General features: G+C 41.7%; 10 protein-coding genes across 11 annotated transcripts in view; 4 read left to right on the top strand and 6 right to left on the bottom strand.

The window, feature by feature from the left end:
• efemp2a (EGF containing fibulin extracellular matrix protein 2a) overlaps nt 1-5,288 on the top strand; it is a 5,449-nt gene extending 161 nt beyond the window's left edge. Inside the window, exons 2-10 of the mRNA XM_070913239.1 lie at nt 594-642; nt 797-982; nt 1,513-1,635; nt 1,809-1,925; nt 2,811-2,930; nt 3,084-3,203; nt 3,370-3,496; nt 3,951-4,146; nt 5,115-5,288. Of these exons, the coding sequence (XP_070769340.1) occupies nt 594-642; nt 797-982; nt 1,513-1,635; nt 1,809-1,925; nt 2,811-2,930; nt 3,084-3,203; nt 3,370-3,496; nt 3,951-4,146; nt 5,115-5,288 (1,212 nt within the window). The remainder of the gene's footprint in view (nt 1-593; nt 643-796; nt 983-1,512; nt 1,636-1,808; nt 1,926-2,810; nt 2,931-3,083; nt 3,204-3,369; nt 3,497-3,950; nt 4,147-5,114) is intronic.
• Nucleotides 5,289-23,848: 18,560 nt separating this feature from the next.
• On the top strand, nt 23,849-27,829 carry npas4a (neuronal PAS domain protein 4a). Its single transcript, XM_070913711.1, has 8 exons — nt 23,849-24,023; nt 24,427-24,581; nt 24,682-24,784; nt 24,887-25,196; nt 25,331-25,440; nt 25,632-25,767; nt 25,889-27,672; nt 27,801-27,829. The coding sequence occupies exons 1-8, from the start codon at nt 23,849-23,851 to the stop codon at nt 27,827-27,829; spliced, it is 2,802 nt and encodes a 933-aa protein (XP_070769812.1).
• A 6,285-nt stretch (nt 27,830-34,114) lies between these two features.
• mrpl11 (mitochondrial ribosomal protein L11) lies at nt 34,115-71,511 on the bottom strand. Its single transcript, XM_070913507.1, has 6 exons — nt 71,442-71,511; nt 59,401-59,579; nt 40,165-40,260; nt 36,371-36,464; nt 35,749-35,908; nt 34,115-34,369 (listed from the first exon to the last, which is right to left on the bottom strand). The coding sequence occupies exons 2-6, from the start codon at nt 59,521-59,523 to the stop codon at nt 34,255-34,257; spliced, it is 588 nt and encodes a 195-aa protein (XP_070769608.1). The 5' UTR covers nt 59,524-59,579; nt 71,442-71,511; the 3' UTR covers nt 34,115-34,254.
• tmem265 (transmembrane protein 265) lies at nt 43,271-51,348 on the top strand. Its single transcript, XM_070913641.1, has 2 exons — nt 43,271-43,280; nt 50,282-51,348. The coding sequence occupies exons 1-2, from the start codon at nt 43,271-43,273 to the stop codon at nt 51,346-51,348; spliced, it is 1,077 nt and encodes a 358-aa protein (XP_070769742.1).
• Nucleotides 71,512-73,555: 2,044 nt separating the features above from the next.
• Nucleotides 73,556-85,146, bottom strand: LOC139291824 (uncharacterized). Its single transcript, XM_070913930.1, has 16 exons — nt 84,958-85,146; nt 84,339-84,447; nt 82,840-83,053; nt 82,404-82,546; nt 81,233-81,407; nt 81,004-81,059; nt 79,906-80,096; nt 79,696-79,803; nt 79,431-79,556; nt 77,715-77,813; nt 77,479-77,637; nt 76,114-76,723; nt 74,788-74,851; nt 74,504-74,691; nt 74,327-74,415; nt 73,556-74,214 (listed from the first exon to the last, which is right to left on the bottom strand). Exons 1-16 carry the CDS (start codon nt 85,144-85,146, stop codon nt 74,116-74,118), a joined length of 2,619 nt encoding a protein of 872 aa, XP_070770031.1. The 3' UTR covers nt 73,556-74,115.
• Nucleotides 85,147-90,704: 5,558 nt separating this feature from the next.
• On the bottom strand, nt 90,705-92,856 carry slc25a5 (solute carrier family 25 member 5). 2 transcript variants are annotated; one of them, XM_070912841.1, is made up of 5 exons: nt 92,707-92,856; nt 91,460-91,946; nt 91,211-91,351; nt 90,950-91,118; nt 90,705-90,766 (listed from the first exon to the last, which is right to left on the bottom strand). In XM_070912841.1, exons 1-4 carry the CDS (start codon nt 92,815-92,817, stop codon nt 90,961-90,963), a joined length of 897 nt encoding a protein of 298 aa, XP_070768942.1. In that variant the 5' UTR covers nt 92,818-92,856; the 3' UTR covers nt 90,705-90,766; nt 90,950-90,960. The 2 variants fall into 2 exon arrangements, with proteins under 2 accessions (XP_070768942.1, XP_070768941.1); XM_070912840.1 differs by having other exon boundaries at nt 90,705-91,118.
• Nucleotides 92,857-93,637: 781 nt separating this feature from the next.
• On the bottom strand, nt 93,638-100,050 carry slc25a43 (solute carrier family 25 member 43). Its single transcript, XM_070913639.1, has 5 exons — nt 99,654-100,050; nt 97,174-97,415; nt 96,741-96,913; nt 94,851-94,985; nt 93,638-94,303 (listed from the first exon to the last, which is right to left on the bottom strand). Exons 1-5 carry the CDS (start codon nt 99,923-99,925, stop codon nt 94,091-94,093), a joined length of 1,035 nt encoding a protein of 344 aa, XP_070769740.1. The 5' UTR covers nt 99,926-100,050; the 3' UTR covers nt 93,638-94,090.
• Nucleotides 100,051-110,090: 10,040 nt separating this feature from the next.
• On the top strand, nt 110,091-125,550 carry lnx2b (ligand of numb-protein X 2b). Its single transcript, XM_070912993.1, has 10 exons — nt 110,091-110,275; nt 114,988-115,584; nt 117,420-117,613; nt 119,335-119,534; nt 120,976-121,407; nt 122,571-122,714; nt 123,568-123,742; nt 124,645-124,888; nt 124,988-125,146; nt 125,238-125,550. Exons 2-10 carry the CDS (start codon nt 115,178-115,180, stop codon nt 125,371-125,373), a joined length of 2,091 nt encoding a protein of 696 aa, XP_070769094.1. The 5' UTR covers nt 110,091-110,275; nt 114,988-115,177; the 3' UTR covers nt 125,374-125,550.
• A 4,504-nt stretch (nt 125,551-130,054) lies between these two features.
• On the bottom strand, nt 130,055-134,312 carry chic1 (cysteine-rich hydrophobic domain 1). Its single transcript, XM_070913619.1, has 6 exons — nt 134,167-134,312; nt 132,737-132,791; nt 131,566-131,721; nt 131,139-131,195; nt 130,607-130,666; nt 130,055-130,119 (listed from the first exon to the last, which is right to left on the bottom strand). Exons 1-6 carry the CDS (start codon nt 134,310-134,312, stop codon nt 130,069-130,071), a joined length of 525 nt encoding a protein of 174 aa, XP_070769720.1. The 3' UTR covers nt 130,055-130,068.
• A 1,450-nt stretch (nt 134,313-135,762) lies between these two features.
• cdx4 (caudal type homeobox 4) lies at nt 135,763-138,610 on the bottom strand. Its single transcript, XM_070913737.1, has 3 exons — nt 138,175-138,610; nt 136,747-136,892; nt 135,763-135,996 (listed from the first exon to the last, which is right to left on the bottom strand). The coding sequence occupies exons 1-3, from the start codon at nt 138,608-138,610 to the stop codon at nt 135,763-135,765; spliced, it is 816 nt and encodes a 271-aa protein (XP_070769838.1).
• Between the last annotated feature and the right edge of the window lie 4,708 nt (nt 138,611-143,318).

The raw sequence follows: 143,318 nt of genomic DNA on the forward strand, positions 1-143,318 counted from the left end.
TCTCTTCCTTTCTTCCACATTATACATCACATCTCTCAGTTGAAAAGACTTATTCTTTGTGTTGAACTGTTGGCCTCAAATCCTCTCTCCTCTTTCTTAGCTCTGGTTCTTATGTCCTCATCTTCTTCTTGTTTAATATTCCACAGAAGTTTTCCCTTTCCAACATTTTATAGTAGTCATAGCTGGGGGGTAATTTTAGTTTTAATTCCATGTTTCTTTAGGCCTCACTTTTTCCTTCCACGCAGCTCACAGCAATATATTTTGTTTCCAGAATGATAATGACCCTTTTTCCAAACAGCGGCCTTGAATGCTTTGTTTTTGAAGTGACATTTGGCTTAGGGAGAGCAGTTTAAAATGTCACAAATCCTTTAACAGCAGCAGACTTCTTGTCTTTTTGGCCCAGCAGTCCTACATGAATACAGAGGAAACAAGTTTCTCTATCCTCTGCTTCTTTTTTTTTTTAATGTCCCAGTACTGGGGATTTATTATGTATTATGAATATATTATGCAACTACTTGGCTCAGAGGGACTGTTCACATCTTTCTTTCCATCATTTTCTCACACTCTCTTCCTGTCTCTGCTGCGCTTTGTAGGAATGCACAGATGGGTATCACTGGGACCCTCAGACTGAGCACTGCAAAGGTAAAGCTCTCTTTTACCTGCCTTTATTCCATCTCACCACTTACATACAGTAACATTTTTGATCATCCTGTTGCTCTTTACACTTCTGTCCTTTTGATTTGTTCCTAACAAGTATGTTTAATGCCTAAACGTCTGTCTCTGCGTCTCCCACCAGACATAAACGAGTGTGACACCATTCCAGATGCCTGCAAAGGGGAAATGAAGTGCTTCAACCACTATGGAGGGTACCTGTGCCTTCCCCGCTCTGCATCAGTCATCCCAGCCCCAGAGCCCGTTATCACGCCCACCGTGACCAACCCCTGCCCTCTGGGCTACGAGCCGCAGGGAGACAGCTGTGTGGGTGGGTGTCTGGTTTGTAGGTCTGGGGGTTGGAGGTGGACAGGTGGCCGCAGGATGAGTGATCATTAAGCATGTTTGTATGTGTGTGATTGTGTAAATTTATTGTCGGCGGCCACAGATTGCGAGGGACAGGTGGTCGTAGCAGGTGTTAGGACTGGAGGCAGCATGTTGGTGCAAGTTGTGTGGGTGTGAGTGAGTATGAGTCCACGGGGGGCAGACAGACAGCGTAGGAATTTGGAAGATTTCACACGAGAACAGCTGCTGTGTTTTAAGAACCGGACTTGTAGCGAGAAACCTACTCGTGCTGGAGGACGGTGAGGTGTTCATCTGGCCTGCGTGAGACAGCAAACATGATTCAACATGATGTGATATTTTCAGCTGTCGGGTGCAAATGAGGGGAACAAAGTCGCCATCGTCTACCCTCCAACAGTCACACTGTATCTTCCTGTCATGCTGAATGATGCAGTGTTTGCTCACAATAACCACATTCTTACATTGTGTGTCCTTGTTTCACTTCACCCACAAACACAGACGTCGATGAGTGTGAGCGAGACGAGCATGACTGCCAGCCCAGCCAGCAGTGTATCAACTCTCTGGGTGCCTTCACCTGTCAGTGTCCGGATGGTTACCGCAAGGTTGGCACAGAGTGCATTGGTGAGATAATCTGAATTTATCCTTTATCTGGCGTAACTAAGCAGGCTTAAATATGGCAACTCAGAAAAGTGTTTTGTTACATGGCCCAGGGTGAAGTTAGTCATAGCAAGAGTGACCTTAATAACCTGCAGGAATGTGAACATCCCTCTTCTGACTCCATTTCTCTCTCACAGACATCGATGAGTGCAGGTACAGGTACTGCCAGCATCGCTGTGTCAATGTCCCCGGTTCCTTCTCATGTCAATGTGAACCTGGTTTCCAGCTGGCAGGAAACAACCGATCTTGCATTGGTGAGTGACACCCTCTGCAACTGATTATGTGACTCAACTGTCACAGCCGCCCTCTCTGAAATCAGGCTCCAATCAACTTCAAACTTTCAGAGATCTTATTCAGGCTTTTTTGTTGAGTGCCTGACGAAAATTTAAATGTGGAAAATGTGGTTTCAAATCTTAAAGGGGAACTCTACCGATTTTACAAATCTGTCTGTAACCCTAATGCATATGAAAAAAGTTGTAGAAAGGCTTTTGTGGCTCCAGAGGGCGTGAAATCTGATAAATCTGATGTCACTTGAGTCAGTGTCGGTTGGAGCTGAAGACTACACGTTTGAAAAAGGAAAATAAAATCTGAGCTTACCAGACCTCTGTAGCCCACTCCTCATCTCTGCTTGAGGCTAGCAGCTTGAGGATACATTAGCACCTACTAGCATAACCGAACCGAATCTCAGTGAAATAAAACAGATGATATCTTTTTTTTTATGCTGCATTGATTTTGATCCTTTTTGAGTCCACACATGTTACAGTAGTGCAGTGCTGAATCAGTACAGTATACTTTTAGGCATTTCTCCACAACATTAAATATTCATGACTACATAGGAAAAAGTTTAACGCTCAAAAACTTAAAAGTTTTAAGTTTGATCACATTTGATTGACAGTTGTTTGGCAACATTAGCAACAATCCCACAACTGTCCCAAAACTGTTTGAACTTTGGCAGAAAATAAATTGTGTGTCCATGTTGGACCCCATCACTCACTGTAACAAGCTGATTGAGAAAATGTGTTTTGCCTTTAAATTCATTCTGACTTCGGCCTCCAGTTCAAGTTCAGTTCAGATGCAGCAACTGTAAACGTTTTTTTGGATGTGTGTTACACTGTAAAATCTACCTTCCCTCCTTTCAGATGTGAATGAATGTGATATGGGCGCTCCCTGCTCTCAGAGGTGCTACAACACGTACGGCACCTTCCTTTGTCGCTGTGAGCAGGGCTATGAGCTGGGGCCTGATGGCTTTGCATGTAACGGTAAGACACCCACTCTATTGGTCGGTCTGAAGGATTAATATGAGTGAGAGTACAAAGTTGGCAGTTTCTGTGATGCCAGTCTGCTCTGTTTTCTGTTCCTGTTCTACCTTTAATTTTGAACGATTAATAAAACCTGAACTTGTAACTTCACAGACATCGATGAGTGCAGCTACTCCAGTTACCTGTGCCAGCACCAGTGTGTCAACCAACCAGGGAAGTTCTCCTGTGTGTGCCCAGAGGGATACCAGCTGCAAGGCACCAGACTATGCCAGGGTAAGCACACCCACCTCCACTTCCTCCCAAAACTAACACCTACCTCTCTGTGCTCTCAGAGTCACAAATGCTGCACTGAGTCAATACTTATTCACTCTTTGACAGCAGCTCTATTTTTGTCCTGTTCCTGTTCGATCGAACATCATGAGCTGTTTTTGTTCTGCAGATATAAACGAATGTGAAACTGGTGAACATCAGTGTACCGACACGCAGACCTGCGTTAACATCCACGGACGATACCAGTGTGTGGACGTAAACCGGTGCCAAGACCCTTATGTACAGGTGCCTGACAAGTGAGTGACACCTCATGAAAGCTTGTGTATGTTCATACACAAACACACTCACACACCTTTTCCCAATTACCAAAGTATGTGCTGGCCAACAGCTCAGAATATAATCAGCCCCTGTATTGAGTATGGCTCAAACCGCAAGATTACCCCAATTACTTTTTCCACATATGAGTCCAACTTGCAGCCTTTTCTTTTGAGCATGGCCCAGTGCAATAAGAAAACTATTACAGTTGTGAACAAGTGTTGGATTGGTAACAGGTGTGGGGCACCATTAACATATCCCAGATAATTTGGTAATATAAATTGTGTTTTAGAAAAACTACTGGCTACTGTTCAATATTTGTTTAGATTTTAGGAGTCATATTACTCCCTCTGCTGGCTGATTCATGAACTACTGATATTACTACAATTCCCTTTGCACTTATTGTACTCAAAGAGGTCTTACTTCTCTGTCCAGCCGCTGTGTGTGTCCTGTCAACAAGCCCGTCTGTCGAGATCTGCCTTTCTCTATCGTCCACCGCTACATGAGCATCACCTCGGAGCGCTCCATCCCCTCCGACATCTTCCAGATTCAGGCCACCAACGTCTCTCCGGGGGCTTACAACACCTTCCGCATCCGCTCCGGTGACGACAACTCAGACTTCTACATCAGGGTGAGAACAGTCATAGAGCATGGAGAGGAGGATGGTTGTTTGTTGAAGCTACCTATGCATATGGTGTCATATGATGGTGCTTCCTTCCTGATTAGACCTACTTGAAATGTCACCCGCTGCATTTTATTCATTCAGTGCATCTTAACAAATTAATTCCTGATATAATGGCCTTTTTTATTTTTCTAAACAGGAACCTCAGAGGATATAGTCAGCCATCTTTATATGGTTTAGGTCATAAACTATGCTTTCAATTCGTCTCGATTTCCTATTTTTGAAAACAAGAGTCATCACGGTCCCACTAACTGTCTTTAAGCTTTTTGCTTGGATAGAAAACTGAGAATCTGTTCTTCATCTTAAAACATGAGTACAAAACTTAAAGCCCTTTGAAGTCATTAGACCTCTTCTCAGGAGTGCGTGCATGTACAGGCTGTTTGATTAACTGTCCCTTACTGTCCTGTTAATGTCATAGCACCTGTTAGGGTGTGACAACAAATTCTTATTAAGCAGAGTCTTGTTAAAGGAATAGTTCAACATTTTTGGAAATACACTTATTGGCTTTTTGCCGAGTTAGATGAGAAGATCGATACCACTCTCATATTTGTATGGTAAATATGAAGCTACTGCCAGTTTAGCTTAGTTTAGCACAAAGACCTGAGGTTTCAGTTTTACTGGGGTTTATGTGCAGGACTAGAAAATAGTAAGTATAAAAACCACAACAATATAATAAAATGTGTTTATTTATAAATGAGCTTTAGAGGTGCTGGTAGGTGGATTTTTGTTACGTTTGAGCAGAGCCAAGCTAGCTGTATGAACATATATGTACATTAATCTCCTCATCTAACTCTGGGCAAGAAAGTGAATAAGCATATTTCCCAAAACTATTCCTTTATGTGAAAACACCTGTGTGAGTCCTTTAAAAACCTCATGTCACTCACACACTCATTTATATTTGTTTTTGTCTTCTCCAGCAAATCAATAATATCAGCGCCATGCTGGTGCTGGCTCGCGCCGTGTCGGGGCCCAGAGAGTACACGTTGGACCTGGAGATGGTGTCAGTTAACCCTCTGCTCAGCTACCAGGGCAATTACCAGACCAGCTCCGCCCTCAGACTCTCCATCTACGTCGGGCCGTACACCTTTTAAAGAAGAAGAAGAAGAAGAGGAAGAGTGGAGGGACACATAGAAAGAGAGAGAGAGCTGGGGAGAAACACAGATGCAAAAAAAAGCGGGAAGTGAAGCTGTAAAACTAAAGTGGTCGATGCCATTCAACCAGTCACTGTGATGTTACACTCTTAGCTTTTTGTACGTAGTCGTCCAAAGAAAGCCACACACTTCTGTCGGCCCACCATATTATGTGTAAGAATATACATACAGTAGATAAACGGATAAATAACAGCCTTAGAATAATTAGTCCAAATGTGTTCCCTTGTGTTTAGTGTTTTCCTGTTTCTTAGGATATCATGTTTGTTATTTGTTACTTAACACCTATCTGACAGCACCATTCTGTGGTCAATGTGTATAAAAAGGGATTTTACTCTGAAGGTTTCTTTTCTTCACATCTGTTCAGGGTGATAACAAATCTGTGTGACATATTTTCCATCTGCCTTCAGGTGGAGTGATTCACGCCCGGCGTCACTAGATTAATCTGTTTTCACCAGTTTACATCCTTATCTCCGGTTCCGTTCTGTTTGTCACTTTATTCTTGTCGGTCCTTTTTGCTGTTGACAGACGTGATTCAGTAACCACTCAGATCAGACCTCAGCATCCACGCTCCGCCCTCCACTGTTCATTCCTATGTTCAGGCTCTCCATCACTTTTTGTAGGTTTGTCACATTGCTGATTGTGTTGTACTTGTTTATTTGTTTTGCTTTTTGTCTCAGATTTAAACCCAAATAAAACAATATACCTTTAAGTCTCTGAGTCACTGTGAAAATCACAGCAATTTCATTCTTATAAGCCTTTTTATTCTGCAGCATCCATCCCTCTGAAACCTCTAATGCTCTTTAGAGACTAGAAATTTAGTTTGCAACTTTTCTGGTGTTTGATCAATCAATTCAGTCATTTTTCAAGCAAAAATGCGAAACACTGGCCGCTGGTCCCAGCTTCTCCAGTGTGAGGATTTGCTGCTTTTCTCTGTTTTATATGATCATAAACTGAATATCTTTGGGTTTTAGACTGTTGATCACCATATACTTACATATATATGTATACATATGTATTTACATGCATATATACACTGTATATATATGGCCTGCTCAGTTGTCCAACCACCATCTCTGTTTATCTACTTCCTCCAGTGAATCATTGCCCATTTTTACTAAAGAAAGAAGAAAGTGGTTTCAATATGAAGTCGTGTGTGAGAGTAAGAGTGCCGTCAAGTCTATCTGTGTTTCGTTGAGTTGGGCCCACGACACGAGAAGGCTCAGCAGCGTGTTCCAGCGTCCCAGAACCACCCCCCTCTTTACCTGCACCCACACACACTCAACACAGCCCTCTGCAGCAAAACACATTTGCTTCTTTCTGTATCATCATCAGCTCACAACAACCAGCCGACAGCTAACATCATCATGATTTCCGTCACTGCAGCCTGGACTCTCTCAGCTAAACATACAAGGCAGAGGGACCACTGCTCCATTTTGATTTCTCTCTTCTTCACTAATAATCTAAAAATGGAATTGAATCTTGCATCAATTTCATAACATCCTTAAATTAGAGAGGAAATGCAGCAAATGTCTGCGGTTTAAATTAAACAAGGCTGAAGCTCTGCAGCCTTCTGTTCTATTTTTTACTGTCACAGCACTTCACTTTTGTAATAAGTGATTCTCCTGACCCAGAAAAAAAAACTATGGAAAAAGAGAGAGAGAGGGAGAAAAGAGAGAGGGGAAAGCCCTTATTTTACAGTCCACTGCTGTTTGCTCCGCCCAGTCCTACACACAAACACACACAAACACACCACACACACCTCCCATCTGTCCTCACTAGGGGGTGATGACTCACACACAGCCCTGTTTTTATGTAATCAGATCAGACGGCGCTCGGCCACCAGGGGGCAGCAGATCACACAGATCCCCTCTCACAGCAGTAGTCCAGGAATAGCAACAACCTGAGGAGAGAGTGTTGGTTTTATAACCTAATTGACCAGCGAGCCTACAATTTCTCCCGTTTTCCATGAACTCATACACCTGTGGGAGGAAAAAGTGATGGCAACTTTGTCTACTTTTCTCAAATAGTGTACAATTCAACGACTACAGCATACAGCGCTGAAATATGTTGAAGCACAGACTTTTTCTTGCATAACTTGGCATCTTGTGACGACAGAGAACAAATATGACCGAGCCTGGCGATGGTGTTAAAGAGTGCAGTAGGGTAGGAGGTGTGTGTGTGTGTGTGTGTGTGTGTGTGTGTGTGTGTGTGTGTGCTCACATTATGGGAGAGTGGCGATCCTCTAGCATTTCCTGTTGGTATTCAGACAGAAAGAAAACCTCAATGAAACAGGATCACACTGTCATGGATCGATGACTGAGTGAGCCTACCGGACACAGGCCCAGGGGCTCAGGGGGCCCAAACCGACCATGAAGAAACACAAACCGACCACGAAGAGACGCAAATCGACCACAAAGAGATGTAAAATGAAAAGAGACACAAAGCAACCGCAGAGATGCACAGAGACGCAAGAAAAATGCAAAAGCTACCACAGAGAGACAAAATTACAAAAAACTACAGAGAGCAATGCAAAATGACCACAATGAGACGTAAAAGACCACCAAGAAATGCAAAACTACTAAAAATAGATGCAAAATGACAAAAGATTGACGCAAAAACAACCACAAAGAGATGCAAAATTATTTTAAAAAGATGCTAAACGACCACAAAGAGGTGCAAAACAACTACAAAGAGACGCACAATGACTAAAAATAGACGCAAAACAACCAGAATGGGACACAAAATGACTAAAAATAGACGCAAAATTACTAAAAATAAACACAAGACAACTAGAAAGAGACACAAAATGTTTTGTGTATGTATATAGGAGGGGTGGGGGGGCCTTTTACGTGTCTGTGCCCAGGTGCCCATTGTTTCATAATGTGTCCATGGACGCTGTATTAGCACAGAGAAGAGACAGAGTGTGTGTGTGTGTGTGTGTGTGTGTGAGTGTGTGTGCGCGTGTGTGTGCGAAGTAATGTAACTGGAGGATTCAAATAAAGCATTTAAAATGTGAGCATTTGTATTGTAGGTCTGTGTTTGCACCCAATATCTGCATGCTTCTGCTTGTATCTGTGCCAGTATTTCTGTTTGTGTGTGTGCAGGGTGTGGGTGTTTACATAGGAGAGCATGTGTTTGAGAGTGGCATTGCCCACACAGACGAGTGGGAGGAGTGTTTGGGGTGGCAGAGGGGAGTGCTGGAGCTCCTGGGCCTCTTTTTTTTTTTTTTTGGCACCTTCGCTGGAGTATGATCTCATTTCTGGGCAAGCCGTGCCCTGTAGGCCGCAGTGGGGGACGGCGTGGGACCGGAAGTGGAGAAACTAAGGCCCATGCAGGGCAGAGTGCACCAGTACGATGGAACAAACATGGCGGACAGAAGAAACACCTTTCCATATTATACAATCCTGTTTGAGACATGCTGCCATGATGGACGAACAATCTGTTCCCCAGGTCTAACGCTTTGATCTCCACCTATTGCATTACAAAAAGCTCTCGATGCTTCCCCCCTCCACTGCACCACAATGCAGGTATTATGTTTATGAATGAAAGAGCGAGGTGGAGTGTCATTTCCCTCCACCCACACACCCCGAGCACCCAGATTAGTTAATTAACTAAAAGAACGGGCAGTGGAATCTGTAGAACATCAAAAACAGGCTGCACAATACAAAGAGGGCTGCGTGATTAGGGAGTGTAAATTAGTGAGGGCATGAGGCTCTCTCCTATGGATATTTGCATGCAGTGTATAGATATATGGGGCGGGGGGTGGGGGGTGGGGGGGTTGGGGGCATTACACAATATCACACAAACAATCCCATCAGTGACTGATTTAAAAAACAACCGACACCCATGATACATCTGAGTTTATATTCAATGCCTGCTGGATTTTACAGACACATTATTACACACAATTTGTGTACCAAATAAGTGCAACTGTGTTTTTCCAGGAAAACATAATATAAAAAGAGCAGAAAAAGGTAGACTGACTCCCTCTCACTACATGAAACATACAGACAGTCTGCCTTGAATAAAATTGTTATATTGGTTGTAAATCAAATTTTTACTGGCTGTTTACTGGCTGGATTGTTAATAGTTACACATTTAGTCATGAAAGCCTTTTGGACAGTGATTCCCAGCCAGTGGTACTTGTGCCACCAAGGTAAGGAAAAGATAGCAGAGTAGATCAGCTCATAAGAAAAGGTATATGTCCACATATTTGTGTTTGAGAGGGAAATAAACACAAATTAAACAAAAACAAAAATTGGTGCGGGGTTGATCTTTAGTTTATTTAGTGTCCCAATAAGCAACAGACTACCAGCTACAATCGACTAACTGAACAGGCTGCACAATACAGAGAATCACCAAAGTTATTACAGTTCGTCCTGAGGGGAACATGAATGTGTGAACTAAATTTCATGTTAATCCAGCCAAGTAGTTGTTGAGATATTTCAGTCTGTACCAACAAACCGACTTCACTTTCAGAGGTAAAGAAACAGGAGGCGTTGACATTTAAAGGACTCAAATGTCTAACAGGATGAATATATTTCCAAACATAATGAGCTTTGATTGGATTTTCTATTAGTTAGAAATAAATCCAGTGGGATTTTCTTCCTCTTATTTTTAATATTTGTCAGACCAGAAGTGACCTCCACATGCATCACACAGGGGGCTTACATGTTCTCTAAATTGTCCTCCTGTAATACAACAGGAGTCATTTCTTGTTAGCTCTGGAAATAATTAGCTTATCAGTCTGGTCCAATTACAGGTTCAATTGCTGGGCATGTTCATTACCTCGGGTCAGCGTAATCTACTACGAACACTCTGGGAATTTAGTGCAGGGTATCGCAGCGAACAGGATGTTGGGTCACATGTCAGTGATTAACAACAGTGTAATTAAAGTTATGACTGTGCAGGTGTCTGAGAGGATGACTGCACATGCAACATGTATTCTGGCACTTGAACAACATCTTTATTTATCTTTGTCATTCAAACAAACAAAACTTCAGCTGACATACTGGATTACATGAGAGCCTTGGAGAGATTTATATAAGGCTCTAAGCTAGACCTTACCCATGCCTACTCTACCTTCAGTTTCTTTACTCATTGCGTAAATGTGGTAACCAAGAAACGACAACGTGTTGCTATGGGTGTGTGTGGGTGTATAGCGGCAAAAGGGACCTATGCTGAAAAGACATTCAACCCTGAGAAAAATAACAGCAGTGAAAAACTCAAAAGTATGTGAACGGCAGGGAGCAGAAGCTGCACAGGAATTTTGTGAATCACCCAAAACACAAACTGATTGTGAAACAGATATTTGGGCTGTGACTTTTAGCTGAAAAAAAAAAAAGTTGAATTCAGATGAAACAAAAAAAACCCAGCTCACTACAGATTCACCAGGCAGTCTGCAGAAAACAGTGACAGCGTCAATCCGTGCAAAATAAACACCGTGGTCACGTCTTCATAAAGAGTCCGTCTGAGGAGGAGACACCTGCAGGCAGTGATGGATGAAGTACTCACAGCATTTACTTAAGTAAAAGCACTAATACAACGATGTAAAAATACTTACAAGTAAAAGTCCTGCATTCAATATATTATCTTTTGTTTGGGTTCCTGGAGACCTCTGGGCCTCTTTAACAGCTCAAAAAACATACTTTTAAATGATTTTATCACCATGTTTTCTTTATAAAAACACAAGTTTAGTTAAATATCATGTCAAGCTAGTTTCATTTCTTATATCCTTCTGCTGTATTTATGTGTATAAGTAGTGAAACATTATTTTTTACAACCTATAACTGTTCTATAATAACGTTTTGAGTGATTATCACTAAATATTTGTACATGTTTAAAGTGCACCTGTATCATTATTCTTGTGTTTTTGGGTTCCTGGCAGCTTTATACTTTGTTAAACTGACAAAATGAGACACCATGCATGTGGGGTAAGGACAGCTTATGAAGGTGCTAAACAAGGACAAAAAGGAAAGCATGGAAAGTCAAAATGAACCTGGAGGGTTAAACATGATTTTGAAGTGATGACATGTTTCAGTTGTGTTTGTGTTTGTGGTCTCAGAGACTGCAGCTGTAAATGAATAAATATTCATGGGACCTAAGTATTACCAGCAAATTCTATCATTGTTTAAATATCAAATGTACTTTTTGCATGTACTCATTCATCATAATATAGCGTTATTATCACTGGTGTATAAATATGTAAAATGTTATATCTAGTTAAAATTGAGCTCATTTAAACAACTTTATATACTATATGTGTCACAATATATCATATTTAATAACCTGATCATATGTTCTGTCTGTAAACTGTAACTACAGCTGTCAGATGAATGTAGTGGAGTAAACAGTAAAATATTTCCCTCTGAAATGTAGTAGCACAAATTAGAAATACTCAAGTAAATTAGTAGTACTATAGAGTACTATAGAGTAGATGTATTTAGTTAAATTCCACCACATCTGCCCAATAACTCTTTCTTATTACAGGCGTTTCTAATTTAGTGTTTTGTTAACAAACCAATATGATAATAACATCCAATAAAAAGCTGCTTTCCTCAAAAAAGGTTCATCTATAACCTGTTACCTGATTTCCACCTCGTTGACACCGTACAGGTCTTGTTTGTGTATTAATGTATTTTTGGCGCACTATAGATAGAAAACAGGCCTCAATGGGAAGAAAAACGAATGAGCCACAGCTGACAAGTAATTGACCCCCTTCCATTCATGAATCAGCCTGGAATGAATGAATCAGTAAATTGCTCGGGACAGCAGACAACAGAGAAGGGCAGAACAAAATGAAGTAAACTGTAATGTGAGGGGGGTGTCGCATGATCGCCACCAAAATGGTCGGGTCAAGAGAGATGTATTTTGAGCGAGGACGGCGAAGGAAAAGAGGACAAAATGGACCGAGTCTAAGAAAAGAACAAGGTACAAACGTGGTTTATTGGCTGATGTGAAGCCCATTCAGCACATCTGTTCCTCCCTCGCTCTCATCAGCCCACTCTCTGCTTTTATTATGCAACACCTTGCTCTATCTGCTCCATCTTCAACATATGTCAAGATGACATACATTAAAATCATTAACATTAAGCTAACACTGAATGTAAAATGTACCCACATATCAGGTCCATCGTCTTTTGTCTTTTTGCCTGATTTGATCTGCGCTTGACCTTTTGTCTGAAAATGAGGCTGCGAGTTAATCGAGGGGAGCGAGACAAACGGGGAGAGAAACAGAGAGAGGAAAGGTAGAGAGGGAGTCTCAATGAAAGATCTGCTGCTAGGAGGTCTCTCATGATGTAACGCATCTACATCACGTCACCATGGCAACCCCGCATCAGCACCAACTTACTGTGGGGAGAAAGAGTCAGTGTCTGTGCTATGGTATGCCACAGTACAGTACTAAAAAAAAAGACATATGGGTACAAATGACTAGACTAAATTTTATACATAATAATAAATATTAAATGTTAAATAAATACTTTCCAAAATAAAACAGGTTTTTCTTGTATTTAAATGAAAGTGATGCATGTTTTAGCTTTAAAAACTGCACGTTAAATGTATTCTGATCTTTATCCTTGAGCACAGACACATGTCTAATCTCATGCAGTATAATAAAGCCTCTCGTGGCGGACTCCTTCATCAATAGAAATATCTTGGCTATTTACCGAGTTATTGTCCCCATGTTCTCCTGTGAGTCTAATATAATCCAGGGACCTTGAGGACACAGAGAACTCGGAGCACAACTAAAGAGCTCTAGTGAAAAACTTCTGCCCCCTGTTCTGTGCCCTGGCTGCTAAAAATAAACTAGATATTGAAAAGCGAAGAGAAAAGGTACAAGGCTACTGGCTCACAAAGCCAAACCGAGAGAGAAGGAGGAGGTAGGGAGTGATGGATAAAGGCGGGAGGTGAGTAGCAGGAGCGTGGATGGAGCGGTGTGCGTGGGTGTTTCTATGTATGTTTCATATTCACAGGTTGCATCTGTCTGTCGACGGATCTGACAGGCTTCAAATCAGACAGAAGGTGTTGGTGTGTGAACTGAGCAGCAGATAACATGCACGTTCAAATATCACTAGAACATTGTATTGCAATGTCATTACACATGTGAACATTTGCTCCGGCTGAATTGTTCTTATTTTGTCTCCATCCACAGTCTTATTTCACAGTTGCTGCCATTAAAATGTTATTTTGTGAGTCCTTGTGATACTGCTGATATATTTAGAGACACAATTTGAGATCCAAACTTATGAATCTTACATTCTCTATACCATTCATCCTGTTCTTGGGCCATGAGGGGGCTGGAGACTGTCCCAGCATGCATTGGGTAAGGATTCATTTATATACAATGTAGATATACAATGTTTATTTTTCATGGTTACCTTGAGTCTTTGCTTTTCAAAAATTATTTGAATAAGATAAAAATTGAAATCAATGTTTGGTTGAACTGGTTTCAAGTAGACATTTCTTCGTTTTAAGGGGTCACAGGTCAAAAAGTTTGGGAACCACTGACCTACAGTTACATACTAACCCTAACTCAGATGTCTCCAGAGTGTGGGAGGACCCACCCAGAGGTCCACCTGCTGTTTAAGTTTTAAAAAGTTCATAATGATTTTGGCCTCCGTCAAGACATAAAGACAGACAAGCCGGGACATCTCGGTGGTCAAGGGGTCTTAGACGTGTACCACGAAACCACAAATGGATCTTTGTTGCATGTCATCCTCATTTCTCTCCTTCCTCCTCCTTTCATATCCGTTTATCTACTGCACACTATGAGAAATAAAGACAAAATGCCCCCCAACAGAGAATAAAAACCAACAAAAAAAGACAGAGAAGCTAAATAGCAACTGTTATCATAAAATACTGTAAATCTTTTTATAATATTAAAGTACATCAACTTTTAGTCCTTATCTGTATTGCACACTGTACTTGATTTTGTGGTATTAATATTGTTATTTGCTCTGATTTTTCTACTTGTAGCCCTGTGATGTAATCATGTAAAAGTACAACACAGCAACAGATATTTTTATACATAAAAGGTCTTCAAGGGGTCGTGGTGACCTTCTAGTTAAAACTCAGTATTCCTGGTTCAGATGCAGCCTCTTTTTATCCCCATGTTTACTGTCTCTATCTGCTTTGTCGCTATCCAATAAAGACAAAATGTCAAATATATACATAAATATATATACATATAAAAATTGAAATCTTCTACATTTGTAATTTTTACATGACCAAATCCTAATTTTGATAATGTTTGGGTTGTCTATTGAAATCTCCATATTCATTTGTTTGTTTGTTTGTTTGTTTATTTAAGGAACAATCTAGATAACCATAGTTACAATGTGACAGATGTAAAGTGCAGTTTATTGGACGTCTAATTGAAACAAAGTTGCAGCCTCTGACCCTGATTAGCCTTAAATTCAGGATAGAAACAGCAGAACAGACTGTGTAGATGTGTATATGCTTGACTTTATTTGTGTATGTATTGCACATGACCATGTATGCATTCACATATAGCTGTGTGTATTTGTAAGTATATATACGCAGTATCGAGCCGTACTTGTATGCGATAATCTTCTCATTTGCGCTTTCAGTACATGATTATTCAGATTTTACACACTAATGTCCATCTTTCAGCTCCCCAGTCGCCCCCCTTCTACATCTCTGCGTCCCTAAATTTAAAAATCTTTTTTCCTCAACTCTCCTCTTTAGTCCACATCCTCTCTCTCTCTCGCTCCCGCTTCGATGCAGGAGTGGGAGGTGTTGCTAGGCGACAGATTAGCTCCTTCCTTTCAAGAAGCAGAGCGCAGACCTTGACTCTCTGGGTGTAAAAATAAACAGAAAAAAAGAAAAGACAGTCTTAGAGGGAAAAAAGGACAAGTATCTTTCACCTCTGGCATGAGAACCACACTTTTTGTTTACCCTGAAATTACCCCCCCCCCCGCCCCCCTGTTTTACCTCCTCATCTCCTGCACTCTTCACCCTGAAGTGCTCCAAAAATAATTCACTTATTTATAGCCCCCATTTACATTTGAGATAAACACAATCTATCGCTCATCATCGGTAAAAGTGTTGACATTTTATCCGTAATAAACCTTCATCATACTATGATGGAGCTGCCGCACAGACCGATGATCTATCCTCTCTGTTCCCTGTGATGTGATGACTAAGGATGTGGAGGAACATGCTGCTCGTCCCTCATCCGCAGTTTCAGTCTGCCAACGACCGAAGCTGTGAAAGTCACACCTGTTGGCGACTGCTACTGAAAAATGAGTGTGTGTGTGTGTGTGTGTGTGTGTGTGTGTGTGCGTGTGTGTACAGAAAGATCCAGAATACTCCTGCGCTTTTTTGTACATCTGCTCAGTGTGTGTGTGTGTGTGTGTGTGTGTGTGTGTGTGTGAAAGTGACAGAGAGTAAGTGTCAGTGAATGAGTGTGTAATTGTGTGAATAACTGAGTACATAAGAGGGGGCCAATGAGAGATTAAATGAGTGAGTGAAATGTGATTTGAGAGGTCGAGCAAGGTAATGTACGAGTGAAAAAGTGAATGTATGAATAACAGAGAAAGTGAGCGATTGTGTGACAAATCTGAGTAAGCAGGGGAAGTTACGAGTGAGCGACTGAACCACTGAGCAAATTAAGTGAGCGGGTGAAATGTGCTCGAGTGAGTAATTTAAATGGCCGACCGTGAGAGGGAGAGCACGTTCATATGTGCGTGAGTGACTGAATCCGAGTGAATGAACGAGAAAGTAAACACACGGATGAGAGAGCGAGTGAAACAGTGTGATAGTGTGAGAAATCTGTGAATCAGTGAACGTCTAAGAGCGACATAATAATGAACGAGTGAGTGAAAAAGTAAATGTATGGATAACAGAGAAAGTGGGTGATTGTGTGAGTGAGCGAACGAGTGAAAGAGTGAATGTGCGGATAAGAGAAAGTGAGGCGTCAGCGAGTGAAAGATCAACTGTGAGCAAAAGTGCACGATTGAGTAAGCGAGTGAATCTGACTGAATGATAAAAAGTGCAGGTGTGAGTGAGGGAGTGAGTGGGTGGGTTGTATATATACTTTGTGTTTGGCGCTAATTAGCAAAAGTTAGCATGCTGACACGCTAAGATAGTGAGCATGGCAAACATTATACCTGCTAAATGTCAGCATGTTAGCAAAGCACGGCCTAACAGAGCCGTTAGCATGTAGACTCTCATCCATTACTGACCGCTCGCTCACCAGACTAATGAAACACATTAATTGCACCCCGTCTGTCTGAAATTTCTTCATAAATTACATTTGAAAACAACCAAACCAGACGTGCCTCTGTGAATGAGTGAACTTGTGACAAAGCGAGGGAGTTATCGAGTGAAAAAAGTAATCAGTGAGTGGACAAATTAGTGAGTGAATGAGCGAGTGCCTGACTTAATGTGTGTGGATGAAGAGTAAAGAGGGTTGTAAGACTAAATGAGCCTCCACATGAATATTGAGACAAACAGGAGTTTATGGGACAAAGACGGACCGCTAATTGGATTCATTTGAGTCCATTTGCTGTCAGGGAGACGAGACACTCATCCCGCCGACCCCTCGCTCTTCACCCATCCGCCTCTCCACAGCCATGTTCTTCTCCGCCACCCACCTATGATACCAACACAACCCCGTCACATAATGCCAGGGATTATCATGACAACCCCAACAATGGCAGCGCTTGAGACAAGAGAGTGTGTGGGACACTGGGACTGCTTAAGTACCTACGAGACTGCTGAGTGGAAAAAAACAAACAACTTTGAGTGTTTTTGTTCTGGGGGCTCCTGCATAAAGATGTGTGCTATTTTTTGCCCAGAGAAAGTCTGCCGGCGCAATCTCAGAAAACACTACATCTTGAAGAAAGTGATGTGTGCTTAGTCACAAATCCACTGAAAATGAGATTCACATGTGCAGCAGCAGACTCAGAGCAGTGTGCTATTCAAACAACAGGGAATCAGTTTCTCCTACTTCACCCTAAAAACCATCAATCTGCTTGAAGATGCTCATATTATTTATTAGGTTAGAGTGCAGGGGAATGCTGTTATGTTATTCAATGAATCACTGTGCATAGTATGAAAGAAAAGAGATTAGAGTCTGCAGTTAAATCACAACAAAACTGAAGTTTTTGTGTTATATTATGTCCCAAATGAGACAGCTGAAGTCTTACAGCACTTTCTAACTCGAAGTTGCTTTCCAGAGACGTGGAGTCTGCAGCCATGCTAGCTGCTCTATGAGGCTGTACTCAGGCAGAGTTGAGCGAAATGCTAAACAGATATAATGTTTAGCGTGTTAGCATACTAACATTTGATAATTAGCACTTAACACAAAGTACAACTGAGGGTGATAGGAATGCCATTAGTTTTGCAGGATTTTTTTGCATAAAGTATTGGGCAAATCAAAAGTTTGATGAGGGCACTGGATGAAAACTCAGGAGATCACCAAAGTTATTACAGTTCATCTCGAGGAAGACACGAATGTCTGCACCAAATTCCACAGTAATCCATCCGACAGTTTCACTCAAAAACATAAATGCTAACCTCATAGAGACGCTAGAGGAAAAGTCAGGGGATCACCAACGTCATGAGGATGCATCCAGTTGGAACCATGAATGTCTGAATAACATTTTGAGCATTTGTTCCTGACTCCCAGGTTATGTAACAGCCTCCTTGTGGGGCTCAAATCAGCAAACTCATTCTCAAATCTCAAAACCTATTTATTCTTTTATCCATGTTTCCTTGCCCTGATTTGTTCTTATTCGTCTTAAGTTTTGCTTGTGTTTGATTCACATATTTATCCAAACGCTTTTTGTCTTTTTTTGTGACTGTGAAACACTTTGTAACCCTTGTTTTGAGAAGTGCTATATAAATAAAGTTGTACTTACTTACTTATATAATAGCCTGTAACCCTCCACACTGGTCATAAAGTATTTTCCATCTCAAATACTGCATGATGGTAAGAATTGAAGGGGCAAAAAGGCAACGTAACCAACAAGAATAAATAAGTTTAACCCCAGTGATGATACTGTACTGCCTATAACCAATAAATTGCCAGGCTGGAACAGTTTCCTCTCTGGCACCGGGCATCCTTGAGTCCAAGATCCAAATGAATTATGTCAAGATAAGTTTGGTAATAGTATGCAGAGATTTCTTACATAAAGTGAACAATTTTTGGCAGCTTTAATGCCCATTAGGAAAATATGTCTTTTCCAAGATGATAATTTAAGAGCTGAAACATCATTTGAGAGCCACACAGTGGGGGAGCAACAACAACAACACCCAGCACCTATGATTGAGAGTCTGAAAATTAGAGAAAAACATCATAAATCTGAAAAAGGCTTTTGTAAATGGTCAGTAATAATGAATATGTGAGTTAGTAAATGAAACAAATCATGTCCAAACACTGGACCTGGAAGTATAAAGAGAGTTGGAATCTAAATAATTCACTATGTAATTAATTTGTGGTTGATGTGTGACGGACTACAAGGTCAAACACGAGATGAAAGTAATTTTGTCAGTCGTCTTTGGAAAATAAAACTTTTTAGTAGTTAAAGATTATTGTCTGCCATTAATTACTCTAATGATGGCCAATGTGAGGCCACAGACTAGCTTATGTGCTAGTTAATGATGCAGCAGACCTAAATGTGTTGTCCGTTCAATTTAATGTTGTTTTTTTTCAAACAAGAAACAAGAATGCTGGAGTAGTCGTGTTGAAGAATCTGCACATGTTTTTATTGTTAATGACACCAACTTGCAGAGGACCATATTTGGTAACACAGAGTACAATTTGTTACCTTGTGGCAGCTGAAGAAACCGAAACATTAAGATTTTGGGTACTTTTTCAGCCAAACTACTAGTGAAGATTTGAAGATTTTGTAAGCAAGAGAAATCATGGAAGGAAATGCCATAATGCGGTATGAGGTTGTTCCTGAGGAAAACATCAGGAAGCTGATAGTTTGGTGCTTCACTGAGTGAAGCTCTGAGAGACAAAAGTGGGGTGGATCGATATAATAAACAACCTTTTTACAGTGGCAAGTATAAAATGTTATTCAGCACCATTAGCAGCCCTGTGCATGCACAACAAACCAATAAAACATGAAATCAGACTATAAATAAGGTCTGAGACTGTCACAACTTTAGCATAAGTTATTGTTTCCTGAACCACAAGGAAATGAGAGACACACTGATATAACATGGAAGGAAACAAGTGCAGATTGTGTGAAATGTCAGGCAGAAGTACTGGATCCAATAGCTATCAAAAGAGAGAGTGTTATTGATATATTTTTCAAAGGATATACTGTAACATCAACGTTAACCACTTCCCTGATCAGGACAATAACACAACCGTCCCTTCCTCAATCAGACAAATCTGTTCCAGCAGCTGTTTGAAGATCACAACTCTACAAGGAAGAACAACAACAAGGCAACTAGATGCTGCTGATAAACTGCTGCGATTACAAGACCAAACTGAACACATCTTATTTCTACACATCTCCACTGCTGACCACTCACAACATGTTCCAGATGTGTCCACATGGGGCTGCTGACTTAGACCAGACTGTCGGTGTTGGAGTGTGCGGCGATGAAGGCTGCAACTAACGACTCTTTTCGTTTGTTCTATAAAATCGCCATTTCCCCCAGAGACCCAGGTGACGTCTTGTGGGAAAGAAATTCAGTTTACTATCACATGAATAAAGCCGAGGCCTGAGACTGATAGTCACTTTCATAGAGACAATGATTTAAATGATTAATGGATTATCAAAATAATTGCTGATTAATTCTGTTGACTGACTAATTGATTTATCAATAGTTTCAGATCTAATGGCAATTTAAGGTGATTTATGAAGAAACTATTTACAAGCCCTCAATAAATAATCACTTTGTTTTCTTGTTTTGACTTGACTTAGCCGAGTAGACCTCTTCTATGAGCGTCGACCAGCAATTTTATTTAGTTATTAATTTAAAAACAGAATTTTCTAACTTTCTACCTGAATTCAACAGATACTTTAAATCTCCTGAAGGCAGATCAATATTACTCTAAACTCTTGATATCTCACAATTACACTCTCACTGTGTGACATCCTCACCTCAGGGCACTCCCCTGTGGCACCTCCACACTGCACTTCAGTCCTCAAATCGCATTCATCACGTCCAGGAGGAGGAGGAGGAGGAATAACATCTGCTGATCTTTGACACCAAACTCATGCAACAGGAAGCGAAAGGTTATTAGATGCACCTGAAACAAAGAGCGTGACTCAACTTTAGTCCTTTCAGGGTTGGTTTAAAAATAAAACAAAGACTTGCACCACCTCTGTACAGTTGTGTCCTCTCTGAGTGAACTGCACTAATGAATGAGCGTGACGCTGCATCCAGAACAGCCAAAAGGAAAACTGATGTCACTGTCCTGACACGTTATGGTCCCCACTTTAGCAACAGACTGGTGTGTGATGCATTTCCGCTCTGGTGGTGCTGCCTGCGACATGTGATGTGCAGCACAGATGACAAACTCATATCTCTCATTTCTACGTCTTCGAGGCCTCGAGTGAAGCCAATTTAAACTGTGCAGATTGAAAGTGAGGACTAGAAAAGAGTAAATGAATCAGTACCTCTGGGTGCAAATCCGTCGCTCTCCTCTGATCATCTGGTGACAATCTGGTACGTTTGGGTCATTGCCAAACAGGAACCAGTGATGGAAACACAACTATAGAGGAGGAAGCAAAGATGGCTGAGTCATCCAGTAAGAAAACCAAAAGAAATATGAGACAAAAACAGACCTCAAAGGAGAAGACACAGAGGCAGACCCACGAGCACCTAGGCTGGAAATACAGGACAAAAAGCAGCCCGTCGTAAAGCTCAAGGTCCCCAACAAGAAGCAGGATGATTCATCAATGAGCTCTGCATATTGACAAATGTCAAAGCAGGTAAACAGTGGGCCAAAGTGATCAATATTTTTTAACATATGAGCCTTGTCCTGGTGACACTTCATTTGTCTTCATTCATCGAGTTGAAGCAGATAATAGATCAGGTTCTGTAAAATAAACACACAATACACACACACACACACGGGCGCGCGTTTGCATCACTTAAGGAGACATTGCATTGACTTACATTACGCATGTCTAACATCAACCATAACCCTGTAAGTTGACTATAAACCGAGCTTTAACCCTAACATGTGATGATTTACGTTGCGGGGACCTGCATTATTACCCCGAACAGATCGATGTCCCCACAATATGAGTAATACACATTTACACACACACCCACACACATCAGAAGAGATTTTAGATCACCCTGTGACTGCAAATCAAGTCCTGCTACTGAAAGAGAAAATGTGCCGGAACATTTTCTCCTTTTAGTTTTCTAAGGAACATATCTGCCACCATCCCAAACCACAAACCTCTCCCGTCTCTTCACACACAAAGCGAAAATAATGGAATACGGTGTGACAAATGTGTTCGTAATTTGTCCGGATGAAACACGAGTGTGTGTGTGTGTGTGTGTGTGTGTGTGTGTGTGTGTGTGCTCGGCTCTACCCATGAAGCACATACTACAGATCTATTTTGGGGGCTAAAAAGTGAAATCTCCTCTCTATAAATAGGACGATCGGAGCTGGATGCGGGGGCGCGCCTCGCGGGTCCTTGTGTCGGTCACCTGTGAGATCTATTTTTAGATACAGCGCGGCTTTACCTCACGTGAGACTGGCGACTGGGTTTGCAGGTTGCGCAACACTGGCTGCTGTTTGCGCGCGCGTCAAATTATTCATGAATGTCATTCATTAAAATGAGTTCACTTTTCATTAAGCTTTTGGAGATCGTCTTTGTAAGTTTTAAACAGACAGAGAATAACATACACACCCACACACACACACACACACACACACACACAGAAACACACGTCATTTGTTAAACAGGAAATATAAAATGATGGTTCTGGTGTCTTACTGGTCAAACTGGTCATCTGTCTTTGCTGTTTCTGTCAGTATGAGTAGCTGCTCACGCTCTGATTGTTCTCTGAGATTTATTAGTGATTTTATTCCACAATAAATCAAAACGTCTAAAGCAAATCCACTCTGTTTATTGTCATCTCAGAATCAGAATCAAAAAAACTTTATTGTCCATCACAACGCAATGGAAATCTTTGACGTGGCTCACGCAATACACGTAGAATAAGAAAATACATGTAGCAAACACACACACACACACACACACACACACACACACATAGCGTTTCAGTGTATTTCGTGTCGCATATTTAGAAAAAAATGTTAATAAAATGCGAAAGATTGCCTCTTAACAGCAAAGAAATATGAAATTGCAGTGAAGGCTCGGAACATGCGCAACATTCACGTCTAACAGACTAATAAACTGGAGGCTATCCGCAGATTCTGTGCAGGTTTCTGCGTTCATTCCTGTTTTCAGCAGCTCAGGAATGATGTCCATTCATAAAACGACGACGGAGAGACGCAGCGATGTGAAACAGCCTCAGCATCCATGTCCGCCTCCTGTCAGCAGCAGCTCAGAGACTCTGCGGCACAGCTGAGCAGCGTCTCTCTCGCATGTTTTGAGTGTTGACAGTGAAATGTGGTCAAAGTGAGTCGGTGAATCGCACCTAACAAGCACCTGCCGTGTTTACTGACAGGTCCGGGGCAAACAGGCGATGACGGGTAGCCTATACCTCAGGTGCCAGACACATAAACACAGAGACCTATTTCGTATGCAACCCAGTCTTCCCACCACCACCACCCCTCCTCCTCCTCCTCCTCTTGCACCCCCCTCCTCCTCCTCCAATACACCGGAGTCCGGTGACTCCGTTTACGTTTTACGGTTGCTCCGCCCCTTACTCGGTTTTGTCCAAATCGGGCTTTTTGCGTCGCCGGAGCTCCCGATTTTAGCCCGACGTCATCACCGAGTAGAGGGAAGAGCTGACGTCGAGGAAGAGTCACCGAAAGGAGAGGGCACGCGGGAGGGAGGGGGGAGAGTTTCACCATTGCTAACACTGATATGAGACACATCTTTCCCCCTCGGCCCCCCCCCTTCTTCTCCACCCCCCTCCTTCCCTTTTACGTCGGTGTTGGTGCGTTGGGAGCCCCCCTACTCCGGCGGAGTCCCAGGCTATATAAGGGACCTGCGAGCAGAGTCCCTCAACCAGATTTACGGTTCCGGACTTCAGTGCGAGAGACGGCTACCACAGCCGCCGATTCACCTGCACTCTGAAAGGGGGCACAGACATCCAGCAGCCGGCCAGCACCCGAGCTGGACGCTGTGGCGGAGCTAAAGCAGACGGAGACAGGACAGGAGGAGGTTTTTAAACCTTGCTCTGGAAGAAAAACAAAATAGCTGAGATGAAAGTCCAATAACACACCTCAGAGGTTTTTTTTTCCACTTTTACAACCTGTCTCTTAACCGACTTCAGCCGGCGTTAAACAGCTCTCCGCTCTCAACTCTCCAACTCGCAACTGGAGGAATTTCGATAGTTCACCGCAACAACCGGCCACAATGTACCGCTCAACCAAAGGAGCATCCAAGGCTCGACGGGACCAGATCAACGCCGAGATCCGGAACCTGAAGGACTTGTTGCCCATAACCGATGCAGATAAAGCGCGGCTCTCATACCTGCACATCATGTCACTCGCCTGCATGTACACCAGGAAATCCGTCTTCTTCGGTCAAGGTGAGAATGAATTTAACTCTCAATAAAAACGACCTGTTGATGAATCTCATGTAGCGCTGCTGCATCGACAGCCTGCAGCCCCTCGCGGTGGAATCAACAAGTGTTTCAGCGGCACCGCAGGCGATCGTCTTGATATAAATCTCATTTTCGGATAAACTGTAGAGTTGAGGGTCATTAACTGATATGATAAATAATCAACATAGAAGCTGATGACAATGTGTCGCTGTTCGTGGTGCTGAAATGCTTTAGCACCACAAGTACAGCCGCGCCGCTGTCCATGGTGCTGAAACACTGCGGCCACTGTGTTTATATTGCGGATTGTTTCATTTGTCAGTTTATTAACAAATTTGCCCCCCTTTTTTTTGTTCTTTCCCTTTCCACCCCCCCCCCCCCCCCCCTCTAGAAGCGGGAAGCCTCGAGGAGAGCGCGGGGTTTCTGTCTTTCCACGAACTGTCGGAGTTGATGCAGGCGCTGCCGGGGTTTCTGATGCTGGTGACGGGCGAAGGGAAGCTCCTGTATCTGTCAGACAGCGTCTCCGAGCACCTCGGACACTCCATGGTGAGTCTGCACGGCACCGACTCATTCGTAGTTCAGTGAAGGGATATTCAAGCTCTACTTTTGGGCTTCGTAAATAACGTTTCTGTTCGTAATTTTCCAGGTGGATCTGGTGGCACAGGGAGACAGTGTGTATGATATCATCGACGCCTCAGACCACTTTATCATGAGGACCAACCTGTCAACCTCTACGTCTCTTGAGATGGGTAAGACAAAATGTACAAAATTATAAATCCACAAGTTAGTTTTTTTTTGCAGACTACCGAACATGATTTTTAATGAACCTCCTCTCATCTTCTCCCTTATAGACCGTCTCTTCCGCTGTCGTTTCAACACCTCCAAGTCCGTGAGGAGGCAGAGTGCTGGGAACAAGCTGGTTCTGATCCGAGCTCGTTGCCTCTCCCCCCCCTCCACCTCTCCCGCCGCCGGGTCCTACTGGACCTCCAACCCGGTCTGGGTGTGTTTCTGCTCCCCTCTGGAGCCCCACCCGACCCGCTCCGGCTCTGGGGCAGAGAGGGAGTCGGCCTCCGCGCCTCCACTGGCTGAGACCAACTTGTTCCTGGCCTGCTTCCACTCTCAGCATGGCCGGGACATGAGGCTGCACACTGCCCAAGACAGGTGAGTTCACAGAAATAGTACCTCATCTCCACCTGTTGCTTTAATATCAACTTGCATATTAATCTGTGTATGCGATAACTTAAAGGGGTGAAACATGATCCTCCTAACGTATCACCACCCACTCTCTCCTGCAGTGTGAGCGCCTATCTGGGCTTTGATGTGACAGCTTTACGCTCTCGCTCCTGGTACAGCCTCCTCCACCCACAGGATCTGTCACATGCCTCCGCTCAGCACCGCAGCCTATGTAAGTGTACTCTTCACACATACCTACCAGTTACAACCATCCATGCCCACACAGTTACACACACAAACACACAGACACACAGACACACACACACATTGTGCCCACTGGCACATCCACGCAGTGAAAAACACTATGATGATTAATAGGATTACGAACCGATGCCAACTTGTGCTGTGACTGTTGTTCAACAGTGAGAGAAGGAGGAGAGGGCAGAGCTGAAATGGTGGTGCGTGTGCAAGCTCAGGACCAGTCGTGGCTTTGGCTCTACATGGTGCTTCAACTGCAGCCCGGAGAAATCCCCATCAGCAGCAACAACTACATCATCAGGTATTTACTGCCTTTTTTAAACTACACACCACTCATCAACACGGAGACAAAAGATCGATGAATACAGACACAAACACCACAAACTCCCTGTTTCATCTCTGTTTTTTCTTCTCCCTCTCAGTGAGTCTGAGGCCTGGTCAGTGCGTCAGCAGCTCAGCTCAGAGCAGACCCAGCTGACCCTGGTTCTGAGTGCTGGTACCTCTCAGCAGGAGGGTCTGAGCCTCCAGTCTCCAGAAACCCTGTCCAGCCCAGACCAGGTCTTCACCCCGGGCAGCAGCGGTCTGTCCGCCCAGTCCTTTGACTTCAGCACTGCCGGCTGCAGTGTGGGCTCCTCTGATGAGCCAGGGAGCTCTGCTGCTGAAGCCATGCAGCTGGAGGGTGACCCTCGCTCCAGCATCTCCTCTCTGGAAGAAGAAAGCTTCTTTCAGCAGCATCCTACTGAAAACCCCTCAGCTGCCTCCTCCCCGACTCCAGTCACTGTTGAAACAGTAGCAGACTTAGACTTTTTAACCCAGAACATTCTCCTGCCGCCCTCCTTCCAGCTTGACCCTCCACTGCCGGCTCTCCCCCTGCCTCTGCCCCCTGTCCCCACCTCACAAGCTCAGCAGAGCAAAGAGTTTGTGTGCACACCCCCCTACACTCCCCAGATTGGCGGGGCTAGCTTCCCATTCGGTGAACCCCTCTTCAGCTTCGACCCCACTGGCACTACCACTCCTCCGCCCTCTGCTACAACAGCCAGCGCCACCACCTCAATTGCCCCTTCAGCTTCCTCCTCAGCCCCACCAACTACCGCCTCCAGCCCCACTCCCCCCACCACTCTGTCTGCCAAGCTCCCTCTCGCACTACCTACTTCATCCACTGACTTCCTGTTCGCCGTCGACCCCTGCAGTGGCTCCCTTTATGAGAAACTGCCCCCCACACCTGACAGCCCCAGTGATGGCGACTGCACAGTGATGACCCTGCCCGAGGTTCGGGGTCCACTGTATGTAGATGTACCACTGGGGCCCCTCCAGTGTCCCCCTGAGGGCCTCCTCACCCCTGAGGCATCACCCGGTAAACAGCCCTGCCTCTCCTTCTTCTCCCTGGAGAGAGAGAGGGAGAAGGAGAGGGCAGAAATCTCCCTCTTAGCTCAGCATATCAGCTCACTGGCAGAGGGATTCTACCTGGATCCACTCTTGTCCAAACTCTCTCCTCCCTCCATGTCACCCTCATCCTGCCCTCCCTCCCCCTTCCTGTCTCCCACCACAGAAACTGCTGAAGTCGATTCAGTCCACATGCTTAGGGAGTTTTATCCCATCAAAGCATGGAGAGGTCTGGACATTCCCATCTTCTTCGACGATAATGACTCTCTGTTTGAAGAGAGCATCCTAGAAACCCTCCTCCAAGACGACTTTGCTCCTCCTCAGTCCACCGGCCTCTCCCCCCCCTCCCCTTCCACCTCCCCTATGCCCAATCCCTGCAGCCCAACCTCTCCTCAAACCCCAGTGTGCTGGCGCCAACCCTCCCAGTTTGAGGGAGTGGGCCACTTCTGTAGCGTCCAATCGGCGCAATGTAACTCCATGGCTGGGTGCGTGGCGACTGTGGCCGCTGAGGCCGGGGCAAAGGCAGAAGGGGAGGGGCTAGCGGAGGAAGCGATGGAGATTGAGGTGGTGTCATCTCCTGTGTCCTCTTGCTCCTCCATCCCAGCTTCCCCTCCCCTCATCCTCACTGCCTCCCCCAGCCCCGCCACCTCCACGCCCATCGTCTCGCCCACGCCCGCTGTGTCTTGCACTCAGTCCCTCCTGGAGGAACTGGCCGTCCTGGAACCCATGTTTGGGGCAGGTGCCTCGATCGCCCCTGGCTTAGGGCAACAACCTGAGTTGTATCAACTCCAATGTCATCCATCGCCACAGTGCTTCCACAAAGGTAAGAATCTGTCTCTTATCACTCTCTTTTTTTTTACCTTTGTCTTGTTAAATGAGATGAAAAAACATTTCTGAAAATACATCACTAACTTCCTCTTTCTCTCTTTTTCCCATTCTTTTGTCTTTCAGATGGGAGTGGAAGTGTTCCTCCGTTCTAAAATAAGTCTGTGACTTACTTCATTAAGTATGGCATATTGTCATATTTTGTGGAGCCCCTTTTACTGAAAAGTAAAAAATAATTAAGTGTATAAATATACATAATGTATATACAACTTAAGGACTTTAACTCCTACATGTCTCCTGAGAACAAAGATTGGCTTTATATTTTTGTTCAGTCATTAATCTGTATACTACTACAAAACTGGTGCAACATTTACATGATGGTGCAACCACATGGACTCATAACTGACTGGGTTTTGAGTCCATGTGGTGTCTTTCAGCTTCTCTGTGACACGAGCTTCAGATATGATCAGACAGAGAAACCTCTCTGAACTTGTACGCGCTGTGTTTAACTTCCAGACGCGCATTTGTATTCACTCGTAGTGAAAAATCTGTTGTGAACAAAGAAAAACAAAAAACATTTCTTGCTATTTAAATAGAGAGATGAATTAAAGCACTTTTGCCTGACATGCAGCAACGCAAACCCAAATCTCAAATGTATTGGAAGTCAAATGTTTACCAATTTCTTACATCCATAAGATGACCACTAACTATCCGTACAGAAAGAAGAAGAAAGACTCTTCTGTGCAGTCTTCAGAGCCAGTGCAGCTCTTCCTCACAGCCTTAAAGGCAACATCAAAACTCATAACTAGTATAATCAACTTTAAACCTGAGATACTTTGAGCTTTGAGTTTGCGGCTTCAGACCTTTAACATTTCATATTTTATCTCTCCATCTAAAATCTTGTGTATCAATGTGATGTGCAAACAAAAAAAACATGCGACGAGATCCTGGCATGTGAAGATCTCAAGAATATTGAAGGTGTCCATTGCTTTTTACGAGATGTAACACCAAACAAGAAATTGTCTGGAAGTTTGCCGGAGCTCTGATCATGCCACAAATCCACTGCTACGTTGTACTGTACATTAGACTCTGAATGTGGGCTCTTCAGGTCCCTCCTGGCCTGAGGGCAGTCGGCTGGATATTGTTGCAGCATCAATATTTGCAATGCTCGCAGCTTATAGCGGCTCCTGTGTGCCTGAAACGGCCCTGACCTGCTGAACTCTGAACTCTTTATCATGTCCATTCAACATGGACTTTTTACATCGTTTGCTCCGCTGGAGTGCGGTGTAGTGAGGCACAATTGACTATGTGAATGAGCGATTCTTCTTTTTTGAGAGGGGTTAGAATACAAAAGTTTTGTTTTAAAAAATGAAAATAGGGATGGGGTGCTATTTCTATTCAGTTACTAAGCGACACGGGTTGAGAATGGTACTATTCCCATGGTGTCGACATGCTCACGTAGAGTTGTCTACGGTCAAGTAAAGGATTGATTCCTACGTTCTAGCTATTAAAGGCTAAGTTAATATACATCTGTAAAATTACTATCTTGTATGTGTGATATTTGAAAAAGATGTTATTGCATATGCATTATGTCTGTGGATATAGGCATATGTTCTTTTCAGAAAGGTTGTACACATTTGTACATTTGTATGAAACAGTTATTGGTCTGTATATATAAGAAAGAGATTTTTATTGCATAAGATGGAATATATTCTGAACATCTTACTTACTGCAGAATGGACATTGTGGACCAGTGTTCTATTGTGTTGCTTATAAGTGTATTTGATTGTCATACAAATGCATTTATATTAAAGTGCACTTAATGCGGCTGATGCATTTCTGTCGTCATAGTCAAGCCCCTTGTTCCTCCCTCAGCCTCATCATCATCATCATCATCATCATCATCATCATCCCACCATCCCTGCCTCTTTTCCTCTCCCTCCCATACACTCTCCTCCATTTCTTCCCCTGGAGCGAATTTCGCTCAGCAACAGCACTGACGCACACACATGACGAGACAGAATGAGACACTATCTGACTCAGACTGACGCACACTTGGCATCGAGGTTTTTGCGTGCGAGCATTTGCACACGCACACACACACAGTCGGCCTCCCACTTATGATGATGCACACACACACACACACACACACATAATAGTAGGCATATGACCCCCCCCACTACCCTCTTTACAAATCACAGTAGCCCACTCGATGTACCTGCGACACTATCAGCGCTCGACGTGGTGTAAGACTCCATATATAGGCATTCCTGCTCAAGAGCTCTGACTGAAACAGCCTCCCATCTATTCTCAGCCTCCATTCAGAAGGATCAGAGCGGGGAGGGCTGGAGAGAGGGGGGAGACAAAGAAAGAGTGAGGGGAGGCTAAAATTAGAGGTACAGTAAAGAGGGATGTGGGACAAACTGATGCTCCATCGCCACAGGATGGAAAGGTGAACCTAATAAAAATCTGAGAAAAATTCAGGGATAACCCATTTTCTGTAAATCATGATGGATAAAAGATGGAAGATGGGTTTTATGGATTGAGGCCTGATATAATACCTGTTCTGCCAGATTTCATTGTGTGTGCCACATAACAGATAATACAGAATCTATTATATGTAATGAGGCAAAGCCCTAAACATTATACCGGTTTTCTGAGAGCGAACATTGTGTTCCATCAGTAGCTGCTGCAGTGTCTGTGATGGATGAAGATGAGCATGAGGAGGAGCTGCACAGCTGACTGCTGCTCTCTCCTGGCAAAGACGAGGACTGCACCAGAGAGGGGGATAATGTGCCTTGCATAAGAAGCCATGATGGGAAGAGGTTATGAAGAGGGCAGGTCTGAGGACATGGTTTCATATTCCATTACAGACGAAAGATAGGACACTATTCAAAACAAACAAGGAGGGGTCCATATGTGATATGGTTGAGATAATTTCTAGAATATTAAAGGACAGGTTCACATTTTTAAAACTGACTTGAAACAATACTCACATGCTCATTGTTCCTGCTGTTCACACCAGCCTTGGATACACATTTCGTCTTTGTATTTCCACACACAGTGTTTATTTGCTGAGCTGTGGAGGAGGAATAGCAACAGAAAGGTGGAAACACTAAACAAATGGACACACACACACACAGACACACACACACACACACACACACACACACACACGGCAGCGGGCTACCATGTCCATCAGAAGCAAATTGTGGTTCCCAAGGACACTTTGACAGGACAGCAGGAGCTCGGGATCGAACCACAAACATGAAGATTAATGGACAGCCTCGTCCACCTCCTGAGCCACAGATGACCCAGACTGTTGTGCTGGACGAAGTTTCAGCTGAACTTTAGAAGTTTACACAGAACGAGGACAGTGGATTTAGTTCCCCACCACGACACTGAAAATCACTTTAGGAAGGGATTTCTTCACAGCCAGTATGGAGAGAAGGAAGAATTACAGCGACCAATAAGTCTGTAAGTATATAAATGAGCTTGTGTCGTAAGACAGATGAGAACAAATGTGAATCTATCCTTTAATAGGAATATTTTCTGATGTCGATATATATATATTGACTATAAAGTAATCAAACTGATGTTAAAAGCAATGAACTGTGTTGCATTTAGGGCTGCAACTAATGATTATTTTCATTTTTGATTAGTCAGTGAATTTTTTTTTTTAATTAAATCAATTAATTTGTTTTTAATTAAATGTCACGAAAATAATGAAAAATGCCCCCCCAAAAAGGTGAAATCTCCAAATTGCTTGTTTTGTCTGACCAAGAGTCTCCAAAACCAAAACCTTCAATGATGTTTAACAGAAAAACAGCAAATCGTCACATCAGAGAAGCTGTAGATGGTCGACCATTACTTTTCTGTGTATTGACTTATTGTTTCAGCACTAGACCAAAACCTTTGTGTGTGTAAAACAAAATGTCAGTAATTCACAACTTAAAACCGGTTCGTTATTAATTACTTGGAATAATCTCAATACAGACAACAGAAATTTGTAGAATGATAACATGACAAGATCATACATGTTGTTGAATAAATGTAATCATGTCATAACATTATAATTCCACTTAAAGTCAATAAGCAATAATATTGAGTTATCGCCCCGCCCAAAGTCCATGTGATTTTTGCAGTAATTCATGTGATTAAAGACGAACAAGACGTGTGTGAAATGTACAGCCGTGGCCAAAGGTTTTGAGAATGACACAAGTATTGGTTTTCACAAAGTTGTATAAAGTGTTTTTAGATCTTTTTGTCAGATGTTACTATGGTATACTGAAGTATAATTACAAGCATTTCATAAGTGTCAAAGGCTTTTATTGACAATTACATTGAGTTTATGCAAAGAGTCAATATTTGCAGTGTTCACCCTTCTTTTTCAAGACATCTGCAATTCGCCCTGGCATGCTGTCAATCAACTTCTGGGCCACATCCTGACTGATGGCAGCCCATTCTTGCATAATCAATGCTTGGAGTGTCAGAATTTGTGGGTTTTTGTTTGTCCACCCACCTCTCGAGGATTGAAGTTCTCAATGGGATTAAGGTCTGGGGAGTTTCCTGGCCATGGACCCAAAATTTCGATGTTTTGTTCCCCGAGCCACTTAGTTATCACTTTTGCTGTATGGCAAGGTGCTCCATCAAGCTGGAAAAGGCATTGATCGTCACCAAACTGTTCTTGGATGGTTGGGAGAAGTTGCTCTCGGAGGATGTTTTGGTACCATTCTTTATTCATGGCTGTGTTCTTAGGCAAAATTGTGAGTGAGCCCACTCCCTTGGCTGAGAAGCAACCCCACACATAAATGGTCTCAGGATGCTTTACTGTTGGCATGACACAGGACTGATGGTAGCGTTCACCTTTTCTTCTCCGGAAAAGCTTTTTTCCGGATGCCCCAAACAATCGGAAAGGGGATTCATCAGAGAAAATGACTTTACCCCAGTCCTCAGCAGTCCAATCCCTGTACCTTTTGCAGAATATCAGTCTGTCCCTGATGTTTTTCCTGGAGAGAAGTGGCTTCTTTGCTGCCCTTCTTGACACCAGGCCATCCTCCAAAAGTCTTCGCCTCACTGTGCGTGCAGATGCACTCACACCTGCCTGTTGCCATTCCTGAGCAAGCTCTGCACTGATGGTGCCCCGATCCCGCAGCTGAATCAACTTTAGGAGACGGTCCTGGCGCTTGCTGGACTTTCTTGGGCGCCCTGAAGCCTTCTTCACAACAATTGAACCTCTCTCCTTGAAGTTCTTGATGATCCGATAAATGGTTGATTTAGGTGCAATCTTACGAGCAGCAATATCCTTGCCTGTAAAGCCCTTTTTGTGCAAAGCAATGATGACTGCACGTGTTTCCTTGTAGGTAACCATGGTTAACAGAGGAAGAACAATGATTTCAAGCACCACCCTCCTTTTAAAGCTTCCAGTCTGTTATTCTAACTCAATCAGCATGACAGAGTGATCTCCAGCCTCGTCCTTGTCAACACTCTCACCCGTGTTAACGAGAGAATCACTGACGTGATGTCAGCTGGTCCTTTTGTGGCAGGGCTGAAATGCAGTGGAAATGTTTTTTGTGGGATTAAGTTCATTTTCATGGCAAAGAGGGACTTGCAATTAATTGCAATTCATCTGATCACTCTTCATAACATTCTGGAGTATATGCAAATTGCCATCATAAAAACTGAGGCAGCAGACTTTGTGAAAATTAATATTTGTGTCATTCTCAAAACTTTTGGCCACAGCTGTACAAGAAACTACGGTGGCCCTGAGGGTCAAAATACGACTGCTTTAGAGTCAACCACATCGCCCTTCTGATGTCACTTGTTGAAGAGTAGCCACCTCGTCTCCTCAGTCCGAATTATTTCAAGCGTGTTTTCAGGGTTTTGATGTTGTGATAAGTTGAAAGCATATCGACAATTACATCAAATGAATGTCCTTTGTTAAAATATTCCCTTATGATTTCAGTCTCCTCTTCCATCCTTTCAAACTCGTACAGGGACACCGCTGAGAAGCACACACTAGACACAGGAACACTGACCTGTCGCCAGGGAGTCCAATCACAAACCAGAAGTTTGTCCCACCTTTTCTGTAATCTGTCGTTGTGTTTTGACCCTCAGGGCCACCGTAAGAAACAATCTGCACAACCTGACAAAAAGCCAAATCGCTTCCAGAAGTGTTAATAATAGATAATAACATCAAAGAGGCCGCATGTACGAATCCTTCCAAGACAGAAAAAGTACAGATTCATTAGCTCGGCTCAGAGGAAATGAAACGCTTAGGGTCATGAATATTTTCAAACTTTGAGTGGATGTTTTTGTTGATCTAAACGTTTTCAAATCATTCTATAACACTGAATCCCAACAATGTGTTGTAAAGAAATATCATATTATCTGATGTGAATAAGGACACAGAGAAAGAAGAAGAAGAAATCACATAACAACTGACTGTTTATTAAGATCGGACACACATAACATTAACAGTGTTTTGGTATGAATGAGGTTCATGTATAGTCAATATATCAATATGTATAGAGTCAATAAAAACAGGAATGGGGGGGTCGGTACTGGATGTTGCAGGTCTTCATTTCTTTTTGCCTGCTGAGGCTTCAGCGGCAGAAGCTGCAGCTGCTGCTGCATCAGCTTTCAATTTCTCCTCCCTCTGCTCCAAGAAGATTTTGTACTCATCAGCTGAGAGACTGAAGAGGAGGAGGGAGAAGGAAGGAAACATGATATTCAGTTACCCCGAACTCTGACTTACTGTCACAGGAAATTCTAACCTACAGTAAAGAGTTCAAAGACAAAATGTTAAGGATGGCGTTCCTGCATCATTTTGAAGTTTGGTGATTTAAAATTTAATAAAACTGGACAAATGTTTCCAGTGCAGATGGTGATATTCAATAGCATAATTTTCTACTTGAAAGCAGAAAATCCTTCAGCTATCTGCAACATTAATGTTAAACATAGTTTTTTGGTGTCACTCCCCCAGAGTCAAAGAGCGTTCTCTCTTCTTTCTGGACTCACCACCGAGCAGCAGTGTTCAACAACCATCCAGGGAGAAATCCATTGTAAAAGAGACAGAGATACCAATTTCTCCACTGACAGAACTCTCAATAAATCATGATGCTCTGCAGCCGCAAGACATGTTAAGTTTTCAGTAAGGGAGAGAAAGGGATTCTGGGAAAAGTACAATATCATTAACTGTAGAAAGTAGAAATAGATGTGGCAGGTTCAGGAGGTGCGATTGTGCAAGAATACTGAACTAGAACAGTTCATGGCAAAAAAAAAAAGCTGCGCATGTGACAAATGATAAATATCTGAAAGTATGAAAGTAAACACAGGTGGATCTTAAGATGCAAAGCTCCTCTCGGGGATGTCACGTCAGTGAAATCTATTAAGTATTCTGATACAAAAGCAAGATGTATAATCCATTGTTTTCCTTGTTATCCACCGAATACATTTTTTTGTGTCCCGATTCCAAAGAACATACTGACTGTATACAGTAAATAATATGTACTGTGTCGTAGTATATTGTTTTTGCAGTTAATATATAAGAAAGTCAACATGTGCACACGTGTGCACGTCAATCAAACTGTGACTTGTCCACACGGTTCCTCGCAAGGAGGAAGGGTCTCGGGTCTGTGTGTCATATGTTGTACTCGAGTGGATCCGAGCGCTCCATAAAGACCCCTCTAAAGCACCCAGATGGAGATCAGGAGCATAAACAGTTAAAATGTGATGCTGACATCCCAACTTTTGACTGAGCCCTTTGACAAGTTTTTGCTGCGGGGCCATTTTTATTGAATTTCATCTGATTATATACTGAAGCTACTGTAGGTGTTCATGTTATTGTGGCCACTGTGGTCACTTTACTGGTATCTTATCTGACCTCTAGTGGCCACTAGGAGGCACAGCAGCATCTACAGAAGACACCAGGATCAGGTGTGAAGCTTGTGATACCGTTTGTCTTTGTTCATTTAAAGAACATTTAAAGAACATTTAAAGAACAGGACCAGCTTCTGATAGCAGGTTAGGTTTATGGTATTATAAGTGCGCCGAGCACAGAATCAGGACTTACTCGTTGACAACCTTGATGCCCAGCGACCGGGCCGAGCCGACGATGCATTTGACGACGGTCTCGAGGGACGAGTTCCTCATTTTGAAGCACTCATCCTGGACTTTAACCTGAGCAATCTCATACACTGCCCTCACCGACACCATCCCCGCTGTCTCGTGGCCTTCACACACAATAAAAGAAGAATAAAAAATTCATTAAAGCATTAAAAAATTTGGTACAAAAGTGTACAAAGTGGGGGTATATATCTCTGTGTGTGTGTGTGTGTGTGTGTGTGTGTGTGTGTGTGTGTGTGTGTGTGTGTGTGTGTGTGTGTGTGTGTGTGTGTGTGTGTGTTGGAGACGGATGGTGAAGGGGTGGTCTCAGGACTCAACAGCTGAAACGAGGCTGGAAGATAGCTTGGAGCATAAAAAGGTGAAAATCCATAATTCTCTTTTCTTCACACACCACCTTTGCCACTTCCTTCCTCTGCTGTAGTTCTCCCGCATGTCATGAATATAACATCAATCACTGCAAAGCTCAAAACCGAGCCCAGGGAGAGACCCGTGCCCGTTACAGGATGGGCTCAGCGGGTGAAAATTGGGAGTGAGAGCTGATACATCAGTGCAGCAGCAGCACATCTCACCTGTCTTGCCGGCCCCTTTTGCAATTCCCGCTGCTTGCTTGAGGAAGTAGGAAACAGTGGGCTGGCCGATCTTCAGGTCATAGGTTCTGTCAGGCTGAGGACACAGAAGAATTGATGAAAAGCTGTGATCAAAAGGTGTGAACATGAGATTTTCAAGAAAGAATAATCTCAGCCGGAAACAGGCTGCAGCCAGGATGTTAAATACTGAGGTCATGATTCCCTCAGGGCCCCTAAGAAATGTAGGCCAGAAGAAGTCTATCGCTAAGCCCCACCCCTCTTATTTACTGTTGCTACACCTACCAAACTACACGACTGCAGATTACCATCGAAATTCATAATAATTTTTGGAATAATGGGTCCTTGATTTCAGACAGTGGTAGACAACAGCATGCTCCATATTTCTGGCCGACAACGGGCTGAAATGACAACTGTATTGATTTTATTTATCATTTATTATTAAGCTAAAGTTCGCTGGCTCTATGAGTTTGAACTGATGTTTCCAGGTGACTTGTTGTGAATCTACAGTCTGGTAAAAGGTGTCTTATATAAATATTGGCTACACGATATCATGCTCAAAGACTTTATTATTATTTGTTATTTATTATATCTCCACGAAACGCATGCTAACGATGGCAGTTTACGATAGAGCAGACAAACACAACAATTTTCCACTTATATTTTTAATTTCAAAGCAGATTATGGCGCCTACTACAGCTCCATGCACAGCGCTTCACCGTGTGGAGAAATCCAAAGATCGACTGGCCTGCTGTGACCGGCTGCGGTTACTGAGCTATAATTGGACAATCAATTCGACAATTTTACCTTCAAAGAAGATGGTTTGAAGGCTGCTTTGAAGCAGGTGCCGAACTGCCAGGAATATAACTCTGGTGGAGACATACTAGATCAATCTATTGGTTTTTAATTTAAATGAATGGATCAATTTACTTTTTGCCCATAAACCCCCAAAGGTTAATGTAAAAAGCAGCAGAAATAACCTTGAAAACACACCATGTGTTACTTCTGTGTAATTGTAGGATGTAAACCAAACAGAAGTGATTAAACCCCATTACTCTGAATGAATGAACAATACTGAATGGTAGGTACGGCTCTGTATCTCAGTTTACGACTTGATAATAACTGAAATTAATAAAACATGCTTTAATCATGTTTTGACAACGCTCCATTTTGTCTACCCCCTGCATCTTCATCTGCTGCTGCACATCTGCTCTCCAGCCTCTCTCGCCCGCCCTTTCCATCCTCCCCTCAGGACCAGAACAAAAATAATCTCTTCAGCCTCACCGAGTTCTTCTGACCCTTTTCTTCTAATTCAGATTCATTCCCCGGCCCAAGACCTTTATTTATTAAAATCTGACATATAGATCCAATCAATAAATCATCTGAGGAAAGTTTACTTTGGATCATCTGTTAACTGTCACATAAAAAAACAAAACAAAAAAAAAAAAAGATAAAAAACAATAACAAACACGAAGCAATAAACTGTAGGCTGAGCTGAGGAGATACCACAGAGCAGGTGATTTGTCAAGAGAGTCGTGTTATCTAACAGTAGTGACCTTTCGACAGAGGGAACAGAATTTTTCTCTATCTATGGAAAAGCTGTCGGTAGCAAAGGTCCAGTGAGTCGCTGTTGTTTCCTCCTCCATTTTATAAGACGAAACACGAACATTTACTGCAGCGGGATCTTTCAGGCAGGCAAAGCGAAAACAAATACAAAGACAGAGAGAGAGACGAGGCGTGACAGTGGAGGATCAGTTACAGGAGCAGTGAAGAAAACTAACTTTTGAACTTAGAACAGAGATAGATGACAGGCGATTATCTTAGCTTAGCATAAAGAGAGGAGACAGAGGGAAACCGCTAGCCTGCTGTGTCCAAAGTAAAAAAACAAAAACTCATTAATTAACTGGCTTATTAACGTATCTTATTTGATTAATTCGTAAACAAACACAAATTGAGATCACTGTACATCATGACTGTTTGCCAAGAAAACGTTCCAGCACGTAATTCCCCGTTAAACACTGTCATTTTTAGCTACGCTAGCAGCGTTAATCTATGGATAGTCTCGCATAGCCAGACTTATCGCCAGTCTTTGGAGAAAGGTCTGGCTCAACCCATCTTCTTCTTAGGAGAAAAAAAAACGCTCTGGCTTGTTTGTATTTTTAAACCAATCACAATCGTTTTGGGCGGCGCTAAGCCCAAGATGCAGCAAAGATGCCCTTGCAAAATAGTGTCTGAGGGGAACTTGTTTTGATGAAACATTTGCATGTGAGGAGGCGAGCCCTGGCATTAAAACGATTAAATCCCTGCTGAAGAAAACGCCACATAAAATAGTAAATGACGTATGTGATACAACTTTTACTGTTAAATAAGACAAATATAACTTGATCACGGTGTCCTAGAGGTGAAGCCTACCTATCCAAATCTTTGTCAAAAACTGCCATTTTCAGTGTGCAGGCTGCTAGCTCGGAGGTTGTTTCACGTAGCGACGGGGAATTTGAAAACAGTAACACGAGGATAGCGGTGGGGGAGGAGAATGCCGACTGAAATAGTCACCCAATGGCAGACTTATCCCAACAGCCTACATCCGTTGAGTCAGACTACTTGGTCAGTCCACCACTTTGGTCCAGACTGAAATGAAATTTGGTACACATGTCCCCCTCAGGATGAAGTGTTATTTGGTTTATGATCAAACACCTGCAAAATTAATGGACTTCCTATCAGCCTCAGCTGTAGTGCTAATTAAAAACCAGCATGTTAGCATTGTCATTGTCAGCATGCTGACGTTAGCATTTACCTGAACGCGCAGCTGTGACTAAGTACAGCCTCACAGGCTGACGACTCTTAATCTTGTTCCATGTCTGTTTGTGTATGAATCAAACAAATGAGATACATAACGTTCATTAGTGAGGTGCTGATTTTGTTAACTTTGGACAGAGCCAGGCTCACTGTTTCCAGTCTTTATGTTCAGCTAATTGCCTCCTGGCTCTAGCTTCTTGTTTAACACACAGACATGAGACTGGTATCGATCTTCTCATCCAGCTCTCTGCAAGTGAGTGAATACGTTGATTTCCCAAAATGTCAAAGTGTTTCTCTGAAAGTAAGATGAAAGGCTCAGTGAAATGTGCTGACAACAACTGACAAGCCTGAGGGGAAAGTTGACTGCTGAGCTGAAAAATGTTCATGTCAGAGGCAGAAACATGTTGCATGCACACATTAAACATCACAGAGTACACACAGTAGTGTCAACAGAACAAGCACAACGCTAAAAACCACCAGCAGATGGCAATGATGGGCAGCAACAAGGCCCCTGATGTGACTGCAGAGCTGTTGCTGGATATTGCATGTCAAAATAAATTCATGCCTTTTAAAAGGATTAGGCTTCCCCTCCTTACATCACAAACTTCATTACAATACACATTTATTTAACTGAAGCAACTCCTGATTTGAAACACAAAGCGGTGGGAGGGGCGGGGGTGCGACAGGTCAAACAATATGTGGTTGTGTAAAATGAAAACTACAAGCTCATAACACCTCTTTTCTGAGTAATTCCCATTTCGTGCATGCACTTAATGCTTCTTGACTCCAAGTTCCTCTGGGTATTGCTTCATTAATGAATGCAAATGGAAAGGCTTACTTCGGTGGTAGAGTATGAATAATGGAAGTGCTCTGATAATGTTATGCAGCAAGTGGAATTAACCACAATCGTGGGAGGTAGGGGTGCTAAGTGTAAAGGGTCAGGGATGGGTTAGAGGGACCCACAACGGGCGTCACAGACACACCTTCACATGGATCTTGATTGGGAGCGGGATGCCCTCCTTCAGCTCCTTGGTTTTCTCATTGAAGTCCTTGCAGAACTGCCCGATGGGGATTCCTCTCTGGATGGAAAAAGAGGGAAATAAACATGGAAAGATGATGGAAGATTGCTTGAAAATGTATGAGAAGTCTGAGCTCGAAGACATTCACCTGAACGTCACTCGTGTCACACTGTGCTGCCAGAATACAGATGCCTGGGCGGCTGTCAGTCAATCAATCACAAAATGTCAAAGAGGTCTGACTATTTCTGCACACATGAATGGTTCAGGGAACAGCCGTGTGACGGTATATATGTGACGAGTGTGACCGTTTGTGTCCTGAGACGTTTTTACTCTTCATACTAGTTATTCTTGTTATATTCACACTGAGATGCATCTGGGAGTGTGTGCATGTGTGTGTGTGTGCAGCCCTGTGTTGTTCCAGACAGAGTGTGTGTGTGTGTGTGAATGTGTGTGTGTGTGAGTGTGTGTGTGTGTGTGTGTGTGTGTGTGTGTGTGTGTGTGTGTGTGTGTGTGTGTGTGTGTGTGTGTGTGTGTGTGTGTGTGTGTGTGTGTGTGTGTGTGTGTGTGTGTGTGTGTGTGTGTCACTCGAGCTATGACTGAACGCATGTTGGTGCCCAGAGCCAGAGAAACCCAGTGATGAATGAGCCTCCCATTTTCTAGCTCCTGCGAGGCCAACCAGAGCGAAAGCAAAATGGATGGGTGACATTAAGTCAACACCCGGCCAACGCTGCTCCTTTGCACCATTCCTCTTTGGAGCTGAATTCAGTGGCAAATACTAATAAAGAATCTAATTATTCCTGCTGAAATTTATACTGACCTTCCCCCGCCATCCTTCCCAAAGGCAACACACTGATTGAAATGTTCATTTCAGAAATGTGGAGAAGGGGAAAAAAGGGGTTTTATACAGTTTAATGGACTTGCAAGCTTCTATGGCTCCACAACAGAACAGAGCTTTCCGTTTCTAATAAAGGATCTGATGAAAAGTCAGTCATCCCAAGACATTCTCCAATGACAGGACGGGGAAGACATTTATTTGAACCTAACAGAGCATAAAGTTCTGTGAACATAATTTCCACTAAAGGCTTCAAAAGTACCTGATGAATGCTAATCAGTTGCTCCATCTACACAACCCCGTCACTTCATTAGTGTCTAAAACGCTACTCATTACTCACTGCCGTTTCTATGCTTCCGCAAACACAATAACAACAAAACTGATTGAAATTTCAACACATCACGAGTCGAGGCAGGTTATTGTTTCAGAGCTGATGGGTGCTATTTGAATTACAATATCCTATTAATGAAATGAAACACAGCTACGTCCCCGGAGCCCTCACAAGGCTCTACCTTCCCTCCCCCCTCCCCGTGCTTATTAATAGTAATCCCATGTCAACCTCACTACCTTCTACCGGTGCCCTTCCCTCCCTCCGCGTCCCATAAAACAACATAGCAAGGGTAAACAAGTGGGGAGGGAGCACTGAAAGAAAGTCTAATTAAATATGGATTAGTATAAAGGCTGTGATGTTGGGTATGAGTCAAAGCAAACCCTCTGGCTCTGCCTCACACATTCAGCTCCCGTTCCTTTCCTTCTGTTTAGCCCATGTCGGATAATGATCTCTCCCACCGACTCAGATGGCCTTTTCATGCCACACAATGCCATGAAAGGGCCTCCCTGACCAGCCAGAGATAATGCCTGATGCCTCTAAAATGTGCTTAAGCACGGACGACGAGACATTATGCAGAGAAGACGAGCGACTGTTCTAAAGATAGACTGAGGCAAAGACTTCACATGGCCTCCCTGACCAGACAGTCCTTTCGCTGCTAAAAAGGGGCTTCAACAAACATGAGGAAAAAAGGGCAAATAAGAGAAAGACTGGCGTGAGGACAAGAGGCACGAGCCACTTGGGGATAGCAGATAGTTTGCCCTTAACTGTGCACACCACACAATTAAGTATGCACCAGAGACAGGTAATCATATTTTAATTAAACTGTTCCACAAGAGTCCAGGCCAGATGACTGTGAGCAAGTTTTTGTTTGACCTCAGGCTATTTATTAGTTTAACTGCAGTAATTACCGCGATTGAACCATGTTGTTAATTGCAATCAGTCTTGAAAAAGGCAGAGGGCTGGTGTGCCATGAAAGCAAGTTTCAAGGTTGGCCACTCCAACTTCACATGACATTTATCAGAGAGAGAGAGAGAGAGAGAGAGAGAGAGAGAGGGAGAGAGGGAGAGAGGGAGAGAGGGAGAGAGGAGAGAGAGAGAGAGAGAGAGAGAGAGAGAGAGAGAGAGAGAGAGAGAGAGAGAGAGAGTGTAACTGTAACAGTAACATTCATGCCCTGGCCAAATCGCTAACCCCGCTCACTGAATCTGAGCATCTAATCATCCTCGAGTCCGAGCTGCTGGATAAATCCTCTCTCTTCCACCATGACTGATTAGAGCCGGGTGCTCTCCAGTATAAAATGGCTGCAGCCCATCACCCGAGGCGGGGCCTTCCACGCCGGCTTGCGGACGAGGACATTCAGCCGCGCATCTTCAAAGACTTCTGAGATCCTGGGCACCGGGATTAAGCGCTAATCTACGAAGATATTTCTTGCCGTCAAAATCCAGCAGCGACAGTGGTGAGTAATTGCTGTACGATCCATTCAAGATCAGCGCGGCAGAGTCTTATTGCTCATAATTATGGGAGCAATTAGGCATTTGCAATTAAAATCTGAGAAGCGTCCATATGATTTGACCCTTCCACCATATTCTCTGCAGTCTTTTTTTGACACTCCCTCCGTGTTAATGTGATTGGCCTTTCAGCTTCACTAACTCTTTTTAACAAGATGTAGCACTGGTGTGGCAGGAGAGAGTGTGTGTGTGTGTGTGTGTGTGTGTGTGTGTGTGTGTGTGGATGGATGGAGGCAAAGAGAGACAGGAGTGGGAAAGAGAGACAGCTGAGGTGTATTAAAGTTGTCAGAATGTGGCCAGTGATCGCGGTCAATATTTGAACAGTGAGGAGAGAGGATTTGTTTGACCGAGGTGAACGACGGGAGAGGAGACAAGTAAAAGCACAGGCCGCGGGAGGTCCTCATGAATATGGGTGAGTGTGTGTGTATGTTTATGTATGAATACTTCGTCCTCGTTTCAATCTGACAAGACTATCAGTTCAAGAGTGGATATGTGTGCATATTAAGCTGCCAGGGACTGCTGACGGTGAGCAAGTGTGCACTGTGTGTGGTCGCAGGTGTCTCTGCAAGTGAGAGAACAGGGGGAAAAATGAAGGAGAGAGGAAGAGAAAGGGAGTGGAGGAGGAGGAGGAGGAGGGGGGGGGTGTTGGGAGATGAGAAAGAGAGGTAGAGTAGGTCAAGAGAGGTACTGTGCTTATGGAAGCGTGGCAAACATGGAGATAAAGGACACAGACGCAGGATAAGGCCTTGGGGCAAGAGGCAGGATTAATTGCCCCTGGCACACAAGGCCACTCGATAAATTGCCCCTGGAGGTTGACACTGCGATACGGTGACGAAGGTGTTACAGTGGAGAGAGAGGCTGGTGGGAGGCGAGGTTAATTAAACTCTTCAGTGTGTAACACTCTCATTCATTACCTTCATTACCTTGTTCATTTAATCTGCTCCGCTGTTGGCATTTTATCACATTCAGCCCCATCGTGGCGTCATACAGCTGATTAGGTTTCATGTTGAACCCTCAGCTGCAGAGGAGGTAACTGAGAGCGAGAGGCTGAGCGGCAGGTCAGGCTGGGTCTAACAGACAGCAAAACAGCACAAAATAAATTGAGTTCACGCTGGACATGCATTTTACTTGATTTTCCACCCTGGAATCAGTGGATTAGTCTTAAAAGTGGAAAATGAAAACGATTTCCACCCCCCAGTCTCCAGTGAACTGTGCTGAGGCCAATATACCGCCCTGAATAAAAGGAGCTGAGGAGCGCTGCTCAAACGGGCACGAGTGCTGAACCTATGGAGCGAACCAAATTCAGGGACTCATCTTTATAACAACCAAAACAAGCCAAAACTTCTCAGCAGTGTTGTTGCTGTCTGGGTCTTTGCTTAAAATAGAGCACAGCCTTCACTTTTGGTACCTGGGACAAGGAAAAGAAGAAATTGCTGTTTGAGGGCATGGGGGAAAAGCAAGGAAGCAAGCAAGCGGGCGAAGGTGGAACAAAATGGATTGCATCACGACAAAACATCCCATTTTCAACTCCATTAGGTCCCCCACACAGTCTTGACAGTGTTGTGCTTTTTGCCACTTCACATGATTAATCACGTGTGGAGGATGTAGCAGAAACACAGGAGCCTGAACTGCAGGCAGCTGAGGCTCCACGCTGGAGATGACTGAAAAATCACAAGATACGCTGACAAGTGGAGGAGAGACACACAAAGGAAGAGAGTCGGGCTGGAATAAAGTCAGACTGCAACAACCCCAGTGGATAGCGATGTTTTCACAAAGCTTGTGTTGCGTTTGTGGAGAGATAATAGTGAATTTTCCACAGATCTTACATGTCAACGTCTGTTTGTAGGTCTTGAGGAGTACTACTGCATATGTGAAGAAAGCTGTATAAAGCCTTTTATGGCTCCAGAGAGAGCAGCGTGAAATCTGATAAACTGACTTAAGCGATGTCACTAGTGATGTCACTTGAGGCAGCGTCGGTTGGGGCTGATCTGGGGAGTGCGGAGTTAGAAAGAAATGAGCTTACCAGACATCTGGAGGCCACTCCTCATCTCTATTTGAGGATAGCTGCTACTAGCATACTACACCAAAATCTCAAACCAACTCTTGACGGTTGAGTGCAGTTGCATTGTGGGTAATGTAGGCACCATGTTTTGACCAGGAAAAATAATTTGTGGAATGAATAAAGACGATATTTCTGGCTCTGCTGCATCGTTGTTTTAGCTGTCCATCATCAGACAGATACAGTTGTAGGAGTGGAGGACTATTTTAATTCAGGCCTCACACTCTGAGAGCCAACAGGACGAAGGCGATGGGAGTGAGTCCTCCATGTTTGCCATGTTTGTGGAGGTCAGCCTCGAGACTGATGTGGAGAAGTGCTCACTGTTGACGCCTTTAGCATTCTCGGACAGTCTGTAACCCCATGTGTCCTTCCAAACTTCCCCAATCATGTCTGAAGCAGAAAGTGATGACTGCACAGTACTGTGGACAGCCTGCCCGCCTGGCTGCCCCTCGCCCTCCTCTGCGATTCTCACTGTTCGCCCTGTCCTTTTTCCTGCCCCCCCCTCTCCCTCTCCCTCTCCTCTCTGAAAGTGAGCCAGTGTGCAGAATGACCTTCAACCACACCCACAGGGAACAAAAAAAGAAAGAAAGCAGGGGAATAGAAGCAGGATGGAGGAGGGAATGGGATAAACACGAGGATAGGGGTGACGGGAAGGCAGCGGAAAGAAGAAGAAGGGTGAAGAAGAATCAAAAAAAAAAAAAAAAGAAAAAGAAAACCCACGCTGAAGTGAGAAAAATGGAAAATCTCTCGTCTCTTGGAAGCCAGCAGAGCGCAGAGCTGAATCTGACAAGAAAGATGACTCCCCGTCCCCTTTCTCACCAGTCTGATTAAACCTCTCACTCTAAAATGAGCCCGGATAACTGAGAGCCACAGAAACCAGGGAGTTGAGGACTTGAGCCTTTGCTAAAAGGTGCAGACTGGAATGTCTACAGATACACTTGAAGGAGCAGGACCTTGAACACAAGGTGACGCTGGGAAAGTCCTTTAAAAAAAAAAAAAAAAAATCACATCTGTGGCTGACAAAGGAACCAAAATTAAATTCATGACACAAGGAAAGCAGCTTTCTGCTTCTAAAACAGTTTCATTTTCGAACAGATGTGTCTCAGAAAATCCCAATCCTTCTGTTTAAGTATGCAGTAAGCCGGCTGTAATGAGTTAATCTACGACGGGGGGATGATTTCCTTGTGTGGCTAAGACAGTAAGTAGACAGAAGGAGGACTAATTAAAGTTGTAACATCTGCCTTCTGAGCTCAAAATGTGTCTACAGGCTACAAGCATCTTTCGCTCCACTTCCCCCGCTCTTATTTCAAGCGAGGAAGGGTAAATAAGGTCTCAGCCTGCTCCCAAACAATGCAACTAATCTTCTGCAAGTGGCATCATCATCACCATTACCATAACCAATGGTAGGGTGCTCTCAAATATTCATATCATCTTCCAGCTAAAAAAACCCCAACAACTTCCACCGCTGATGGTGGAGGAGAAACTGAGGAGGGTGGGAGGTCTGGACTGGAGCACGTAACATGCTTACAAATGAACACCACCAACCAAACTCGGACAGCGTGAGTGAGTTTCTCCTCGTCCTCCTCTCGCTGTTGCACCGCTCTCCCTCTCTCCCTCTCTCTCTCCCTCTCTCCCTCTCCCTCTCCCTCTCTCCCTCTCTCTCTCCCTCTCTCCCTCTCCCTCTCCCTCTCCATCTCTCTCCCTCTCTCTCTCCCTCTCTCCCTCTCCCTCTCCATCTCTCTCCCTCTCTCTCTCCCTCTCTCGTGAGCCATCTTCTCGGTTGGATCGGTATGCGGTCTCCACTTTAACGACTCCGCGTCGCCGCTGTTGCTGCTTGCTGCTCCACTTCTGACCGACTTCCCCCCCTCCACCCCCGGCCGCTCCGCTCCGCACAGCCGGAGCCCGACCGAGCAGCAGCGGCAGCTCCTGCACGGCTCTCTGCCCCCGCTGCTGTGTCAAAAGATAAACCGACAACAGCAGAAGCCCGACACTGCGGGGAGGTGACAGATCCAGATCCAGATCGAGCCTCTGCAATAACCGAAGGAGCCGTCGGAGATATCGGCCACGCGCCAGATCTGCACGGAGGGGGAAATCTTAATAAGTATGAGCCGTTTTCTTTTTGTTCCTGCAAACTCGGGTCTGCTTGGTGTGGCAGTGGCGATGACTTACCCCTCTTCCAGCCTCGAGATGAGCCTTCTCCCGGAGCCTGACTGTGATCAAACACCCAGACTGTGAGAAGAAGACTTTATCACCGAGTCCGGCTCATCAACGACAATAAAAGAGACTTTATTGGTCACCGACAGCGCTTCTACTTGGGAGGGAAAAGAAACCCCACATTACTTGCTGTATATCAAGCCAGGAGGATCGAGTCCAAGTGCAAGACGAATGGTTCGGGTAACTAAAGCTTCACTTTACTGCCAGCCGTGCACGGATAAACCCACAATACCTGCTGTTAATAGGGCAGTTATGAAACAGGTGTTGCAGAGAAGCGGTTAAATAGAGATTGTTAAATTGCCCCAGAGGATGCAAGACGTCGCACAACAGCAGTGCATGCTGGGGCAGCTAATGATAACCACATTTTCCTGGAAAAAAGAGCAAAACCTGATAACTCTGTAAAAAATTGCAAAACAACAAGCCCCTGAGGCAACACTGGGGCTGCCACCTGACAAATCAACAGATGTCTGAGTCGTGTGGCTGCACGTCAGGAGAGGGGATTTATTCAGCAATGTATTATCAGGGATTGCACACTGCCTGGCTCTCTATTAATTAATTAGTTTGCACATGAGGGCATTGATGTTGTCCTGATGCCCTTGGTGCTCCAGGGCCACCTGTGTTCACCTGAGACGGATTCTTGCCTTTGATGTGATTTGGAGCTTTATGAGGCGCGTTTATGGAGATAAACTGTGCGTGTAGATTAATTTATCTTTGCTCTGCGTGGATTTCTGTCCACCTGGAAATCATCCAGTATTAATAGAAAACAAATGCAAGTGGCAACCGCTCTGCCTCCACCCCTTTGCTTTATCTCTGTGTGTGCATTAGTGTGTATTGCAAAGAATTTGAGAGCTTTTTTGGATGATTACTTAGACACAAGTGGAGGGAGAGCCATGTGCACTGTAGTGTCACGCATTCTAAGCTTCACGACAAGAAGTGGACCAAAATGGATTTTCAGTACAAAAACAGAACAGGCGCTTGAGGCTGGAAAAAAAACAGAAAGAAAGAAATCTTTCACTTGCACACTATTACATGGCATTACTCATGCGTACGGTGATAAAGGTTACCTCACCTTGTCAACAGCAGTGTCACTTCCAAGACAGGAAAATGATGAATTTGGTCATTATTGATGAGCCGAGTGGACACACGGGCTGTCATCCCGGCCCCTCACTCAGGACAGAATAAATTACACAGCGCTGACAGCGAGTCAAAACATAAACACAGGCTGACAGGGAGATTTCCAGGGTGAAATTTAAGGAGCAGGTGGAATATCTTAAAAGGAGGCACAACCTCGAGAGAAAAAGCCAGCTGCAACAGTGGCTGCAAACTTCTCCACCCCCCCCCCCCCCCCCAAACATCTCTCCCTGCAGACAGGGTTTGTTCCCCGAGAAATAAAAACCAAATTTGAATTCCAATATCCTCTCAATCTGCGGCTTGGTGAAATTCATTCAATTTGGGGGGAATGATAATCAAGTTGCAGTGTGCAGTGAGACAAAAGGCTTCACAGACAATCAGATATTACAAACGCTGGCATGATCCACGCCTGTCCGCCCACCGTGCCTCCGAGCGGATTAATCAGTCGAGATCGTTCCTTTCCTCATCTCTTTGATTCATCGGTTTCAGAACAAACTCTAATGCCTGTGATATTTCAATACCCCCGGTGATGAATAATACACTCGGATTCATCCAGGCCAAGCTGGCTTGTGAAATGCATGTCTTCATATAAAGTGGGTGGAAGTCACTTTCTATCTGCATGAGTCTCTTCCTCTTCATCACTTTCACCTCTTCTCCCCCTGAGCTTATTTATGAACTATTACCATCATGCAGTAACACTTTATTAGGCATGTAGACAGCCAAGAGGCCTATTAATCTTTCACTTGCAGTCATATGCTCATTCTCCTTCTCCACACACACATACACAATCTCAAATCCCGTTTTTTTTTTTTTTTTTTTTTAATACCCAGTGGTGTTCCTCAGCCCTCTTCAATGATTCAAACGGCACCGAGGAGATGGCAGATCTCCTGTTAGTCTTACAGTGAGGGAGGTGATGCGTCTTCCATCGGCAAGATATCAATACACACTTTCCACTGGCAGACTTTTCTCAGAGGCCGCAATCATGCTGACAATCTCTCGCTCGATCACGCTCAACTGTTGCCATTACGACACATCTGAGCCGGTAATGATTTTGTATTATAATGTCATCGATCCAGTTGAGGGGTTGACACCCCCACGAGTGGTGCTGAGCAGATAACAGACAGTCCACTGGTCTGTGGTGTGCTTTACAGCTAAATACGATAAAGAGACGTCGGTTCGATTACACTGTAAAGTCAATGATCATTTCTCACGCTATGTCAATATTGAGGTTTGTACCGTCTGTGGCGGAGATATGAGCTGCAACAACAACAAAAAACCCTCCTCATATTCAGCCAGATTAACATTGCCTGCATGCACCCGCCCCGAACGTACACAGTGCGTACACAAAGACATGAGTCAAATGCATCCCTAAACAAATAGCAAGTTATCAATATTCATCTGAAATGAGAAGGGAATTTGCAATGATTAAAGACTGCAGCACAGTGTGAGAATAAACACGGCAGACTATAGAGGCAGAGAAAAGGCTTTGACAGGGCACCTAGCTGCACCTCAATGCAATTAATTAATAATGAATAAGATGAGTACAAAAAAGAACAGGAGCAACAACAATAAGCAGAGAAAAGTAACAGCAAAGGACTGGGTAAAATCTTAGAATAAAAAAGAAGCAATGTTAGGACCTTTATGGAAAATGAAGACTATTTAATTCAAAGAGCCGCAGAGTAAAAAAAACCCCAAAAAAACACAATTTAACAGGCTTCTCAGCTTGAGCAGCCAGGGTAGATGTAGCTCTGGCCAAAGATGAAGGACGCTCACTGCTTACTAGGCAGCCAATGTCTTTAACCATAGCAACAAGCATCCAACTATTTTACATTTAGTTTGATTTAGTGCTGAAAAAAACAGGCATGTTTTCTTATCCTGCAAATTTGTTAGTTTTTGTGGGGACAGATGGCACGGCGTAATGCGATGTGAGCCGAGTCTCAATTCTGTTGATGTAACAGATTTATGTGTGTGTGTGTGTGTGTGTGTGTGTGTGTGTGTGTCTCTTTCAGGCATGGTGCCCACGCCCCAGGTGTGCGTATCAACCCTGGTCACGGTGAGCACGATGGCAGTGGTGGACCTCTACCTGCTAGAGCAGAGCATGCTGGGGGCTCGTGGTCTTCCAGGACCCAGCGTGTGGCAGTGTGCAGCAGTGTTGCTAGGTGACGTGGGCTTCTTGCTCGCGCTGCGCTTCGTGTCGGCCGGTGTGGTGTCAGAAGCGCGGTCGCCGCGTCGTGGTTTTGCCAACGCTCTCTGGTTCCTGTTCCTCTCCCTGCTCCAGCTCAAGCTCTTCTTCGTCTGCCATAACTACAGGCAGGAGCGCCGGCCGCCTGACCCACTGGCAAGGAAGACCCTGACGCTGCTGCTGTCCATCTGTCTGCCGTCCCTGTTTCTCATTCTCACAGGAGCTGACCACATGACTCCACAGCGCAGGAAGCAGGAGGTGCGGGGCCGGCTCCTGTGGGTGGTGGTGGACCTGCTGGATGTGCTGGATCTGCAGGCGGGGCTGTGGGAAGCCCAAGGAGGGGCTGCAACGGGGACTGGAGGAGTCATTGAGCAGAGGCTGCCCATCTGGGCAGAGGGTCTGGTCTTCTTTTACTGCTACGCCCTCCTGCTGCTGCTGCCGTGTGTGGCCCTCACAGAGCTGGGGGCCACCGGCCTGCCAGGACAGAGGGGGCCCCGTAAGGAGGCTTTGTACCCTTGGCTCAGCTTGGTCACTATCAATATCTTCACCCTGGCTCTGAGGGGCACAGGCATGCTGTGGTATAGGGACCCTCGTGTGTCCACGGTGTTCCTGGGGAAGAACCTGCTGGCTCTGGCTGTGAAGCTGAGCTCAGCCTGGGAGAGACACAAGCAGGAGCGCAGTGCTGCAGGACCTGGGACTGTGGCTGGAGCAGAACCAGGAGACTCGACCCTGCCAAGCCAGAGCTCAGGACAGGGAGAGGGCCAGGCCCAGGGGAAAGCTCCTCCCTCTCATTATCACACACTGTCTCGCTCCCAAAGCCACACTCTCTCCCACGTCAGCCTGGAGCCCACAGAGACACCCTTAGGACCCTCTTTCATCTCCCATGAACTCTAGAGAGTGACGCATGCCCAAAAGCATGTACGCACGCCCAAAACTTGGACCAGCCAAGCCAGTATCACACCCAAACAGATAACTTCCAGTACAACAGTGATGGATTTACTGCAGAGCTGTGGAAATGCATTTGGCAAGCTTGGCTTTTTGCACATTTTGTTGTGCTAAGAATAACTCAAAATGCATTTATGGGAGTGTATTTTTAAATTGAACACTGTGAACACATCTATAAGACTGTAAGACTATTACAGAAATGTATGTTGAAGTCTAGTCGTGTTCATTCCCTTCTTTAATCTGGGCACGACTGCCACCGATTTGTTGAATTCATTGCATTCAGGCACCTTGAGGTTGTAGTTTGAGATTTTCTTCATAACTGTTTTAATTCTGATTTCTTGCTACTCCATGTACAGTATCTGTTTGCAGTCGTCTGTGGTTTACTTATTTGTTAAAGTTCAGCTCATGTTTGAGGGAAAAAATTGATCAACACTCTTCTGCCATTAGATGCCAAAATACCGACTGACCTTCAGTGTACATTTTCTCTGTCACTTTACAGGAAACTTTCACAGAGAAAAGTTTAGTACAGAGGAGTGATGATTTATTTTTTCCCTTCAGTACCACAGAGACAAGATTTAAAAGCCATCCACCAGTAAAACACACACTCTACACAGTGCTCCAGTACTTCAATGTAGAATCTAACCCAGTGGATTCAAACCTTTTTGGCTTGTGAGACTTTAAATCAAAGTCTACTCACGACCCAGAGTGATGTTCCCTTCTTAGATATTTCTTATTTGAATAGGTTTCAGAGGCCTGAAGTGGTAAAGCTATCCAGTTTTTCAAAGTAAAAAAAAAAGCAAAGGTTAGAGAAGAGTCAGAAAAAATAAACATAATATGTGCAGCAGATGTTTTCTCCTCATATCCTATCTTTCTTCATGTCACGACCTCCAGATCTTGGAGACACAAGTGTCGTGGTGCCAGACTTTCATTCAAACCAAAGGGAACACTTATTAATTGTCTGGCAGGAAATATTAATCAGTGAAATAACTCGCTGGTGTGTTTGGTTGGAGTGAAAACTTGCAGACTCATGGGGCTCGTGGGCACCCATCCCTGCCAAACTGTGTTTTTTTTGGTCTTTTATTTGATTTAAAAGCAGAATTTTAAATCAGCTAGAGATGATTTTTAGAGATGCACACTGTACCTTCACATATATTTCAGGAGCACTTTTGATGTTAATGTTAAAACCACACAGCAGCGATTTTAACGACAAAATGTGCATAACTCAAGATGCCAACTATTTATGAAAGACACTTCTCCATAAATAAAATCTTTCAATGGTAGGGCTTAAAGATGGGCACGAAGCATTTTACATCATCTTAATCCTATTGCAACACAAACTACAGTACAGGTCTATTTTAGTACATTGTTTACAAAGACAGAATACCAATGTAAGTAATCCCTTTACAGTTTCAGAACACATTCAAAATTCATGTTTTGCTGTCGTCTGTACTTGTCTCAAAGTCTCTTAGTCATTTTCAAAAGGAAGAAGAGGAGAGAAAAAAATACTGTCTAGCAGCCTGTCCAACCCTCAAATCCCCTTTTTTCACTTTAGATGAAAAAGTTAACTTTTTAATTCCGTTTGAATTATGGATGGAGCCTTTCATCCACTAATTTCTTAAAATGTGGGTGTTGTTGTGTTTGGGCATCGTGGGATTATGGGGCAGAGCAGCTGGTGTAGAGGATGTACAGTACAGTCAAGTGCCTTGTTTCCTCACGGAGCTACGAGCCTCTGAGTCGTGCACATTATGTGTACCATGTGGAACTTGGACATATCACCATGTGTATACTGTGAAGCTATTCCACAGCTGTTGTCAGCTACACCTCCAGGACGGAGTGCAAACTAATAAAGTGTTTCATACTCCCCTAGTGTTGACAGTTCATTGGCTATTATTTAGGAGCATTATTGGCAGACTGTCACCCACATACATAAAAAAAAAAAAAAAAAAAAGAGGAGTCAGTCCAAATTACTCAAGGCCAAGAGGCCTAAGGGATAAATAACTGCCTCATACTTTAAAAACCTCCACTATAATGAAGTCAATCAGCTCCCGTTTTGCAGTCACAGAAAAATTGCATGTTTTTATGTTTTTCTCGTACTGGAGCTGGTGAAGTGAATGAAAGCCCCCTCCTCCTCCACATATTAAAGCTAGAAAAGCGTGCTCTTTGCTGCATGGAGCGGCACCCTGACAAAAGGCCGTCATTTATCACAATTATGCCAGCGGCCCCATCAGCTCGGATCCTCTCGCAGTAATCCTTGAGTGTGCTGTCGTGTTGTCTGCCTTTAATGCTGAAAGAGAGAGACGTCTCGATGTGATGGGGTGAGCATGTTGAGAGTTGTAGTAAGTGTGCGAGATGCTTTTTTTTTTTTCCCCCAGAGTGAACTGGCTCTTTTTGCTCACAGCGGCTGTGAATGCACCCATCGGCCTCTCCTCTGAGCCTTAATGGTCCTATTAATTGAAATTGGGACTATTTGTCAAAATGCAAGCGCTTATTCTCACTGCTTTGTGCTTGATTTACAGGTTATATTTACATGATGTATTAAGACTAATGTACACACTCAGCCACAAAAGGGAATTCATTTTAAGTTTCAGTGGGGAATTTCTCTCCAGTTCAGAGAGACTTTTAAGGAAAAACCACAGAGGGATAACCAGTGTAGTAGACAGCATCCAACTCTCGCCTACCCCGTTTCTTTCATCTCCTCCTCCCCGCTCACTCTACATTTCAAACACATGCATTCAGGATGCACTCCCTGTTGGACAACTTCTCATATTTCTATTATACTAAAAGCAGCGACTGCATAGGCTGCAGCCTCGGCAAATGACTACCCCCTAGAATTTGTTACACCTGTTAAGCTCTAGATACAATGCTCAGCATTTTCCCTCAGCTCTCACCGACTCTCAGAACCTGCTCCTGAAGAAAAGTGCATGAGCCACTCTCCTATTTTCTTTGCTTCTCTCTCCGGTGCTCTCTATTCTTCCCCTTCATTCGCCTGTGCTAATTTCATTCCAGCCTGTAATTATTCTCCTGTACCAAAGCAGTCAGTTTCCCTTTTTTGTCTCCCGTTCCTTCTTTTATTTCTCTCGTTTGTTTAAATTTGCCCCGCAGCCGACAGGCAGCCTACCTCTCTGCACTTCTCCTGTCAAGGGTGGTTAGTCAGAGATGAGGAAAAAAACCGAGGAGGAGAGGCTGGCTAAGATTAAAGGGCCGGGGCCACAGCCTAAAGCGGAGCGGCTGCCGACTGCCATTTATTTACCGTTTGCTACACACAGTGTGAGCTTGATGGAGCAGGGGTGCAGAGAGAGACAAACGCACACAACACGGCGCCCCGACAACAATGACATCCCAAACCGTCCGAAAGGAGGCACCTTTAGACAAACATATGGCTTTGTTTTGCTCGGTTGAGCACTTGGTTACAACCCATCTCACCTCATTACCCCTGACGCGGCGACAGCTACAGTATGCCTATGAGCTCACACCCCCCTCATCTGGCAGAAGGAGGCACATTTAACAGACAGATGTCTAAATCATTCATCATAGCACACACCATCAGCAGCACAGCTTTTGGAGAGAACTTCAAAGTATATTCTATGAGAAAGAAATGATGCAAAGGACTGTGAGACTCTTATGATATGCAATGCAATAGTGGAGACAAACGCATACTAATACTGGTCTCAGATGTTGGGGTGACATCAGGCTAAAACAGGAGATGAACACTGGTCAATTTACCTGATGCTCAAATTAAATGAAATAAAAAGAACCAGGGTTGAAACATTTAGTCGATTAATCAGTTAGTTGGTCGACAAAAAATGTAAACTAATTTCATTATGGCTTATGCTAAAAAGCCAAATAGTGTAAGGAAAGAGGGTGAGATTGTAAAACCCAGAGGCAAATTTGTGATGTTGGACTTGACTGTCTGGTTCTCAAACGTGTGGATTTGCTGCTTTTCTCGATTTTACATCATTGTAAATTAGAGGTGTTCAATAGATCTAACAACGAACCTTTAAACTGAACTGACTGTACTGTATCAACAATGTCACTGACCGAATCAGTAGCTTTCAGCTGTGGAGCTCCACTTACCAGTGACTGAGAGCACCGCTGTGATTCACAGTACATTACTTCCTTATTGAATGTCTACAAAAAGAGGGCGAAAGCCACAGAAACAATGACAACCTGATAACTCTGTTGTTAATAACGGGCTGCTGAGCTATTAACCTTGGGTACTGTGTTTGTGTGGGCTAGTTTTGTACTCAACATGACAGCTTGAAGTAGAGACATGTAGAGGAGCAGAAGTATAAAGTAGCACAAAATGGAATTACTCAAGTAAAGTACAAGTACCTCAAAACTATACTTAAGTACAGTACTTGAGTAGATGTACTTGGCTACTTTCCACCACTGAAATTAAATGTTTTTAATCAGATTGTTGGTATGACAGAAAATGCAATTTGAATATGTCACCTTGGGCTATTTTCTGACATTTTATAGTCTAAACGATTAAGTGATGAATCAAAGAAATAATCAATTAGTTATATATTGCACCTACATCGCTCCTACGCTGAGTTTATGAAATCAAAAACAAGAGTAGTAAAAAAAAAAACCTAAATAGAAGAAAATAGTTTCAAATAACAGAAACGTAAAAGTGTGGTATGGGAAATATCTCATCACATATAAAATTATTTCAATAGAGTCTTGCATCCATAATTTAACATGCTTCTGGCTGAAACAGAATATCTGGAGAGGACACCATGAGGAACAAGTGTTCAAGGGTGAAAAGGACAATACAAACAAAGACAGGCAGTAAAGAACACACTGCGTACTTGTTGAAGTTGGTAAAGAAACAACTCGTCTTATTTCGCGCGTTATCTTGAGCTGTCACACATTTCAGATTCTTCAAAATGATCAAATTCCAACCATAGCAGCTTTGGGAAAAGACACAGTGTTTTTTGGGGGGATAACACCCAAAAATACCTCACACGCCCACTGATGCTGACATACAGCATCAGCACTCATGTCACTGTGACAGGTTTTATATGATACGAGAGACACGGAGGATTTTATGATCACTGTTGTGTTGTTTGCCTATTGGAAGCTGTCATTAAATATGTGCCCTCAGTCTGTCAAGTAATGCAATTCTGCTATAAAAAACACGTTTTTGCATACAACGTTATGAGTGTACAGTGTTTTCTGTTACGCAAAATCAAGCTATGGTTAAGTTTTGGAGGCAGAACATGTTACAAATGTGCCAAACAGAAAAAAACTCAATGACCTTGAGAGTTAAGGGACAGAGCGACTTTCTGAATGATCGTCTTTGGATCAGAGAGAACTCGGAGGTCTCCAGTGTAGCTGAGGAGGAGGAAGAGATTTAGCTGAGCCTTAAATATGATCAGTAAAAATCTCTTAAAATCAATTATACATCTAACTGGTAAACAGAGCAGAGATGGTAAAATTGGGTTATTACGGTCTCTTCACTTGGCAGCAGTTAAAATCCTGGCTGCTGTATTTCTGAGCAGGAATAAAAGAGGCTGAAATGGGATGAGATTAAAGCATAGATCCTCCTCTTTGTTATTGGATAAAAGTGTCTGGATGTTTCCCAACTATAGGAATCATTACTGTACTACTCACTGTATTATTCTTTTTAAGAGTGAAGTCACTGTCAAACATCAGCCCAAAGGTTTGACCACTTTGTGTCTAGTTAGTTAATAAATCTTTTTTTCCAACTAGGCGAAAACAAGCTGTAAACACATTAACACCTTTTAAGTTGATAAAGAAAACTTGTTAGCCAACAGTTGCTCATTTACATAGAAAGCAATTACAGAGCACCTTCAGTAATTTGTTGTCTAAGTCTAATATTCGCTCTCTTTTAGCTCTGTTTTTGGTCTCCACCAACTCCTGAGGGAAATATCTGGCTCTTTAGCTGCTAAATGCTCCACTATGTTCTGTGGAACAGGTAGTGTATAGTAGTTTTTTAAGAGCTGAATCGGCTACCTGCTGCGGCTGAAAACTACACTATGTAAGCGGTGAGAGTAAAAACCAAAACAATGAGTATAAAGACACTGAAAAGTTTGGTAGAGCTGAGGGGAGCTGCGGAGTTGGGTGATTATTTCTGTCGCATTCCACATAGTCATGTGATCCATTGTTAAAATAAATTATAACAGCTTTAAGGTGGAAATGTGACTTATTCATTGTTGTGATGTGAACTCTGAGATTTCAATAACAGAGTGACAGCTTATGGAAATGTGTCGTCTGCATGGCCGCAACATCATTTCATAATTGATAAATGGTTTGTCATTCTTAGAGCAGAAAATAAGCCAAACATGATGGTTCCAGCTTCTCAGATGTGTCAGTGTGTTGCTTTTCTCTGTTTTATTTAATTCTGCGCTTAATATTTCTGGGTTCTGGACTCCTGGTCAGGCAAAAAAGCCATTTTAAGACCTCACACTGGGCACTGGGAAATAGTGATTTCCATTTTCCACAATTCTCTGACCTTTTTAAGACCAAGAGATGATTCACTCGAGAAGATAATCAACAAATTCATCATTAAAGAAATGACTTGTTGACGCAGCCTCCATCATCGTGAATAGGTCAAAATGATATCAAGCAGATGTGTAAAGCAACACAGAGACAGTTAAAACAAAACGGTAGAGAAATGTGTTTAAAATGACTTAAAATTACAGTAATTTCGAGCACTAATTCTACTTCCCAGTCTGGCAGGGAGTCCAGGTTTCCAGTAATGAACAGATTTTATGTTACAGTTTATGTTGTGCAGCTGGTGACAGCAGAGTACATCATTTTGAACAGAACCGTAAAGTAATGGCACTGTTACTGTCGATGTCAGATAAGAGAAATGATATTTTCACATCATTTAACTCCTCTCTGACATCTCAACATTTGCTTTTTCCTGATATTATTAATCACATGTGGCTCTTTTCTGCCTGTTTTGTTCACTTTTCCATTCTCCTCTCCGAGTGTCGTCATTAAGTCATACAGATGGATGAACTGTGAGAATTGATCTGGTTTCCAAGCGTGCAACCGCATCCAAGGCTGATGAGCACTGTCCATTAAAGAGGCTAACTGGATCTCATTTGTATGTACAGAACAAGCCACTGGGGTTGCTTTCATTCAATCTTGCAAAGGACAATCAAACTTAAATAGCTGAATGGCCATTAAAGCGGGAACAGATCGTGCCCTTATGGTGTAAAATAAAATGTAAATTTTACCAGAAAGATTTAAAACACCACACTTATGTGATCAGAAACAAAGATGAGGTTAATGAACAGAGCATCCACATTTAACAGTTAAGTTACAGAAGGATGATTTGATTTACAGCCAAGAATAATTCAGCCTCAGTTGTTCTCATCCACTGTCTTCAAGCCGTCTTTGTTCATTGCTTAACACTTGACGACTGCTGAGTTATTTTATAATTGTACCAGCCAATACATAAATTTTTCTACTTGGAATTGGCATCGGTGGTGAAAAAAGTTGTAGTGGTGCATCCCTGAGCAATAAAAAAAACAAGACAACCTCAGCTGTCTCTCCGGAGCAATTGAAGCAGAGAGAAGTATACAAGAATTTAAGACAAAACCTTCACAGGCTCAATCCCATTTCATCAGCTGCTCGTAAACAGTGAGGCTAATGTGTATGGACAGCTGCTGTGGATGGAGGTGTTAGTATCTTTGGCCTGGGAACTGTGAGAAAATAGTTGCAGACTGAGGCAGAATGTGGCATCCACCTGTACAATGGAGCTGTGCGACTAGAATAAGAATGGGAATATGAATAGGGCTATGGGAGGAGACGGAGGAGGTGGTGGGGTTGTACGGTGAGGCGACTGAGGGGAAGGAGGAAACTGTGTGATTGGCAAAGAGAAAATAGGGAAGTATCAGGTTGTCTCACGGTTAATGAGAGCTGTGTGCAGAAGGTCAGTTGATAAAATGAAGCCCTGCTCCTGCAATTAAGTTATTACTCGGAGCGAACAGATGGAACAAAAAGTGGAATCGTAAGTAATTTTACCTGTCCCAGGATGGGGCCGAGTGGGGGTCCAGGGGCCGCCTGTCCTGACCTCACTATAGCCCGGATTACATTGCTTGTATCCAATTTCTTCACAGCCTTGGCTGCCTTGGAGATCTTTGACATCTTGATCTGTCTGGAAAGCCTTAAATCTGCCTCCGAGTCAACTGAGAATCCATCCACTGAAAACGCAGAAGAAAAACAAACAAGTTAGCCTTTCAAGAATACACAACTGCAACAAATCATTTACACACCGGGCTCATTAAAACATCATATACTCAAATCGATACCGATACCCGCAGGAAAAACCCGCGCTTTTCCATTCTGCAGCGGGCGAGTAATTAAAAAAATCTTTGCCTTCGACCGGCTCAGCGAGAGCCACTTTCCCGGAGGTGTTTGCAGTGTGGATCAGCAGCCCGGTGAGATGCTCACCATGTTGAAGAGTCTGAGAACTGGTAGGATTTAAACTTATCTCCGGGAAAAATCATGGGGTGCATGCCAAAATGCCTCTATCGCCTCACCTCCGTTTCAGACATGTCACCACTCAACTCCCACATGCTGCAGCAGAGCTTTATCTGCATCATTAGAGGTCAAGTGTCAAGGGCAGAGGAGGGATAAGAAACAACACTCATACACAGAGGACGGGTGGAAGTGTCATCCCCATATATGAACGTAAAGAGGGGTTGGCTTTTTCATTCCACCTTAAGATGCATTTGCCAAATTAGGAGTCAATTAGTGGAGTGAGGAGAATAGCCTGAACTCGTGGCCTTTCTCTGGGGAGGCAGAACACATAAAAGCAGGCCTATAATCCTCTGCTGGAATAAAAGTGATACTGACACAGCTGTAAAAAAAAATAAAAAAAGAAGGAAAAAAAAGATCAATGACTGGAGCCAAGGGACAAATACAAGTTTTAAGGTTGAGTCTTGCGATTCAGGGGAACCCTGCATTCAATAAAAATAAGTACTTGAGGGGAGAGAAGAGGTCCAGCAATGATTCATTGTAGGCAACAGAGGGTATCCAATTAGATCAACAGAGGAGACAGTACCAAAAAGATATACGAGGCCTCATGCTGCTTTTTAGCAACAAACGGGGAGAAACTGCTCCCAAGAAAAGTTGTGATTCTATCTGGGCTGCTGATTATCCAGCAGCCGTTAAAGTGCAACCACCATGAGGCAATATTTGTAGGGGCATTAAGGTGGTACGCATACTGCAGAAAGAGTCCCAAATAGAATCCATTTAGTTTGAATCCCCTCAACAGCTGTCTTTACAATGTAAATACACTGGCGGGATACACTGCTACTTTTCAGGAGGTCAGTTTCACGCTACTCACCTAATGTGTTCAGCTACTTCATTGTAGAAAAATCATGTCGTAGGTCAGATCAGTTTTGGAGCCGGTTAGAAAATGTAGAGACCAGCATGCATTAAATCTGAAGTGAGAAAACCCACTTCTGTTGTCAATGACAGAAAAACTCATGAACTGGCAAGCTGCAGGAAAATAACTAAAACAGCAGTTTGGGTGGGGTGGGGTGGTAAAAGAAAATTCAACTAATAAAATGACATACTGTACGTCCAGAGAGATGAGGCTTAACTGGAATTTTGTGACTACGAGAGAAAAACAATTAGGGCCAGCATCAAATGTTGGGTTTAATTCCAATTTGGGGCAAAGGGAATAACAGCTCTGAGAGTGGGGAAATGACAACGTCATGCTTTAATGCACCGCAACTCCAATCTCTGCTGGAGTATGAATAATAAAACCGCAGTTCCCTCTCAAAATGAAATCACTCATCACAAGGGCAAGCAGTTAACGCTGAAGAATTGACCTACATAAGGCATCACAACTGCACTGACAGTAGGTTTTCACGCAGCTGAATTTACATTAGATTCAAGGAATAAAGCAGCATTGGCTGTGCAGCGGCAGGAGACACGGTTGAAGGCAGTACAATAAGCCTCCATCAGAGCTGGGTTAATGTTTTGCTGCGAATAATCAAATCAAAGCCGCAGTAATTTGAAAGGAACAGGCACAATTTTGAGCTGCTCTTTAGGCCGAATATTACGTTCCTACGGCAATTACTGGCAATGGCGTCGTCGATAACAAGGAGTACACAGAAAGAGCAATTTGTTTGGGCCGTGTAGACTTGCAACGTGAAAGCACTTTGTTACAACATGCTTGATAAATGACATGCCACAAAGCCAGCATTTAAATTACCACCTAATAAAGGGAAGGTGAGGTGAGCTATAATAGAGCAAAAAATAACAAATGGTGGACCATTCTCCAAATTCTCCAAATTGCTGCAGCACCCAACAATGTCATTCCTATTCCTGCCATATAAATGTATTTCTAGTCCTTACAATTATTCCTTTAGGATTTGGCATCAAGTCTCTGGTTATCAACCCTAAATACAAACTGTTTGTTGGCTTATCTGTCGAGGAAATCTGCAAATTTTCCCCTGCTGTCAGACAACCTACTTGGGATGGAAACACAGCATCTTTGACAGAAGTAAACATGTCAATAAAACTGAGCACACAAGAGAAAAGCAGGAGAAAAATCCAACCTGTCATCAAACTCTGCAGGTTTAAATAAACTGTTGTGAAAAGATGATCTGAAATTAGACTCCCTGTGTAAAAAAACTCATTATATTTTCATCGCCTATTCATTATAAACCTGTCTGAAGATTGTTCAGAGCAGTAACATCAGCTTCTGTGGTGTGTTGCAGCATAATTAAAACTGACTGCACTTTCAAGGATAAAGCTCACTTTGATTAAAGAAATTAATCAGTTTGCTATTAAGAAATGGGGGTTTAATTGTACTAGTGAAGCCCACCGCTGTTTGTTGTTTAGGCTCTCTTTAGTCTTCATTATGGAGACAAGCCAACAGTAGCAAACACCAATGAATCCTCTAAATCTGTTATTTATTTACAAGTCAAGGTTACAGATATTGATTTTCTACAAAATGACATTGTTGAAAATTGGAGGAAATGGTCTTGGTCTAAAAGATCGCTTTGGTTTGAAAGTCCCAGACCTTCTTCAATATAAATGATACAGGCATTGTATCAGCCTGGAGGAAATAATGTTATTTTCTTCTTCTTCTTTATATCTGTCATATATTTCTGCTGCAGGCTGATGAATAAAAGCTGAATACTAATTGATTTCTCAGTGGGATCAGCCTTTAGACCTGCAACAACACAGAATCAAGTCTGGTTCAATAATCTTTGTTACACTTTATCTGCCTTCTCATCTTCATATCTCTGCAAAATTAGATGTGAATAAGGGAAGAAAATGAAGTTAAATATTTTCTAATAGCACAGATTCTATGTTGCCACATGAAACAAAGAATTAAAGATTATTATCTTATCAAAGAAACACTGATAAAAGAGTAATTCGAGTGTCAACGCTGTGTTAACTTGTACACTGTGCTTCAGCAAAGGCTGTTTCACATTTTACTTCTATCAGAGCACCTTTATGTGGTTTGTGTATGTTTTCTCTGCTTTCCCCTATGTCCATCCTAAACCACCACAAGTAACAAAAGTGAAAATACTGCTTATGGGAAATTTAAGCTCACCACCCTAGTTATAACTATTTTGAAAGTATAATTTTTAGCCACGCAAGCAGCATGGCTTGAGGGATGGAAATGTCGGTTAGTTGGTCCACCACTTTAGTCCAGAAAGAAATATCTCAACTATTGGATGGATTGCCGTGATATTTCGTACAGATATTCGCGGTGCCAAGAGCGTGAATCCCAATTACTTTGGTGATCTTCTGACTTTGCCTGTAGCGCCACAAGCAGGTCAAAACTTTCATTTCGTCTGTAAAATATCTCAACATTTTCTTGATGGGTTGGCACAAAGTTTTGTACATTCATGGTTGCCAGACAATGAGTCTTAATAACTTTGGCGATCCCATGACTTTTCCTCTAGAGCAGTGGTTCTTAACCTGGGTGAGTCAGTCTCAGGGGTTCGGTGGAGGTCAAGACACACACCTCACTCATATGATTCGTGATGACACGCCCCGCTTGGCCATCACTGGCTGCAGGTGATCACGCTACATTGCTTGGCCTATCTGTGCTGCAGGGAAGTTGGTGCGCTCAGTTGTCGACTTGTGACTGTCGTGATGGTACGTCGTGTGATTTCTTTCTTAATATTTTAATCCCTTCATACTAACTATGTCGAGCAAAAAAAGAAAGTGGTCGGACGAATATGTACAATATGGATTCACGTGTATAACGGAACGTGATGGGAGTCAGCGTCCTAACTGCATGATTTGCAACGCCAAGTTGAGCAATTCTAGTCTAGCACCGGCAAAGCTAAAGGAACATTTCCTTAAGCAGCATGGAGATGGGGAATACAAGAACACAACGCTTGCTGAATTCAAGGTGAAGAGAGCCAGATTCGATGAAAAGGCTACTCTGCCTGTTCTCGGCTTTGTACCCATCAACAAACCGATCCTCACAGCATCGTACGAAGTTGCTTACCTGATCGCCAAGCAGGGCAAACCACACACCATTGCTGAAACACTCATAAAACCAGCTGTGTTGAAGATGGCGAATATCATGCTGGGAAAAGCGGCTGAAGTTAAGTTATCCCAAATTCCTCTTTCAAATGACACCATCAGCGACAGAATAGAGGACATGAGCAAAGACATCTTGGCTCAAGTAGTTGCAGATCTGATTTCAAGCCCGGCAAAATTCAGCCTCCAACACGACGAGACCACAGACGTTTCCAATCTAAGCCAGCTAGCTGTATTCGTGCGCTATGTGAAAGACGACATGATAAAGGAAGATTTTTTATTTTGTAAGCCTCTTACAACAACAACTAAGGCAGCTGATGTGAAGAAACTTGTGGATGACTTCTTCAGAGACAACAATCTTTCGTGGGATATGGTTTCTGCAGTTTGTTCGGACGGAGCTCCAGTCATGCTGGGAAGAAAGTCTGGTTTTGGTGCGCTAGTGAAAGCCGATGCACCACACATCATTGTTACGCATTGTATTCTGCACAGGCATAGCCTACTCATTATTATGTTTTTGTTTTTGTGTGAAAATCATGTTTTGCTGGTTTTGTTCTTTGAACACAGTGATGTTGATGCACGGTTCATTTTGTGCACCAGTAAAACATATACCTATGTCTTGAATTTGAAAAAAACTATTTTTCCAATAAAGAAGGGTTCGGTGAACGCGCATATGAAACTGGTGGGGTTCAGTACCTCCAACAAGGTTAAGAACCACTGCTCTAGAGCCACCATAAGGTTGACATTTGCAGTTTTGAGTGAAACATCTTAACTACTAAATGGGTTGTAATGAAATTTAGTACAGATGTGTATGCTCTTCACAGAATTAATTGTACTTAATACTTCTAATACTTTGGGTTTATGACTAAATACCTGCAAAACTTGATGATGGACTTTCCCATCAGCCTCAGCCGTACTTAACAAATGGTAGCAGGCTAATGAGCTAATCTACGATAGCAAACATTACAGTATACGTGCTAAACATCAGCATTTTAGCATTGTCATTCTGAGCTTGTTAGCATGTTGATGTTAGCATTTAGTTCAAAGCACTGCTGTGTCTAACCTTTTGACAGGAGAGGCCAATGTGACATGACAATTTATACCATGAGACGATATAGATTTGTGTTGCATTAGGGATTTTGTCATACCACTTAGTTTATCCCTTTATTTCTGGGTGTATTAGGCCTTTGAGGGCAATTTTATAAAATATAAATAAATAAAAATCAAACATACAGAGATAGAGGGTTTTTTTCTAATATTTTTGAGGGTATTTTAGCCTTTATTCAAAGGTGGACAATAGCGAGGTGACAGGAAATGAGGACAGAGAGAATAGGAATAACATACAACAAAAGGTCCCTCTCTGAAATCATGGTGCAGTCACAATACATCCATTCAAACCACCATGCCACCATGACGCCCTGTGATAGAGGACTTTACCACCCATCCCTGTTTTTGAACCGGTGCAGCACTCCTTTCTTACAGTCCGACTGTTCCACATGTGTTTCAGCTCAGCTGAAAGGACAATTTTAGTTCAAACAATATAATTTAAGCAAGCGAGCTTTTATCTTAGGTTATGTTTGAAATGTGTGCGATTCATTACTTGATACACATTTCTTCTCCCTAGGGTCTAATTTTGTGATACTCTGATAAGAACTGATGTATTCTTATTCCGGTCTCATCACCCAGTCTTAACAGTAAAACCCATTCTGTTTCCATCTCTTCAAACAGATAAAACCTGTCAGAGCCTGCTGCCAAACAGAAACTATGATTAGTTTTCTTTGAAATTACAAGGAAAAGGACCGCATTCATTCTAATCTTCCAGCGACACAAAAACCAGCTCTGACAATTGGTTTTATTCAACTCTTAGTGTGGCGGTCCATCTAGTGGTGGCATTCACCTTTACATTTGCTGTAAGACATTTAGCTGCGAGATTAACTCACAATAAGATAGCGGTGCACTTCAGTCACGTGTGTGTGTAACTTCTGAGATGGCCTACGTCACCACTACATGACCCCGCCGCTGGACAAATTTAAGATAATCAGGAAGAAAGGCCCTGGAGACAAGCTGAAGCCCCTGGATACTAATAAAAAAAGAGCACAGGCATATTACAATTATAATAGCAATTTCATATTTCTGCTCGTCTTTGCAGAAACGTTTGAAAACCATTAGAGCTCCAATAAATGAACGGTGTCCTTGAATACGTATGATGTCCAAATCTCTGTTAACAGCACAGGAAGGACCTTCACTGGCAGCAGGGAACTCTGGGATGCAGTGTTTGTTTAGATGGCACCACGTTATGAATTAGGAGCTACAGATTAACTGTAATCGATGAGCCTAATGCAGTGACCAAACAGAACAAATGTACTGGGCTGTGATCACTCAGTGAGCCACACGAGACGCTCTCGATAAGATTAAGAGATAACGTCAGATATAAAGTTATAGAGAGCTAGTCATATGCCAATGCTGTTCCACTGCATTAGTATTCATCCCATCAAACTCCAGCCCTGGAGCTATTGATCGCTGAATGCCAAGTGCTAAAGGCCAGTCAAATAAAACGAAGAACTCAAGAAGAGTCTGAATGATCCCACAAGACCGAAAAAGGGAACTTGCATGACCTGATTTAACGGAGGCCTGAACCCGCAGGTATCATCTCTCTCCGAGCTCTGAGCTAATCTGTGCATTTCAGAAATAAACTACTCAACATTTCCACACTTTCAGGAATGAACCGATTTTACATCAAATAGTCTGTCGTGACACCAGATCTCATTAGTTTTAAACGACACAATAAGCAGTCAGAACGGCTCAAATTCTCAGTGTGCAATTATCTTGGAAATTATCTTCTAATCACTTTGAATTTTATTTTTAAATCTTACATTTATTTGATGTTCTTACTGTGCAGGTAGACATTTAATTTGAGCCAAAATATTCATCAAAACTGGAGTGAACTGGAGTGAACTGGGTGAACGTTTTCAGTGTTCAGCATGTTTTACAATCCAAAACATCATCGTATAATTCCTTGTTCGAATCTTCACGTACTGAACACTCAACCGAGCTCAATCTGTCATTATTGTTGTCTCACATCACCTCTGCAACGATGGATCTGTCTGGCTCTGATGTTAAATAAGAATTGTGACAAAGATATGTACTGAACAACACATTTTAAGATTCAAAAATAAACTTGTCAGTACTCTGGTAAACAATCCATGAAACAGTGAAACTGTAAACATGTCTTTGGAGTTTTTGTACTGCAGTTTGTAGTTACTCATCGGCTGACAAATATGGCGATATCTGTGCTGATATATGTTGGGGCAGTGGTGGTCTAAAGGCTAGAGAAGCAGTTGGCTTGTGAACGCTTCCTAAAAAAAGAGAGCGTGGCTCTCAGCGACACTCCTCTGGTTAAATAAAGGATATATATTCATCAGGCCGAGTGTATATCATAACAAACACTATACGGCCAAAAGTAGGTGGACACCCCTCTACACCTACTTTAGTGTAGTTTCGGCCCTTAAGCCCCTTAGTTCCAATTAAAGGAAATCCTTATACTACAAAATTAAAGCTGCCACTACTAATCTATCAGTTATTTATGGGATCAATCAATTATTGGTTTCAGTCTTCAAATTAATTGTTTTCATCAAATGTTTGCATATTTGCATTTTTTCTAACTAATCCATTATAAAGATAGTTAATGATTCATTTTCAGTCAATCTACTAATCATTAACTAACTAATCATTTCACCTCTCATCTAAGAAGTTGGCAAAATATTCATCAGTTTTCTGTTCTCTACATGTTTTAAAGCCCAAAAGAAATCATAAAATGTCTTATTTCAGTCTTCCCATACAAAACACTCAACTGCCGTTCTTGGTGACTAATAAATTATACTTATTTCTGCCAACATAATTGTGTGTGGGGCTGTTTGTCATGGTTTGCTTCATTTTTTTTAAAATTTCTAATGAAATCTAAATGCTACAGCATACAATGATATTTTAAGGCAGCAGTGTGCTCCTGGGTCTTTGCTGTGCCAACATGAAAAAGTCCAGGGCCACAAAGAAATGGTTTTCTTGCACAGAGCCCTGACCTCAACCCCATCCAACGCCTCTGGTATGAACTCGAGCGCCAACTGTGAGTCAGGCCGTATTGGCCGACATCTGTGCCCGACCTCAGGAGTGTTCTTGTGGCTGAATGAGAGCAAATCTCTGCAGCCAGGTTCTAAAATCTTGTGGAAAGTCTTCCCAGAGGAGTAGAGGCCGTTTATATCAAAATATAACACCCAAGCACACATCTTGGGCACAAAAGTTCGCTTGTTCACTTGTCTTCCTCTTGTTAAGCAGTCACTGTGCAAAAATAAGGCAGCAGTCGTCCTCTGCACGTTTTAATGCTGTTATGCGTCAAGTTGACTACTGAAGCAGCACATACATGCCCATCACTGCATTCTGGGTTCAGCCAGGACCTTGTAGTTGAATAGTGATGTTTCCCAGTCGAAACTCCCTGCATGCATTATCTCTGCTTGTCTGTATTCAAATCCCAGGGAGGCCCTTTTCTTCATTGGCTTCCCTGAATTACATTTCATTCTCCCCCATCGTGTTTGAATGGAAAGACAGAATGTGTTACAAACTGTCTGTACTTGGAATAAATCTAAAACAGCAACAATGGAGCATCAGCAGAAGAGACGGTGCTTGAGAAATATAAAAAAAAAGGAAAACAGCACTCCTTTCAGATCATCCTCTGATATATTCTGCAGGCAGGCAGCATGATTTATATGTTGTGGCAACATAGCTGTCAGTTTTTTTCAATTATCTGAGCATAAAGCACATGAAACCCACTGACTGGTGAGTCACGAAACAGGCTAAAGTTTCATTAGAGGCTCAACTGTAATGTTAAACTTCCAGTTCACAACAGGATATATGAAGTTTTATGTCTGGATACCTGATTTATATTGCCTGACTGTACAAGAAGGAGCAAAAAGACATTTTCATTGCTCATATGCTGGGGATGACATTCAGCAACAACACGTAAACAAGTAATGCCAGTGGAGGGAGAGGAAGAAAAGCAATGCAGTCACAGATTTAGATGATCACACACACACACACACACACACACACACACACACACACACACACACACACACACACACACACACACACACACACACACACAGGATAATCAAAGCCATCTCTAGGCAACATGTGTGGATACACAAGGCTCTGACATTATAAAATCCAGTCTTCAGAATTACAGCTCAGAAACTGCAAGCCAAGTGTGACTGCAGCCAGAATGTGACAGTAAACCCTCTGAACTCTGGAGCCATCTGCCTCCCCGGGTCTGAGCTCCTGCTGCAGCTGGACTTCAAGTTCAGAATATCGGGAAGGTTTGATTAATATCTAATAGTGTGGGTGGTTAGTGAGCTTAGAGACGGAGACCAGAATCAACAGGGGTCAAACTTGAATCACTCCCTAGCTACAAGGAATCTGGAGGAAGCTAAATTTAGATGGCGATTTTGGAGCAAAAGATGTGCAGTTAGGAAATGATTCAGCATTTTTAAACACTTTGGGCTGGAAATCTTTTGTCACTGATGTTCTCTAAAATGTTTAAACCATTCAGGCATAGACCAGTGGTTTCCAACCTCTGGGGCGGGACCCCCTGAGGTTGCAAGATGCTGAAAAAACATCAGCGACACAAGATCATGTTTATTTTTGTGACTCCAATCTTTTTTTGCGAAAATACTCTGTGAGGGGAAAATCACTCTTCCATTGAACTCCTTGCAAGCAACTCATAAACAAACTGTGATGAGGGGTTCCAAACAAAAGAAATTGTTTTGTTCAAATGGGTAATTTTTAGTATATCTTTATGAGCTTTTCATGGGTTAAGTATGCAACATCTAACAAGCTGTGCTTCGAATAATCCGACGCCAAAAAGCGGGGGAAGGCTACCAGCTTCCTCATTTTTAAAAGTCCTCTCTTTCCTCATCCAACTGTTTGTTGATTTGGACATCCAGAATCACGCAAATATCAAATACGTTTGAAATTAAACCTGCGTGGCTCTGACTGAGCAGCTAATGTTATAACCACCACCTGTTGCTGTGTTCACCTACAATTTAATATTGGCACTTTAATTTAGACCTGCAAACAAACACATACTTCATGGCTCTCCGGTTATACAGTCAGGTTACTAAAAGTTGATCCCAGCCAATTAGAATCGAATATTTTCAATGGCCATGGTGTAAATCATCTTGGTCGACCAATAACACACATGTTCCATACTAACAGGACATACAGTGGTTTCTCTGATGCTTAGGGGAGATAGAAAAAATAATCAGGTATGAACTGGCAGGTTTACGGCATGACTGACACTAGTAGGTCAGGGGTGAGGATGCAGGGGATTACACATAACCGGGGGAAAAAAGCTGGAGTGAAACCTGTTCACTTGTCAAACACAGATGTAACTAATAACACCATTCATTGCTGCACTGCATTGCAATAATTAAGCCATCATTAATGTCATTTAGTTCCATGTGTGCTTTTCCTGCCAAATGTCTGCAAATTAAGATCAAGATTCAAGTTAGTAAGGTAAAAGACTTTTGACAGAAGAATAGATAAAGATGCTGCTCATCACACCTCAACTAAAATATGGAGAAGCCTATTTTCTCTCAAGTTCAATGTCAATATAGCAGAAGAATCTTGTTGTCTTTTGGTCAAAGGCCCTCAAATCTTTCAAATCCGAAGTACTTCTTTATAACATTAAATATACATGATAAAATATGCAACAATAGAAGTGAAGGTTCCTTAGGTAATGTTTATTAACACTCAAAATCTCATGTAATCTGCTTCTTCAAGACTGTGTGGTTGTGTGATCAGATGTGATTGACAGTGGCCTGACAACATGAGCAAAGAACCCCACAAATGTGATCAGAGTTTGGTTTAAATCACTCTAAATGCTTGGTGCATGCATGTACACGACATGTTTTTGTTCCAATTGAGCCTCCCCCACTTCTAACTAATAAAGGACAAACAAAAACACAAATACAGAAATGTCTAAAGTAAAATAAGCAAAAGTTCTTCTTGTGCTTATGTAGGTCCTCCTTGCTCATAGTATAAAGATTAGAGAAAATACGTTTACAGGGACTTTTCAAAAAGGCACAAGAGACTAATGACAACAATCAAACTGAACACGTTTCAGCATCAACGGGAGCTTTGACTTTGCTTCCAGCTCGACTCTGAACACCATGAATGCTGAGCTTTAAAGATTTGTTTCAGACTCTTTTCCTTTAGGAACCCGTTTAATTCATCAAACCACGTGATGAAGAACAACTACAACACTGATGTATGAACAGCATAATGTTATATTTCATATACTAACCAAACACACGCAGCGTGACGCACAGCAGAAACACTTTGTGTCCAGTCACATTGAACGACAAGAAGCTACACGCACGTTACCTGCATTAACACTCCGAGTATCACAATAAACAGCTTTAAACCTTTATAACGGGTCAAAGAGGACCGTGTTAAACTCTGAAGAGACGACATAAACGTCAGTGATATCATACCTGTCACTTGTCCTGTACCTTCACGCCGTTAGCAGCATTCTTCAGGGCGCAGACATCTTGGATTAGCGAACATAGCGGGCTGCTTGCTGCTGTTGATCACAGAGCTGCCACCTGCTGGTGTGGAGGAGCAACTGCAGCACTGCGAGCTGCTCAAGGACACTTCATGGGTGGTGGTGGTGGTGGTAGGTGGTGTTGTTCATCAGCACATGTAGTTGCCCACTTGTCATGGAAACGTAAGTGTAAATGGAAATTTTAACATTTTCGGACCCTATCACATATGCTTGTTCCAACTCTTCATTAATGGTAGGCTATATATTATTCTTAAACTGAGTGACATATGCAAACCCGGCTGTTTTTTATGGCAGAACCATGCAATCAAATGTTGATATTCTAGATGTCTTGTGCATCTTTTTAAACAAATGTCCCCCCCAAATTCAGCCTGACATATTAGGTATCTTTGGAAACTAAAGATGGTTGAGAAAAACCACCAGTGCCACCAGCAGTTGGTTTCAGTTGAACATTCTGTTGCTAGTAGCAACCGTTTAACTGACATTGTTACATCCACCATTTTGTCAGATGTGCGACCAAACCAGCACACACAAATACATACTTTTACATGAATAAACATTTAAAAACAGTTTTATTTACTTTATTATTTGATAAAGTAAATTTGAGTTTACTGCTAACCATGTATAACCAAGCCTTTATACAAGCTGTCTGAGGCTGATGTGGTGCTAATACAACACACTGTTAACAGCTAACCTAAATACTGTTGGGCTAATTGTTTTCACTTGTGCTTCTCTGTGTTTGTGTATTTTTATTTTTCTAGATTAATTACTTCCTCTGGGGACTTGCTGTTTATTTTCCACTGGTGATAGCCTACTTGGCTTCTTCCTGGTGCAAGGGACTCTTTTGACAGCTATAGTAAACACTGTTTTTAATCCAGTTTTCTTGTTACAATACTAATACATTTTTGTTATACCTTTGGTCTAACTGTTTTTTATGCTGTCTAATCCTTTTCTGATTCAAATCACTATGATTGACCTTGTGGTCCAACACTGTCTTCACACTCTCACGATTGCTTCCTGTGAAAACCTAACAGCTGTTGTCAACCTTTATTGCGTGTTCATCAGCAAGACATTAATTTAGAAGTTATACTGGGACTTCATGAGCCAATGAAGTCGAGGACTGGCCAGACTCCATCTTCTGATGAGGCCCATGTGATGTTATTGAAAGTTCCAGAATAGGTTCTAAATGGACCTTGTTTTCTCAACTATTGTGTAAGAGGACTCTGACCCTCAAATTCAGTAGACAACCAAAATGAATGAGTGAAGACTGAACCTGTGTTGAGTCTAGCAAAGTTTAAGAGGTTATTAAAGGACAGACTGAATACTCCCCTGCACGTTAACATTTTCATCATGAGTTTGTCATTTTAACATTAACATCAAGTCATCACCTCAGGCTGAGACGAATCAAATAAGCTCGTCTAGTTTCCTTCTGTAAGTGTTTGGTTCACTGTGTTGTTGTTATCTGGCTCTGGGGAACTTCAGTGAATAAAAAATAAAAACGCTGCCAGATAATCTCCCTCCTGTGACCTGGACCAGAATAATCCTGTAATTAATTCTGTTACGCTTCCATAATGAAATCGTGTGAGCGTTAGAAACAGCATTTCCATTAAGGGTTATAGAAACACGGCCAAAGTTGTTGGATACATAGTTTTTTGGCTGAACAGCAAAAAATTTCAATCAGATGCTGAATCTGGGGAATGTTTTTATTCTTCTGCAACATTAAGTTGTAGCTTAATCCAGTAGAAAAAGTGTGAAAGTGCCTGCATATTGCCAAAACATTTTAGTCTAGTATTTTCTGTAATTATTTGAATGCATCTCACACTTCAGCGACAGGATTTCCCTCGAGTGGATTAACTTGTTGAACTCATCTGAAACAATACATAACTCAAATGATGCTTCAGAGCAAATAAGATGGCGGCACCAGCAACTCATTTCCATCTTATATTTACTGCTTCATTAAAGAGAAGTTTAAACTCACTTAAATACATGGAGGCTGAAATACAACTGAAAAAAAACTTTTTATTAAAATATTTTATTTGGAATAAATTCAAGTTATTTACATTAACACTATTTCAAGTGTCCTTTGATAGTGGTACCGTCCACTTTGACAAGTGATTAACAATTGTGAGATATTTTAGTATATAAAACTTCAAGCCAAATGAACCAGTATACAAACGCTCTCACCACACAAGTGCTCAAAGTGACAAAATATTTTGGAAATTTTAAATTATTTTACATTAAAATGTGAGTTGTGAAATTCAAAGTGTAAATATGATGGATACTTTACTTTCTCCTCTAAGTTTGACAATAAAAATACAATATTCAATGCCGGTTCCCACTGATTTTACACACAAATAAATCAGGGCTAATCCCTTACAAATGCAGTTCAACTATACAAAATAAAAACTAAAGGAAATTGACAAAAATGCTCACAGTACGTTTGATATGCTCGAGGTAAAAAAAAACGACATTAAGGAGTGTCTGACGTGGATACAGAAATGGTCACAAATATTTTAAAGGCATTTTAAGATGTTCAATAAATAATTGGATAATCTAAAAATGTTGAAAAAGTACCATTAAAAAACACAAAGAGGAGGATTCACAGATCAGTTGGTGGAGTTGGTCACTTTCTGCAGGGCAGCAGCGCTCAAATTTAGGGCCGGCTCATTGGGAAAAAATTCCCTCAATAGGAATGAAAGGAGCAGCTGTTATGAAAGATAGGGCAACAAAATCAGAGCAGATTGTGTATGCTATACCAAATAAAACAATATTATTAATTAAATATAATATAATGGTATTAAATGTTGAGATACTCACATATACGAGTGTTTTGTTTTCTTCACTGTCCTGGAAAAGATTAAAAACAGACTCCATGTCCGTCTTCTTCAGGACAAGATAGTTTGAATCTACAGCGAGAACATGAAAATACATTTGAGATGGATTATTATAAATAATAACTGGATAAGAATTTAAGTGCAGTAAGGTGTCACCCACATCTGGCATTGATCAGGCTGTGCGCTCTGTCCCTGGTGTTGTTCTTCTCCTCGTCGGTGCGAGGAGGAAGAGGATGAGGAGGTGCTGCTGGTTGAGACTCTGGCCACTGTTTGTCACGTAGAGTGTCGATGTAGGCGGCCATCTGCACTTCTGTTGGGTTCATCTTGTTTAGGAAAGTGTTCACTTTTCTGGAGAAGAATACAACACAACCAGATGTCGATCATTGACAAGAAAAGATCCAAGTACTGGAATCTGTAAGGGTTGGACGTCAGCACCAAACTTACTTTTTCAAAATGGGCATAACAGGTTTCAAAATGGCATCAAATATGTTTATGAGGATTGAGTTTCCTGTTAAGACAGACAGAGCATTGGGTTTATCTTCAAGAACATCCTAAAAAAAAAAGAATATTTTTAGCTTATTTGTCACAAACTGTGCATGAATATCTAAAGCTGTGTTAATAAATGCTTGCCAGAGAGGAGAAACAACTCCTGAGAAAAAGTCTTTGCCAACTGGATGCTCAACTCTGTTCACCAGCCACTTGCCAGATTTGTCTGTCTGTCAGCTGGGATTAAAATGGTAAATGTGCAAGCATAAAACTAAAGCTAAAAAAGGCTACAAAGCTCTGTAGCTGCAGAGTTGATGTGATTTTCCTTATAAATCTGAGGGTAAAGGGTGTTGTATGTTGTACAGATTGTAAAGCTCTCTCCCACCAAGGCAAATTTATTGCCTACATAGATAAAATTGATTTGACCCGACTTGTTAATTCTCCGTAATTTTGGCACCATTAGAGACCTTTCAATGTCAGTATTAAAAATATTGATTGATAGAAATGATTGATCAATGCAGGTTTAACATGACTGCCAACGACTTTTTCAAGCTTGCCAGCTGTTTAGATTGTTAAATGCTGTCTTCTTAGCCTCCAGTGAACTAGTTTTAGTTTATTTCAGTACAATGTGAAACCTTTATAGCTATTGCTTGTGATGGATAATTCATCAAAGAGAACGTTACTTATTTTTGGTCAAGATTGCGTTTCACAGTAATGCAGTTCAAAGATTATTTGACAAATGCACCTGATGAAGAGTCTTGGATGAGTGGTGAAGCATGTTGTAAGCTTAACATTAAATCCAGTTACCTTCGACTATTTTAAATATCCAACAACCTGTCTGATGAGGCATCTACATAGACAAACCTTTCCGTGCATGAGATTACCAAATTAACAAAATCCTTTTCGTCACGTCGGTGTTTGCTTATTGTCTGTCGTCACGTTTAATTTTTGACAACTTGTTTTATGCATACGATGCTGTTTGGCTGCCAAGTGTCAAACCTGGACTCGGCACAAGCACATGAATGCACCTCCCAAAACAGTCCATGCTTTCACCTTAAAATACCACATGATGATTAATAAAGCAGACTCAATGTTCACGGCAAAGGATTAGCTTTGTCAGGCGAGTGTCAAGTCTCTACAGGTCGATTTTCTTACTGAAATGAACTAAAACAACTGTCTACATGTTTTAGACATTAATCAATCTTAAAAGCTGCAGTATGCTACAACATACAAAAACACTGGTGTGATCCTGAAGCTCTTAATGCTGCGTTGAACTGAACCAACCAGATATTTCTTTCAGCAGATCAAATATAGCTTTGGTCGCCTCCAGCTGCTCCCAGTTGACTTGGCTCTTCTGACACTGGGGTTCCTCCCCTCGTGTCAAAGTGCCCTGGTCCTTCCCTTTAGTCTTGTTCCCTCCACCTGACATCTTGAAACATATTTTCTCCTTTTTATTTGACCTCACGCTGAAATTATGCCACAATGGGGCTTCTGCGCTCTCCCCCTGCAAGCCTTCATTTTGGCTGTAGTGTGGCGTGGACGGGTCTTCATCACCGGTGCTTTTTGTTGAGACCAGGGACTCTTGTGACCTGGATCGGGTCAGTCCTTTGAAAATCATTTTAAAGTGAGATGTTAAGGGATTTTCAGAGTCCTCCATTTTGTCTTGGGAGCAGTTTTCATTTGCAGGCTGCGCCTCCTTTGCTGTCTCTGCTTCCTCAGGCGGCTCTGAAGGAGAATCATATTGGGAGATAACAATAGTTGGGACTGTAGCTCCGGGAACATCATTGCCCTTCTCAGTAGAGGCACCAGGGTTTTCTAAAGGTAGAGCTGTGGATTCTGGCTGTAAAGATGGCATTGTGATTTCTTTCGAGGCTTCTGTCTGAGGGCTAGAGGTCTGCAAACAAAAACAAAAACAAAACAATCAGGCTGTGAAAGCTGACCCTAGGGCAGACACCAGCAACTAAACAATCCCATATATATATATATTGATTCAGTGAGGCATTTTTAAAGGGCACTCCACTGATTTTACACTTGAAGTTTAGTTTATTTGTTACAAGGATCATCTGTGGCTCTGATGACGTCAACATGATGTCAGCTTGTGTTACAAACAGGTGATGCAGAGTTTGAAAGATGTGGGTATTTATCATGCAGGGAGGGTCAAGACGCTGCCAAGTTGCATTATGGGAGATGACTTGTACTTACAGTACTTTATAACTTATTTCCATAGTTTTGGTCATTGTTTTATTGGTTACAATAAAGTTACTAGTTGCAACATTACTCTAACAAGTTGAACACAAGCCAACGGTTCATCCAAATTATTTTAACTGTTATATTTGGAGTAACAAAACAAAAGTGAGTGATGTCAGTAATAATCCCTTTCTGCACATGACAACTGTTTGTGCGTACAACCGTGGAAAGTAGGTCAAAGTTGTACCAGGGTCTGTAAAGTGACGGATGTTTACACTGACAGTTTGAGGAATACTTTTAATATTTGCCTTTGCTTCCTCTTACAAATATGTTTGTTTGATCGTCTCGCTGTGTTCTGGTAAGTACAATCTTACTCTTACCAATAGGAACAAAAGAAATCCCCGGGTTGTAATAAACCAGAATCATTCTTTATGATGTCAGCAAGCATATGAGAAACTGTACCTCTTCTTCCTCCTGACCTGGAGTCAGGAAGTAAGCCAAGCCGCTCAAAAGGCCCCACACGCCTCCATAATGTTCCTCCTCATTCAGCAGTTTGTCAAGTGGGCAGAGGAACTGAAAAACCGGTTGAGTGTGTCCGATCAGATTGTCAGAAACTAATTCCTGGAAAAGAACATCACCAAATGTTGAGTCATGAAGATCAGGAGTGTTTATCTGTCAATGCGTCTTAAGTTTTCCACCTGCAGGAAGTGCTCCACTGATACTCTGGCTTCTTCTTTGACCTCATCGTTGACCTCCGACTCCTCCAGCACCAGGATCGTGGGCAGGCTGGCCGAGTCCTGAGAATAAAAGAAACGGGTGTTTTATCACGAGAGAGCCTCGAGACTAACAGTACGTGGTCTAATCCACATCTGGCAAAAGTTTTAAAACCGTATCCCATATGATTGTGATAAAATTCCATAATACACAAAAGTTGAATTCAAGAAGCAGTAAAAAACTCTTTTCTCTCAAGTCAAAAAGGAAAAAATCCTGTCAGACAGATGCTGTGATGTGAGACTGAAAGATCTGGTTGTTTGTAGAAAATCACCCGTTCAATTGTCGAACAGAAATTAATCACTAGACTGCATTACTTTGGTTCATCAAAGTGAATTTGTCATTTTCAACTGTTGAAAAAACTATTCTGGGTAAAATTTGTCAGCTCTGACAAAATAAATGAAGTATCAGGATTCACAATATTCAAGCCGTATATCATCCACATAATAAAACATATTCATCCATGCCATTGTGTAGACATTTCTGCAATAACCTCATACAGGGCTAGAAATGTGTGAAAGGCATTTCCAAACAATAAGTCGCTCTTCAAGTTCGTGGGAACTACTGCCTCATTGTTCTGGTAGTTCTTGTCTAGTTACCTCTGACACCATCTGAGTCCATCTTAAAACAATACTCGAATGTCCATGTGTACACTGAAACAGTTTTTGGTCGCTTTAATTGTTCCTGATGTTCATACTAGTTCTGAAAAGACTCCTTCCTGTTGTGCCCAGTGTATGAGATGGGAGCAAAATCCACAGTCCTTGCTCTGTGTAAATATATATGAGGCTTCAGTCATGGCAGTTGGAAAAATCAACTGGGTATCTTCCACAGTAACAGTCTTTTTAGTGCAAATATTTTAGAATTGCATTAGGAGGTCATCGTCTCTTTATGACCAGCATGTAGAGGATTAAAGTAACCAAAAAAGTTTTTTGAATGCATGTATGACCATGTGAGTATTGGTTTGAGATCGGCTTGAAGAAAGGTGAAATATTCTTTAAACAGACGTTTGATCTGAGGACACACCTTGCCTTCGCATCATCCATTCCCTCCCACACTCATCCTGACAACTATCTTTCTACACTGGCAGAGACAAGCTGAAACAGTGAGTGTAATTACTCCCTAAAAAACGCTCTATGATAATAATTACAAAGACGTCAATATATTGGCACAATCTCCCTTGTGTGCCACGATGGTTTGGTTTGCTGGCTTTCAACTTGGACATAAAGTCAATGATTCAAATGCCTTTAATTCCTCTAGAAATGCCAATAACAAGCGAGCCTAATTATTAAGCACAATGTCGCTTTTCCACAAATGTTAAATAATCAGTTTTTTGGTATGCAGCAAGTCTTTTCTTAATTATTGCCTTTCAGCAGTATGCTTTACACTCAGTTTCCAGTTTATTATTAGGTACACCGAGCTAAATCTAATGCAGTCTAATAACAGTCCAGCAATAAATCCTCCCTTCATGGAGGGCTGTAGTTTGCAGTGCTGTATTTCATTATACAGAGAGGTGCTTCTGTTATTAAACCTAGTACCCTCATTGGAACTGGCAACAGGGTGTATATCAGAGGGGATTATATCAGCTAGAAGCAGAAAATTATACATTTAAAACCACAAAACATGGCTTTCAATATGCCTTTTACCTGCCATCTGTTGCGGAAGTATATAACATCCATGTAGGTCTTCTTGATGTCCCACTGTAGGTTCTCAGGGCTGTCCTTCTCCTCCAGGTGAACAGTAAAGATTAGCTCCTCATCCTCAAAGTCGGCCTACAACACAGTCAACTCCTACTCAAACCTCCAGCTCAAACATTAACATACCATCCCAGGACAGGCTTTTACAGAGCCTCAGCAGACAGATAACAAGCCTCCAGGACATTCCACACTGCCACTGATATTTATAACTCACATGAAGGATGCTGACAGCCCAGCGGCCGACGCGCCACATCTCATATGACAGCTTGAATTCCATCATGTCCTCCTGGACGCTTGTCAGGTAGTTCTCCAGATCGCTGTCCTCCTGATGGTGTTTGGCCAAAAAGCGACAATGAATCTGTCATGTTTTCACAAATTGTCCTCCTCGCGGTTTAATATATTGCGTTTTCTGCAGCAGACTCACCCTGTCAGAGTCCTGCTGGCTGTGAACGGAGCCCTCCCTGCTGCTGACATCGTCCTCGTTGGACACGTCTCCCTGGATCGCCATGATCCTCATCACCAGCTCCTGCTCCATCTTTTTCATCTTCTTCTTCTTGGCCTTGTTGGACTTCATCTTGTCCACAAATTTTGACCATCCTTCTTTTAACTTGTTGCCTGAAAATTACAAGTTTAAAGTCAAAGAAATTCCACAACTTATATCGTCAGTATTTTACCTTTTTTTTTAACTTTCTATTGTGACTGGGGTTTTTTTTTTTATTGTGTCCACCATAGCACTGAAGAAACACAACTGAGAGAATAGCAATTAAGTCGACCTTGACCTTCATCTTCACCTTAACAACAAATCTGCATTTGTTTTTCTGCATCAACAACTTTTGAGCATCACTATAGTTGGACATTTTGTGAGAAAAGCTACTCACCAGATTACATTACAATCCACATTTCATTAGACATGTAAACATGATTAGTAATCAAACTTTTGATGTTTCAATCAATGCGGTGGCCTATCAATTACTAAATATCCCATCAGATTTAAATTATTCTTACAGATTATGACAGATGGTGGCGGTTCTTCAGATTTATGATGTGATCATTAAAGAAAATACACCGATTTATCATTTCACAGCGTTCATTATCATGGCATAATCAATTCTCATTCAGTCATCATTACTTGGATTGTTTGCAATACAAAGAGATAGGAGTTGCTTGAAGACAGCGCAGAAATTATTTGGCATTCAGTTTGCTGTTTGTGTAATTAGCTGCCTGGACCAACAAACAAAAGAAATGGGGGATTAATTATGTGCTAAAAGGCAGGCTGGTAAAGAAAATGATAATGTCACATAGCTGACAACACATTGCTATTCATCAAACTGTTGCACAAGATGTTATGCAAGAACAGTCCTCTATTCTCTAAACACACACAAACTACTCCATCTGCCTTTCTCAAGTCTTATTCATCCTCATCTGAATTGTTATCTCAGTCAAAGCTGAAAACCACATCCTGAAGTGTCGCAGAGCTTTAAGCTAAACAAGCAATTACAACAACTCAATCACAAAAACACACCTTTCCTTCTGGCCTTGATCCTGGTGCCGTTTGAAATCCCTGCTCCCTCCAAGCTCCTAGAAATCCCCCCCGCCACCCCCCCCCCCCCCACCAAAAAAAAAACAGCCACCAAACAAAACCAGGTCAGTTCCAATTTCAAACACATCAGGTGGCTCTCACGGCCGTTGCTTTGAGGCTCACTATGACTACGTGGAGCCAGCGGGGGTTGCAGAAGATGACAGCCACTCACACTTCGCTGCCCTCGTCGTCGCCCTCCTGTGAAGAGGGGCGGTGAGAGGCTAGATCCAGGTTTGATCCCCACAGCTCCTCCGCCGAGCCTTTGGGGGTCACGCTGTCAAGCTGGCTCACCACCAGCTGGTTCAGGTTGTCGGGGTCAGACAGCCATGTCATCAACAGGCCCAAACCTGAGGACAACAGCCATCACACTAATCCTACAAACTCTCTGTCTGTCATGACACAAACACACACTAAAATCAGGAGGCGCAAGATTCACATTTGACAACATTATTGGATTGTAATGAGTCATGTTTTTGACCGTTGCAGTCAGTAATAATAGCTTCCACAATTGACAGTTTTATAACAAATAGTTTAACATTTTCCAAAATATGCTAATTAGCTTTCTTGCCATGAGTTAGCAGCAGCCGGTTAGCTTAGCTTTGAATTAAAACCGAAAACTAGGTTGTCTCTGTCCAAAGAAAACAAAATTCACCCCTAAAGCTCACAAATTAACACGTTGAGTATTGTTTCTTTGTTTAATCCGTGCAAGAAAGAACATATGTGTATTTCCCAAACTATTACTGTAAATTTGGCATTTCAGCCCTTTATTAACATTTCTTTTGACTATTAATGTCATGTGTAGTTGAAAATAAGTATAATCACTCGTGTTCCTCATATCATCAAGACGCAATCACAATATTAGGATCAGGATTATCACTTTGACTGTAAAAGCAAAGCCCTGTATCATTTTCCAACTGTTTCAAATTACTGCAAAACTCATTTGTGTATCTATGAGTTCAGAAATTTTGTCAGGAATGAGCCGTTTCTAGCCGCCAAGATGAAAAGGAATCTGGACATGCAGATGTTTTTTTTTTTTTTTACAACTACATCACTTATCGTAACTGAGCTACATGCATAATTGCAAAAACCTACATCACAGCGAGACTCTCACGAGATAAAACATTTTATCCGTTACTAAAAATGACAAACCCCTAAAGGGAAGTGGCAAATCACTGTGGAAAGCGCCTTCCTTTTATGTAACCCAAAATTCATGTCCTAAGCTCTACAATGCCACTGACAATAAGGGATTACATACAATTCACACTTGTAAAAAGAAGTCATGGGAGGCTTAGCCCTTATGCAACACTGTACTCCTGCAGAGAGAGAATTTAATGCTTTCTTACCCTTTAAGGCAACGATCTCATTTAAGGCACAGCGGTTGACTTCTTGGCCCCAGAGAGATTCGGGAAAAAGGTTACGTACCAGAGTGTCAGAAAACTCTCGGAGAACTGCGATCTCCTCTGCTCTGGAAGTGAACAAGAGCTCTCTGAAGCAGAAAGCAAAAGAGACGTTAGTGAGTGCTACACTGGATCATAGATGCTTATCACCACCAATCTCTGACAATCGCTTCATCTAAATCCTAAATCTGATGGGATGTGCTGCTCTTGAAACACCATTCAGCATGAGAACCACCATTAGGATGTCACTGCAGGTATGATCTTGTAAAAGTAAGGTTAATTATTCATGGGTGATAAAAAAATATGGCGGTATTTATAGAGTTCAGAGACATTATTGAGTGCAAAGAGTAACTGAAGAGAGAAAGCAGGTGTAAAGTCTCACCTGTCAGACTGCTTCGCATTATGCAAGTGCTGGGTCAAAATCCGAATGGAGCCCACCACCGCCTGGCAAACATCAAAGTCTCTGGCTCTCTCAATGATCCGCTCAATTACGAAGTCAAAATCCCTGCTGAGCACCTGGTGCAGAGGCTGGTGCTCACATGGCTCGGGGACGTCGTACCAAGGCAGGACCAGCTGAGCGTAGGCGCACTCAAACACTGAGGAGAGCCGTCACAAAAGGAAATTCACATTAACACCAAACTCCCACGCTCTCCTCCTGAACATCAAACTCAAGCACTGCTGTGAAATTCAAGCTCTGTTTTCTTTTTACTTCTGAACTCCTTCGTAAACGCAGATGACTCAAATTATTCATTTCAAAACTCAAAATGTCCATGACAGGATTTTCCTTTTTGATAGTGAGATGGAGATGGATGGTCTATTCATGGGCGAACACGCGGTTTTATTTACAGCAACTTAACTGTATTAATGTAGAGAAAAGCTAAGAAAACTATGAATTATTCATATTTTACACAGACTTTCAATGAAAAAAAGGGCACAAAAACAAGTTGGAATAAGAGTATTCTAGTTTTATGTATTACATTTTTCTGCTGTATTTGTGTTTATAAATAGTGAAATAACCTTTTTTTACAACCTAAAACTGTTCTGTAACAATATTGAGTTATTTTGACTAAAGATTTGTACATTTTTATATGAACGTGTGGCATTGTTCAGGTATTTTGCGGTTCCTGGTAGCTTTATACTTTGAAACTGACAACATGAGAAGTCAGACTTGTGCCAAAAAAAAGCATACCAAGGACAGTTGAACAATGGATGCATAGATATCAGCCTGGACTCCAGATGGTTAGCAGCTCATGCATTTGAATATGAGAGCTATATTTATGACTGAAGGAAATATTGCTTTCAATGACTTATCATTGCCAAAAGCTTATTTTACCTTTCTCACTTCCACAGTTTGTCAATGGTTTTCAAGGTCTAACGTAAACCTTGACAAATCTGACTGTAGAGAGCATGAAATACAGGTTTACTTTCTCTCAAAGAAACTGAGCTCATTCAGAGCTCTCATGTTAATCTTAATCTCAACACAAACCAATTTCATAAACGCTGCACAAAATAAATGCAAAGCAAACACAAGTGATAATGGAGGCACGAAAACCAGATATCTCATTTGCTGTTTAGCACATCACAGCCATAACACAGCCCATGTATTGAGAGGGAGTGTTTTTCATCTTTGTCTCTCCTTAAAGCCCCTCCTCGCTTCATGTAACATGAGCTCCAGCTGCAGCTGTGTCTATACAAAACTGTCCTTTTTCAACTGTGTCGAGTCAAAACAGAGCTGCTGACAAAACACCCTGAAGTCAAGAGCAGAACCTTGAATTTTAAACATTCACTTACATCTTCATGCAAAGTGCAACATACGGAGACAAAATGTGCTTACGCCACTTAAAAAAAAACACATTTCCCTCTGTGAAAAACAGGCTTCACCTTGCTGTAGAGACCTCTTCACATGTGGATACTGAGACTCCAGTGGTTCGGCCTGATCGCTGCTTTCTCCATCATTCAAGTCACCGAACAACTCTTCCTCAACAGTTTCCTGGAAAACACAAGACAATTAGTCAACCAACAGGGACAGAGCGGACTAAATACACAGTAAAAGGCTGTAACCACGGGTGCTGAACTCTGGGTGACAGTGAGCTATGTGTCGAGTGGAAACACGTTTTTCAGACCTCAGCACAAAAAAAAATGCCCCTCTGGCTATGAGTGACAATACTTATTTAACTAAATAGTAATCTCACAGCTCAAGTGTTAGTGTAACCTCGCAAACAAGTTAGATAACTGACTTACACTTTCATTAGGACCTTAAAGACATCACTACTACATTAACAATTTACGTATTAATAAACTTATCTCACTTATTAACGATTATTAGACTAGAAAGGCTGTTTAAAGTGGTATAATATGATCTACAGCTGCATCTCACGCTCACATTTTCAATATTTAACTCCTTAAAACATGCCTCTGTTCTCACCATGCAACAGTGCTCGTAAAGGCAACTCTCTCCTGCAACAAAAGACAACGCAGAAATACAAAATGTACTTAACACCTGGAGTGGATTTCCCTTCGTCTCTTCATCAGTTTGAGTGCCGCTTTCTCGCCCGCTGTTTGAGAACAACAGCGGGGTAGAAAAACAAAAGAGGAAACATAACAAGTACTGTGCCACTGTGCGGCCGCAGTCTGAAAAATACCACACCAAGCCGAGAGTTATGGCGATGGAGAAGCGCCATAGATACATCTTCTTTTCTCACAAGAGGCTCTTTCTGCTCGCGTCTCTCACTTTGAGCCGGTGAGTGTTGCACGTAGCAGGTGCTGGTTTGTTCAGCCACATCTTTAGCACCGAGAGGAAGACGCTGCTTTCCTCCTCACGCGAAGTCAAACGGCGGAAAACAAGCGAACTTTAGTAAACTGGGTAAAGCGGAGCTGTGATTGGCTGCAGACCCCGCGTGCCTGCTGTTGATTATAACCGGATGTAACATCTTCAGGTTACAGCTTTAACTGACAGCAGGGAGCTCCGAGGGCGTGGCGGTGATCCATCCATCCATCCATCCATCTTGGAGCACTTTTGGGATCCTAAGTTTAAATAAAAGTACAGGAGTATAATCAACAAAATGTATTAAAAGTAAAAGAGAATAATGGTTCTGCAGTAAAATGGTCAATGTGACTGATATTATATTAACCCTTTCACGCATAGTGGTCACTACAGTGGACAGCTATTCAAAAGCTGTTTTCTTGTATATGCATGGGTTTTAATGGTATAGTTGCACATCAACCACCACAGTGGACGCTAGTGCGTCATCCCATACACTGCCACTCACTGGCCAGCCATTGTAAGCGCAACACAAATGTCTCAAAACCAAGATGGCCAGCGGAAGGCCAGAAATGCTGAGCAGCTCAGGAATAACTTGCCAATCCTTCTATAGTAGGAGACCCTTGCAGGTAAATAAAATTTGGTAACATCAAGTAACAACTAAGGAGTAATACAATTGTTAAAATTTCCATTTTATTCATTGGTGTGTTAAATACATATTTCTTCAGTAGAAAACTCAAACGCATGCTGTCCACCCGAGTGGACATGTGAAGAACTTTGAAAAATGAGCGTTTGAAAAAAATGAAGTTAAATTGTTTTTTTCATGCCTAAAGAGAAATAAAAACACTTAGGGAAAAAATCCTGACTGAGGCTGTCATAATTCATGCATGAAAGGGTTATGTTATATCATACTATTAATACTGAGGCAACAATGTGTAAGTAGCCTACTGTTCTCATACAGTTTGGGGTCGTGAGATGATTAATGGGGTATAAAAGAGGAAAAACCTAAATTCTGCCACGCTCATTTATGTTCATTTTTGTGAAATAATGGATAATCTGACCTCTTTGGGTCTCAAACAAATGAAACCATCTGAGAAGTTTAGAGAGTAAATCACTCTTTGGTGGAACTGTAATCAACTCATAGACTCTGCTTTTTTCATAAAAGGTCTCAAGCCAAATAGGGCTGGGAACCACTGGTTTAATCTTTAATATTAATATTAATTAGAAATTAAGCATATTTTATAATCTTATCAATGATTTCTAATGTAAAGTCTTAATATAAGTACTAAAAGTACAATATCTCCCTCTGAAATGTAGTTGAGTAGAAGTATAAAAAAAACATAAAATGGAAATACTCAAGTAAAGTACAAGTACCTCAAAGTTGTAAGTACAGAACTTGACTAAATGTACTTTCCCACCACATAGAAGTTTACCTTCTTCCAGTATGACTCACGAAAACACAGTTATATTATGATCATCTCATCATACTGAAATGATGTTTTAAAGTAACTGAGAACAGGTGAAATTATCAGTGAGAGCATGAAGGGAAGAAATTATTCTCATAAAGTTGTCCAGACTGAGATAATGTTGGGAGAAGATTTAAACGTCTGTAGTGATTCTGTTCATCTACTCCAGATTTACTTGTTACTTGTTTTATTGTCCGATTGAATTATTCAATCACAGCCATCATCACAATGATCCACAGATAATTAAAATAAACAGACAAATTAATACATAGCCTACCTTAGATATAGTACATTACATTAAATCAGTTTTAATGATTTTGGTACAGAACTGTTTAAGTTACATAAATATAATATAAAATATAAAGTAGCTTTGTCAGAGTTTCTGGTTGAGCGTTGCTGAAGTTATCTGTTAAAACATGCTTTAACCTCCTAAGACCTGGCATCCAAATGCGTGGACATCACATTTTGGGTTATACCATAATACTTAATTCTGCTTATATGGAACCACATCATGTCAAAAGATGATGCTTAGTTTTTATACTTATCAGGTCCCAATAAGCCCAAATAGCAAAGAGAAATTAAGATAGAGCTTGGGTCTTAGGAGGTTAAATCTCATTGACATTCATCTGCTGTGAATTAATTTAAGGCAGCAGCAGCCTGTTTAATACCACAAGGTGGCGCTAACACTGCTCTTCATCTAAACACAGAAGCTTTTGATTTTGATATGACGATACAGTTTGATCTGAATACCATCGATCTTGCATTATCAATCAAAACACAGGGATATATGATTAATAGGTCTATAATTAAACAACATACAGAGCAGCAAAGCCAACTGTCAAAAAATGTACGTCTGCAAAGGAGAAAATGATGAATAGCCACATTAAAAATGCAGTGAATAAACTCTAAAACGATATTTATGCTTGAGGCGAAAACATTCAAACTAAATCTCCTTATTAAATAAGTATTAAATAGGGGTCTATGATCAACATCATAACGAAACATATTTATCAGAAAGGCTGGTGCGCTATTAAAGATATGATTCAATCAGCACATATTCTGTGTAACATGTAACAGACAATGAGCTACTTGAGGCCCGACGATCAAAAATCATACGGCCTTTAAACTGTATCATTTATTAACAAGTCATCTCTGTGCTGTTTGTCCTCGTGAGCGGAAAACACTGAGGTCATGAACCGGTGGGGCGATGACGTAATTCTGTCTAACAGCTGAGATTACGCAACAGGCTGCCTGACAGGAGGCTTTTACTGTGAAGGGTAGCTTCGGTGATCCAAAGACCTCCATGTGGATCCACGCTGACCCTGACTATCAAGTCCCCTTTTAAGAGTAGATCACAGCAGTAACCACGTAACCAAGTACATTTACTCAACAATACTTGAACTTTACTTGAGTATTTTCATTTTAAACTACTTTATACTTCTACTTCACTACGGGGGGGGGGGTATTGTTCTTTTTACTTCACTTCATTATTTTTTAGTTATAGTTACTGAACAAATTAAGATTTTTATGATTTTTTTATATATAAAATGCCACTTACACATTAATGCATCATTAAGTGCTCTGCACTGTGGTACTGCTACTTCATCCTCCACTCGGCCTCAAACACAAAGAGGTTACAGCAGGTGTTCCTATTTGTAATATTAAGACATTTAATGTTGGAAGTACTGGCAGCTTAAGGGCTGAAACATTAACTAAGATACATCTTAATGTTTTTCATCATGTTGATTTGAAAATAGGACTCTTCTTGACCTCAATGTGTGCCTTTTTCAGTCAGTGGGTGTCACACTGGTGTGGTCTGCAGTTATCCAAATGTTTCATGATGAAATGCAGACTTATTTATACATTTTGAAATTATGAAGTCACAATCAAAACTTTTGAAACTTTGCATAAACAGAACATGTTTTCAGGAGTTATTGTCTCTAAATACTGAGAAATATGAATTCAAGTGCACATTTCGGATCATTGCAGCCTACCAGCAAAATAAATCCCACTGCAAACTGAAACGCAGACTGCACTCATCTGACTTGTAACCCTGACTTGACCTCAAGGCGTATATCTAAAGCCACAGACAGACAGACAGACAGTATGTGAATGGCTGTGATCCCTGTTGGTTCTCATTATCTAATCCCTGTTAAAGTTGTAATGGAGCAGCCGTAGAGAAACGCTTGCTGAATGAAGGATTAACTCCGTGCTACCTGCTGAGAGGGACTGTTGGGGACGGAGTGGTCAAAACAGTATTAAAACAGATTTCTCTGGGTCGGCAGTCCAAGACTTTCTGAATCACTGAAAGGAGATTAGACTACACCCAGCTGAGTAAATCATGTAATCTGATAGTGTTGCTAAAATGAGGCTATGTCCTCCATTCAGGATCAGTCTGGGCTCACTGTTCGAGACACAGTGATTGTGTCTACATACTAGGCTACTTGTTAAGCAGAGCGGCTTCCCAAGTTCACAGGATGACCACATCAAGATATCAGCTTCAGACATGCACATTGTCTGTAGCTGGTTCATTTCACTCTTATTAAACTAAGTGAATCTAATCAAAACTCACACTAAATACAGAGAGAAACACGTTAATTTGTATTATTAATAACTATGTTCATAAGTGAAGAATCGTGTGGGAAAAATACTAGACAGAGACATGTCCAGTGACAGAATTAAACTTTTGATGAACTTTGAGAGTGAATGGTGGTTCAAAGCTGAACTAATATTGTGGACCCTAATAGAACTTAGTCTCACAGACTCCAATTATGTAGTCACATTTTCAATAAGAGTAATTACAGCTGCATTGACTGAATACTCAAGAGGATCTGTGTGATGTTAAAAGCCCGCAGCAGACAGAGAACTTGACTACTGTTATTAGTCTGTAACCTTGGTTACAGGCATTTTTTAAGTCATTGCTAATAAGAATTTCAGACCACATATGTCAAATAGCCTCTTAATCGAAACAGTGTCTTAATTTTTTTTATCCTGAAATGGATAGATAATTTTCCCAGGGGGCAGCAGCTCTTTAATTGGTCAATGAAAATGGCTGAAGACTGATCAAAGCTGCCAAGTGGACCTGTGACCTCAGAGCCAACATGCAGATCATAATACAAAGTGACAGTATTATGATCAGATAGCGTTGTGTCGGAGTCCAAATCGTTTAAATGTACTGCAGACATTTAAGATGTCAAGAAAATGCTCAGTGTGGAGAGCCGTTTTGACATAATGAAAACGTCCCACATTTGGACAGGCAGCACAAAGATTACCATCTGCTTTTACAGAAAGGCCAGTCGACACCCTTGTTAGAGCTGCCAAGATGTACAGCATGTCCTATCCTGTGAGGCTACAATCATGTGCTTCTTTACAGTCGGCAGGATCATGTATCAGGAGGAATCCAATTTATGACACCCCTTATAATACACATCAACGCTAGCCGGAAACCCAACTACGCACCCGTCTCAGCGCATTTTGCTTCTTTGCTGAGAATATGGAGTCACGCTTTTACACACTTTCATTGGCAGAGATCTAGAGAGCACTTGACCATGATAGTAAATAACATGGACAGGTGTGTCATATTGGTGAATAATAAAACAGCTCAAGGTTAAAGCCCTCAGTCACACCAGTTGGAGTCAGATGAGGTTTGGCAGGAGATAAAAATATATTTAGAGGGTTGGATTAATCCACCTTGCTGCAGGTTGTTTCTCTGCAGGAAGTCACTTGAGAAAACTGTTCTGCTGAAGTATCATTATATTTAAAATCAACTGGTAAAGCTCCCAACTTCCTGCGTATCACTTTTCTGCAAGCATGCCTCAGTTTGAATATTGTCAGCAGGTCAACTTTCTCAGCTGATTTTGGCTCGACCCCAACTACAACCTGGAAGACCTCTGCAGATCTAAGCTTACATTTCACACAGGAGGCTGCCAAATGGCTTCCTGAAGCAACATGGGCCACACTCTGTCTGTAATGGTACCCTTCATAGAGGACATTACATTTCAAAACCAGACAGGACACTCGTTCAGTAGATTGCATTTATTTCTCTTTTTCCGGTAAGGTTCCTGCGATCAGGGAATGACAATCTGGTGAGGGGCAAAACAAAAAAAAGAAAAGCATGGGCCAAGAGAAGAGTGCATAACAGATTCCCCCAGTACAACTAGTAGAAAATACTAGTTGGTCCCTATAAATATAGCGCCGCATTTAAGTCCTTCCAAATGTACAAGATATGTTACAGTTAAACTTCACAACAAGAACAGTGGACATACAAAAAAACAACTTAGATGACTTTCTTAAGCTCATCATACAAGACGAGCACGAAGGCGCCCCCCATGCCTCTGAGCACGTTAGACCACGCTCCCTTGAAGAAGGCCTTGGAGCCTTCGTCACGCGCAATCTTCCTCCAGCAGTCGAGGGTGCCAGAGTACATGATGTCAGCTGAGGGTGAAAAACAAAATTATAAAAAAAGACATCACACCTTTATTCTAGTAAAAGCAAAAACAGAAAGTTTAATATATTGTGTTTATTACCGCCTTTGCGTCCAGACTGCATCATCATACGACGACGGACTGTGTCAAAGGGGTAGGACACGAGACCAGCGACCGCAGTCACAGACTGGGCGATCATCCAGCTAACAAAAATGTGTGTGTTCTTGGGGTCTGGAAGCATGCCTATAAAGAGAAACGTCAATCAGTAGGGTTAACTAACGTCTTAAAGGCGAGGAGGTCCACTGGGAACAGATACATCAAGCTTTGCAGTGAATGATAATGAGAACTCACCCTTTGCTGTGTCGTAAACGCCAAAGTAAGCAGCTCTGTAGATGATAATTCCCTGCACTGAAACGCTGAAGCCCTGGTACAGACCCTTGATGCCATCAGACCTGGAGATCTTCACCAAGCAGTCTCCCAGGCCTTTGAACTCACGCTCCGTTCCGGCTTTGCCGACATCAGCAGCCAGACGTGTTCTGGCGAAGTCGAGGGGGTAGACGAAACAGAGTGACGTGGCTCCGGCAGCGCCGCCAGACGCCAGGTTACCTGCAAAGTATCTCCAGAACTGTGTGTGCTTGTCCACGCCGTCGAGGAAAATCTTCTTGTACTTGTCCTTGAAAGCAAAGTTGAGGGCCTGAGTGGGGAAGTATCGGATGACGTTGGCCAGGTTCCCTCTCCAGAACGAGAGGAAGCCCTGCTCTTTTGGGATACGGACGACACAGTCGATGATGCCCTTGTACTGCTTGTCAGCTGTAATCTGCCTGCTGGCATGTTGTACCTGTAATCAAAGCAGAGATACGGCAGAGCATTAGAGATGACAAAGTGATGAAAGCTGGATGACGGCAGGAAAAGCAGACCAAGTTTGACACAGCCCATTTCTTCAGTGTGAACAAGCATCTACCTTTAACCTGTTAACCTTCTAACTTGAATAATTGGTGAGGACACAGATGCCATTCATGTGTCTGTCTGACAGACACATTTGCAGCCATGTGCCAGAGTACTACTCTGATGGCATCCATTCAACAATTCACAGCCCCTCCTGCTGCTGCTTCTGCTGAGCCCAGGCCCAATGCAGCAGTACAATGGTGCAAACCTTGCTGTGACCTTGTCTTGTTGTCAAGCCAAACTTAAGTCCAGTCATTAAAGATGAGCACTTTTGCAGACAACAGTCACAACGGATGGCCATGTCTGCCTTTAATAACACACTGCATTTTTGCCTGGTGAGGCTGCAGCTCGCTGGCCAGTGTATTACGTAACAGGTCTGATAATGCTGATTCCTCATCTGCGCCTGCACCAAACTATGACAGAGCTGCTCCGGTTTACTGTTTAGACTCCAGCTGACAATGCAGCATCTTTACACTATCTCTTTTGCATTAACATCTCGTTACATCTTGTTAAACTCACCCCCCACCCCTTTAGAAGTCACTGGAACACCGGCAACAAAATGCTGCAAAGTGACACCATCAGTTTTGTGCTGCAGACACGCGCAGGCAGCATCTAATTAACAGCTGCAACTAATAAAGTAAAATAACTCTTACCTGGAGAAGAAGCTTGACTCTCTCGATGGGGGCTACAGCTGTTTTGGAGATGGCAGCGGCAATACCACCGGCCAGAAAGTCCTTGGCGAAGGAAACAGCTTGTTCACTCATCTTCAGATGTTATCAGTCCCGCTAGGTTGGAGTCGGTGGGGTTTGCCTGTGGAGTTGAAATGGCCGACTACTATCTGGAAGACAGGGGATTTAAGAAGACTGAACGCGAGAAAAACTGTGAACTTCGACACTCGCGTCCCATTGGTCGGCTGTGGAAGAAGTGGGCGGGGCTAGCAGATGTCCTTTGATTCAGATTTGGCTCTCTCTCATCACTCACAGTAAATTATAGCAAGACCAAAGTTATCTGCCCAACAAGTGGGAAACTTTACTCAAGACGTCGTTTAGATATTCTGATTGAGTCGTATGTCAACAGAACTCTACTGTTATGCTGTTAAATTAAGTTTTGGATCAAGGTCGTGTTAAATGTCACGTTTGAAGCAGCTGAGGCCTAAACGCTACGGTGGATAAAGGTCATTCCATCTGTTGATGTCGTTTGGCTGTCACTCAGTTTCCCACAGTATGAAGGAGGGGGACATGTTTGAATCAGCTGACCAACCTGGTCCTGACCTGATCCAACCTTGTTAACTAAATACCAAGTCAGCCTGATTGAAATCTCACCAGAAGTGCTGCCCGTTATTATCAATTGTCACTAGACACAAGAAAGTTGCATTTTTTACTAAAGGGCACAGTGGAGTCATTCACTTCAGTAAATGTGAAAAAAACAGAAAAAATAATGCAAATAACACACTCAGCAACGAGGAAGTAGTTTTATATTCCCAAAGGTTAACTGAGATCATAAATATATAATCAAGACTTACAAAAACATACAAAAGAACATCTTAAGAATGAAAAATGTGAAATTTTAATGTTATGAGCACAAACATGATTATCCAAAACCTACTCAAACTTATGAATCATCAACATTTTTACATTCATTATACATAAAAAAAAATACAAGCTATCACGCAAGTAGATTAAGAGCATTTGCTATTTGAATAAACTACGGCACTATTTGATGTCAATGACACAATAACTGAAATGAGCCCCAAAATAAATAGTTAACGTTCAAGGCACATAATGTTTGCTTAAAAACAGTCATGGAAAGACACTGTGTGAGTGACCACTTCATAAACAAATAACACCGTCAGATAAAATAACAATATTCAGAAAGAGGTAGACCGTTGCTGACCGGACATAATGTAAATGTTAATACCTTATATGAAGACATGAAACACAACATTATGTAAATATTACAGACACAAGCCTCTGAAGTGTTTCAGTCCGGCAAATAACTCATTTTGCTGGTCAGGTGACATCTTCTCGTGGTGAAGCTTCACCAGCGGTTTCCAAAAGACGACTCCCCCGACCCAAAGTTCCTGTTTTTCAAGTAGCGCTTCACCTCCGCCAGCTCGTACGGCCCGAGGCTCTGGTCGACCCCCGGTGCAGGTTTGTAGCTCAGGGGTGACACGATGTACCCGTTGCGGTAAAGGCAAACCTGCTTGCACATCTCAAAGCAGGTGAAAAGAAGGCCATAGTAGGGAATAATCTGTGAAGGAATGACAAAGAGGTCGGAAGATAAAGATGAGTGTGTTTCCGTGTGATGCCAACACATTTAAATCAGTTCAATCATGTGATTAAAAGCCTTAGATAGCCACACGGACAAGGTTGTGGTCTGATTTTACTAAAAGTATCTTAATGTTTCTACAACAAGTTGCTTTATTTTCATTCAGCTGCTCATGACAAGGCCTTACATTTGTGAAACAACGTATCGTGACATTTGCAGCTGAAATAGGAGAGTGGAGCGTGCTGTTCCAGAGACAGACTTTGCTCACCTTGCTCGTGATAGTCCTGCTGTGAATTACACACTGAACATTGCTTTCCATGCCCCGCCCCCCCTACTCACTCTCCCTTTTGCGTAGGCCATGGGTCACAATTTTTCCCCCCGTCATAAAGTCACTCATGTTCCTGAGCATGTGCATTTATTTCAGTTCCTTGTCACTTATATGCCACACAAGTAGACCAGTGCTCTATGCATATGATTGATATAGAGTAAAACATAACGATGACAAAAGAATATTCCAGTGAAACCGTACCTTTATTGTGTTGGCAGTGAGGCCATTCCACAGTGAGAGGATGCCCTTGTTTCTAACAACCTGTTTGAAACAGTCAATCATTCCAGTGAAATGGACGTCAACTCCACCAAAATGAGGAAGACGAGCACTCTGAGCCTGAGAAAAGAGATTGAAAGTGAAAATGAAGAAGCAGTGAATCAGCAAAGTATCACAATGCGTCTATAAAGTAATAACCAGAAATGTCACGAGAAGCGTGACAAGAAATATAGAACTTGTTGCAATTTTGGGGAAGATGTAATTAAGTTATATACAAGTATATCATAAGCTTTAGTAGCGCAGTAAAGGAAAGTTGACACTCCTGCACTTTTATAGTAATTAAGATAAGATAAGATAAGATAAGATAATCCTTTATTAATCCCCCAGCAGGGAAATTTGCATTGTTACAGCAGCATACAGGATAGTGCAATAGCAGAGACATAAGTAAGAAAATAAGATATAATAAATAAGCAACACTATTACAAATTTAAACATAGGGACAAGATAAGCATATAATAAACACAATGTTGTCCTTTTGAGGGTAAAGTGAAAAAATAAGGGCTGGAGGAGATGAGAGTTATATATTCATGTTAGTTAACAGTATATTAAAGCTCTCAACACACGTCCTGTATGAGACAGTCACATTGTGTCCTGTGTTGTTTTGTTAACCACACCAACAACTCTACAGACTGACTGTCATGTGACTGAGGAGGTGTATCTTTAGAAGTTTCGAGGCTCCCAAAGGGAACATGCACACAATAATAATAAGGGTATCAAACTATTCAAACAGCTTCATTTGTAGAGGAAACATCAAGCTAGCCAGCAGGTTAAACAATACTTAGCTTAAATCATTACCTAAAGCTTCTGCAAACATCCTCAGCTGCTTTCCTACCATCATTGATCTGCCTGACTTTTAATATTTAACTCTCAGACAAGAGCTGAATCCCTAAATACAACAATTATGTAACATTATTCTTTATTGGAAGGTCACGTTTGTGATGGTTCAAAGAAGTATACATACACGACTCTCAGCTTGGCTGCTGTCTGATAGTAACTGACTATCTTTAGAGAGCATATCTATAACTTCTGCAGACCCGGGACACATTCACATTCCCAGCTGCTGTTGAACCTTGTGGTAGCTAATAATAGGCTGATAAAAAAATTGATAAAAGCGGATGTAGTATTCTGTCCTCTGCAGCGCCATTGTTCCTAACCCTTATTAAACATTCAGAAGGTATCTCAAACATCATTTACGTTGAACTTGGTGCAGACCAGTGTGTTTTCCTATGACCAAAGTGTTTTTTATAAACACACATGGAAAATGTCCGGACTCTTTAAATAGCCATAGGTTAAATTATTTTGAAGGCTAATTTGAAAAACTTACGACTAAGAGTATTCTGATTTAAGTACTTAATTTAGTAAACTCTCACTGCCCCCTTATGGACTAAAGGTGGTAATACAGCGAGTAAACAGAACCTACTGCACTGTACACTTGTTTACAGGTAAAATAACGACAAACAATACATAATAAATATGTATAGTAGTAATAATATATAGATATGAAGTAAACTAGTTGATCTGTCTGAAAGATCTATCAAATTTTGCACCTGAATACAGGTACACTGAGTTTAACTGGAAACCTCATTTACCTTTAAAAGGCCATAAAAACAACTAATTGTCAAACATTTCTTTGTTGACCAATAATTAGACTAATGGACTAAGAACAGGCAACTTATTTAAATATTGATGTTCTCTGTATTTTTGTTATTATAGTTAGTTTGCTAGTGCCTCTTTAAAAATGCCTTTGTGTCACCTCTCTTAAAAAAAAAAACAGAACCTACATGCAGAAACTGAAGTGCTCTGGTGGTAAATTACCTGCATCTTCCGCTTTACAGTTTCAAAAGGGTAGGAGAGGGTCTGGGCAACTCCCGCCGCAAGACAGCCATTAATGAAGTTCTGGAGGGGAGTGAAGCGAAAAGGAGGCTCCTGCCAGAGCTTGTCCAAGTTCATGTAGACGGCGTAGCATCCGATAGAAAAGGGAAAAGCACCTGTTGACAAATAAGAGACACCGCGATTTACAGTTAAATTTATCATTGATGAACTGCGTACAGCAAATGATGGGTGGGCTGGAGAGAAAAACCCGATTAAGGGGTGGAAGGTCAATTTTTTGGCCACTAGGCTACCAGAACTGCACGACTGCAACTTTCACAGTGTAATAAATGAAAAGCAGAGCTCTTTTAACAGCATTAATATCTGATATCTTAACACCACCCACAAGAAATGAACTAAGTTGAATATGCAAACACACCCAAGAAAGTGAGGGAAAAGCCCCTGTAGAGAGCAAGCAGCCCTTCCCCTCTGTAGATCTTTGAGAGTGTGTGAATTACGCCAATGTACGTGGGCTGTCTGCAGTTCTGAACGATGAGCCTGGTTTCTGCCACCTCCAGAGGGTACGTGACCAGGGCAGCAGCAACACCAGCCAGTCCACCCGCCAATATGGCTCTCCACTGAGAGATGAAGCCCAGTTCATCCATGTGAAGGTGGACTATCCTGGACACAGAGGAAGGCAAAGTTAATAACACTTAACTGTGCAGATTTCATTGATCAGAAAGTGATTGGTTTCATCATTTGTCTTGGTAGTTTGACAGCACATTTTGTTTCATTTGTTTTCAGTGTTTCTGGTTTCCAAACCTATTGTGCACCTGACTGTCCAATAAGCAGAACCCCTCTCTTCAAATGTATTATTTTGGTTCAATGTAAGTGTTGAGATGATTAGGTGATTACTTGATTACTAACTCTAATCCCCAACCAGACAGTCAGAAAATCAATTGCCAATCATTTTTAATAATCAAAATAATTTATGAAACAAAAAACCCCCCAAACATTTCAAGCTTCTCAAATGTGTGTATCTGTCTGATATCAATTTAATTTGAGCTGAAATAAACTATTATTTTCATTATCTCTTAATCTGTTGATGATGGTTGTGATAATCAATTCATCATTTAGTCTAAAATATGTCATATCATTGTGAAAAATGCCCATCAAACAACTTTTATCTGACCAACAGTCCAAAAACAAAAAATATTAAATTTACAATTATATAAAACAGAAAAAAAGTAGCAAGTCTTCACATTTTGAGAAGGAAAATATTTAGAAGTTTTCCTTGATAAATGGTTTTAATCAATTATCAAAACTGTTGAATAATTTTCTGTTGATTGACTAATCTATTAAGTGACTAACTGTTTCAGCACTAAATTGAATATCTTTGGGTTTGGGACTTGTTGAAGTGCATTTATCACCATGTTCATGCATTTTAATAGCTAAATGATTAATCAATAAAAAAATTCTAATTACAAACACATTAATCAATAATCAAAATAATTGCAGCCATGTTCAATGTAACGTTACAGATGAGCACCTTCTTTGTTAATGTTACCTGCATCTGTCCATATTTTTTATTCTGTGTTTTGTTATTTTATATGTGCAAAGGACACATGCTGTTGTTTCAGTGAGAATCTTTAAGGCCAGAAGTTCAAGTCGCATACACTTAAGGTGCAAATGAATAACTCAGAGGTCGTGTGTGTGTGTGGGGGGGGGCTTTCTTTTCCTGGAACACGGCGTACAAAACAGGACAGTGGTTTGCCGAGTCAGGATGTTTACATACACACGTGACCCTGAAGCGTGAGAGGGTACCTACTGACTGTCTATAGACAGTATAGTATTTATGACTGCCCCTGGATTACTGTTGTCACAGAGGATTTACTCAGGGCATAAAGTAGACACTGAGTTGGGTTACCACAGGACAAAACATCCAGCCATGCTGTCGGCTCTGCTGTATGTTTTGTCCTGTAGTAACCCAATATACGACTACTTTATGCCCTGAGTAAAGCCTCACAGGCAACACTTCCTCTCATGAGTACAAACACAGTAATCTACTGTAAATAATCTGTGTATGAACATACATACAGTATGTATATGTTAGGCCTGCAACTAATGCTAATTTTCATTATCAATTAATTTATTATTTATACTTTTTAATCAATTAAGTCATTAGTTTGAAAAAATGCCCATCACAACTTCCCAGAGACCAAGTTGTCATATTCCGCATATTCATCTTTGTTTGTCAGTCCAGAACCCAAACTGAATATGCCAATTTGGGATTCCGGAAACTGTGGTAGATATTTTATTAACTATTTTAGATTTTAAAGACAAAACTATGAATCGATTAACTGACAATGACAATAATTGTTATTTGCCTTAACTGAAGTAGTTATCGATTAACTTTGTCTCGATTGATTAATCAACTAATCATATCAGCTCTAGTATACATAATGTTGAGTTTGACTCGAGGGAAACAGACTACCTGTGAGACAAAACCCAGGGCCAGGGGACCCCTCAGGCTTTGAAAATCGAGTGAGCAAATCCAGCCTTCTGATTGGCTGAATATTGAAGGAGTGCCTCGTACGGTAAAACAGGAAGTACATTTTTAGCTGAACGGAAAAAAGTAAACAGACAATTTAAACGAACTCTTTTTGTTGTTTTATCGTGTCAATAATAAAAAAAAATGAACGTCAAGACATTTTATCTTCTACTGAAGTTAATGTGTTAAACTCTTTTACACTGTTCACCACACAAACTTGCTAAGTCAGCAGACCGAGTTCGCTAACAAGCTAATTTAGCATAAATACTGGACCAAACTCCGACGAAAACAACCACGAGATACGTTTTTAACTCGATACAATGTGAGACAAAACAACAAACAACACATTTAGATTCCAAGTCACTTACTTTTTGTATGTTGTGAGATGAACTGCGGTGTAGGGGAACAACCTGAGACAAGAGGCCAGATTTCCTTTCCAAAATCCTCTAAGTCCCTCATTCTGGTAGATGAGAAGAAAACTTTGACACAAACCCTTCTTACAGTGAAAAGTGCCCACTTGACTCTTGATTTTAACGACCTCCAACGGCGACGTAACGGTTTTACTGAAAAATCCGGCGAAACCGACGCATGAAAAGCTTTGAGAACTCGTCAGCCTGTTGTCTTTTTTAACGGAGGCCATCACTGTTTGGCTCTCCTCTGAACTGTCTGCTTCCTGAGATGATTTCACTTTTCTCCGAGGGACGAGAAAGGATTTGTTTACGCAGGTTAGACATCTAAATATAGAGACCGAGGAGGTGTCCGTCTCCTGGCCTGACCAGCGGTGTTATGAGACAGTGGTGGGGGTGAGCTGGAGTAACGTCTCAGTAACACTAGAGGGCGCTCTTTGACCTGTTTGTAAATGCTTATAAACATCTGTGGAGGACACATTCGCACCACCATACTACACTAGAAAGACAGGCTACTCTTAAACATGGAGAAACTTACATAAACATATATAGTAAAGGGGAAATACAACACTTTTGAGAAGATTTGGGGCCCATTCATGAAATTACTGGAAGGGGAAGATTTTGCTTGCAATGAACTGCTGTTTATTTTTATTTTCATTTGGACTTTTGAGCAGTTATGTTATTATTAAGTGTCGGATCTTTTTTTTTTATCCACCAAGATGTGATTTTAGTACCTTGTCAACAAGTACGACAGCAGAACATGCCTTACTTCCATTATATCCAAAGTGCTTAGTGTGATTTGTTCAGGTGCCTTTTTTGTTCAATGTGAAGTGCATGTTTTTGTATGTTTTGTGGAAAATACAATAAACATATCTGTCACTAAAAAGCTGCAAACAATAACCTGGACATAAGTACTCATTATGCAAAAAGGACCCCTTATCACTGATGCATTACTGTCATATGTTTGCAGCATTTTAATCTTGCAGCTGGATGACGTAGAGCTAATTTTAAGAAGCCTACTTTATATATTATTGGGTTGTTTAACCAAGAACATTACATCATATTATCATCTGCAAAGTAAATAGTAACTTTAGCTGTTAAATAAATGTAGTACAGTTAAAAGTACAGTATTTACCTCTTAAATGTAGTGCAGTAGAAGTATAAAGTGGCATAACATGCAAATAGTAAAGTACAATTACCTCAAGAATAAATAATAATAATAATAATAATAAAATAAATCCACATAATATATAAGTACACAAAAACCTGATTTATAAATGTGTATGACCACTTTTAAACACTGATGATCAGTATTCCCTGTGTACAAGTAGTATTACCTAAGAAAATGTTGAACAGGTTGGGTTCATTCATTCTCAGAAGTTTGCATTTATTTTGACTTTTTTTTTCTGTGCATTCATTCGTTATTAACCTGGCACAAATTTGACCCCATGCATAGCGGCAGTACTGGAGATCAATTTTGGGTCACAAACACCTAACTGAAGAATTTGGCAATTTTTTTAGCTATAGTCACTCAAGGTTTTCACTGCACTTTTCTAAATAAGAAATAATGACGTTGTTGAAATGGTTGAACTAAACCATTCCTCATATTTTCAGCTTCCCTCTTGAGGGACGCCCTTGAGGAGCACTTTGGGAACCATACGTTAAGGATTGGTGAGGTGACTTTGTCTCTATAGGTGGCGCTATACTCCAACTTTTCGAGTTGTCTTTATGGCAACTGGGGGTGAAGAAAATCCCTATTCCAAGTACTCAAGTCCAGGTAAGACTGGGTTATAAACTGCTCAACTAAAAGTACACAAGTATGTTTTTTGGCTACTCTAAGTAACACTTAAAAGACTGTTTTTGTGTATTTATTAATTATTTATTTAGGATGATTTATTGAGAGAAAAAACTTTCTTTTTCAAGAGAGTCCAGGTCACAATGGCATGACATTATTATTTCAATATGGAAGTGCACTTCCAAACAACCTCCTGTTTAGTGATGCTCTGAGTGGAAGAGGTTTTGGGTTGAAGGATTCAAAGCAAAGTTAAATGTAATATCCTCCTTTGGTCGTTTATTTTTGTTTCAACATCTGCACTGACACTGTCACCACGTTTCTGCACAAGCCCGGTAAATTCTTTATCATATTGTCTTTAATGTACCAAGTAGATAAATCACTGCATAACTGTTTTCATCAGTAGGGATTTGTTGTCGTTGTCTTGTTCCAGCACCATGTTTGTTTTCTCCTTCTCTTGGCCTGCCAGGAGCGCCTGCCTCCCCTGCCGGGCTGACAACCTCAGATGCATGTGAGGAGCCCACTTTCTGTCTGCGGCTGGACCACTTGGCTCCTTCACAAAGGCTTTCTGGAACAACAGAGCCAACCAGAGGAAATGACAGCCTGATCACAAGATGTTTCCCTCACTCCCCCCTCTAGCTGCCTACTGGGGGTGGAAAAGGGTGTGTCTGTGTGTGTGTGTGTGTGTGTGTGTGTGTGTGTGTGTGTGTGTGTGTGTGTGTGTGTGTGTGTGAGAATGTGATACTGGCTTTCACCTCTGAAAACTGAAATTTTGATGCAGTGGAGGTAATTGCAGTAATGGTTATGAAACAAGTGCAGAAGTTATTACTGCCCCAAGATGGGCTTCAGACACTGAAGTTATAGTTCATATTAGCAATTCAAGCAATCAGGCGACTACTCTAAAGTTCAGGGGTATTTGAATCGTGTTACTTGCAAATCACTAAAATTCTGAGAGCCAGGATGAGAAACGTGCTCGAAAGTAGAAACACATTTTTTTGCTCCCCAGAGCAATAAAAGAGCCCCACTTTGAAAATGCTTTGATCTCACTGTCATATGTGTGTGGTTTGTAATACTTGAGATACTGGGGCGTCTTTCTTTAAAGATAAGTGGTGTGACGTGGACTCATGCTGTATCTTATCAATTAATGCTTCAGCAATCAAACAGGACACCACCAAGAATCTGTTGCCACTCTGTCTCCTGTGCTGTCCTTCCTCTGCCCCTTGCATTGCCTTTACCCACCAGTATTTGTATAGAATACACATAGAGCACTGCCCTCTTCCTGTATGTATATCCCCCTCCCGAATGAGCACTTCCTCCATGCAGCAAAGTAGTGCGGGAGCAGCCTGTGTGCCTTTGTGTCTCTGGAACTGGCACGTAGCAGTAGTTGTAGGCTGGCTGAGGCATTGTCATTCCCTGGATGTCATGCGCAAGTCAACCCTTGATCTCCCACTTTGAAGTGCATCGCTGGAGGATCCGAGAGACCCGTCTGTGTATCTGGTGTGAGCTCACAGCAGTCAGCAGAGGGCGCCCGATACCAGGGAGGCCGCGCCGAGGCCTGAGTCACTGTCATCCTCACAGACTGGTGCAATAAAATTCTCACCTCATTATCTGAGACAGTCACATCACAGGCTTGTGTTGGCAGGGGAGGGGAAAGGGGAAGAAAGGGTGGGGGGTTGGGGAACAGGCTAGGGTGGGTGACACCTAAGTCTGTCTGTATGTAAGTGTGTGAAAAATCAGGCATAAGTACAATTCACTGTGGCACCATGTTGACACCTCGACCAACAAGGCTCAGGCCAAACTGCCGCACTCCCCGGCTCACTTAACAGGGATGGGAGACTTGTTATGCATAGGAGCCTAATTTTGAATTAATGGTTTCTGTGATGGGTTAAACTGTGAAAGGTTGTCAGGGTTTGTTAGGAATAATAAATGCAATTTTGCACCTCATTACCGGGAACAGGCTTTATTACAACAAACACTGAATCTACTGTTTTCTCAGCCCTGCAGACCAGCACATGTGCTTAAATACAGTGTGTGTCAAATGTGCAGTAAATGTGTAGCCTTTAGGAGTTCATTTGTGTAACAATGTAGATAGACATTATAGACAGATCTATAAATTGTGGGATTAATATTACTGCAAATATTACCCCATTTGCAGTGATATATTCAGTTGTGCATTTGGTGTTGCTTTTTTTTTTTAAACAGCTGTGAGGATTACAAAAAAGGTGAAAAGTCGGTGATTTTAAAAATAATTTAATTTGGAATTAGTGCAAAAATGTCATATTGTTTTGTGTGATTTCTATTTCCCTTGTAAAAAACTTAACAAGGATTGATGCATTACCTATTTAGTCAGGATGTAGATGACCAGGAGGGCCATTGTCTGTGGGGATGCAGAGGAAAACTTCTGGCAGCTGGTGCCCCCTTATCTCCCCATGTACAGCCAATAAATCAATATCAAATCTAAGGAACAGGAAGCCAGATGGCCTTCCCACAACCCACTAGGCCAGGGCACTCTCAGGGCCTCCTCGGCTACTGTACCACCGGTGCATGCAGCAGTCCTTTGAAGACATACACATTCAACAAGCAGCTCAATGAATGACTAAAGGGAACAAATAAGCTGTTACGACTCTGCTCAAATCAGTGTTTGTGTTTCCATCCACATCAAAGGCCTCAGTCTGTTTGATATGCAGCCCCCACACCTTGATCCGAGCCATGTACAGGTAGAGAGGAGGAGCAGTCCATTGAGAAGAGAGAGGGTCATGTGGTTGCTTCTCTCAGCCCTGGCTCGAGGGTAGTTGACCCAGACGAAGGGTCTGGTGGTGTCTCTTGTTCCCCAGGGAGCTATTGCTCCTTACACCCATCACTAGACACATTATTTATTGGGTGGCCTATTGATTATATGCTTTTAAGGAATATTCACAACATTTGGAGCAGTAAAAAGAGGAAACATCTTGCAATCAGAGATTAAAATGAATCCCAAATTCATTAAAGTAAACATAGCAGCAAGACAGAGAAACTGATGGCTGGCTTGGAGTCAGGCCAGCGAGGTCAGTTACCTAAACACGTCCCGCCAGACTCATCTTGATTTCTGTGTAGGCCAGGGGTCGGGTTAAACAGTAGTTTGATTGAATGGCTGTTCACAGGCCAGTGTGAAATGCCAGCTCTATTGCAATGTGGGAGTGGGAAAGAGGGGGTTTCTCTGGCCTTTGTGTGGCCCGCGGTCTTAGAGCACGGTCCCCATTGTTAGAGGCTGACCAGCCAGCCCCTCAGACTCTCCTTTGCCCTGCTTTGTCTCGAGCAGCGTGACCATTTCCTTCATCCAGGTCAGGGCAGGGTCGTGACTTTGGACACCAGTCTTCCCTGTCTGTCTGCTCAGCCTGCATACTCATAAATGCATATAACACAGGGACAGATGCATTGTGGTCGCAGGTCAGGGTTAAAAATGTAGCTGTGTTGGAGCAAAATGAAACCTACAATATTAAAAATAAAATAAAGTGAGACTGACATGGTTCTTTTGTACAAGTAGACACTTATATTCATCTACAATGTACAACTCAGAACACATTTATGATCAATATAATTTGCACGGCGAGAGATATCTCACTTGTGCCTTTTGCGAGTGTGTAAAGCACAGTACCACATGCTCGGAGCTGAGATAACCTCTTTACTGCCCTGAAGTGTCCGAGTTATGTAACTGTGAAGTTTTAGGAGGGTGGACAGTACTTCTTTCCTGAGGCTGGACCTGCCTTATCATGGCCTGGCCATCACGGTGATAAGAAGAGGAAAGGCCAAAGGGCCATAAGGAATAGTGTGCATGGTTCAGGTCAACAGTGTGAGGAGGCTGGACTCAAAGGGGAGGGAAGGTGGACAAGAATATTATCTGATAAGAATCACTGAGGTCTTTTGATCTCGGAGGGGCTGATCCTGGGCTACAGGGTATCATGCTGGGCGGACGAGCAGAACGACACGGCAGGTACAAACAAGTGAGCCCTTGAAGATCATCTGGGGCTAAGCATATTTACACAGGGAAGGCTGGAAAGACTTTTCCGATGCACACACACACACACACACACACACAAACATACAAGCTTGTTGTCCTCAGGATTTCACACTATAGTTGCATTAAAGATTCAAGGTTTGCTTTATTGTCCCACATTGTAGGAAATCTGGATTGGGCTTAACATGTTTATCTATAAGAAAGCACAAATAATGCCTAATTTGCTGATAAAGTTAAGTGACCAGCCAATTCCTGGTTAATCATATAATAAAAAAAGACAAATCTGTTTCTTGGTGCAGCAGATCTTTACCAAAGTCAGCCAAGATCGGGCAATAAATTCAAAACCCACAAATGACAGTGAGCCCACTGAAGAGCCCACTGGGTTTTGTCTTGTAAGTCACTGATTAAAAGCCGTCATGTGGAGGCCAGACAGGACCCGGGGCTGCAGTGCAAGCTGTGACCTGAACCAAATGCCTCGCAATTGCCCAGGGCAAGATGGAGGAGGGATTTTTTTTTTGCCTGGAGTGGCCAGAGGGGGGGTTAGCAAGCTGCTGCAGAGTTAAAAGTGTCCTTAGTTTCCCCTTAGCAACAGTTAAAAACAAAAGAGCAGATACACATGTACTGTGTCTAAAGCCTCGCTCTCGTTGCCCAATGACGTGTAGTCCTTGAAAGTTAGAGGACAGCTTTGGTGATATTCTTTTTTTGTTTCTTTGTTTTTTAATTGTCCACAAATTCCATAAAAAGACCAAACTAAATAGTATTGTCTGTGGCAAACAGATAACAGACCTCCATTGTTGTCCGAAAACCATTATAAACACATAAATGAGCCACACCATTGCACTGGCTGACATTACAATGAATGCGCGTGCTGTAGTTTTATTCTATCGCACCTTCACCTTCCTGCTGCAATAAATACTAACCACAGCACCAAATGTAATGTTCGCTGCGAACTACGGTTCTCAGCTGTTTTGGGAGATTATTTAGCCCTTTTAAAAAATGAAAGTATATATTCGTGAGCAGTTTACATCTTCAGTAGGAATGAATGGGCTTGAGGCTGCAAGCAACAGAGAGGCTGAGGCAGAAAATATCAAGAGATGGACTAGCCTACTGTTGGTTTTGTTGACAATAACAAAAATATAGAATATTTAATGGTGTTATATTCAGATAATCACAACAAAGCCACTGAGCTCTGTTTTTTAACACAGGCTTTTATTTTGTAATGTGATCCAACTGGAGATTTCTCCTCACAACTTGAAAATAAGGATTATGGTTTCTTTTTAAATGTGTCCTTAGTTCTCATCAAGCCAAGACAATGACAACAAGGTATCAGCAACCTGTTACATCCACGCTCCAATTAAAAGAATTAAGATGTAAGGGGCCTTCATTATCAGCTCTCTCTGAAGGACATCAAAGGCCGCGGTGGAGTGAGAGTGCAGCTGCCCTGACGGTGTGAGTTTCTCCTCTCTCACTCTCAGAGGAACTTGTTTGTGTTGAGGATGTTTACTGATCCCAGGAAAGACAAACAGCCTCTTTCTTGTTTGTAGGTAGCGAAGCTCAAAGCTGTGGGCCAATTCTGTGTGTGTGTGTGTGTGTGTGTGCGAGAGAGAGAGAGAGAGAGAGAGAGAGAGAGAGAGAGAGAGAGAGAGAGAGAGAGAGAGTGAGACAGAGCTTCAGGATGTATTGTATTGTTAGCTTTGTGTTTATCTTGTCTCTGTGTTTTCACCCCACTTCCAAGTTTCCCAGCAGAAGCTCACCAAATTCAACGCTGTGAAATACAAGTCGCCAAAAAACAAAATGCAGCCAAGGCATGCCAAAAGGCAGTTACACACACCAGATGTCTGCAAAATATCTTAAATCTGCGAAGTCATTAAAATTTCTGGTGATGTTATGATGAGTGATGGCTTTGCTTCAGTCTAATAATCAACTCATTCATCACTCTGCCATGTGTAATTAATCGATAACAAATAGTCATTAAACTCTAAATTTCTGAGCAATTTCAAGCATCTCAGGAATGATACCTCATCTAAACACATGGTGTCACTCTCTCTCATCTGTGCTGATAATGCATTCTCCAACTGTTTGTTACTCGGTCCACATTTATCACATCCCATCAAGCTGTCATGTTGTTGTAAGCCATGTTTTTGGCAAACTACGTCTAACTCGGACCATCAAAAGTGTCACCATGAAATACAATATGTGATTAGATAGGAGAACCTTTTAAGTCTTGTTTTTAATTGTTTTTATATCGAGGGTTTCATATGTTGTACAGATTATGAAGCCCTTTGAGGCATATATGTGATTTTATTTGAATAAAATTGACTTCACGTCTTAAATCTGTTCATGGCAATATCATTCAAGCTTATCATGTTTTAAAAATCTATTTTTGGTTAATTTGTAGGTAATTGTTTGGAGTATGATGGCCAATGAATACAGCATGTATATTACTTTTTCATTTAGGCAGGAGGCAACGTTAAGATGTGAGGAAATCACTTTTTAATATGAATGATTACACTTTATACACATTATACTATAATTCAGTTAAAACTGATAGGAAAACCTCCTGGCCGTCTTATGAAATACAGACCAGTTGACATCTGTATTACCACAATGGAGTGTCTCCTTCTGTGAGCTTGTATCAGCAAATGTCACTTTGTACTGAGGTTTCCTACCACAGCTATAAATCCTGGGGGAAACAGGCTTTCACAGAGACGTTTTATGGCGCAGAGACTTCCCTTCCATTCTGCAGGGGGTATGGTGCTTTACACCGTGTGTTCATGTGTCACAGTCCTTTTAACCCAAAACCAGAGGTATTTTTCTATTCAGCATCATCCAGGTGTTCGCTGACAGAGAAGACAAGAAGTTTGTAATGTAGCTTTGTATTAAGCAAAGGGTGACGATATAAACTAAATCAAATGTTTTCATCTGTGTTTAGTGTGGCTCAAATGCAGCAGTGGAAGAAGTATTCAGACCTCAAGTAAAAACAGCAATACTACAGTGTAGAAATACTCTGTTACAAGTAAAAGTCCTGCATTCAAAATCTTACTCAAGTGAAAATATAAAAGTATGACACCTAAAGTACCAAAAGTAAAAATACTCACTATGCAGGAGGGTTGATTTCAGAATCATTTACATTATTTTACTGGATTATAATTAGTGATTCATTAATGTTTACATCACTTTAATGTTGCAGCTGGTGAAGGTGGGGCTATTTCTAATTACGTTATATACTGGTGAGTAACTTAACCTATAATATCATAATGTATTAGCTTATTTATATTTTGTATTAATGATCTAAATCTGCAAAGTAACTAGTAACTAAACCTAGCAAAGACATGAAGTGGAGCAGAAGTATAAAGTACAAGTATAAGTACCTCAAACTACTTAAGTACAGTGCTTGAGTAAATGTACTAAATTATATTCCATCACTGTTTAAATGACTGAAGAGCCGATTACAATTACACAGTCACATAAACACTGACAGCAAAGCAGCAACAAACAGTTCTTTTCGTCACAATTTCCCAGAGCCCGAGTTGACATGTAACATACCAGGAAAACCAAAAAATACACATATTTGAGGAGCTGGACGTTTTTTGACTTAAACGATTAATCAAATTGTTGCTAGGTAACTTTCTGTCAATCAACTATTCAATTAATTGGCTAATCGGCTCAGCCTAGGCTGGATTTCAAGCCTGGAAAATTGGGCAACTGCCCCAGGGCCCGGACCTCCAGGGGCCCCAGAAGCTTCTTCATGAGAATTTGTCTGAGAATAATCAGCTGACATGATAACATAGCAACATAACATGATAGCCTGACGATGGGCCCTGGAGTAATAACTGATATTGAGACCTTGTCTAGTTTTTATGAGCTTCATATTTTCTTTTTTGGCTTATACGTTGCATATTCCCACGTTTATAAGTTTAATCAAATGACCATATAGCACACCTGAGGTCAGGTAGTACTCTAGCATAGAAAGAACTGTAGAAGTTAGGTCAACCTGGGGTCCAGCAGCTCATTTAGACCCAAGGCCCCATAGCAGGTTAATATGACCATTGTTTCAGCTCTGACAGCCATCAAAACACAACCACCTATATGAAAAAACAGACTTCCTGAATACTTTTGCTGTATAAAGTAACATAAAATGGACTTACTCTAGTAAAGTACAAGTACCTCAAAATTGTACTTATGTAAGGTACTTGAGTAAATGTACTTTTCCACTGCTGCACCATGATTAAGTAATGATACTTTGTTTGTCTGTATTCATATAGAAATATAATACAAATATGATATAGGTATACAATGTAAAAACTATAACATATTAACACAATATAGTATAATATAGTATTGGATATAGTAGCCTATAGGGTGAAATGTAGTAATATAACAGAATATATGTGGTTATTTCATTGTAGAGTAGCAGTTTGTATTAGAAGAGACAGAGAGAGGTAATAGTGTATTTATGGATACCTGCAGCAGCAGCAGCAGAGCTGTGTGTGTACACCTGCGTGGACTTCTTCCTGTGTGATCGTCTGTCGGTTTACAAATATGTTTGCTCGAAACTGGGAAAGTCGCCCAGCCTTCGCCTGTAGGTTGAACTACACCTGGGACAGCGGGGCTGTGGTAACTCACCCACAGCAATGCGGTGAAAAGAAAATGTCAGGAGACCTCGGCGGTGTGGCTGCTGTCCAGTCTTTTGGGGCTGTTTGAAATTAAACTCGTTATTCGCCGAGTTCACAGTGGTCTCTTTGTTTAAGCTAGCGACACGTTAGCTGCTGCTTCCGGAAAACAACCTTCACACAGGTAAGGCGAGTTTCGGTCTCGACTTGAGCAAATTCTCCTCGTTTGTGTAAATAGACACGAAACGAGGCTGCGGCAGACTTTTAGGGGTGTATCAAGAGTGTGTTTAATGGTAAAACGTAGATGTATTAGAGCACGTATTCACTCGCTGACAGAAAAGTGAGTTTCCGTGCTCAAGGTGTGTAGCAGTTAGCGCTTTCTCAGCAGGTTATGCGCTGAAGGTGAAGCCACAGCAGCTCAGCACTTCAAAGTTTAACTGCCATATTAACCATGATACCTTCAGTGTGACTGATACCTATGAACCCCAACTTTTATTACCTCTTCTGTCATTTGGATCTGTCACATTGGTGTAGTGATTAGGACCAAACCAACAGCCATGGGCTGACAAGAGGGGGGCAGTGAGTTATTTATGGTCCCAGTGACAACACACACATCCAGGCAGGGCTGGAAAGTGATTACAAATGTCCTTGTTACTGTTATTGAGTGGCTTCTTCATGTACAAATTACAACTGTGGAGAGCAACACTTAAGTTTGGATTGGTTTCTACCTGTGTGTAGTCATTTTGAAATGGTGGAAAGGAAATAAGTACTTTTACTGAAGTACTGAACTTTGAGTGTACTTTACTTGAGTATTTCCATTTAATGCTACTTTTATCTTTGACTCCACTACATTTCAGAGGGAGATGTTGTGCTTTGTACTCCTCTACAGTTATTTGATTGCTTATTTGAAAACCTATGATCAGTTTATAAAATATGATGCATCATTATAGATTATACTACCCCACAGTATATGTAGGAGTTGCACATTTTCTCCACCTCGACCAGCTTCAACAGTACAATGCCGCTCACATATTAGTGCTTCATCAATAATATTACTGTAATTCAATACATAGCATTCTGAGCCGAACCATTCTGCATGTTGAGTTATTTTAAGCAAAACGTCTTTCACAGCTGGTCGTGATGCAAAAGTGGCACAAATGCTAAAAGTGGGCCTATGTGTAGCTAAGACGTTACTTCAAAGACTAGTCTTCAAAAGGGCTACTAGGGTTTTCAACAAGGGTAATCTGACTTCACCTTGAATATTTCAGCAAGGTAACAGTACTCATGTTTGACAAAAAAAGAATATATTCTAATATTTGTGCCACGTCTGCAGTAGCTATTGCAAGTACGCAGACAACAGAGTAAATGTTTTTAATATGAATTGTGAAAAAACAACCTTCATGCTGGATAGAAAGTTAACATTCTTGGCTGATGATAAGCTGTGTTTGTGTGGTATGTGCAGGCAGGCCGTTGCATAGTGGGAGGCTCAGAAGCCCTGTGAATATAAGCTGTAACCTCCATGTGTGATTTGTAGGCGAGACCCTGGTACCAGACCACACGAGAGTCTGCAGTGAGGCTGAGAATCCAGGTTTGATTGTATGAATGAAGAAACCGGGAATATGACACTCAGGTGGTTTGTGTTGTTTGAGTTTTTGAGTATTTCCTGCTAATGGATATGCAATGCAAATGTTGGACATCGTATTTAAAGTAGGAGACTTTGCATGTTGTTGCTATAGCAGTTACATAATGTTCAAACAGTGCTCAAAATAGATGGCATTTTATTTTTATTACACAGGAAATAGAGCTTTAAAGACAGGCATTGATCAGAGAAAACTGTAACTCGTAATGTGTAATTGATGCAGCCATAAAAGTGTAATCCTAGACGTCTTTTCACTTGATTATGTCATACTCAGACACCGATGATTAAGACTCATTCACCTCTGGGTAGCAATTTAATTCATTTTCCATTTCATGTGCAGGATTTATGTTGTTATTTCTATTAGTAAGACCAGACATTGGTGTGAGGTAGAGGCAGACATGACACTCCTCCTGTCTCATGGACTCTCATGGAGAAATTATTTGTCTAACATGGCCTCACCTGTGTTCACCGAGGGTGTGGCAACACATGTGACTCACTCATATCAACCATCCAAAGCCAGTGATTCGGCTTTGAAGGGACGCCACCTCGGGTAATCCTTTGGGAGACTGGAGGACACCGTAGGGCCACAGACATTTCCCTTGAAAGCTTAGACTGTCACATGATTACAAGGCATTTGATTTGGATAAGGCCTTCCCTCATCAAGGCTGGTTGTACTGGGCAGATATGCTTTGGTTGGCTCAGAATGTGTGAAAACATATTTCACCCCATCTATTACAAAACTGTCGTGTTGTTGTGCTGGTTTCATAAACACTGACTTAAACTCCAGTCTTAAATGTTTCTTTAAGTGTGGGATTCCTGTGAAATAACTTTCTTGCTGAAGTACAGGATCAGGATTAAGATTAATACACATCTGTGAAACTGTACTTGTGATGTTGAGGTAGATGTTGATACAAAGAAAACAGTAGATGTCAAAGCCCAAGGTTACGTCTTCATTGTTTTCTCTGACCAACCGCCCAAAACATCAAGAAGTTTAGTTTTTCATTATCAATTAATCGGCGTTTGGCCTATAAAATGTCTGAAAATAAAAAAACGCCCATCACAATTTCCCAGAGCTTAATGTGGCGTCTTCAAATTGCTTGATTTGTCTGAACAAAGACATTCACTTTGCAATGAAAAACAGAAAAGCAGCAAAGCTTGCATTTAGAAAGCTGTCAGTAGTGAATCAACTAATAGATTCATTGACTAATCAATCAATTCTAATCGTTTCTGCACTAGACTTTTTTTTTTTTTTTTACATTATGCTTTTGCATTTGGCAAGTCTCCATTTCACATTGAGAATCCCGAAAAAGACGAGTACCCTTGTTTATTGATGTCACAGTGTATCCTTGAGTAACATGGAGATATACTGCTGATGTCAGTTCGGTGATGGTGGACAGTGATGGATGGTTTCAGAGCGAGCCACCTTCAGACCCAATAATCAGGAGGGTCTCCAGGGTCGCCGCATGTCTTCCTGTGAAGTTGACCACTGCTCTAATGAAGACATGCTGCATCCTCACTGGGTGCTCTCTGTGGCCAGCTGTGACTCCCAGCTAGTGCACGTCACTTTATCACAAAGCAAATAATACACCTTAGGTATAAAGCGATAGGAGTGAAACAGTGAACGTTTAATTGATAAGAGAATCAGCTGTACCCTCTTGCAGGGTTTGTTGTATTTTTTTATCTGTTGTTTCACATTCTTGCACCAGGTCATGTGATTTCCAAATAAATGGAGCACAGCCTGGTTTCTTACAGTGCCTCCCTCTCCTGTGCTACATGATGCGTGATGCCTATCCATTACAGGACGAGGTATCACTTGTACAAAGTAACGACAAAGAGAGAAAGACGGCCTGTGTGACCTCAGCCGGTGTGCATGGATGTGGAGAGCCGTGTGCACACACATTTGTAATCAGTCTTGTGTGTTTGCAATCAGTCATTCAGCTATTGAGAGTACTTTACCTGTGGTAGTGCAGCATCAGCAGTCTGAGCCCCCAACCCCCCAAACACACACACACACACACACACACACACACACACACACACACACACACACACTGTATATACACACACGCACACACATTCACTGGCATTGACAGAGGTAGAAGGAACACTTCTCCTCTCCTCCTACTCTGCCTAGTTACACCAATTCCCCCCTGCATTCCTCACACCGGTGCAGTCACAGCTCATACACATGCATACTCATGCACACAATTATGTGTCCACACACACACACACACACACATTATTCTGACGGTGTGCTGGTGGAGAGGCAGGGCTCTGGTTTCATTCAGGCTTCAGGCAGCTGGTAGGTTAGAGTCTCGTGTTTGCGTGCGGTGGCTACTGGGCTCTTGACAGCAAAGATATCATCTCGGGTGAGTCGCTCCAAGGCAATAACACAGAAGATAAAGCAGTCTTTTTGTGGCTGAAATCTGGACTGGGGTCACATGGAGAAACCAACTGAAGGTAGTGAATTCATTGTGGTGGCTTATTTTCTTCTTTTGCAACAGAACATTTGTCTTTACTCCCTTTGTGTTCTTAGGACAAAGTCATGTGTTTTTAAGGTGGTGTTTTGTGCATTTCTGTACCACGTCTTCTGAAATGATGCCTGTCAAAGTGTTCAGCACAAAACTTGTATATGACCAGAGCAGTTAATAAATGATCACCCTTTAGATTTCATGTCATTCAAAATACATACACATGCTGTTTTAGTGGATGCAATTCATGTTACATGCTAGATCTAACTCAATGTGTTTGGTGTAATTTGTGGTCAGTTTGTTATATTTGTTCGTCTGTGGAGTAAGTGGCCAAAAGTTTCTCCAAGAATGCGTTTCTAACCAGCACTCTCCTTATGAGAGGGAATTAAAGGAGATTAGTAGCTGCACAAAGGGATGGAGACCACTGCCGATTGGGTGCAAGGGGTCATTAGTGATGGGGGTTGTATTTCTGCCCAGTTCATTCAAAATTCTTACTCTCGTGTAGTGCCATGTCTTTGTTCCTTCCCATTAGCAGGGGTTTGACTTTAGTCTGCTTTCTCTTGCCTCATTTCACAGAGTTTAGCCCTTTCAGTGTGGAGCACGGTGACTTTTAGCTGAGATGAGAATTCCTTTTGTCCCTCAGGAAACTAGCTGAGAGGAAGCAGCTGCAGCTTGCTGCCATATTGCCACTGCTCTGTGGATTTGTCATTTCCTGTGGAGCTGGCCAGTATGAGCAGAAATAGTCCAACTTCTGCAGAAGAACTTACTGTGTTTCTCTCTCAACAGAAAATCCATATGAAGACATGGAGATAACATTTTTGACTCTGGATCATTGTTTCACGTTCACAGTTTGAATGGATTCAGCTTTGGGCATGCAGACTTAGATTTATGAAATATATCAGACACTTTTTAAGGAGATAAGAGGACGCAGATCTTTTCCAGAGACACAGAAGTCTGGACTGGGCTCTCTCAGCCAATGGCTACAACAGAAACCAAAGTTGCCGGCAGCAGTAGCACTGCCGGTCTGTCGTGGGCGCGGGTATGTAAAGAGTGTGGCCAGCAGCATGATGGCCTGGAAAGCCACCTGTACGAGTACCAGGATGAGGTGGACGATGAACTGGTTTGCCACATCTGTCTGCAGCCCCTCCTCAGACCTATGGACACCCCTTGTGGTCACACTTATTGCTTTCACTGTCTGAGCAACTTCTTGAAAGAACAGGACTTCTGCCCTGTGGACCGCCAGCGGCTGCAGTTACACCAGTGCCGTCCCTCCAGTCTGCTGGTCAGGAACCTGCTGGACAAGCTGACTGTGATGTGCCCCCACAATGCAGAGTGTCAGCAGCAGATGCAGCGCTGTGAACTGCAGCCTCACCTGCACAATAGGTAAGACTCTGGATGGCATGCTGACAGGTCATGACAACAGTTTCAGTGGCTATTGTGACGCCTCTGACTGAAATGATTGTTTTACATGTTCCCTTTCTTTATCAAATACAAGGGGGTGCTCACAACATCATGAGCAGCCATATTATGTAATGTAATCCTGTGTGAGGGTTTCACAAATACTACCTTTTGACCCTGCAGTCACATCTGGTAAAAGCTGTAGAAAAGTCAGATCAGAGTCTGTGGAAGACATAGGATGCAGCCATGCAGATGTTCAACAGTTTCACACAGAATATAAAGGCAATGCAGGAATGATATAAGACAGAGGGAGGCTACATCAGTGTAGTTAGAGTCCTGGAATTCATCAATTTGTCAAGAGGCACAGGGAGGCTTTTAGCAGGGATTTGAGGCACAGGTTCAAATGGAGACCAATGCTTATCAGGCATATCAGGGAGAATACAGCTGAAGAGTTGTTTATAGCAGAGTAGTATATCATAGTACAAGGCAGTGGGCATATATACAAAGCAGTGAGAGCAGGTTAATAATTCATAGCAAGATAACGCTGTATAAAGAAAACATATCAATTACATATTCCTTCCAGAATTTAATTACTTTTTACTCCACAAGTTTGTTGTTTGTTTGTTGCGAGGATTCAATGTGTCTGATGCCATACTGATGTTTGTCTCTGGTTCTCTAAGGTGTTGAACACTTCCTACTATCCACTGTAAACAAATACCACTGACCCGTCAGGTGGTCAGTAAAGGAATAGTTTGACACTATAGAAGATATGATTGCTACTCTCATATTTGTCCATTTAATAGGACGCTTCACCCAGCTAGGTTAGCTTAGCATGAAGAGAAACCGCTACCTTTTGTTTGGTAACAAAATCCGCCTACCAACACGTTATATCTTGTTTGTTTAATTCATACAAAATTTAAGTGTAAAAATTACAAATTGCAGCTGGCTTGTAGTTTCATATTTATCTTACAGACATGAGAGTGGTATCGAAATTCTCACCTAACTCTCAACAAAAAAGCAAAGCAAGCGTATTTTCCAGAACATCAAACTATTCCTTAAAGTGGATGCATAATATAGTCATTTATTGTACTGTATCAATTGTCTCCCCCATATACATATATGCACGTACCTCTACTTGAAGGTAAACATCATGAATTTCTTTAAGGTAAGGCAAAAGAATTCTGACTACTTCTCAGAAATGTAAAATCTACATGCCCTTCCAAAGACTGTTTTTTCCCTCTTTCAAGCTGTTCCATTCATTCCTGTTAGCTCTATGAACACACAAACTTGTAATTATTGAGCTCAAGGCGAGGTGCAGGTCGGCCGTCTTGTTTTTCACATGGCCAGAGCGGGGCTTATCATCCTGCTGGCCAGCCATGACGCAGTCAGTTGCGGGTGGCAGATTGTCCTGCTGCAGTCTCTCTGTGCAAACAAAGAGGAGACAAAGTTCAGGCATGAGGAACAAGCAGCAGTCCCAGCACTCTGACTGACTTAATCAGACTCAACCTATCTCACCCAGACTCCCTGCAATGCAGTGGCATTGTCTACTCATCTGCATAGTGCTTCTCTTCTACATCTCTTTGCTCTTCTTGTCTCCTCTTTGCCCTCTCAAAACACGTTTAACGTCCGTTTTCTTTCTCTCTAATTCTGTGTTCGTCCACCCCTGGCACTCCTTGGTAACCTGAAACATATCAGAGCATCCATTTCATCCTAAAGATTGATATTCACATATGTTGTTTCTAAAAGAGTAAAATAACTGGTCAGTCATCAGCCATATCATTCTCTTTAGTAGTTTCCTCCATGTTCCCGTCTTTCCTCAGATGTCCTGTTTTTAGAAGACTGAGGGAGGAAGCAGAGAAGAGGAAGAGGCCCTCGTGGAATGAGCTAAAGGGACGTAAGGGTGACGGGGAGTCGTCTGGTGATGCTAAACATTCAGTGACTCTGTCCCGAAATCCCACCCGGGATCAGCCTGAGCCTGGGCTGATTAATCCTGCCTATGAAGAAAGCGAGGATGGTATGGAGTCATTTCATCATACTAACAACCACCATTATATCAGCCATTCAGTCTGTTTTCTGTGCAAATAACACAGCACAGGTACAGTGACTTTTCTGTTTTCTTTGTACCCACGTACACACAAACATGATCATTAGAGTCACCACAGGAAATGATTTGCAGTAGGCGGCTGGTCATACTCTGGCAGTGACACTGAATAATGTTTATAGAAGCTTATAGCTTGAACAGAAATAGTTTCCATGCTGGGGTAATTGCAAAACCTAAATCCTTGTGCCCATCCCCTTCAGTGGGGGCGGTTGTCAAAACACACAGACGGGAAATGCTGATGTTTTTAGCCTCGAGGTGATTCTGAGTCTGTCTCAGGTGAATCATCAGCCAAGTCGTAGGAACATGTACCAGCTCACAGATGTTTTAACCAAACTGTCTCATCACAGGGAAAAACCCTAAAAGCAACTTGCCAGCCAGTACCACGGATCAAAGTCCAGTAAAACATAGTTGCCAGGCAACTGGTTATCAGTGTCCACAGAGAAGTTTTCATTGTTGTCATTATAATCTCTATTTTAATCAAATTACTGCTGTGTGCTCTTTAAATCTCTGATTTACAATGAGCTAACAACATTTATTGATTGTTAATTTTAATTTTATATAAATATGTCGGCATATTGACTCATCCAGGTTTTACTATCTCTGTAGTCAGCCGCGTTCATGCCTTTGTAGCGCTTGAGGGACTAAAAAGATTAAGTCACACTGCTGAGAAGTTAGCTGTAGCTAGTAAATACTTGTATGCTCTGTGTGTACACAAAGATCAATCAAAGGTTGAAATACTCTGTAGCTCTGTGTTCTACAACTTTCCATTGTGTTTCCTATCTGTGTTACTGTTCACTGTGTGCTGTAAAAACAAACTTAAGTTCAAAAAGAGGTTATTGGTTGACACAGCATTGTGTAATTTCATGCATACCTCTACTGATGAAGAGATACTCCAGAATTTTGGTAAATATAGTTTCTTGCTGTTAGGTAGGAGTTAGATGAAGATCCATATCTCTCGTCATGCATTCAGAGAAGAGATTTATACAAGATATGATTCCCAGTTCTGCCCATCATTTCTACAAGTTATAGTAACATTGTGCTCACTTGAGTAATTGTGGAGAACATGGTGACATGATTATTAAGAAGTCAGAAACACAAGCAGTCCAATAATCAGAAGTTGTGAACAAGCCAACAGTAGCTGGATTATCTACTTTATTTGGTTGGTGAAAGCGAAAGTAAAATGAAATGTCTGGTATAATTCCTCATTGCGCAGGAAAATGTGTACAACAGTAGTGTGTTAGGACAAAGTTGAACCAGAAAGTTGGTCTGTAAACTATGAGGGATGTTGACAATTTAAATAATAATTTTACTGTTTAAATGTGTTTAACTGGAGGTTTGTTTAAAACCTGTATGATTGCCTGAGTGCTCATGTTTGTTGCCCTGTTGGACTAATTTCTTAGTGATATTGTCGCACTCCCAGATTTCAGCTCAGAGAGAGTACGGTGTTATAACTTCTGGTAGGAATGATGGCAAGCATGATGATATTTAAACTTTAACATTCTGTATATTTATCAGGTATATTACAAGGTGCAACTCAGCCAACAGGAGCTGAGGATCTGGAGTTATTTGCTTCATAAACAGGAAATCCAGCCATATTTGTTCCACTTCTTGTTCTCTGTTGCTCTTCCCTCCAGACAACACCCCCCTGCGGTCCAGTCTGGTGGCCGAGTCCAATGTGGTGGAGCTGTTCAGAGAGGAGCCGGAGGAGGAGCTGGGCCTTCGCATCGTGGGGGGGAAAGACACACCGCTGGGGAACATAGTCATCCAGGAGATTGTCAAGGGCTCGCTTGCAGCTCGCGATGGCAGACTGGCCCCGGGGGACCATATCTTGGAGGTGAGAGGGACTCCTAAACTAAATGAGGAAAGTGCTGGGACAATGTAGCCCATAATGTCAAGTATTCATGTCTTCTTCAGCGTGGGAATTCAGACGCATGTTGGTGGCATAGCGTGACACAGTTCAGTTCAGCATATTTTTGCATAAATACCAATGTCAGGGTATTGTAAACAAGGTGCTTTGCAGCAGGGAAAGTAGACATTCAAGATAAACAAGTTTTAGCTCCATGGTAACAAGGCGTGGTTAATATTGTCGGGCCAAACACGTCATGTCAGTGTAAACACCTTTACCAGGCCGCTGACTGAGGAGTCACATAACCAGAGTTATTATGAAACAATGTGGTGAGTTTTCTGCTCGTGGTAATAATTTATTGTGCTACTTTCGACTGCATCTAACGATTATTTTCACAATCTATTAATCTCTTGATTATGTTCTCAATTAATAGATTAATCGTTTGTTCTATAAAACATCAGAAAACAGTGAAACAACATTACATTTGCTTGAAAAAATGACAAACAATTAATTGATTATCAAAATAGAAGCTCACTTGTATGATGTTGAAATATATATTTTATTATCTAAATATTGGAGGTCAGTGTCAACACCCATGTCAATTTTATACGTACCTATTAACAAATTATGAGTATAGTTTAGTATTTTATTTGCAGTAACACTTTTGGTTTCCACAGAAGAGAATGAATTGCAGAATATGACTAACTTAATAAGTTGTGGTTTCCTCTCTTCCAATAATGTCCTCCTCCTCGGGTTTCTACCCTCCAGTTCTCCTGGAATGTGGTACCGCTGTAAACCGAGCTTGGAGACTATTTCGGCCTGGGTCCTGGCACCCCTGCTTCAACGTGTCCTCCAAAATGCAGCTTTTCCTCTAAAGCCAACCAATCCCAATCCTGGAAATGAAAACAAAAACCTGCCAGGCTGTCTCCAGGATGTGAAACATTAGCTGCAGTATTTTTTTTTGGCTTTGCAGAAAGCTGGAGGATATAAAGAGATATATATAAAACAAGTGAAGATTGCATCACTGAGATCTTGAAACGCAATCTTCCTCTTGAATCGATGCATTGATTTTTGTGAAGGCAAATATCACATCGACAGTCTCTTTTTTTTCTTTTTTTAAACAGAAGAGGCAAGCTGACGATAACTTTTAACTAGCATTTGTTATAGTTATGATTTTTCTAATGCAGGAAAAAGACGAAGTCAGATGTGATATGAAAGTCAGATATGTCACAAATTGAAACAGAGCTTTAAGTTTTTACAACGTCAAGTCAGAAAAGGGAAGGAAAAGTAACGTAATTAGTTAATCTCACTTTTCTGCTTAACAAACTTTTACAGTGGCAGCATACATGTACAGTGTGTAGTGCAATGTTTGTGTTTGGCCGCTCCACCTCTGACTGTGTTTCTTCTCTCCGTGGTGTCGTGTCTCTAGGTGAATGACATCAGTTTGGCTTCAGTCCCCCACTCCCGGGCCATCGCAGTGCTGCGGCACCCTTCCCTCCTCAGGCTCACCGTCATGCAGGAGAAAGGTTTCAAATCAAGGGATCCACGGTCTGATCATCACCCTTCCTCTTGCACCACTTCCATTGCCTCTCAGCCCTCTCACAGTCCCCATGGCAATGCTACCTCCAATCACAACCCCGGCACAGTCCTGCAGGTGACGCTAATGAAGAGTCAGCGCTCGGAGCCGCTCGGCATCAAACTCATCCGCAAATCGGACGAGAGTGGGGTTTTCATCCTGGACCTGCTATCTGGCGGTCTGGCAGCCAAAGACGGAAAACTGAGGAACAATGACAAGGTGTTGGCCATCAATGGGCACGACCTGAGGCATGGTACACCTGAGAGCGCCGCCCAGATCATACAGGTATATTTAAGGAAGCCCATTTGCTAATAATGACATACACTGTACATTAACACTGACTGTTCTCTGAAGCATGCCACAAGTTTAAGGACTGATTTCCCTCCTTCCAGGCTGCCTTTGCTTTTGAGTACATTTATGTATGTTGAACATTTACACACCTTCATTTTTGTGATCATGTAGTTGTGAGCATGGACTTGTTTGATCTTATCTGTGTAAGAATTACAGACAGATTTGGGGAATGGTTGCCAAAAAGTCACACTAATGAACTGTGGGGTTTTTTTTTTTTTTTTTTAAATCAAACCATGGCTGAGAAACGAAGAAGACAAACAACATGCAAACATTCTGGAAAGGATAATGTGAATTATGTAGTTAAGTCATAAAAACGCTAGTTAGTTTCCCACAAACACTTGAATGCAGCAACAAGGAAGACTTTCAGAGACTTTCACGCTTTCAATGACTTTGACAATGGTGTAACATTAACAAAAAAAGTCTAAAAACCTCAAGCCTCACTAGCTTAGAAGTTCCAGCATACATTACACACACAATGCAAAAGTGATTAATAAGAGCAAACAAGATGCTGACAATAACATCCTATAAGTAGTCGGGCTACTAATTCGGCCCACGTAAGATTGTGCTGAGCGTGGCACAATAGAAAAGGACTTTACCTCAAGGAAAATAGAACAGGATTCATTCTCAAGACCATGAATTCACCCGACAAATTTAATGATGCCCATTACGAGATCCTGTGGGAAGAATGAACATCCGACATCCAAAATGTCATGACTTTTTGGAGAGTTCTTGTCCAGACATCTCGCTCTAAAGGAAAAGCGATAGTTGGGCCAATTATGCCAAAGGTCCCACTGCGAGCAGGGTAAAAATAAATGTGCCCAAGTGTGTCAAATGTGATTGATTACGTATCTCAAGCACATTTTAAGTCTCTGCAAGTTGAATTCCATCCAGAAATTACTATGAACGAAAAGGCTGCCAGAAAGGTAGCAAATCAATCTGACAACTCATGGAAAAAAGCTGGCAGCAAATTATATTATGTGTTGCACAGAACTTGTAAACCTACCAAAATGAACCCCAGAACATAAATCAGTGATCACAGAATTGATAATAGAGTGATTTGCTGTGGAATTAATTTATTTTCTTTTGTGGGCATGTAGGGGAGTGAGGTGCGTGTGAACTTTGTGGTGATGAGACCTGCAGAGACTCAGGAGGAAGGAGGAAGCAGCAGAGAGGGACAACACAGCAGAGCAGCCAGGAGGCCTGATCCGCAGTACTTCAGGCGCCGGTCCACCTACATGAAGGTAATATGGATTTCCTTGCAAACCGATCCTCAAACTACTACACTGTACCATTCATTTGGGCCCTTGCCAGCTGTTGCTTCCTTCCTTTTACACCACTAAGCACGATGTTGGTCGCAGTATCTTACAAACTTTACATGGTTCTGTTTACACAGTGTAATTGTGACAATCACACTCGGCTGTACCATACACTGTTTCTGTTGGTAGAAAGAATAGCAACCCCCCAGTTGGGCGTGAGAAGCTTTGAGAGCAGACACCTGCGTTGGTGAGCGGAGATGAAAGCCCTTCTCCGGGGCCTCCCTCTGTCCTGATCAAAAGGCCCGGGGTGCTGCTCACTCTGCCGCTACGGGGCCACTGTCTTGTTGTTTTTTGGTTGTTTCTTTGCGTGGCAGAGGATCAAAGCTGGTAACAGTTAGCTTTCGCCTGCAGAGTCGAGCCTTTTTGTCTTGCAGGGGGGGATGGATTCCCTGCTGGGGGGAGGAAGAGCCCCCACCTCCCCCCAGCTTCCCTTCTAATGGTTTACAGACTCCAGAGAGAAACAAGGAGGCTGGTTGGAGCTGTCACTTTCCACACATCTTTTCCACTACGAGAGCTCAGTGTTGATCCTCACACGTTGCCTCTACCCTTACCTCTCAGCTCCTTCTCAAATGTTTCACATTTGTTTCTACAAGTGGTTTTGTGAGAGGAATCAATTAAGTCAAAGGATCCTGGAGAGGCTGAAGTTAACTGGCAGCACAGACTTCATGTCAAACAAAATAAGACAAAACAATAATTCTTGTGGAGAATTTGTGAAACATGACGTCCTGAACAAGGCCTGCAGAATTGAAAAACTTGATGTCTCTTATTGTTCATGTAGGATCCTCCAGGTGGGTTTTCCAGTCAGGAAAAGACTGTGAGCATGAAGAAGGAGCCTCGGCTCTCCCTGGGCATTACCATAGCTGGGGGGAGGGACTGTCGCAGCCGCCTGCCCGTCTACATCACGAGTGTGCAGCCTGTCGGCTGTCTGTACCGAGATGGCACTATCAAAAGAGGTACAAAGCAGCATCTGGTGATCTGCAATTTTGACTTTTAATTTAAACATTTTTATTAGTTTTATAATGTCATTTGTTGTTTGGCTGCAACTAATGATTATTTTTATCAACAATGAATATGCCGATTTTTTTCACAATTGTATTTCTATATTTATTTATTTTTATTTTATTTATTTCTCAGTAAATTGTGAAAAATGCCCACTATAGTTTCCCACAGCTGAAGACGACATCTTCAGATATCTTGTTTGTGTGATCAAAAGTCCAAACATGTTGAGTTTACTATCGTATATGACAAAGAAACACCTCAAACCCTCACACTGGAGAAGCTGGAACCAGCAAATGTTTGGCATTTTTGCTTAAAATCTTAAGCCTAAAACTAAACTGCACAGAAAGGAGTTTTTGTGTATCAGTTCTGTTTGCAACGTAACAGTCGGCTGAATAGGAAAAGGGCAATTCTCTTTTCACTTGTTTCTATTAAGGGATACAATGTCTTGCTCAAGGACACTTAAACAGAGAGGATGTGTGCTAAAATAATGGCTTGACCCTGACTTCTCTGGTTGAGGTGCGGTCAGCAAAGTAACCGTCTGTGTGTGCAGCCTATTCACAAGCGGGGGCTGTGTGTCAGCAAAGCTAAGAAGACCACCTTCTGTCGTCTCTAACTTTGTGATCTGTGATTCTGTGATCTCGCATTTTAAACGTCAGCACAGCTGTTGTCATTATTTATGTTCATTTAGACAACATCCCGACCATGAAATGATTTGGTCAGCCGGCTGTTTGTCCCACTCCTTACCAGATGTTGGCTGTGATGTGCAGTTATGTTATTTGCCAACTTAAAAGAGGAGAAAGAAGAGATTTTGCCGTTTTCTTGTTTCGTTTTCACAACATCATCTGTGTCTCCTCAGGTGACGTCCTGCTGAGCATCAACGGTGTCGATCTGACCCAGTTGACCTACAACGAGGCAGTTTCTGGGCTGAAAGCTCAGACAGCTCAGTCCCAGGTGGTGCTCCGTGTCATCCAGACCCTCTCCGAGGACTCAGAGGAGGACGCAGAGGCTGCCAACAAGGACGAAATGGACCCAGAAGACGACCCGCGAGACGACACCCTCAACTGGACGCCGCTGTGGACTCGCTGGCTGGGATTACCAAGGTAGAGCCGCCTTCAGTTCCACCAAGTACCTGAATTCAAGTGTATTCTGTTGATTTTTATATGAAAGAATGAGCTCCGACTCTGCCCTCGTCGTTTCAGTCACATGCACTGGTGCCGGGACATCGTCTTGCAGAAGACCAACAACGAGAGCTGGGGCTTCAGTATTGTCGGGGGCTACGAGGAGAGCCACGGCCAGCAGCCTTTCTTCATCAAAACCATCGTGCCTGGTACGCCTGCTCACTTTGACGGTCGCCTCAAGTAAGTTAAGCCCAGCCTGACTTCCATATGATGTAATCAGCTGCTGTATCCTTTCATCACTCTTACTCTCCGGCCTGTTTTTTCTCTCCAGGTGCGGTGACGAGATCGTGGCGGTGAACGGAGCCACAACAGTGGGGATGAACAACTCCTCTCTCATCCCCATGCTCAAGCTGCAGAAGAATAAAGTCACCCTGACTGTGGTGTCCTGGCCGGGGAGTCTCGTGTAGCAAAACACACACGTCCCCATTTACTAACTTTTCTTTCCATCGCTCTCTGAGTTGTTCACATGCACACACAGATCTTTGCCCTCGTTCTGCTGCATTCTTGACTGGGCCACTCACTGTCCTTGTCACCTGTCTGTTGATCAGTTATGTAATACAGAGCATGTGTGTACTTAACAACCATCCTGTGTACAATGGAAATTACTTTAGCCTCAGCAGGTACCTGTTTGTTTCGATGTCCTCTCACACTCAAAGGACAGATGATTGCACGAAATGGGTTAAATCAGGGTGCACAAATTATGACAATCAGTGAATTATATCCAAACTGGAAGGACAGCTGGGGTTTTTTAACACCTTTTTGATCCTTTTCTGAACACTTGATGTATTTTTTGCTCTCCTGTAAAATCATTTTATCATTTGGTAGTGGTGACTTGATTCAAGTGATACACATAAACAGCATCCAAAGATTAGATGTAGCTCTTACAATATATGTAGACAGTTGTGATGAAGAATTATAGATGATTACATGTAACAAAATGGCTGCAGAGTGTATAGACCAATGCCAAAGACAGAAAAATGATCCTGTCCTGCACCTTTTTGTGTGATTTCATCAACTTTGCACTTTCAATACGTGCGACAAAGTGACGTTAAGAATAAAATCAACGTCTATGTTATAGAATGAGAGACTTTGGTCTGACACTTTCATGCTGGCGCAGATGGGAAGGTTCAGTTTAAAGAAGCTTTAAGAGTCTAAAATATCTGAGGTCCAGTCCTATCTAAGCCATAAAAGTCATTACTAAAATAGGACACACTCCTTAACTTAACAGGAAACCCACATAAACCACTTTATCAGAACTGCATTTGTAGGAGACAGCTTGAGTCCAGGTTTATTTCCTGTTAACTCTCGATATTAGCAAATGCTGCAACAGGAAATACACCTGGTCACATTTATATTGTTGTTTAAAAACTGTGAGCTGGAATATGGAGGCAAATAATTCTGTGATGAGTGTTTGGTCATAATCAAAAGTGTTGCTAATCTATAAATACGACATTCAGCAGCTTTATTAATTGATACATGTCCATTGACCAGTGCTCGGTATTTATTTTTAAATGATATAGTAGCTCTTACTGAATGACTTTGATGAGCGGGTTCCCTGAAGACATTGAAGGACAAACCAGAATGTATACTTGCCTTAAATTTCCACTGTACCAAAATGTGTTTCCCCTCATTATTTCCTCTCATTATAAAGTGTTTATAGAGATTTCAAAGGAGAATGGCCTTGTTCAGATTCACATTTGTGTTACCTCGTTTCTTTTGTGTCGACACATTCCCAGTGGCCTTTCTTGGATCTTAATTGATACAAGACTTATTGAATAATATATCTAAATATATATAGTAGGTAGTGTGTGTATTAGCCTGTCCACTGTTTCATTATGTTCAATAAAATCATAACAAATCACGCTGTTTTTCTGTTGATGATGGCTTCTAACTGCACTGTGAGGACGTCACTCAAAGCAGTATAAAGGTTGAGCAGTTCTGGCAAGATCCCACAGAAAATACTTTTGGGGGGGACGTTTATCAGTGTAGCAAAGAGCAAGATTCTGGCAGTGTCAGGAAAATGGAAAAAAAATCACTGCAACTTACACGTTAATATAAATGTAAAAGTTACTGGGCTTCACAAGCTGCCATTGGCTCCAATCTCAAAATAGCCAAAGAGATCTGAGGGGTTTTGTTGTTGTTCCACGTCCCCTGATAGAATATTAAAATTGCAATGAACTACAGCGTGTGTGCAAATGATTGAAGTCATTTACTCCAGTCAGAAATGTCCAATAACCTGTACAGTCTGAGCATGGCTCAGCCTGACACCTAGTGGACAGAAACTGTATAGACTAAAGAAGTGACTCAGGTTCCTGGCTTATGTTTGGGTCAAAATTTAGCAATTTTAGACTCTGAACACTTATTAAAAAATGTCCATATGAAACTGTTGCTCAGCAGTCATGATGTGCAAGTGCACAATTAAAAATGCCCAAACGTATGTTTTTATTACTCCATCAGGGTACAAAGAAACTGTTCTGGATTAAATAAGACGTTTGGTTTGTGAATATCTGCATGTTCAAATACACACATGCTTGACTTTCTCACTAATTTACAACCTCTCCTACTCTATCACACACACACACACACACACATACATTTATGTTTGTGCATGCAAACACATGACAGTAAGACCAGTACAACTTGCTACGAATGCAAAAAGTACATATGCAAGTCACACACACACACTCAATATGGTGTCATATGCAGTATGTATTGTCCGTGGTGGAAGAAGTACTAAGACCCTTTACCTAAGTAAAAGTAGCAAAACCCTAATGTACAAATACTCAGTCCAATTAAAGTCCTGTATTCCAAGTTCTACTTGAGTACAAGTACATAAGTATGTAAGTATAAGTGCCTTATTATGGATCCTGAAAAATGTTTATTTTAATTTTACCAACATGATAATATTTAGTGCAAACAAGTTATCTTGTAAAACAAGATCACAAATATTAACTTTTCCAGACTTCAGGGGCTCTTCTGTCTGTTTTGTTGCAGAACAAGTTACAACTTTATCATTGTTATTGGTGACCAATCAGAAATCAATATGAGCAGGCCTAATCAGCCACATAAATGAAAACACCTGTGTGGGGGTGCAGGGCCTTTGATCTGATGCATTTCAGCTGATCATATGTTTTGTACGTAAAATCAATAATATATTTATCTCAGGTTAAATTACATTGCTTGCTTTAGGATGTCAATGATCCAAATTTTGAAATCACCTCTCAGAATGTGGAGGTAAGAGACTTTGTGTTAACAAGTTTCCTAAAATAAGTAAATATGTAGGTGCTTTTTTTAGATAATAAACTGCTTGTATGAATCTTGCAGCTAGAGCTTATTATATAACTTGATCTAATTTGAGTTTAAACTATTGGAGCACTGCTGCAGTAAAACTTCTGTCTAAACAGGGAAAGACTGTGAATGTGAAAACAAAACAAAAACAAAGGACCATAAAACCAACCAGTTCAGTGTTCGGGGGTTGTGGTGAGATACAGCAGAAACACGGTCTAGTATTCTCTGTTCTCCGACCGCTGATCCAAAACATTAGAAAGTAGCAGCAGGTTAAGGTAAAAGCATTCCTGAGTTTTACAAATGTGTCGAGTAATTGCAGACCGTCTTGTTAAAGTTAACGATTCAACACCTTGTTAAACATGACAAATAGCCACATATCTGTAGAGGGGCAGCAGGCAAGAGGCCAATAATGATCTGATTTTACTAAGATGACACATCGTTCAGTAAGTGTGACAGTAAATAACAGAATGGTCTCAAATGAAAAACGGAAGCAAAGAAAAAAATCAAAATCAACAATTTATTTTCTCTCTCCATAGGGATTAGGACAAACATTTACAAGAGTTGTAACAGGGACAATACTGGGAGGAGGATTTAAAATCTCCTTTGTACAAGAGAACAGATTTCAGCCTGTACTTCTCTGTGGTTCACCAACTACTCCAGAGGCACTCTAATACAACGCAATGCAGCAATCGCTTGACTAGGATTCAGGAAAATAATACAAACACTGGACAGAGTGGCTGAAACAAAAGGACCATCTGCTCAACACGGCGTGTACTGTAGATGCATGTGCTTCCTAACAACAATCGGGAGGACCAAACACAGCACAGGGAAAAAGTACAAAACCATAAAAAAGAATGAATGCAAAGTTCAAATCGTCATCTTCCAACTGCACATCAGAGATGCAACCATCTCCAGTTTTAACGGAGTCATTGAATGTCATCTTTATTGGCAAAAACCACACGGTGACACATCCCGTTGTCACGGGACGAATCTTCAGGATGCATTAACGTCTGAAATCCCAACTTTCTACTGGGCTCAAGTGCAATAATTAGTCCTAACTCTGGCATCACGTACATCGTAACTATATGGCTTACAAGGTAAACAGGTCCATATAAACTAGAAAGGTACATAGACATCTTTCATTAATCAAAACTATGGTACAGCAATATATTGGCAAAAAAACTAAAGAGCTAAGTAACTTTATGTAAACAATGGTATACCACTGTACAGCTTATCCTAACATGGTATGTACAGGTCAAGTTATTTTACTAGCTAGTTCCCAGGTACAGAGGGTCAAATGTAAAGAAGAAACACAGGGTGGTGACGTACACTGTACGTTAGGCAAGTTCAAGAATCCCATCTACTTGCAAAGAACTGGACTGAATTACCCAATGCCTTCCTCCTCCTGTTACATGTTAGTTATTTAAAAAGAAAATTATACATAAGGCAAGGATAGTTAAGGAAGGTGGAGGCGTCACATTCTTTGCGAGGGATCACTGATATGATAGATGGGATACAGGTTGATGGTTCTTTGGGGTAAATGCACTTTTTCGAGAGCTTCACTTGTTTGTCACATGTAACAAAAACACATCCGAGTGCAACAAAGGGGGACATGTCTAGTTCTGTCGGGAAAATGTGCAAAATCTGCTCTAAAGCAAAGTGACAGTGTTGCAAATTCTAATGTACAAGGTACTGGGAGATGTACGGGGTCGTCACGAGAGACACCAGTGCAGACCCTTATTCCAAAATACTGTATATACAAGGCACTAAGGATAAGATTCAAGGGCCACACGTCCAGTCCTTCAACAGCCTCCTCAGTCCGGTCGGAATATAGGATATTTGGGTAAGAATTCTATAAGAATCACCTGTAGACAGAAAAAGACAAAACAAATGATCATTTAGGACAACTGCAAGATGTTTAAACATAACAGTTTTGACTAGAGCTGAAACTATAAATCAAATTCTGATAAAGCAACCATGTTTATTTATTTTCAGCTAATTTGCAACAGCAAATTCGTCTTGAAGGACAACATATCTCATTTGTCTTCAATCCGATCTTGCAATACAATATCTGCTCACAGTGACTACAGCATCATTAAACTTCCCAAATGTGAGGATTTGTTGCTTTTCTTCATCATATGAGATAGTAAACTAAATACCTTTGTGTTTTGGACTGTTGGTCAGACAAAACAAGACATTTGGGAAATTATAATCAGCATTTTTCACTATTTTCTGATATTTTATGGACAACACAGTTGATCAATTAATCACTACTGAAAATAACCAAAACCTTTATGAAGTTGTGCAATAATCCAATAATTTATAGTTGTTTTGCTGTGACAGCCTACTTACGTATTCCATCATATTACTGCTTTCACATTTTCTTTTACTGAGTTTCCAGTGCAGCCCCAGCTGATGAGAGAAGAAAAGACACAGACGCAATGAATGAACATCTCTCTCACTCTCAAACAGACACAAAGACACACACACACACACACACACATACACACACACACACACACACAAAGGAAAATCTGTCTGAAATCTCCCCTTCAGTGTCGGGGGAATTTGAGAGCAGGGCTGTCTGGTCTCGCCGGGGTCAAACTGTGGCCAGACACCCTGAAGAGCTTCCTTTATGCCTTTGAACAGCTACTAGCTGTAATTTGTTGCTGCGAGACAAAACAAAATTAACATGGCATTTTACTGCTGACCTCGCGGTCCTCGCAGACCCCGCGCACCAGATCTGACTCAAACAGCTTAGAGTTTACAAAACAGATTAATGGTCATTATCCATCACGATGATACTCAGCTTACACCGCACACTGACACAGACGATTAAGCACTTTCACACAGGTGCTAATGTGCAATTTGTCGTCTTTCTTACCTTGTGGTATAACCGGTTATTTTCCCACTCTAACAGCTTATGAATAGACCGTCGTGTCTGTTGGGATAGAAGACAATGCATGTACATTAATGCAAGCAGCAAAATACTCATTACTCAATTTAACACTTTAACAGGTAACAGTAAACAGCCACAGTGTTAGGATTTATGGACTGAACTCCCAATTTACCAGCTAGTAATTTCCACTTTGGATTGTGAGTGGTAACACCGTGTTTAAATGACACACCCTTTAGCTGGGCAGCAGAGGAGCTGTGCAGCGCAATGCGTCATTTCTACACAGAGCCACTAATTGAACACGCGTTGTTATTACCCACTACACTGAATTGCTATAACAGCCCCTGAGTAATCAGCGCTGATGTGAGGGAGAGTTAAACTGTCCGACTCGTGTCACAGGAGGTCTGGGACTTACTCTCTTGTTGAGGCAGATAACAGGCCATAGACTGCAGCCTACTGTACAGCAACAACACAGGCAGCCGCAAAGAAGCCACTTCACATTCACAGGCAAGTTCTTCTTCAAGCAAGCATTCACCCTGCTGATGCTGGTTTTGAATTCCTCTGGCGCTACCTAGAAAAAAACAGAGAAAGGATGGATGCGTGTATAGCAAAATAAACAGTTAGTAGGGGACCTATGCAGTTGGGGAAATTATCAGAAAATTGAAGGAAATTTAAGAGCAAGAAGGGGAGAGACAATTCAAGTGTTTCTAGGTGGTGCTGACATGAAAGACTCCTAATTGCTCAAAAGAAAAGCTGTGCACAAAGATCAAAGAGCTTTAGAAAAACCAACAGGTAGATATTTGCAGATGTTGTCCAGAGATGAGATGAGATCTCTAAATACTATGCCTCTGACTTGCTAACCAAGCTATAGACTGTTCAAGGCAAGGAGGGACTCAAAGGAGAGATAAGCTCAGTGCCTGTGGCAGCGCCGGCCAAACAACTTGAATGGATGCTCATTCCTCGCTGAGTCTGTACGCCATAAAACAGGGGTCGTAATCTTTTATGACAGGATGCAAAGGTCTCTTTGCAAACAGCCAAAGACCTCAGAATAAAGCCCAGCAGGGCCTGATCTGCACCCTTCAATCATCATAATTGTGACCTCATCCATCACATGCCACCCTGGGTCACAATACTGAAGGTACTTTTTATTGCCCCACACTTCCCTCGGCCTGCTCTTACCCCTACAGCCTTTTTGTGTTTCTGCGTCCGACCCAGGAAGCTTTCCTTTCTTGTCTACGGCAGAGTCTTCATTTCATTATTTTATCACCAGGAGCTGGACCCTCAAAAACACTGGGGTCCCCGCCAACTGAGCCCCATAGACGGTTTACTCATTTACAGAGCTGGACAGCAGCACATTCAGGCTCTTTTCTATGCACTGTGGCACGTTGGTTGAAATGCAGTTCCATCAGATCAAAACCACTTGGAGAAGTTTGAATGGGGCGGTTTGGGGAAGTTGGGGCAGTTAAACGCCCAGAAGAACAATAGAATCACTGTGGCTTTAATTGCTTAATTCTTCCCAATTGGAATTGAACAGAAAGCCGCCTGCAAGACTGAAGTACAAGGAAACCAAAGGAAAGCAACTGTACCTTTCCCGTGAGAACAGAGGGAAATTCTGTGTCAAATCTGTTGCTCAGTCCAAACCTGAAAAAGACAACAAACAAACAAAATGTGAGCACTGATATGGTAATAAAAATGTATCTAAAACTAAGTACAAAACCTGCTATTATTATGAACATAATCCACAGCCTGAGCAGAAATATATTGTTTGATTACGTGACGAGACATAACGTGCTTATTCAGTTTAGTTGACATTATATCACACACAACTACAAAAGGATGGCACAATAAAGACTTATTTCTATTGTATTTCTTGATGTACAGTAAAGATGCAGGAGTCCAGGTGACTAAGTGACATCATATTGCCAACAAACCAATGCAAAGACACTTAAATCATCATCAGTAAAAAAACAACTACAAAAAAATTATAACTAGGACGATATGCTTACAAGTCCAAGCTTACCATAATCAATTAGTGCTTTATTTTGAGAGAGAATTGGCCACTGCAAACTTGATGTGACACTCAAATGGGTATTGTGTGATGATCACTCCCAGTAATTAAACAATTGGGCATATTTTTCCTGCATTTATATTATCAATTATTCAATTCACAGGTGATCAGGCATCTATCTATATATTCACACCCTCATCTTTACACAAAGATGTCATGTCCATGTAGATAAAAGAATGAAAATATGAAGAATGATAATATAGCTCCTTGTATTTAGCGTCACCACAGTTGCTCATGTTCACGTGTCTTTCCTGGAAAGGTAAATAGTGACGATACTGATGTGAAGCTGTGTTTTAAAATTGATATCCTCACAGATGCAAACTTGGAGAGAGGTCTACAACAGGGGATCAGCATCTGCTAGTCAGGTTAATGTTATTGTGACAGTGATTAACTTTTGCAATTTGTTTTTAATAAATATCACTGAACTACGACATGATGTCATAATGTCCACTCTAGTTATCATCACCCTGAAAAAGAGCAACAGCTCAATCAAAATGTAGCTAAGCAGCTGACATGCCCATGTAAACAATGATGAAACATGCTATAACAAGTCTTCGACAGTGATTAAGCCGGTGACGATGTGTTGACTTGTCAGATAACTTCAAAACGTCGGTGTTAAAAACATAAGACCAGTGTTGATGTAGTCTGCTCGGTAATAACGTTACAGACTTCAAGCTAACGGTACATCACAAGTAAACTTGCCTAACAATGAATATCGGTTGCTACGGTCTACAACGTTCAGGGTTGCCATGGGGACCCACAACCGTTAACGTCGTAATAATGTTGGGCACAACAACTGTCCCCTTGACAAAACATATGGCTAACTGTTAGTTGTTGTGTGTTTGCGTTAGCTAGCATGCTAGCCTGCTAAACAGGCTACGGATGAAGACAGCAAAACAACAAAGCGACACCGGGATAGACCGGAGCGACAAACACGGCTCTGCTTACACTGTGATGTGCCCGGCCCCTCGCATGACGACGGGCTCCGGACAGTATCTGGGCAAGTGTTCTTCACTCACTACGTGCTCATCCTCTTCGTCTTCCAACTCATAAATGGTATCAAAGTCCGCCATGTTGGGTAGTAAGACGCTCATGACGTCTCCTACGGGGCCGCGCACGGACTCACGAGCGGGCGCGTGGAGCGATAGTGAAGAGCCATCGTCGCTCCTCTGTGTTCAGATGAACCAGAGCTGGAAGTTAACATCTAAACGACCATTTTACAATAGTTAAACTATATGACAGATGTAGATCTTATTTATACAATGTGTGATACGTTCTGCAGTTTGCATCGAGGATAATTGATTAATGAACCTCTTCAGACATGGACATGGGTCAAAGTCAGGAAAAGTCCTCCTCCCAAAATAGCCAGTCTAGCCACATGACAATTAACATGTTACGTCATCTAATTACGCATGAACCTACACTTTGAACCCATAAGCCTGAACCTTCGTTGTTAAAATGCTTTGAACCTGCCTCGCCTCTAAACAGACCGATGTAGCCTGTCAGATGTAGTTTCCCTGATTGCAAAATGAAAGTGCACCTGATGATGACACAGTATCCTATATGTTAAATAGCCAAAAAAACAGAGCAAGAAAAATGAACCTCCATGCTTTTGATTGCTAAGTCAATTAGCGGTTGTAAAGTCACAAGTACTGAAACAATTTAAGAGATAAGTGGCGACAAACCAGCCTTGTATGTAGGCTAAAAACTGTTTGTTTTGCTGCATGATGACTCAATCTATTCAAGATCAGGCTTTGGAAATGAGCCCATACCTTTTTATTGGTCTATATGCTGATTGTCCTGGGCATTTTTAGATGTATGTATTATTATTAAAACTTCAAATAAGCAAAAGAATAAAAGCCATCTTGCTCACAGTTACTTTGATGTTCAGTTCTGACCTGCTTGCATTTGTATATATCTGTACTGGTGAACGCCACATACCTGCATAAAACTATTTCAAGTACAATCCTTGATGCAATGGTTGTCTAAGGTTTGCAAAATCCAAAATTCAGAAATAAGAGAAATGACAGATGTACTGCAAAAAAACAAAAAACATTTTATTTACATTTTGAGCGTTGCCACCAGACGACCGTCCTACCCGTATCAACAGCTGTCCCCTGCTTTACTAAAGCGGGTAAAATTGTGCTGCAAAACATGATTTGTCACGTGTGTCCAGTGTGGCCTGAGCTACATACAATCCAGTTTAAAACTTCATTAAAATGTCCCTGAATTCTCATTTTATTCACATACACTTCATCACATACAAAAAAGGATATTTATATCTTATTAACTCACAAACAATTTAAAGCTTTTAAGTTTGAAACACGTCGATTTTTACGGTTTTTTTTAAATCCCCACGTTATTAGAACTATTCTATAAAAAGCAATATTTCAAGAGCCTCCAGCATTTCGTTGCTATAAATGAAATCTTTATCCGCAGCTTTGTGCTTCAGGACGAGAGTTCAGATCCTCTGGCTGCCTGTCGAGTGTCCTGTCAGCGTGTCGGAGTGCTCAGTTATGTAGATGGTCCAGAGGGCGAGCTGCTCTACTGAGTCACAGTCACTTGCTGTATATTCCTGATAGATGGCAAGGTGTTCATCCCCTGAGGAGGGTACAGAGAGCCGTGGATGTCTGAGGGACTGAGGGACCCCGGAACCGGCAGAGGGCTCACAGAACCCGGGTCACTGTGCACGGACCCCCCGCTGCCGTCAGACTGACCCAGCTTCTTCTTGATCAGTTTCCTCTCTTTGGCTCTGCGGTTCTGAAACCAGATTTTCACCTGAAAGGGCACAAAGAGAAGGAAATTAAATATTTAACCTCCATACAATTCTATAACCCGTTATAAATAAGATAGAATAAAATAAAACCCATATAAATAGAAATACCTAGATAGAATATATATATATATAAGAATATTGCACATTAAATACATATTTTTGGGTCTATGCCAGCCCTTAATAATTAAAATAAAATAGTAATAAAATAGAAATGCATATAAAAACATTGGCCAAGATAGGAAATAAAAACCATCAATGAATAACAATGCTAAACATTAAATATATTAAAAAATAATAAATAACATTAACAAATACAGGCCTAGTATAATTAATAAATGTCCATGATTTGCTGTTATTTTCTGCCGTCATTTTCAAATTGACAGAAAATATAATAGCATTAATATTTCGAAATATCAGGCAATCATTAATAACGTATGTTTATATTTAATTATCAAACATAAAATAAATAATGAATGAATTAAAAATAACTAAAGACAATACATCAGGGGTTAACGTGTCTTTAAATATATCCAAGGCAAATGTATTTCTGTCTCGTGAGTCACAACAAAAACACAATATTGTGACATTCTGTAAGTCTCGCACGTGGAGACGAGCCTACGCTGCTGTGTGGTGTCCATAGACGCTCATACACAACAAAAGGCTGTGTGTGTGTCATACGTTTGAATTATTTAATGCCTCTTTATGCGATGGACACAAACGAGCATGAACAGAAGTGTTTCAGTCAGACATACCTGTCTTTCCGACAGGCCGAGGTTGACAGCCAGTTCGGATTTCCTCCTGATGGTGATGTATCTGTTGAAATGAAACTCCTTCTCCAGCTCCAGCCTCTGATGGTCTGTGTACACTACCCTGTATTTCTCCTTCGTTCTTGTTTTACCTGCGAAGGCGACAAGAAACAAAAACAACTTTAAGATTTTTAGCAGCCAGGTGGTTGAACTGGAACATTTCCACAGAGGAGGCTGCATGCCAGGACCGGCCTATCTGCACATAGCATCTTTATTGGCTGCCTCTTAAATCCACATCTCTTTGCTTTGGCTACAGATACGCATATTGAGCTTGTTTTTCATCTTGCTTTGATGGCAACTGTAGTACAGTGAGTTTCAAACAACCAACAGCCAGATCCTCCAGATCCTCCAAGTTAAAAAGAAACACACGAGATAAGACAAACATCTACAAAGACTGAAGCATTCGTGTGTTTTATTCGATAGCATGTGGCTTCATTTTCAGTGTACATAAAATGAATGTTAATTAAATGTTAGGAACACCCATATTCCTACAATAAACTAAACCATTGTAACACAGTAGGGTTGTTATATTCTAGGCCCTCATAATCTAAACGTATTCGATGTGAAACTGTAATTCACGCCGCTGTAAAGGCCCCACAGTGTGCACGACTCCACGTTTGAGACGTTGGCTGTGAAAAACGTCACTCTTTCCGGCAATATAACTCTGGCAGAGGAAGGGAGGCTGGTGCATATCAAAGTGAAGAGGTGTTGAAAAGCAAAGGCCACCGCCTGGATATGACGGATAACACTGAAAACACCAAACAATGTCCAGGAATAATGACATTAACATCACAACTGGGCCTGGCGCCGATTCCTCACACCTTTTTTTAAATTACAGCAGCTGAACTGAGCTGAAGGCCTTCAGTCCATTTTCCCATCGAAGTTATGAGATATGGAAATTATTCATGGACACATTTGACTGCTGCCAGTTTGATGTCATTCGTTATCATTATTTTAGAGAGGCCTCTTTAATTATATCCCATAAATATTCTCATTCTGTTAACATTGTACACTGTTATTAACCTAAATGTAAGTGTCAGATGACCAGAGTTTCCTGCTGTTCTTTCAATTTCTGCCAATTTCTTTTGGCATTCCTTTTTCCAACAATAAGTTTGGCCTATTGATGCATATCCCTTGTTTTTAAATGAACAAATTCGATAAGAAAATGTGTTTGAAATGACACGGAACGGCCAGAAAAGAAGAAAGAAGTGTTTGCTTAAAATCCAGTGGGACTCAAACGGAAACACAAACTCTTGGGTGTGCAAAATCCTACATTTCTAAGTTTCTAATCCTACGTTTGTGTTGCAAGAAAATGCAATGCATGCAGAATCGAATGACATTATTTTGGCACAACGTTTGAGATGATGAACTCACCTGTAGAAGATGATTGCGCAGTTTTGCTCATCCACTGGAATGAATTGCGTCTTTCTCTGTCAGGAGAAAGTTGTGCAACAGTAACGTTGTCCGGCGGCGGCTGTAACACCGCAGATCCTGGAGGATGCATATGACTGTACTCAGACGAGCAGTAAGGAACCTGTGCAGGAGAGGAGTTGTTCATGGGTGTAGGAATAGTATTAGGTGGTCCCAGACTGTATGCGCCCCAGTCCTCCCGTGGAGCGCCATATGTAGGTCCCCAACTCCCCGCAGACTGTGCGTGCGTATCCATGTTTGGCACATGATGGTATCCAGTAAAGTCTGGGTACTGTGGTGTAGAAACAAAGTTCTGTGGAGGCAGATTGATGCTCGATCTTCTCACTGGCCCTTGGTGATACATGCCGCTTTCTTTATCCAGAAGGTATCCCACATACATGATTTGTACAAAAGCACAATTAAACACAACGAAAGCAGCAAAGGGGATGATGCAGCCTGTTTTAAGGCGACATTGTTGCCCTGAAACTGTTAAAAACAATCCTTCTGCTGTTTAAGTAGTCCAAATGGGTTCCCAGTGTGAAATGCGACGTAGTTCCAGTCAGTCTCCAGTCTCACATGATGTGGCTCTGTTGACAAGATGGTAAAGGTATACTAAGGCCTGCCTGACGTCAGCCAACCCCTCAACTCTTGGAGATTTGCATTCAAATGAGAGTGAGCGGTGCTACCGGCCCAGCTGTCCCCCTTGCGTCTGTCCTGCGGCGCGTCATCACCTGACTGTGGGCCTATCCTGGACGTGAGCCATGAATACATCAACACTGCGGCCTATCAGCTGCACAAGCTGCAATAAACCCAGGCAACACGTCCACAAACGCACCAAGTAAAAAAGTATATTTTATTATACAGGACTTGTTAGAAGCATTCACTTGACAACCAATTGCGTTAGAGCATACTACATTATGACAAAATGTAGACATCAATTTATGTATATTAGTTATATTAGCTCTAGAAGAATCAACACATGTTTAAACTATTTGAGGTTAAAAACCTGTTATTATGTTTCCAACCACGCTTCACGCGTAGAACCCGTTTTTATTTGTTAAGATATTCACTTGCAAACGAGGTGCAAAGTATGAGAGACTTTCTCTTGAAGCAAGCCGGACCTTTCGTATTCCGTGTTCACACCTCAAGGTCGCACTTCACAGCTAATTCCGGTTACAAGGAAACTCCAACAACCCCCTCTGTGACAAACAGCGGCCCTCGACACATCAGCCCCCGCTGCCCCCTGAAAATACAGTGAATTTATTTTTCTGTGATCATGTCACCAGGGAACTAACTGCCCGATTACCAATCTGTTTTTTTAAAACGCATTAAAAGGTCATACATTGCCACGTATTGAAACGAAATGCCAACAGAGTTCATTCAGGAGGAGAAACAACAAACTCACTCATCTGAAAATGTCAGCGATGCTTAGGAATAATTTTACAATGCACTTTTTTTTTTTCTGATTCATCTGTCAGGTGTCTGAGGGCTTATTTAGCCGAGCTGACTAATTGGCTTGTCTAAAAGTCCAGCTCAAAGTCATAAATGCTGACGGATGTTTCCGAAGCATCTGTTTATTGACCACAAAATATTTATGAGACAGTCTAATCTGATTTGTGCGTCAGTCGGCTGTCTTGTTTGAAGAAGATCCAGTTAAGCATCGAGTCTGACACGTTTTCACTTGTTTTCCTGACTTTCTGGTGGCTCCAACAGAGACTTTACACCGAGATGCAGAGAGTCAAGCTGTCACAATCACGACTAAAAATGCCTTTCCTTTCAAAGGGACCTATAAATGACTTGTGAACAGTTTCTTCTCAGGGTGATGTTAGCAGGGACTCCGTTCATAAAGGCTTCATGCACAAAGACAGGCAGGTAGACTTCACTGAGAATTACATTATAGTTCTTGATTTTTAAGACTACATTCGGAAGCTAAACGAATTTTCTTTTATAACGTTTCCTGGTCATTTGTCACCCTCAGTAGTCACATCACCACACTGTATTAGCACTGAGGTGACTTTGTTCTGTGGTTGATCGTTCAGACTCGTTGCTGCCCTCTTGTGGGTTTCTACAGAACTACAGCTGCTGAAATTAAACTGGTGGCTTTTGAAATCTGTGTGCCTGGTATAAAGTACATTTTCTCAAGTCCTGTACTTAAGTACAATTTGGAGCCATTTGTACTTTACTTGAGCACTCCTTCTTTTTCTGGTACTTTATACTTCTACTCCACTACAATTCGGAGGGAAATATTGTACTTTTTTTACTCCACTACATTTATCTGATAACACTAGTTACTAGTGACTTTGAAGATTCAGGTTAATAATACAAAATATAACAAATAAAATATGATGTATTATTATAGGTTAAGATAAGATAAGCTTGGGAATTCGCAAGATAGCTCAACATTAAATCAATGAACACATTAATGCATCAATGATTATAATCCAATATTATAATATACATTATTCAGAAATGGGCCACTCTTCACAATGAGTACTTTCACTTTTGATACTTTAAGTATGTTAATATTTTTGTAGTTTTACTTAAGTAACATTTTGAACGCAGGTATTTTACTTGTAAGAGTATTTCTACACTGTGGTAATGCTACCACAAGAGGGCAGCCTCCACCACCAAAAAACATTTAATGCTGTATACCATGTTGTACACTGCACGAGTATTACAAGATGATTTATACAGGTGAGTATATTCAGAATGACAAGAAGTTGTTCTAACAATCCCATAAAGTATAAAGCTTCAAAGGGGAAAAGTCACACTTTTAAACTAAGTTCAGGCCTTTTAAGATAATAGTTCTCTCAGAATCAGAATCAGAAATACTTTATTGATCCCCGGGGGAAATTACACAGTTACAGGTGCTCCCATTCAAGAAAGTAGCATAAATTTAGAAATGAGAAGTACGTACAAATATAAGATATAAAAAAATAAAAGAAATACAAATATACACATTTACAATATTTAAGTGAAAAATAAAAGTAAAAAATATATACAATAACAACATATAATAACAACATATATATGTGTGTATATATATGTATATATATATATGTATTGCATTGGTGAATATAAATAGAGAATATAGAATAAATAATGAGGTAGTAATATATGACAGGTGAAATAGGTCCAGAATCTGTCTGTTTATTCTCAGTGTCAGACATTCAGAGGGAGGCGTTGAACAGTTTGATGGCCACAGGCAGGAATGATTTCCTGTGGCACTCTGTTGTGCATTTGGGTGGAAGGAGTCTTTCATTGAAGGTGCTCTTGTGCCTGACCAGTACATCATGGAGAGGATGTGAGACACTGAAACTTTATTAGACAACACTTATTTGCACATCTTAAATCCTGTCATTAGGAAGAAACCGCCTAAATTACCATAAATGATTGAAAAAGGGGCGAAGAAGAGTGAAGGATACTTTATCTCCTCTTGGCTTATTTATTGCTTCAGAAGATACCTTCTGTTCATATTTACTTTGTGATATACGCCTACACATATTATGTTTTCTTTTGGCACACTTCAGACTTTTGTTGCAACACCATCATGAGTGACATCACAAGAGGAAATTTGAGGAAAAAATATTTTATGCAACTCTGTACTTGTAGTAACGACATGTCATCAGGTGACGCTTACTAAGTCTGTCAGACCTTTTGTTTAAGATGCCACATCCACATGATGCAGCCAGGGCGTTCACGGCTGTGATTCACTAAATATGCTCGTGTATCATCGTGGCTGCTGTCACATGGTGTCGCAGTTATTCTGTTGATCAGCTTCAGTCTGACATCATCGTGACAGTCTGACGTTCAACAAGAGCAGGCTTGTTCAAAGTTACAGATTAAATTGAGCACAGAGTCAAAGAAGCAGTACTACAGTGTAGAAGTACTCTGTTACTTACAGAAGTATTAGCATCAAACTATACTGAAAGTACCAAAAGTAGAAGTACTCATCAAGCAGAATGGCCCATTTCAGAATAAATATATATTATATTATTGGATTTTAATTATTGATGTATTAATGTTTACTTTGCTTTAATGTTGCAGCTGGTGAAGATGGAACTTATTTTAATCATTTTATATATTGCTGGACAGGTTGTGATCAATAAAGTCTTATCATTATTTCTATAATAACACTGAAAATAGTAATTCATTAGTTTGCTGATTATATTTTGTGTCATTAATCTGAATCTGCAAAGTAACTATTAACTAAAGTCATCAAATACAAAAAAGTAAAAAGTAAAGTATTTGCCTCTGTAGTGTAGAAGTATAAAGAAAATGGAAATTCTCAAGTACAAGCACCTCAGAATTACACTTAAGTGCAGTACTTGAGTAAATGTTATTTTCCACCACTGGAGTACAGTGTCACATGAATAAAATGTGAACTGTGTTTGTATTTGTATTTTAATTTCTAAACTCCGATAGCGAGGTGGCTTTATCACATTTGTGTTCAATTCACAAACATCATGATATTACTAGCACTCTTTTTTACAAGAAAAGTCTTTCTTCTAAGGTCCTAAAATGTGTTCTGTATATCAAATTCCATTGATTAAATAATAAAAATAATAATGATAATAATAATAATGGTAGTGTTTATTTACAAAATCTCTGTGCAGTCTTTTAAAAAAAAAAACAGTGTTTGAAATTCAGGTGTGTGGAGCCTGAAGGCTGAAGCTCTCCATGAACAAGCTGCATGCAAAGTCACTAGATGGCGCAATTGAGTTAGTTATATGCTGTCTGCTGCCCCCCCCCCCCAGATAGATAGACAGACAGACAGACAGACAGACAGACAGATAGATAGATAGATAGATAGATAGATAGATAGATAGATAGATAGATAGATAGATAGATAGATAGATAGATAGACTTTTGTTGCAGACAGACAGACAGACAGACAGACAGACAGACAGACATAGATAGATAGATAGATAGACAGATAGATAGACAGACAGACAGACTTTTGTTGCAGACAGACAGACAGACAGACAGACAGACAGAGATAGATAGATAGATAGATAGATAGATAGATAGATAGATAGATAGATAGATAGATAGATAGATAGATAGATAGACAGACAGACAGACAGACTTTTGTTGCAGACAGACAG

Source organism: Enoplosus armatus, chromosome 10, assembly GCF_043641665.1.
Source record: "Enoplosus armatus isolate fEnoArm2 chromosome 10, fEnoArm2.hap1, whole genome shotgun sequence".
In the NCBI taxonomy this organism is placed as follows: Eukaryota; Metazoa; Chordata; class Actinopteri; order Centrarchiformes; family Enoplosidae; genus Enoplosus; species Enoplosus armatus.

Bases quoted from the DNA above. Each gene is read 5' to 3' on its own strand.
- npas4a (XM_070913711.1), top strand. From the start codon at position 23,849: ATGTACCGCTCAACCAAAGGAGCATCCAAGGCTCGACGGGACCAGATC. The intron at 24,024-24,426 runs GTGAGAATGAAT...CCCCCCCTCTAG, and splicing joins ATCCGTCTTCTTCGGTCAAG to AAGCGGGAAGCCTCGAGGAG. The intron at 24,582-24,681 runs GTGAGTCTGCAC...GTAATTTTCCAG, and splicing joins AGCACCTCGGACACTCCATG to GTGGATCTGGTGGCACAGGG.
- mrpl11 (XM_070913507.1), bottom strand. From the start codon at position 59,523: ATGTCAAAGATCTCCAAGGCAGCCAAGGCTGTGAAGAAATTGGATACA. The intron at 40,261-59,400 runs GTAAAATTACTT...TTTTCCATCCAG, and splicing joins TCGGCCCCATCCTGGGACAG to AGAGGAATCCCCATCGGGCA. The intron at 35,909-36,370 runs GTGAGATGTGCT...TTGTGTGTGAAG, and splicing joins AAAAGGGGCCGGCAAGACAG to GCCACGAGACAGCGGGGATG.
- LOC139291824 (XM_070913930.1), bottom strand. From the start codon at position 85,146: ATGTATCTATGGCGCTTCTCCATCGCCATAACTCTCGGCTTGGTGTGG. The intron at 79,557-79,695 runs GTGAGTTATAAA...ACTGTGTTGTAG, and splicing joins GGGCTGTCAGCATCCTTCAT to GCCGACTTTGAGGATGAGGA. The intron at 74,692-74,787 runs GTAAGTTTGGTG...ATTCTTCTCCAG, and splicing joins GTTATGCCCATTTTGAAAAA to AAAAGTGAACACTTTCCTAA.
- slc25a5 (XM_070912841.1), bottom strand. From the start codon at position 92,817: ATGAGTGAACAAGCTGTTTCCTTCGCCAAGGACTTTCTGGCCGGTGGT. The intron at 91,947-92,706 runs GTAAGAGTTATT...CTTTGATTACAG, and splicing joins GAGTCAAGCTTCTTCTCCAG to GTACAACATGCCAGCAGGCA. The intron at 91,119-91,210 runs GTAATAAACACA...TTTCACCCTCAG, and splicing joins GCAGTCTGGACGCAAAGGCG to CTGACATCATGTACTCTGGC.
- slc25a43 (XM_070913639.1), bottom strand. From the start codon at position 99,925: ATGGCCTCCGTTAAAAAAGACAACAGGCTGACGAGTTCTCAAAGCTTT. The intron at 96,914-97,173 runs GTGTGTTTGCAT...ATTTGTCAACAG, and splicing joins CTTTTCCCTCACTTTCTTGG to GTGCTTTTCCCTTTTCTATC. The intron at 94,986-96,740 runs GTAATTTACCAC...CTCTTTTCTCAG, and splicing joins CTGTAAAGCGGAAGATGCAG to GCTCAGAGTGCTCGTCTTCC.
- lnx2b (XM_070912993.1), top strand. From the start codon at position 115,178: ATGGCTACAACAGAAACCAAAGTTGCCGGCAGCAGTAGCACTGCCGGT. The intron at 115,585-117,419 runs GTAAGACTCTGG...GTCTTTCCTCAG, and splicing joins CAGCCTCACCTGCACAATAG to ATGTCCTGTTTTTAGAAGAC. The intron at 119,535-120,975 runs GTGAGAGGGACT...TCGTGTCTCTAG, and splicing joins CGGGGGACCATATCTTGGAG to GTGAATGACATCAGTTTGGC.
- chic1 (XM_070913619.1), bottom strand. From the start codon at position 134,312: ATGAGCGTCTTACTACCCAACATGGCGGACTTTGATACCATTTATGAG. The intron at 132,792-134,166 runs GTAAGCAGAGCC...TGTCTTTTTCAG, and splicing joins GGGGCCGGGCACATCACAGT to GTTTGGACTGAGCAACAGAT. The intron at 131,722-132,736 runs GTACAGTTGCTT...GTTTTTTTCTAG, and splicing joins CCTCTGTTCTCACGGGAAAG to GTAGCGCCAGAGGAATTCAA.
- cdx4 (XM_070913737.1), bottom strand. From the start codon at position 138,610: ATGTATGTGGGATACCTTCTGGATAAAGAAAGCGGCATGTATCACCAA. The intron at 136,893-138,174 runs GTGAGTTCATCA...TCGCCTTCGCAG, and splicing joins TGCGCAATCATCTTCTACAG to GTAAAACAAGAACGAAGGAG. The intron at 135,997-136,746 runs GTATGTCTGACT...GTGCCCTTTCAG, and splicing joins TCGGCCTGTCGGAAAGACAG to GTGAAAATCTGGTTTCAGAA.